The 137,523-nt window shown below is 49.2% G+C and overlaps 7 protein-coding genes and 1 long non-coding RNA gene across 21 annotated transcripts in view; 3 read left to right on the top strand and 5 right to left on the bottom strand.

Moving 5' to 3' along the window:
- The window catches only part of WSB1 (WD repeat and SOCS box containing 1), an 8,131-nt gene extending 3,039 nt beyond the window's left edge, over positions 1 to 5,092 (bottom strand). Inside the window, exons 1-5 of the mRNA XM_063402929.1 lie at positions 4,933 to 5,092; positions 4,284 to 4,452; positions 3,104 to 3,363; positions 2,081 to 2,212; positions 1,569 to 1,669 (exon numbers count right to left, since the gene is read on the bottom strand). Of these exons, the coding sequence (XP_063258999.1) occupies positions 1,569 to 1,669; positions 2,081 to 2,212; positions 3,104 to 3,363; positions 4,284 to 4,452; positions 4,933 to 4,972 (702 nt within the window). The 5' untranslated portion in view covers positions 4,973 to 5,092. The remainder of the gene's footprint in view (positions 1 to 1,568; positions 1,670 to 2,080; positions 2,213 to 3,103; positions 3,364 to 4,283; positions 4,453 to 4,932) is intronic.
- A 12,143-nt stretch (positions 5,093 to 17,235) lies between these two features.
- On the top strand, positions 17,236 to 91,521 carry NF1 (neurofibromin 1). Of its 3 annotated transcripts, XM_063402923.1 has the most exons (58): positions 17,236 to 17,464; positions 23,677 to 23,820; positions 25,277 to 25,360; positions 26,972 to 27,162; positions 30,036 to 30,142; positions 30,393 to 30,460; positions 30,699 to 30,774; positions 31,289 to 31,446; positions 31,954 to 32,127; positions 32,297 to 32,419; positions 32,717 to 32,791; positions 33,802 to 33,933; positions 35,990 to 36,124; positions 36,646 to 36,759; positions 37,086 to 37,165; positions 37,689 to 37,812; positions 38,441 to 38,584; positions 39,388 to 39,634; positions 39,959 to 40,032; positions 40,144 to 40,227; positions 40,339 to 40,779; positions 41,188 to 41,327; positions 41,722 to 41,844; positions 42,097 to 42,180; positions 42,531 to 42,647; positions 43,510 to 43,691; positions 43,764 to 43,975; positions 44,606 to 44,767; positions 45,445 to 45,548; positions 46,135 to 46,270; positions 49,196 to 49,258; positions 51,086 to 51,244; positions 51,731 to 51,828; positions 51,933 to 52,079; positions 52,512 to 52,658; positions 53,003 to 53,113; positions 70,001 to 70,433; positions 70,672 to 71,012; positions 71,699 to 71,901; positions 72,186 to 72,379; positions 72,755 to 72,895; positions 73,131 to 73,410; positions 74,493 to 74,707; positions 74,812 to 74,873; positions 75,001 to 75,115; positions 75,946 to 76,047; positions 77,120 to 77,260; positions 77,580 to 77,706; positions 78,260 to 78,391; positions 78,894 to 79,029; positions 79,795 to 79,952; positions 80,797 to 80,919; positions 81,619 to 81,746; positions 82,204 to 82,304; positions 82,752 to 82,894; positions 83,000 to 83,046; positions 83,650 to 83,866; positions 86,493 to 91,521. In XM_063402923.1, the coding sequence occupies exons 1-58, from the start codon at positions 17,405 to 17,407 to the stop codon at positions 86,633 to 86,635; spliced, it is 8,502 nt and encodes a 2,833-aa protein (XP_063258993.1). In that variant the 5' UTR covers positions 17,236 to 17,404; the 3' UTR covers positions 86,636 to 91,521. The 3 variants fall into 3 exon arrangements, with proteins under 3 accessions (XP_063258993.1, XP_063258996.1, XP_063258994.1); XM_063402926.1 differs by lacking the exon at positions 38,441 to 38,584; XM_063402924.1 differs by lacking the exon at positions 49,196 to 49,258.
- On the bottom strand, positions 57,353 to 60,119 carry OMG (oligodendrocyte myelin glycoprotein). Of its 2 annotated transcripts, none has more exons than XM_063402927.1 (2): positions 59,815 to 60,119; positions 57,353 to 59,088 (listed from the first exon to the last, which is right to left on the bottom strand). In XM_063402927.1, the coding sequence occupies exon 2, from the start codon at positions 59,080 to 59,082 to the stop codon at positions 57,823 to 57,825; it is 1,260 nt and encodes a 419-aa protein (XP_063258997.1). In that variant the 5' UTR covers positions 59,083 to 59,088; positions 59,815 to 60,119; the 3' UTR covers positions 57,353 to 57,822. The 2 variants fall into 2 exon arrangements, with proteins under 2 accessions (XP_063258997.1, XP_063258998.1); XM_063402928.1 differs by having other exon boundaries at positions 57,353 to 58,884; positions 59,815 to 60,116.
- On the bottom strand, positions 61,271 to 65,168 carry EVI2B (ecotropic viral integration site 2B). Of its 4 annotated transcripts, none has more exons than XM_063402919.1 (2): positions 64,956 to 65,168; positions 61,271 to 62,971 (listed from the first exon to the last, which is right to left on the bottom strand). In XM_063402919.1, the coding sequence occupies exons 1-2, from the start codon at positions 64,974 to 64,976 to the stop codon at positions 62,123 to 62,125; spliced, it is 870 nt and encodes a 289-aa protein (XP_063258989.1). In that variant the 5' UTR covers positions 64,977 to 65,168; the 3' UTR covers positions 61,271 to 62,122. The 4 variants fall into 4 exon arrangements, with proteins under 4 accessions (XP_063258989.1, XP_063258990.1, XP_063258992.1 ...); XM_063402920.1 differs by having other exon boundaries at positions 61,271 to 62,968; XM_063402922.1 differs by lacking the exon at positions 64,956 to 65,168 and adding an exon at positions 63,957 to 64,884 and having other exon boundaries at positions 61,272 to 62,968.
- On the bottom strand, positions 65,518 to 69,160 carry EVI2A (ecotropic viral integration site 2A). The gene is made up of 2 exons (XM_063404948.1): positions 68,883 to 69,160; positions 65,518 to 66,956 (listed from the first exon to the last, which is right to left on the bottom strand). Exons 1-2 carry the CDS (start codon positions 69,104 to 69,106, stop codon positions 66,182 to 66,184), a joined length of 999 nt encoding a protein of 332 aa, XP_063261018.1. The 5' UTR covers positions 69,107 to 69,160; the 3' UTR covers positions 65,518 to 66,181.
- Positions 89,355 to 94,976, bottom strand: LOC134553363 (uncharacterized). The gene is made up of 2 exons (XR_010081078.1): positions 94,516 to 94,976; positions 89,355 to 90,806 (listed from the first exon to the last, which is right to left on the bottom strand). It is a non-coding gene; the product is annotated as an uncharacterized LOC134553363 (long non-coding RNA).
- A 115-nt stretch (positions 94,977 to 95,091) lies between these two features.
- AKAP1 (A-kinase anchoring protein 1) lies at positions 95,092 to 113,074 on the top strand. Of its 2 annotated transcripts, XM_063402918.1 has the most exons (12): positions 95,095 to 95,222; positions 101,226 to 101,626; positions 104,656 to 106,246; positions 107,491 to 107,624; positions 107,926 to 108,052; positions 108,293 to 108,423; positions 108,504 to 108,681; positions 108,949 to 109,099; positions 109,747 to 109,814; positions 110,717 to 110,790; positions 111,279 to 111,344; positions 111,482 to 113,074. In XM_063402918.1, exons 3-12 carry the CDS (start codon positions 104,680 to 104,682, stop codon positions 111,539 to 111,541), a joined length of 2,556 nt encoding a protein of 851 aa, XP_063258988.1. In that variant the 5' UTR covers positions 95,095 to 95,222; positions 101,226 to 101,626; positions 104,656 to 104,679; the 3' UTR covers positions 111,542 to 113,074. The 2 variants fall into 2 exon arrangements, with proteins under 2 accessions (XP_063258987.1, XP_063258988.1); XM_063402917.1 differs by lacking the exon at positions 101,226 to 101,626 and having other exon boundaries at positions 95,092 to 95,222.
- Positions 113,075 to 129,466: 16,392 nt separating this feature from the next.
- The window catches only part of MSI2 (musashi RNA binding protein 2), a 197,144-nt gene continuing 189,087 nt past the window's right edge, over positions 129,467 to 137,523 (top strand). For all 7 annotated transcript variants that reach the window (XM_063402914.1, XM_063402913.1, XM_063402911.1 and 4 more), the window contains exons 1-5: positions 129,467 to 129,568; positions 129,740 to 129,780; positions 129,909 to 129,990; positions 130,360 to 130,444; positions 134,605 to 134,646. In XM_063402914.1, coding sequence (XP_063258984.1) covers positions 129,507 to 129,568; positions 129,740 to 129,780; positions 129,909 to 129,990; positions 130,360 to 130,444; positions 134,605 to 134,646 — 312 coding nt within the window. In that variant the 5' untranslated portion in view covers positions 129,467 to 129,506. The remainder of the gene's footprint in view (positions 129,569 to 129,739; positions 129,781 to 129,908; positions 129,991 to 130,359; positions 130,445 to 134,604; positions 134,647 to 137,523) is intronic.

Genomic DNA, 137,523 nt, shown 5'->3' with positions numbered 1-137,523 from the left:
GGCAAAACAACAGGGAAGTCTAACCACATTATTAGAAAGAATTTAGGCATTTAAAATCAAGTCAAGAGTAACAAACAACATTAATATTACAATTTACCCAGATAATTGCACAGTGTATTACAAGAAATCGTAGAATATTACAGTATTTTACATGCAGTTGAACATTATATATAATCAAAATAAAGACTGTGCAGAATTACTTAATAGGAACTATCCATGTACTGCAGCATGGTTTTATAGGAATATAAGTCTTTAGCAAAAGCTGTTACGTCCCTCAAAGAGCTCATTAGTGCCTTGATTTTTCCCTCGACAGTTTTACTGAACAGGTTAAATTCTGACATCTTGGATAAATTTATGTTTCACCAAACCAAACTCAGCCTTAGTGCCTCCCACACTGCCTAACTCTGAACCATTTTACAATCAATTACAAACACGTTCACTAAGTTTTCCAAGGAGACCCCAACATTCCATAAAACTGGAAACTACGTTTGAGGAGTCAGTGTGTTTCACTGCTGTGAAAATTACTAAAAAAAAAAAAAAAAACAACAAAAAAGAAAAAAGCAAGCAAGCAAGCAGACAGTGGACATGGAGCAGCACCTGCGTACGTACAGGACCCCTTGCAGCCGAGGGCAAGGTTACTTCGTCCTACGGTACAGACGGTACAGCTCGCCGGGCTGGCGGCCAGAGCTGCCACTCTCTGCCCGCCAACACCACTGTGCTCCTCAGAGTGGTGCCAGCTTAACTCAATCACACCAATATTGCTGCCACCACCTGTGACAGGGAAAGCAAGAAGCTTATGGAAAACACACAGCCTCCAGACAGCAATGTACACATCCCCCTCTGCTCCACAGAGCCAGACCCCAGAGCTCGGCTGCTCTCACCAGGTGGGCAGGGCCTCTGAGCACGGCCACAGCAGTGATGGCAGTGCCTCAACTGGGCCTTGTAAGGCTCCACTACACTGCCTGCAGAGCCCCTGCTACCGGGCTGAGCTCCCCTTTCTGCTTTGCCTAACTCTTCCTTCAGTGCCAGGAGCAGCTTATGGCATACATGCGTTACCTGCACTGCTTTCAGTTCTCTAGCAGGGCGTTAGGATGGAAGCAAAACCAGTGTGCTCCTCTTCCTTCTAACTCTTAGGCACCATTGCCATTAGCATGGGAAACAGGGAGAAACGTTTTTGTTCGGCAGGAGATGGCCTGACTGGCTCAGACTTTGTGAAGTCTTTCTCATTGAGCACAAAATAGGAAGAACAAAATCAAAACCAAAATAGTTTTATGCATTAATCTAAGTATCTTTTAACACTGGCAGCTATAGTGGTCTTTGTTTTATGCCATGACCCTGTGCAGATCTATTTCTCCACACTTACAGCCTCTTCAACTAAAAGCAGTGCAAGTTCCATTCACAAATCAGGGTCTCAATGCACCATTTGCCAGTTTAATTTCATGCACTTTTACATCATCATCAAACATTAGAGGTTCATGACACCGAGCACAAGCTTAATGTTACTTAGATTTAAAATGATTATGCACACAATTGAGGAGAATTAAGGAACAAGAAACTCTGACACATACTGCTTTACTAGCTCCAACAGAACAGAGGATGGAGGAGTCTGGAGAGAATGCACAGCCATACACCCAGTTCGGATGGCCTCTCAGCACCTTCATCATGTTTCCTAAACAGAAAGGAATTTCGGTAAGAATTGGTTAAATATTACAGAATTCAGATGGAAAAGCTTTTCCAAATTAGTTATTCCTTTGTGAAATGTATTATTTTCCCAAACATCTTTCAGAGTCATTCTACACAGAAATAAAACCCATGGGATGCAGCCTCTACTTCTATATCCCTACTCAGAACGGTCACTTTGTGCACTCTCAGCCCAATAGCTGCTCCTGCCTCCAGGGTTCAGACAGAAAAGGAATTCCAAGGGGCTGCAGAGTGAGTGACTGAAGAATTCCAGGTGTGGAGTGAGTGACTAACAGAACACGCAGTTCTTCAGCAATGCTGACCAAAGTGAGCCTAGGGCAATGAAAGAGGACATGGACACTTCTCCCAGGCATTAGAGGAGATGAAGTTCAGACATTACCATCATCTTTCAGGTCCCACACTCGCAGGGTTTTGTCTCTGGATGCAGACACGAGGATCAGGCTGCCATCGGGGGCAAAGGTTAAATCTCGGACAACTTCTGTGTGGTCCATCAGGTTAAGGAGGAGTTTTCCTGTTACATGAGAACACCACAATTTAACATGAAGGACTACTGGACTTAGATCAAATGCTTTATGGATACAAATATTGAATATAAAATTGCAGCATGTAAAGACAATTTTCTTTGTAGAGGTGCTCTATACAATGCGCAGCACATGAATCCTTTCCTGTATGAACAGGCAATTCCTGGAAAAGTTACAAAATCTAATTACTAGAACCTCAGAAAGAAGGCAAGACTTATCTTTTGATAGATATATGTGTTCTAAGCTTCAATTTACAAGGACAAATTACTCAATAATCATAGTTTTTCTTAACTGAGTTCTCTCCAACTTAGCAGCTGTGCTACCAGCAAAACTGAAAGTCCCTAAGCTCAGACTCAGTCTTTTTGAGTCACTTGTTTTCTTTTTGAAAAAGTTGAAGAGCCTCATCAACATAAACCAGCAACTTTATGCTTTTAAAGTATGATAGAACCAGGAAGACTACTGAGTCAACCACCAATGTATGTATGCACGTATTTAAATTATTTTGCATCTTCCATCTCTCACATCTCAAAGCATGACCTGCCTTTCCTGTTCCTTTGGCAGTTTGTTCCTTCCTTGTTCCTTTGGCAGTTTTTCATTACTTCTGCTTGCAGGAGCTCATGCTTTGTTAACATTCTTTAATTTGTACCCAAGGTTCAGTTCCCAGTTACAATTGTGTAACCAATTCCCGGTGTGTACTAACAATGTGGTTAAGGCATGAAGTGTGAGTTGGCACCCGAGCGTGGCACGGAGCGTTTGGACAGCGCTCTCAGGGACACGGCGGCAGCGCTGGGGTGTCTGTGGTGGGCAGGAGCTGGACTGGATGCTCCGTGTGTCCCTGGGGCTCAGGACCTCCCTGCGTGTGCAGGCTCCTCTCCACTCACCTGTGTAGACATCCCAGATCTTGATGCGGCCGTTGCCAAGGCCGGTGGCGAGCAGCAGCTGGTCCTGCCCGAACTTGAAGCGGTGCCACTCGACGTTGACGCAGCGGCTCTGCTTGTCGGGCACGGAGGAGCCGAAGGCCAGGCTCCACACGATGTCCCCGCAGTCGAGGACGTGCTCGCAGGGCTTGTTCCTGTGGCCGCAGTCGCTGCTGGGCCGCGCGCCGGCGGCGTTGGTGCCATTCTTGGTGCCGTGCAGCAGGCTGCAAAGACAACACGAGCTGCAGCACGGCGCAAGCTGCCCCGAGAAACAAACGTCTCTTCAAGGCGTGGGAAGTCTGGGAGTTGTCACAATGCACACCTCTGAGGCGCAAAATGGTGTATTTTTACTTTAAAGTTATAAAAGTGGCTTTTTCTTATAACTGAGAAAAATTACCAGCACCTGGACCCCTTCCAACACAAAGTAATACTAATGTTCTGTATACAGCTTTGCCTCTGTAGAGAGCAAGATACTAACTTAACCTACTGCAAAACCCAACAGTTTTGAAGCATTTACAGAAAGATGAGTGACAAAAATTTCTAGGGTTGTCTGCTAAATAAGTGAGAAGTTTCCTGAAATTCCCTTACATGTGTGAAACCCTGGAAAGAGATACTGCACATGGAAAACAATTAACCACCCCCAAAAGGGGGAAAAAATGGGTCAGAGAAATGTAACCAGCTACAGAACCAACTACCAACTTCGCTAACATGCAACCTGCAAGTGCAAATAAAATGTGTGTTCTGGAAGTCCACTTGCATTCTAACAATAACGATAAGGAAAGAGGTCTGCCTTTAAGTAAATTCCTAAAAGGTAAAGCCAAACAGCGTTGTGATAGGAGATGTAAATGGCCAGATCTGCCCATGTCTTTAAATTCCCTTTTCATTCTAACTTCCTTTTATTTTAGAGTGTCTCAATTGATTCACAAATCACTCCTCCATAAGCTTTGTGAGGTTGCAATTGTTGTTCCTCTTGCTGGCCACACAGGAAGAGAAAGAACAACTGTTACTTAAAGGAATTAATTTTTCCCCAAGATGTCAAAGCCAAGAAGACCCAGACAGGCGTTTTAATCAATTTGAGGCTCTCTGCTGTTCTTAAACCCTCCTGTTTTTCAGGTGCACCGAAAGGCACGGCGGTTTGTCTTACAAGTTGTTGAGGCACTGTGCCCAGGGGAGCAGCTTCACTATGCGGTGTCCCTGTGACCACGCCAGGTACGAGCCATCGGGGGCGAACGCGACCGTCCAGTTCTCGCGGCCGCACTTCTTGTCGAAGGGAGACGTGGGGGCCAAGAGCTCTCCGACCGTGCGCGACCGAGCTGGGGGACAGAGGAGATCCGTGAGCGGGGGACCGCCTCACCCCGGCCGCACGGGCACCACCGCGCTTTGTTTCACGGCGATCAGCGCGGCCGGGGCGGGGGCCGGTGTCACCGCATAGCCCAGCAGGGACGAGCCCGGCGGGGCAGGAAACACGCGGTGCTGAACGAGCTGAGCTGCTCGCACTGTGCGCGATGCCGCCAGGCCCGCGCCTGCCCTGCCGGGAGAAGGGGGCGGCGGCCGGCAAAGGCTCCGTGTGCCAGAACGGGCCCCGTGCGCCGGGACGGGCTCGGTGCGCCGGGACGGGCTCGGTGCGCCGGGACGGGCCCGGTGCGCTGGGACGGGCCCCGTGCGCCGGGATCCCTCCCGTTACCCGCGGGCAGCCCCGAGCGCGCTGCGCTGCCCGATGCGCTGAGCGCCCGCCCGCCCCCGCCCGCGCCCGGCCGCGCTGCCCCGCCGATCCCGCCCGCCGCCCCGCTCACCGATGAGCTTCTCGTTGACACTCGGGGGAAAGCTGGCCATGGACGGGCGGCCTGAGGAGCTGCGGGGCTGCCACGGAGCGCGACGGGCGAAGGCGGGCTGGGCAAGATGGCGGCGGCGGGCGGTGGGGCGGGGCGGGGCGGGCTCCGGCAGCGGCTCTGCCCGCCCGGCTCTGCCCGCCCTGCCCGGCTCTGCCCGCCCTGCTCTGCCCGCCCCGCCCGGCTCTGCCCGCCCCGCCCGGCTCTGCCCGCCCGGCTCTGCCCGCCCCGCCCGGCTCTGCCCGCCCTGCCCGGCTCTGCCCGCCCGGCTCTGCCCGCCCTGCCCGGCTCTGCCCGCCCCGCCCGGCTCTGCCCGCCCGGCTCTGCCCGCCCCGCCCGGCTCTGCCTGCCCGGCTCTGCCCGCCCTGCTCGACTCGGCTCTGCCCTCCCTGCCCGGCTCTGCCCGCCCTGCCCGCCCTGCTCTGCCCGGCTCTGCACGCCCTGCCCGGCTCTGCCCGCCCTGCCCGGCTCTGCCCGCCCGGCTCTGCCCGCCCTGCCCGCCCTGCCCGGCCCGGTCCTGCCCGCCCTGCCCGGTCCTGCCCGCCCTGCCCTGCCCCGTCTGGCCCTGCCCGGCCTCCCGGGGCCCTGCCCGGCTCTGCCCGCCCGCAGTTCGCGCTCCTGCCCCGGTCCGCTGCCCGTGCCCGGCCGCGCCGCTGTCGCGGCCGCTGCGCAGCCCGACCCCGTCCTCCCGCCGTGCGCCTCCCTGGTTCAGGGGCTGGAGGAGTCTCCTACTTTTCAGTGTTACTTTCTATACTTGTATAATTCCGGATTTAAATACAGCAGCATCTGGCTTATGATAAATTTTTGAATTTGCTGTAATGAAATAGTTCACAAAGAACTTGGAGAAAGAGACCCTGAGGGCACCTCATTCTTTGCGTTAAGATCTCTATAGATCCCTCTCTCCTTCCATCACCTCTTTTCTCCTTTTGCATATCCAAATGCTGCTGCTCTTCTAGAGGAAGTGACTCTTCCTTGCTCTGTCTATGGACTTCAGAGAGGCACCCGGCAGGATAATTAACTGCAGATAATAACAATGATTTCATTCCAAAGCAGTGGCCTCACTGGCAGATGCACTGCAATAGCCATGGCATCAGCTATTCAGCTGTAGCAAGAGCCAGCAATTACCCCAGTGTGAGCAAGGCCAGCAAAGCATTTTTAAAATTATGCAGTGATACAATGTCAAAGAAAGGAGTAGGGAGAAGTTTGGAATGTTGTTGGTGATGTGAACACTAGCACGGATTGGTGCTGGTTTGTATAAACTCCCCTAGCACATCCTCTGTCCATCCCCCACTGCCAGCAGAGGGAAGAGCCCTGAGCAGCTCTCTGTGGTTAATCCCTGGACGACTCCTTGGAACAAGGCAGACTCTGGCCAATGAATGTTGTGAAATGCTGCTTGGAATTGCTCACAGGTTGTGAATGTTTGAGCCAGCCCAGAGCTGAGCTGACTCACGTAAGGATTCTCTGGAGGGTCTGAGCCTCACTCGGAGCCAGCACACGCTGCTGACCCTGGGGGCCCTTAGAGCCAGCAAACTGCAGCTTTAGGTTACTCAGTTTTCATCCCTTCTGCTCAGTAAAATGTACCTGTCCCAAATTCAGTATAAACTTGACGCGATAAAAAAGCCACACTTTCCTTCCTTGGGACTCTTGCTGTGTTTATTTTCCTTGCTAGTGGCAAGTGCAGGGTGATTTTTCAGATGATTTTCCAGCTCTGCCTGGGTGAGGTGTAGCTGTGGGATGCAGGGTGTCGTGCCCCAGGCTGTCACACACTGCCAGGGCCTGCAGTGGGTGACACAGGCTGATTGATGGGTTTTCCATGACTTTCCTTTTGGGATGCAGCTGCCAAGCCTGCACAGGGCTGCTCAGCTGGAAGCTCACAAACTTGGTGCCAGCTTTCTCCATCAAGTCTTTGCTCACTGCAATAAGCTTTCACAAGTGAAAGGGCTTTTGTCCTTTCTGTCTGTCCTGGAAATACCTTCGGGGATCCAGGCTATGGAGCTTTTCCCCAGGCTGCTGGAGCACCAGGATCTACTGAATTCACATTCCTGTATTCTGACATGGTGAATTCAGTTTGACCCATTTCCTTTGCTTTGTCTTCTGTTTTTAAGGCCCTCAAGTTATGTTCCTCCTCCTCACAGCTGTCATTCTGTAAAGCACTCCTGGCAAATTAGGAACAGTTAGGGCCAGTCACACTTAAGTCCAAGGTAGCTCATCTGTGCAATAGTGCTTGCCATTAAAAATTATGCTATTTTTAGTCTACACTGTTAATAATTCACAAGCTCCTGTTTGTTTTGAGAACCTCCTGGGGATGGAGAAAGTTCAGCTTCTGTGAAGGCAGAAGAGAAGGTGAAAGGAAAAAGCAGAATGGAAGAAAGGAGCAGAGGGTAAAGAAGGTTGAGGAGTAAAAGGGCTCTCAGCGAAGTGAATGGTGAGCAGCAGAGGAATGGGACAGGAATGTGCTGCCAGGAGCTGGACTTCAATGATCCTTGTGGGTTCCTTCCAATTCAGGACATTCTGGGGTTCTGTGATCCTAGGGAGGTCCAAGTGACCCCCAAGCTGAAGGGTGAAAAAACTCAACATACAAGTAAAGCAAGAGCCCAGCCCTGCAAGGAGCTGTTAGAGTGCATGAGACCTTGCAAACGAGGCTTTGCCAGCTCTTGGTCTGTAAATACACAAAACCTCTCAGCAGTCTTTACCCCTGAGTGTCTGCTGCCCTCCTTGCTGCAGTTGTTCTGCCATGAGGGGCTGCTGGGCCTGGCACTGTTCCAGCTGTTGCTTCATTTCACGTAGGTGTTGTTGTGTGCCTGCTGACTACAGGCAATACTGGCACCACTGTGGCCCTGGAGAGTTTGCAGTCTAAACAGACAAGGCAAACAGCAGCTGGGAGGAGGAACAGGGGGATGAGGCCACTTTCTCAGGGTCATCGTGAGCAGCCAGGAGCATAACTGTGTGATTTTCCCACAGGCACCAGATAAGGCTGTCTCCCTTCCTGGAACCCTGGGCTGTCATTTCTCTCTCCCCTTTTGTCCGTTGCTCTGTCACTTATTTACTATTCATTCTTGTGAATAATTCAGGTGATTCTAAATTGATGTACATCTCGTACTTAAGGGGTTAATTCGTAAAGGTCTGCTGAAAGAGTGTGCAGTGGAAAAGCTGCACAGATGGAATATCAGACTGTGGGAATTTTTTCTCTGCGTTCTTTTGGTCTCGTTGGGATTTTATAATTTTTGGAGCACGTCTTTGGGTATAATAAATAGAGCAGATGGCTCAGTGTATGTGGGGAATTCAGTGCTTCCACGATGAGTAGCTGCAGTGAAATAATGGAGACAGAAGTTTGGGGTTATTCCTTTTAGATTCAAACCATCCTTTCTCTGTAAGCCAGCCATGGGTGCCTTGTAAAGGATCTGCTTTCAGAAATATCTGCTAAATTTACCCTCTGAGGGTGCAAGAGTTTTTATCCCAGATGGCTGAAGTGACTCTGAGAGCTTTGAGCTGTCCTAAACAGGGACAGGGCAGAAGGAACCTCTGCAAGTGCTGAGGAGCCTGGTGCTCAGATCTCCTGGTCCCGCCAGGCATTGGCCAAAACAGGCTGGGCTTGGGAGGCTGCTGTGAGACCAGAGGAATTCAAAGCAGTCACACAACGAGTCAGAAAAAGGGCTGTGTCCTGGCCAGCTCTGAGTGTACAGATCACAAGACAGCAGAGAATGTTCTGAATTGTTCTAAACCCAAATGCTTTTGTGTTAGTATGAAATATGTATCTTTTTTTTTTTTTATAGCTGACCCAAGGTAGAACTTTATGGTGGTTGCAAGCAGTAATAAACTGCTGAACCTGTTCACAATGGAAAGAATATCTTTGGTTATTTTGTTTTGTTGGTTTTTTAAATGTTTTGGCATTAGACTATCAGGATTGTGCAAGCAGAGGGAAAATCAATGGCACGAAGGGTGTCAGTGTAAATGTCAATAAACCATCTATAAATTCAGTTTATAGAAAACCAGGTTGCATTTAATAGGAAAACCAAATGGAATAGACTCCCCACATTTCTGTAGAGCAGATCAACAAAATAATCTGGACAGAAGAAGTCAACATGTTGGGGAATTGCAGGGCTGTGTGTGACAGCTTCTGCCTGGAAACAGCCAAGGCTGCATTCCTGCTGCAGGCAGTTGGGAAAGAGCAGGTTGCTTATAGATAAAGAGTGTTTGCTCACAGATCAAACAGCTCGAGGTGGGCCTGAGCTGGTGTTGAACTGTGCTTGAAAATATTTGAGTGTCTTGTGTCCAGCCCTGTTGCTACAGGGAGCACACGCAGAGGAGGAGGAGGTGCAGAATCTGGGAGAGATGGACATTCTTTGAAAGTGGCTGTTGGACAAGCACATTTCTCCTGGTCCCCATTTTTGGGTTGTAGAAGTGCTGTAAACAGGCATCAGAGTGAGGAGAGAACACAGAGCCTGCCCTGCTGTGGTACCCTGAGGAAGTGGCTGTGCTTGCCCGGTGTGTGCAGGGTGAGGCTGGGCTGGAGCCCTTGGTGGGGACACCCCGTGCACAGACACGGGGAGGGAGCTTTCAGCAGAGCTGGCCCTGCTCTGCCTTGCAGTGAGGGCCCCTCCAGGTGAGGATGACCCAGGTCTCTGTTCCCCACACTCCTGTGCAGGGGTGGGTGCTGCTCACAGCCCCCTGGGGCTGGGAGAACACCCTGGGAAGAGACACAGTTAAACTGAAGCTGCAGATGGAGCTGTGATGATGTGCTTGTGCCTTATGCAAACACAGCCCATTCCACAGGGTGAAGGAATAAGCCACAGCAACACAGACCCCCCTGCCTGGCTGCCCCACACCACAGGCTCTGTGTCTTTATGTCTATTCCTAAACAGCCCTGGGTACGGAGGCACCAGGGCTGTGCCTGTGTAATTCACCTCCTGCATCATCTTTCCACTGCACGTCTGGCTCTGATCAGCCAGCCAGGATCACTCCAGTCAGCCTGAGAGCTCTTAAGGGAAGGCCCTGCCCTCTGCATTAACGTAATTGCAGGTTATTTGTGAGATTCCTTCCATGGCTTACTTCCTGAAGGTCTGGCACAGAAATCCGGTTTTGTAATTTGAGCCCTAACGAGTGGCTGGATGTAATTATGGGCTCCATTATTGCAGCAGCCTCTGTAGCATGGAAAGTAAAAGTTCAATATTGCCACTAGCACTGAGAATACAGCAGTTGATAGCTAAAAACTCCCTTGTGGGCAGTGTGTGTACACAGGTAGGATCCAGGTTCACTGGGGCCTGCTCTGATCTGTTTATAAATGTTCCCCAAAAGAAGTTGACAAGATTTCTGGTTATACTCTCATGATAGCTCTCCTGAAGTCACAGATTGCACACAAAATGTGTAACAAATACAATTAATAGGTTCTCCACTAAAGCCAAGCAGGATTTGGGGGAGCATAATTTACCTTTCTGCCAGATGCTGTGAAGGGGGGATGAGCTGGACATGCTCAGACCTACAGACACAGAAATCAGAATAAAGGGACTCATGGCTGGCTGAACGTGGGTGTCAAGGCAGATGAGCACTGGGAGTGGCTCTGGGAATGCTCTGGTCACTGGGAAAAGGCTGCTGGGTGCTATGGACATGGGACAGAGCACATTGCTGACGTGTAAGGCAATGTGCAGCCGTGCTCCAGGGCTGCATCCTGCTGCAGACAGGTCAGCTGCTGCCCGGGGCTCTGCGCAAGGTCCAGGAAGGGCCTGGGCAAGGAGGGGCTGCTGCTCACCCTCCAGAGTTTAGCCTGTTCCATCTTTTCAGGTTGCAGGGATGGGATTGCTTTCTCACCAGTGCCTGTGCAGCACTAATTCAAAGGGTCTGGGTGCAGTGGAAGCCCTGACGAGTCCCCGCAGTGCAAACAGCTTGTCTGTAGTAAAGGCTGAGTTACACGGCTTGGGTGGAAGGTGATAAAGCTGCCACGTGGAGATCAGGCAGACTTACTCACACTCAATCTGCGTGTAGCTTCTAATCTTCAAACTGTAGTTGGAGTCCCTTCCATGCTCCTGGGTCAAAGGCTTCCAGCTCCCACATGCCTGAATCCAGACCCTTTTTTGGGCTGCATTTGAAAGCTCCTCAGCCATGACTCTGTCAAAAAAATGGTGACATTTTCTTCTTTTAAGTTGACATCCATATATGGAAGTAAAAGATGAATTGACCATTTGAATCCTGCCAGTCTAACTCAAGAAAATATTTTAAGTGCAATTCCATTACATGATTTAGCTGGAGGAAGCTTATGTGCTGCACAGCTATAACCTTTTCCTTTCCTTCCTTACTGAGCCTGGAAGCGTTGCCCTCTTGCCTTCTTTCTGTTGGAGCTGGCTTTTCCTGTCATACTGCATACTCTGAGAGAGCCTGGCATTTGTCCCTGCCTTCTGCAGCTCTGGAATGTTTTCTTGCTGTTTCTTAATGCCTGTTATGACTGCAAGTAAGGCAGAGGTGGTGCCTTTGTTTCGCTGCTGCTTTTAGGTCAGACGATGATATTTGGGAAATCCGTGGACCCGCAGCACTGCAAAATCACACCCACAATGAAAAACGAGTCCAAAAAGGCAAAGCAGGTTAATGAGTCCTTAAAGGGTCGGGTTCAGGTTTAGGGCAAGGAGAGTTATTAATGGCCAGCAATGTGATTCTTCAACATTGTCATTGCCCATGTGGCCAGAGAGTCAAAAAAATAAACACAAAGACTGGATCTGTGTGTGGATACCAGCTGGGAGCTCACCAGGAAAGTGCAAATGTAAACGTGGTGTTCACAAGAAGGGCACGGCTCTGGGGGAAGCTTTATCCCCAGTTTCCAGCTCCATTTAGCAGCAGCTCAAAGACAGCATGGCCGAGGCCTCTGTGCTGCTCAGCGTTATTTGGAAGCCCAGCAAAGCAGCAGATTTTATCCAAAGGATGTTGCCATGTACCATCCATCCAAACCACTGGATATCTACTGCAAGTAAGCTTTTTTAAGGTTTTATTTTAGAAAAGCTTGTGTGGGCTTAAGCAGCAGTTGCAATTAAATAGGGCAGCATCAGCTAATGGCATGAGTCATGGGGAGGAAACTGAGCAGCAGTTGGGGAAAACTCTTCAGTAACAAAGAGTCTTTATATTCATAAATTCATACAGGCTGACACGAGGCTTACACAGAGGTTGTTTAAGAAGAAAAAACTCAATTCTGGTCCTGACATTCTCCCAATTCTTCAAGACTTACCTTTCCATCAGTCAATTCCTTTCCCTCATCAGTCCCTCCCCTAAGCTGAGTACTTAAGAATACAGAGCAGGAAGGAAAGGCAATCTCATGGCTGGGCTGCTCCGGTGGCTTTTCTCCCTGGTGCACTGCACCCGTGTTTAAAGTCAGTTAAAATAAAGTGCAGGTGTCCCACGTGTGAATCCTGCAGGTCTTTGCTGACCGCGGGCTCCACCTGTGACAGCAGATCCCGTTTCTGCGCCCAGCCAGGGCTGAGCTGGCAGGAGGGGGCTGTGGGGCCAGCAGGGCTCAGACCCGGGGCGCTGCAGGAACAGCCACGCCTGATGGATGTGCTGATGGTGCTGAACACAAATCCTGCCTCCCAGACTGTGTGGTTATGGTCTAAAACCAGCTGATCTGACTGAGAAATAATGCCCCTGAACTGAATGGGACTTGCACAGGTTTTTACATCCTGTCACGGGGAAAAGAGTCAAGCCCAGTCCTGTATTGTGCAAATTCCAGGGGTCCCCTGAGTGACAGGCGTTCCTGGGACTCCTTGGGTGGATCCGCTTGGGGGTGAGCAGCTTTTGGGAGCTGATCACGAGGCACTGGAAGGCATCCTGGAGACAAGCACCCAACAAGTTTAATGTGATTTAATGGAGAATTCTGTATTGCTTACAGTGGCACCACTACAGGATGCAGGAGAGATAGGGACTAGGAACAAGCTGAAAGCTCCTCTTGCTGACCCTGTGGTGTGATAAACACGAAAAGAAACAAAATGTCAGGGAGAGGAAGTGATAACCTTGAATTATCCTTTGGGGCAATGCTCTAATCTAGGCTGAACTGATTAGTCATCCACAACAATTAAAATACTACTTTATAATATTTAAGTAACTTAACCTCTGCAATGACTGTCATGCGTGGGGATGGCATTGCTCACTAGGGAAGGGAAGAGTAGATACACAAAATGATCTCATTCTGCTGAAGTCCTTAGAACATGAACACATACACTGGGAGTGATTGTGATCAAACAAACTTCTGCTGGGACTCGACAAAGAGCTTGTTTATAGCTCCAAGGCAAACGGGCAGACACTAACAGGGCTGTGTCCCTCTCCCCTGCACGGCATCAGCCTCCATTTCAGAAAATACACTGTTCCATTAAATGCAATTAGAATATCTGAGCTCTTGTGAGGCCTTGATAATAGACTATTTCTTTTATCAGATCAAGTACCAGGGATTAAACTCCTGGTGTTTTGCATCCGAATGAGATTTCTACTGGAACAGAAATATTTGCTTTAGCATTTATTGTGTGAAACATCGTGCTACAATTTGAATGGTTCTTTGATAGCTGGACTTTCTGGGATAGAAGTTCCAATGTGAGTGTTTTGTACAGAATCTCTAATTTCTCTGGAGCACAATCCATCATTCTGTGATTACCATTAATGTGGTCAGATCGTTTGCTGGCTCTGTCCTTGTTTAACAGATCCTGTTGCAGTCAGGGAGGAACTGGGAAGCGGAGAAGACGAAGGAAACCCGTGGTTCACTCTGAAGGGAAGGTTTCTTCGCGTTTTGCAATACATCCACTCGTGCGGGGGTCAGCAGAGCACACACGGGAGGAGGGCGAGCCCCGGGCTGGCGGATGGAGCCATCGGGCTGCTCTCTGCAGCCAGCCCGACCGGCTTCAGCGGCCTCTAATGCCCTCTGATGGACAAACGCAAGGGAGCCGCGGATCGGGGCCGCGGGTCGGGGCCGCGGGGCCCGGGGAGCGCTCGGCCCCCGGCGGAGGAGGAGCCGCGGGCTCTCCTCGGGGAACCCCCGCTCCGCACCAACCCGAACGGGCTTGTGCTGAGATTCAGCCACCTCCTACAGACCTTGGCAGAGCCTTTCCTTCCTCCCTTCCTTCCTGCTTACTTAGGTTGGTTTGTTCGGCTTCTCTTAAGAACGGGGGCAATATTTTTGACCCTGATGGCAGATTTGGCACAGTTCCCCACAGTGACATCCCGTCCATCAGGAACTGGGATCAAACCTTACAGAGGAATGGTTCCAGAAGGGATGGGAAGTTTCTGCACCAAAGCTGATAAACAGAAATTGAAAAGTATCACTCAGTATGTTTGAGCCACTGCTGGAGTGATTGACAAACGCTGGTGAGAATGAGAAAGTGGAATGGGAAGAATGGAGAGAAAAAATCAGAGGATGAAACAGAGGCTTCAGGGAGTCAGAAGGAAAAAAACGTTAATAAATAAATAATTTGAGTTGAAAACACAAAATAGAGGAAAGCAGAAGACAAAGATGTGAGAGGGGGGGAAAAAAATCCATATTCTCTGGCAAGAAGCCATGAGAAATGTCACCTCCAAGAGCCAGTTCAGGTGTGATGCCAGAGAGGCCCAGGTCTCCTGGGTACAGTGTAGGTGATGTTCAGAAATTCACTGAATCTAGAAGGGTAAAATGCACCAGAAAGGAAGGAAATGCTACAGGGCTTCTACCTTCGAAGGGGATTTTATTGGAAGTGGAGTTGTCAGCTGATGGTATCTATGACACAGGATCAGCAGCTTCGCTCCTGAGCAAGGACAAAGTGTGAGCTGAGAATTCCCACAGGTTTTCCTGCAGACCTGGCCGGGTCATTTCCTGCCTGTGCCTCGACCTTCTCCTCTGCCTCCTCATCCTCTAACTCAGGCAAAAAGCACAAGTGCCAGAATACCTCCAAGGAAGTGATTTAAGGGGCATTTTTGGCTGGATTGAAAACATCTGCAGCTGGAAATTTCCCAAGGGGGACTCTTCCCACATAGATAAATTTCCAGCTCACACTTTATGGCTTGGCTATTAAGGCTCTAAACCTCTGCTGAGAGGGACGAGAGACATGGCAGGGACTTCCCCGTGCCATGTGACTCCTGCCACTAGTGCCACTCTGACAGCCACAATGGGAAATTTTTAGTGAGGAAAAGTCACTGGCATTCACACCAAAACCTGACAACACTCTGTGGATGCCTTAGGCAGAAATTCCTTATTTTAGTTTACATAGAAGCTTAAGGAAGTGCATAAAAAGCTCTTGCTAAAGTGTCCTTAAAACCCTCCACGAGCAGGAGGTTGTCAAGAGCTGCTGAAGAAATGGTGCCAGAACTGAGAGTTATCAGGAGCTGGGGTATTGGAATGGTTTGTTCTGCAGCCATCCCCAGCTGGCTGTTCCAGACGGTTCTGTCTCCTCCTGGGGAGGGCAGAGTCAGGTGGGGCTCACGGAGCCACAGGCAGGGTCTGGCACAAAAATTAACAGTGGAGATATTGTGGGGTTTTGGGGACAGCAGTGGGAGAATGGATCTCCAGTCTAGGTACTGGCTGAACTTTTTCAAGGAGTTTGGGGGAACACTATGATAATTTCCAATATCATCATTGAACCCCTGGGTCTAAAACCTGGGAATACTACAGCAAGTCATGTTTGCTTTTAGGGAACAGATTTGCTTTGAGAAAAACACTGCCAGAAACAGGAAGAAGCAGTGTTTGTTTTGTTTAGTACATTCTGAAGGGAAGAAATAGCCTGTCCTTTTCTACCTCAGTCAGGAGTTCCCAGGATGCTTCTCTCTGATCTAATCATATCACCCTGATTTCTTTCTGGCATTTTGGGACTTGTTTTTCATACCCATATCAGTCAGCTGAAGCCCTTTCCTGCCCCTACATGAATTATTATTGTTTCGATTTTGGCAGAAGGTAGCGATCCCTGTGAAGATTGTGGCTCGTTTGCCTTCAGTGGAGATTACTCCTGCCTGACTGCTGAGGGGTCAAACACATAAACAGCTGGAAAAGGAGATGTGACAAGGGCCCAGTGGTTCTGCCTCCAGCAGGGAGACCCAGCCCTCGGGTTTCACTGTGAATTAATAAAACATCCTGGGTAAGGATGATTTGTGTAATGCTCCACAGAACCCTTGGGTGCCTTGTGTTCATCTCTGCGTGTTGGGTGTTGGTGTTTTGTGTTCTCTGCCTTTGCACTCCCTGTGACAAAGCCTTATTCTTCAACCAATTAATTGGTTTTTATAAAATATCTGCTCTTCAAAAATTTGCTCTCACCCAAGTTCCTGGATTTAATGCTAGAATGCAATGGAACTGTTTGTCCTGTAAATCCAAATTACAGGATTTTTGTTGCTCATTATTTATAAGGAAAGTTAACTCAGGATAAATTTGATATTGCTGTTGCTGATAATAATTCCTATGTGCTGTGATAACAGCAAGAATCTCTGAGTCACATCGAGGCCCTGAGTGGGGGGACAGGAATTCCGTTTGATTCTCCAGTTCTTCTGCCAATTTTAAATCCACTGTTCCAGAGCACTCACCTCAAGCTGCGTCTTTATTTATATCATCAGAATTTCAACGTGACTCTAGTATGAAAGAACATTATTTTGTGCTTCTGTCTACCCAGAAGGAAAACAAATTAACATTCCCAAGAAGGAAAGTGGAAGTGGATGTTTATTTGCGTGTATCCTACTTTTCTGAGTCACCGAGTAAACAGTTGGTGTGACCAGGCTGGGGACGAAGGTGCCACGCTCGGATCTTAGTTACTGTCAGGGAAGACTTGGAACGTAACAGAATAAGTTAATTTATAGAAATGACCAGGTTTATATTTAAAAGGTGAAATACAGCTGTGCATTGCAGCCTGAGACAGCAAGCCCGTGGGTGATCTGTGAGGCACAGCGGCTGCAGGCGGCCGCCGCAGGGGAATAAAGCATCGGCCAAGGGTCCTGTGTGCGAGGGGAGCGGAGACGGTCCCGTGAGGGGCTGCGGACACGCGGGGCCTCCGCGGGTGTGGGCAGTGGAGGGCTGGGGCGGGCGGGTCCCGGCGGGTCCCTGCGCTGGGGCAGGGCCGGAGCCCGCGGTGAGCGCGGTGCGGGCGGTGCGGGCGGTGCGGGCGGTGCGGGCGGTGCGGGCGGTGCGGGCGGTGCGGCCCCGGGCCCGCCGTGCGCTCTGCCCCGCCCACGGAGGCCCCGCCCGGCCCCGCCCACGGAGACTCCGCCCACAGAGGCCCCGCCCCGCTCCTGCCCGGCCCCTCCCCGGCGCGGTCGTTACGCAGGCGCAGGAGCGCGCGGGCGGGGGCGGCGCGCAGGCGCAGTGCGGGGCTCGGTGTGCCCCTGGCGCGGCGGGCGCGGCGGCGGGGGCGGCGCGCGCTCCCGCTTCCGGTGAGGTGTCATGGCGGGCCCCGCGCGCTGAGGGCCCGCGACACCGACACCGCCCGCGCGCACCCGCCGCTCCCCGGGCGGGCGGCGGCGGGACATGGCGGCGCACAAGCCCGTGGAGTGGGTGCAGGCCGTGGTGAACCGCTTCGACGAGCAGGTAGCGGGGGCGGCGGCGCGTCCCCCTCCCCGGGCCGCGGGGGGGCCGGGGGGCGCGCAGCGGGGGAACGGCCCCGCTCCCCGGGCGGAGGCGGCCGTGGCAGCGCCGCTCCTGCCGCCCCCCGCCCGTGCCGGGGCCGAGGCCCCGGGCCCCGGCGCCCTTTGTGCCGGGCGGGCCCGGGGCGGGGCCGGCGCTGCCCCTCGGCAGCCCCTCCGCGGCCCCTCCGCGGCCCGGCGCTCCCGCCGCGCGGGGGTCCCGCCGCTGCCCGGCCCGGCCGCTCCGGGTACGGCGCATCCGTCCTTGTGCCGGCAGCGGCGGCGAGGAGGGGCCTGGCTCCCCTCGCTGCTGCTCCCCCGCCTCTCCCAAAGTGTCTCTGCTTTCCGTAGACATTCCTGTGAAATTCACGGCCTTGCTTTACATCATCTGGCTCTGCAGAAGGGAGGGAGAGCCTGTGGAAGGAGGCTAAGAGGGCCCGAGGCGCTGCAGCGGCGGTGCTGCCCGTGCCCCCCGGTGCAAGGGCGATGCCGGTGTGCGGCCCCAGCCCCGCGGGCACGGCTCTGAGGCGGCAGGTCTCCTGCTTTCTCTTGCAGTGATGGATATTTACATCTCCTTGCAAAAGTCTGCGCTAGTAGTTCGGAGAAGGATTTTCTGAATGGAAGGAAGGGGGATTTGTTGGCTTTAGAGTTTATATTTCTCTGATCCACCAGCAGGAACTGCTTACTGGGATTAGGTGGGTGACTCTCAGTGGGGCTAAGCTCAGTGCTTACACTCCGTCTCCATCCCCATTCCCAAGGTGCTTTCCTGGCGTGGAGTATCTCCCTTGAGGGTCAGTGATCAGTTCCTGTGTTGTCTGTCTCATTTGGCACTCTGAGTGCAGCCTTTGTGTCACAGGAGGCTCAGCTCTGTGAGACCCTGCTTGGTGTAAATCCACCACAGACGTGGAGCTGCCTCTCCAGCCTGAGCCGTGTTCCTGTGCTGCATCTGTCCCTGGGTGCTGCTGGGCTTCAACACCCTGCAGAAAGATGTGGCCTGGCACAAGAAAAACAAGCTGTTCCTTTTTACATTTATAGGAAGTTTGTTTTGAAGAGGAAAATATTAAACTTTGTCTTTTGACATTATAACAAGGCAGATTTTTGCAATACATTATAGACATATTTGCATAGTTACCTTATTCTCCCTCTTATCTTGAGTCATGGATCGTTTTCTCCATAAGCTTAGAAAAGGATGGATTATTCTCCCCGTAATGCAGGAAGATATTTCGTGAAGTACTGGTGTTAAAAGGCCCTGGGCTTCTCATCTTCTTTGTCGTGTATATTGTGGAATTGGGCTTGCCAGCATCTGTTAAGAGTTACAAACTTCTTAGAGCAGAATTATTTTGCTGTGTTTTTTATGGCATGATTACGGACAGGTGTAGAGGAGCAGTCCTCTCTGGATAGGAAGGAGGCTGTTCTGATTCCTGAGATGCTGAAATAGTGGAGTTACAGTGGTAATATGGATCAAGTACATCACAGTCATGGTGTCTTATCAGAATACCCTGAATAGCTGCACATTATTTCTGTGGTGTTGGTGCAGCTGTGAGGGTTTGCATCCTGTGTCTGCCTGGGTGCAGCACCTCTGCAATCAGCACCAGGAGCACTGCTTGGCTGGTCAGAGGAGGGGCAGAAGGGCAGCTCAGGTCCCTTGTGTTTTGGTTTTTCTGCGCAGGAGAAGACAAACTTTTCCAGGGTTTCTTCCTTCCTTTGCAAAGAGGGAAAGCGTAACCATCTTTCTTGCAAATTTACAGATGTAGACAGGCTTTTCATTCATTTGCTGAATGCTTGAATTCATTTTAGGAAAGATGAAACAGCAAGCTGAGAGGATGCTAATCGGTATTGAAAACAAGGGAAATCAGGGCAAACCAGTCTGCTCTGGTCTGCTCTTGTTTATTGTTATAAATGCTGCTTCAACCAAAATCTGCTTTTGTGTGTACAATTCTATGGGCCTGCAGTGAGTGGCAAGCAGAGTTCTGTGAATTAACCAGTGCCTGGCACACGGAATAAATCCTGGAGCTCCTGCCAGTCGTGCCTTGTGCTGCAGTGAGGCCTCACCTGCTGCAGGGCTGCCCTGGGGCTGCCCCGAGCTTCAGCTGCTGCAGGGGAAGCTGCTGCTGGGACCTGTGAGACCAGAGCACGCTGACAGGGCATGGGGAGAGCTCTGGGCACAGCCTGCACACAGGACTAGTTACTGTGTCCTTCAGAACTTGGGGATGAACAGGATAAAATTAGAGCCTGGAAACTGTGGAATTCCTTGTGATTTCAGACGTAGTCAGAGCTTTGGAAAATAGAATTCTCTGTTTTTCCTATGGAAATATTCACTTCCAGTTTTATGTGTTGTGTGCTTTAAGTGTGTTACAATGTGAAATCACAGGAAGGCTGGCACAGCACTGGAATAGTTGTGAACATGGTTGGAGGAGTCTGACTGCCCAAACCATTTACATCTAGATTGGTTTAAGACTATGAGATGTAATGAAATGTATTAACTCTTAGTAAACTTGTGGCCAAGTAAGTGGTGATTGCGGTAGAGTGTGCATCCCTGGAAGTGTCCAAGGAATGACTGGATGTGGCACTCAGTGCTCTGTGCTGGTGACAAGGTGGGGATCAGTCACAGGTTGGACTCAATGAGCTCAGAGGTCTCTTCCAACATTAATGAATGATCCTGTGGTTCTGTGCTTTAAAGAAAGAAGACTTTTGCTATGTGGGTTTTGGTTTGGGCTTTCCATTTGCAATTCATGGGGTGTGATGGCTCTCAGTTAAGAAAGTGTATAAAAAATTTGAAGTCAGCTGTAATGTTCCATTCTCCCTTTAATTAAAAGGTATTAAATCAAAGCAAATACTCCCTCCTCCTGTTGGTTTTTCTCCCCATTGTTTGAAATCTGTGCGTGACCAGAGACCTGCAGAAGCTGTGGTTGCAGGTCCCAGCTCTGGTTTTGCTGGTGGCTTGTTAGGAAGTCCCTCGTGGGATGTGCTGTGCGGTGTTTGCTGTGTTGTGCTGGCTGTGGCCCCGGGGATGGAGTACCTGGGCAGGAGGTGAGGCTGGGCTGGGCAGGAGGTGGCAGCTCCTGCCCACAGCAGCCCCAGGGGCTGGGGCAGGCTGGAGCCCTGCCCGCAGCAGGGCTGTGCTGTTGCATCTCCCACAGCAGGGCCCGCAGTGGCTTTGACGTGGTGGCTCTGAGTGTGTGCAGTGCATTTGCAGCCGAGGTGCTGCTCTGCACGGGGCTGGAGCCCAGGGACAGGGAGGGAATTGGAATGCCCAGTGCCACAGGTGTCACCTGGCTGCTGGATAAAAGTATAAAAACTCCAAACACAGTAAATCTCTTTTCTTTCTCCATGTCAAAGATTTGCAATTTGGTAGCTGAAAAGGTTCCGTATTTCACCTACCTAGTTTGTCTTGTCCCACTGCATGCAATAAGGCAAAAATGAGCCCCAAATGCCATTGTCCCCTGGCCCTGTGGGTTAGTGACCCCTGAAGGAGCTGCCCTGGGGAGAGGGAGGGGTGTGGGGCCCTCCTGGGCTGGGCTGTGCGTGCCCAGGGCAGCTCCAGCCCCGCTGCCTCCCGTGTCTGAGGGGCTGGGCTGAGCTCAGAGCAGAGCCTGTGTCAGTCTGGAACCCCAGTTATATTTAAGCTTTGTGCTCTGTTTCTAATTCAAAAAGCTCTACAGGAAACCATTTGTCAGTATTTCTTTTTTCTAAAATAAAATCAAAGTCAATGAAAGTAAAATTTCACCTTTGCCCCCCCCATGTTTAGATTAATGGATATTTGTAGAGAAGTAAAGAAGATTCTCTTTAGTCACTCAGCACTGGCACTGCATTCTGTGAGGGGAAATAAAATGTTCCAGCGTGTCAGAGTGCACAAAGAAAAGAGCTGAGAAATAAAAAATCCCAAAATAACTGCTAATATTTCCTTTTTGTATAGTTTCTTATTTTAAAATGATAGTATAAAAAGCAGTTTTACTTCTAGGTGACCTTGTTGTAGTGGCTGTTGTGGCAGGAAGCTCCAGAAGTGTGTAATGTGATGTTTCTCTGGCATGGGAGTACACAGAACTAGATCTATGACACAGTTTCTTTGAGAGGCTCTTCTCAAGTGTTTTAGCACTCAGTGGTATTGAGCTTTGCTGCTGCTGTCAGCACAGAGACTTGAAAATCCAAATAAAAAGTACTAGCAATAGTGAAATTTTAAATTAAATGTATCTATTATCCACCAATGACTTCCAAAAATGTATTGTAAAAATAACATCTGACAGTGAAAACAAAGCTTGAGTCATAAATGCTGTTTATTTTGCGTTTCCAGGGGTAAAAGGAGCACACTGGAGTGCCTCGTGCTGCTGTAAAGCACTGCAGTCCAGAGTGCCAGGGGATCCCAGAGTGGAGGGAGATGAGCTGCAGTGCCCACGGGAGCTGCTGCTGTGGGTGTCTGTGCAGGCAGAGCCTCGGCCCTGTCCTGCAGGGGCACCCCTGGGAGCACAGAGCCCGTGCTCCCCTGGGAGCTGCTGCTGTGGGTGTCTGTGCAGGCAGAGCCTCGGCCCTGTCCTGCAGGGGCACCCCTGGGAGCACAGAGCCCGTGCTCCCCTGGGAGCTGCTGCTGTGGGTGTCTGTGCAGGCAGAGCCTCAGCCTGTCCTGCAGGGGCACCCCTGGGAGCACAGAGCCCGTGCTCCCCCGGGAGCTGCTGCTGTGGGTGTCTGTGCAGGCAGAGCCTCGGCCCTGTCCTGCAGGGGCACCCCTGGGAGCACAGAGCCCGTGCTCCCCCGGGAGCTGCTGCTGCTGCTGGGCTCTGGTGTCAGCCGGAGTGCCTGGGCCATCAGCCATTCTCCGGGGAACAGCCACAGCAGGGCCCAGGCTGTGCCCCAGAGCAGGACCTGCAGTGCCCTTCTCCCTCCCGGGACAGGCTGGCTTGGGCACGCTGCCTTCAGAGCTGGTGAACACAAGTGCTCTGAGTTTGGGCTCTCCAGGTCCGTGCATCCTCCACTGTGTCTGGGCGTTTGGACCCTCCCCAGCCCATGGTGGTGGCAGGGGGCAGTGGGCAGGGTGCCCTTCCAGAGCCCCCAGCCTGGCAGCTGCCTCCTAAGGCACTTTGCAGCTGTAAAGCTGATTGTCATTTCTTGGAATCCTTCTTTTACCCTCTCCTGAGTTCTCTCTCTCTGATAATCTCTTCTAATGCACAAGTACTCCACCGTGGCATTTCCATTGAGCGATTGCTGTCTGTCAGAATACACCTTTATCCACAATTCTGGATAATTGGTTAAAACTTGTAGTAGCAGTTCAATCTTCTATGGATAGGGAATTCCAAGGTCACACTTTAAAATACAAGTGGCATAAATGTTCCTATATTTGTTACTTTAAAAAAGTACAGATCCTGAGTAAAACAATTGTTTCTGAAGAGTGGCATCCCAGAAGTGGCGGCTGGAAGCAGGCAGGGGGAGTGGGTGTGTGCCTGGGAAGGGACTCGTTTGTGACCCCTGAAGAATTTGGGTGCAGCAGGAAACAAAGTGCCCAGTGTTCCCACAGCAGCAGAACATCTCGGGGCTGTGCAGTCGCTCTGAATCTCTCTCTGGGAAAAGATGAGTTCAGGGCTATTTGTACCATTGGATGTTGGGCAGGGACAGGTAACGAGGGGCTCACAGGTGCTCCAAGCACGTTTGGGGCTGAGATTTGTCACTGGGAGTGTTTGATCCCCACGTCCCTGGGGCTGCAGGGCCAGTGCTGTCCTGTGGCAGAGCAGGGGACACACATGGCACAGCTGCTGCCCTCCAGCTCACCTGCTCCTCCAGTCACTGGGGTTTCCTCCCCTCGGGTCCAACATGCATCTTTTTCTTGCAGGTATTAGCCTTGGAAGATTTTTGGTCTTTAGTAAGCCCATTTTTAAAATAAAGAATCTTTTCCTAGAATTCTGTTTTACATTTTTCTGTTCCTTTTGATTGCTTTGACATTCAGGTTGTAGAAAATTTGTCACAAAATAGAGGTTTAGTTTCAGTTCAGAAAAAAGAACAGGTGAACTTAAGCACTTTGTTTTGTAGGTAACTAACAGAAAGATGAGCGTAGAGAAGATGAAATAATATGTTCAATGTTATCTCTTGTAGAATGTTGTTCAGGGTGGTTTCTGGTGTGTCACAAGTTTTTAACCCATCTTTAAAGCTGTAAATTTCAATGTAAAAGCTTATAACAGTTCTCTCTTGTAGCTTCCAATAAAGGCTTGCCAGCAGAATACCCACACCAAAGTCAGCACGGAGCACAACAAGGAATGTCTCATCAACATTTCCAAGTACAAGTTTTCCCTGGTCATCAGTGGTCTCACCAATATCTTAAAAAATGTTAATAACATGGTAAGTTTTCTAATTTTGCATTGTTTGGTGATTATTTCAAATAGGTGTTATTTATTTGTATTGTACAATCTGCAGAGAAGTACTTGAAATTTAGTCAAATTGTTGCTTGCCTTTTATACTTACTTATTTTCTGTTCTGAAGTCCACCAGTACCATCCATCAGAGCCATGTTCCACAGAAAGGCATTGGGATTTTGGGGCAGGGAAAGGATTTAAAACTTGGGCTATTTGAATTTTCCACGCTGCTTGGGTGTTTTACTATATGTCTGTATATATAAAGTATTTTTTAACAACCAGATGAATTTCAGTCAGAACCTTTGTCATGAGAAAAGTTTAGTTAATTGAGTTTTGAATCCATGTAATTTGGGATAATTTGGAATCTCTCTAAACAGGTAACAGAGCTGGCCAGGTTCTGGCAGTACTTTTTTGTGGTTTTAGAGACATTGTTTGGAGTGAGCCCTTGGCTGTCACTTGTACTGGGATGTGCATCTGCTGGAACTGCAGAGGACTGATAAAATGAGAAAATAGGTTGCCCTGCTGCTAGGGATTTTAGGCGTCTTAAAGCTACCTGTAATCCCTTTGGAGAGAGAATTTATTTTAATTAAACTCTACAGGCATGAGGGAACATGTTGATGTGCAAGATGATTGGCTGATAAAGGAGAAGACCGTACAGTTAGAAGAAGTTTCTGTGTGTGATACCCAGCTTTAGCGAGGAAAGACCTCGCTAAAAGTGTCAATTAAAAAGTGAACGTTTGCCCTGAGGAGCGAGTTTGTCACACTGCTTGTCACGTGTGATGGCTGAGCTTCCGTGGGAATCTGCGATAATTGGGAAGGATTTCTGTAGCTGAAACAAGCAGCTCCAAGAGCCAGTCTTGGTTTCAGCAAGTCTCAGCTGAGACCTGGGCTTAGTGAGCCCCTCCCGTGGGGTGGAATCCCCTCTGTGGTGGCTCTGGCGGGTGCTGTGTCTGGGGACAGGGGTACCAATGTGTCTGGCTGAGTCTCCCCTGCTCTGTTCTGCTGCCCTGATGTTGCTGCAGCCAGTGCCTGTTGGTGGCACAGGGCTGGGGCTGGCTGAGGCCCTGAGGGAGTCCTGCCCTGCAGGGGCATCCTGTGCAGAACTGGGACAGAGTCAGAGTAACTGATACCAAAAGAGGTTCTGGAAAGTGGAACCGCGTTCCTGAGCAGCCCGATGGACGTGAGGGGCTGCAGGGCACCCCTGGTCTGACTCTGCAGAGACTGCTCCTTATTGCGTTTGCCATTGCAGTCTGGACAAAGATATTTCTTTAGTGATAAGGTTTTAATTCCTATTTTAATCTCATTTTTGCTGGCTTTATGTCTAAACTCCAAACCAGAGCAGTAATGGAGCCATATTTACTGTGCCACTTTGCTGCTTCACTTTCATGCATTACAAGTCAAATATCTGTGTCTCAGATTAACCCATATCCTTTCTACTTCTAGAGAATATTTGGAGAAACTGCTGAAAAGAATTTATATCTATCTCAGCTGATTATCTTGGATACACTGGAAAAATGTCTGGCAGGGGTAAGTAGACTTGCATAAGTAATTCTAATTGGAATCCAATGGGTTGGAGAATACAGGTCAAGTGCTTGTGTATCTGTTGTTACTGGTACTAAAACTCATCAGATTTAGAGAAAAGTAGGATTAATGCTGTTTAAAAAATATTAGAACTTCCTGTAAGTGCAAGTAATTAATGCATTAACAATTAGGAGGATGCTTTTTATTGTCTAAAATTAATGATCTTTTTCCATGTTAAAAGTAGCAGAGAATTCAGTATAAATTTTTCATTTTGTGCTAGTTAGTTCTCTGCACACAGTGCAGAGTTTCCTTTAAAAGTCTTAAAACTTTCATTTGTTGAAGTAATTTTCCATGTGCTTTTCTGTACAGCAGAAACTTTGCTGCCACTGCTCTAGAGATGATTTCTGCAGGTGTTTCCTAGATTACATTAGTTAACCGTGTCCAAATCCCTGCTGGGAGTCCAGGCCTGAGGTCTGCAGGCAGAGCTGCTGCGAGGCAGTTTGCAGGTCCCTTTGGGGGGAGAGTGGTGCTGCTTGTACAACTTACTGACTGAGCTGGAGTTGCCAAGCCCAACTTCACTGAGAGTGAGATTTGCAGTGGTTTATTCTTTTAACAAGAGCAGGATTTTATTTTTAAGCTGTATTCAATTTCCAGCTTTTACAGCTGAAAACACCTCTTTTTGTCTTTGGTGCATTGAGTCAAAAAGCCAGTTTGAGTCAAAACCCCAGAATTTTCACTTCAGAATTTACTTACTTTTATGTTCTTCTTCTATGCATAATGGTTGAAACAGTGGTTTTCCTGATACATCATCATATTTAAATAGCCTGAAATTGTGCTGAATGTTTCTTGCTCTGTCACTTCAAATGAGAGCAGTTTGAGGCAGAATATGTTAAATCAGAGTGAGCCAAAGCTCTGTACAAAGCGTGTTGTGTTCTGTGGTATCTTCAGATGAATTTCTTGCTCAATGTTTCATCAAGTTCTCATGGCAACAGGACTCAGATCAACTAAGTGGGAGTCTCTGAAACTTCCCAATTCCCTATGGAAAATTCATTGGTAGAATTTTAGAAAACTTCAGTGCTGACCCTTCTGTTAAAACTTGCTCTTAGTAGAGCAGAGTTTCACTTTGAGTTCTTCTGTAAATAGTTTCCTTATGTCTCACACTGTGCAAACTGGCAAAAATTAGACTTTTCTTTTACAGAGAAATTAAGTAATTTTTGACTTTGTACAGAGCAATTCCTGATAAGAGTGAGGGAGAAGCACCTCTTTTGGGTTCATTTTTTAATATAAAATACTCGCTGGCCATCAAGTATGGCCAGCAAGCGCCTACCCAGAGAGAAGTGAAGGTGGAAGCTGAGGTGGTCAGTGCTGTCCTGATCTCTGCACAGAGCAGCAGGGGAACATCAGAACAGAGAGTGTGGCTGCTCCAGACTCTGCTTTGGTGTTGTGCTGGACGATGGCTCAGCCTGGTGCTCTGCCTTTCCCAGCTGAGGGTGGGGTGGGGTGGCTGCTGTGGGGAAGGAGCCTCCGTGCAGGTGTGAGCTGGATCCAGCCCTGCTCGGGGCAGGTGCTGCAGCCTTCCCTCGCCAGCAGCACTGAGGGGAAGCTGTTTGTTCACAGCAACCCAAGGACACGATGCGCCTGGACGAGACCATGCTGGTGAAGCAGCTGCTGCCCGAGATCTGCCACTTCATCCACACCTACCGCGAGGGCAACCAGCACGCGGCCGAGCTGCGCAGCTCCGCCTCGGGCGTGCTCTTCTCGCTCAGCTGCAACAACTTCAACGCCGTCTTCAGCCGCATCTCCACCAGGTACTGACAGCCCGGGGAGGGACAGTGTCTGCACTACTGCCTGCAGCGCCCCTGGGGAGGGACAGTGTCTGCACTGCTGCCTGCAGTGCCCTGGGGAGGGACAGTGTCTGCACTGCTGCCTGCAGTGCCCTGGGGAGGGACAGTGTCTGCACTGCTGCCTGCAGCGCCCTGGGGAGGGACAGGACAGTGTCTGCACTGCTGCCTGCAGCACCCCGGGGAGGGACAGGACAGTGTCTGCACTGCTGCCTGCAGCGCCCCCGGGGAGGGACAGGACAGTGTCTGCACTGCTGCCTGCAGTGCCCCAGGAAGGGACAGTGTCTGCACTGCTGCCTGCAGCACCCCGGGGAGGGACAGTGTCTGCACTGCTGCCTGCAGTGCCCCCGGGAGGGACAGTGTCTGCACTGCTGCCTGCAGCGCCCCAGGGAGGGACAGTGCCTGCACTGCTGCCTGCAGTGCCCCCGGGAGGGACAGTGTCTGCACTGCTGCCTGCAGCACCCTGGGGAGGGACAGGACAGTGTCTGCACTGCTGCCTGCAGCACCCTGGGGAGGGACAGTGTCTGCACTGCTGCCTGCAGCACCCCGGGGAGGGACAGTGTCTGCACTGCTGCCTGCAGTGCCCCCGGGAGGGACAGTGTCTGCACTGCTGCCTGCACCCCCCCTGGGGAGGGACAGTGTCTGCACTGCTGCCTGCAGCGCCCCAGGGAGGGGACAGTGTCTGCACTGCTGTCTGCAGCGCCCCAGGGAGGGGACAGTGCCTGCACTGCTGCCTGCAGCCTCTGTCTGCCACGAGCTGGGGGCCGCAGTTCAGCTGGTTCAGAGGAGCCAATGCTTTAAATGCTTTTTACCGGGGTAGTTCTCAAGTGGAATACCCAGTTTTATTTGGGTTTCAGGTTATGAAATGAGCCTGTTTCAGCCCCATCCTGGGTTACTGCTGGCTGCATTTGTTGCTTTTTTAATCTGCTTTCAAAAGTACTAGTGAAAATAGTGAATGAAAATAAGGCAGCAGAAAAGGTTGGATCAGTTCTTGTGGGTGCAAGGTGTCTTGGGAAGAAAAAGGATGCTGAAGCTAATGGTTGTATCCATTTGCTTACAAATTTAGAATGAAAATTTGTGATTGTCCACAGCTCTGCTGGAGCCCCATGGTTGTTTTTCTGCTAGGAAGCTTTTATGTTAAATCTGTCTTGTGCCTGAAGGGGACAAACAGCTGGGCTGTTTGTTAGTTGTTGGAAAAGACCCATTTGTCTTCTGACTGACTTGAGTTTCACAGCACATTTACTGTAGAAATAACTGGATTTTCTGCTTTTCTAGGTAAGAAGGGAGGCCCAAAATTTCCATCTATTCTTTGCTCTTTTTGCTCTGTTTCAGATCCTTCTGATGCTTCAGCATTTGTCAGTCCACTAGAGTGGTGTGCTAAGCTTTTTATTACTGAAATACTTTGATGTTTTTTGAAAGGTGCTTGAAGGAGCTTAGCTCTTGTCACACAGTGTTACAGTTGACATCTTTCTTGATTTATTAGAAGTGGAGCTTGGGCAGCCTTACATGGTCACATAGCAGTGAGTGAGCCAATTTAATTGAAACAAAGATTTGTATTTTCCTCATGTATTTATGTACTTCTTTGGAAAATGTTTGTGTTTTAGAAATCAGTCTAAAATGATTGAGTAATTTGAAATTTAAAGTATTTTCAAAGTTTTTACAGAGCCTTTAATAACTTCTATTTCAAGAACATAGACTTGACAGCATGAGGGATGTGATTTTACTCTATAGGTTGATTGTGCTTTGTTGCTTATGGAAATGGAAACAATTTCTTTTGCTCCTTTTTTTGGAAGCATTTTTCAGTTGAATTTTTTTGAGAATCTTGGAATCTGGTCACTGGCTCTGTGTGTATTTGTATGCCTGTAGTGTGGTTTGTTCCAAAGCCCCCTCAGCATCCCTCTGAGCTGGGGCAGAGTGCTTTTCCCCTAACCTGTTTTCCCTTGCAGATGCCTTGTAGAGCAACAGTTAAATGTTTGACCAATTGTTGCTGGTCTCCACAGGGGTCAGCCTGCTGCCAGTCAGCGCTGCTGATCCCTGACCTGGGTTTCCTGTTTAGGCATATTTCTGGGCCTTGCACAGCAGCTGGGAGATTTTTGGCATGAAAAGCACAGCAGTGGGGACCTTCCCATTCCCAGGGAGGGCTGTTAAGTTTCCCTGGCGCTGAAGACATGAAGAACTGCTTTTGTGTCTAGCACTGGAAATCACATTCCACGTCTGAAACACATCTGTAGCCTTGGAAGGAGCCGTGGCACTCCCGAGCTTGTGGGAACAGATGCTGCAGTGATCAGTGCCTTGGTGTCTGGGAGGTGCTGAGGAAATTCTGAGACCCCAGTGTGGAAAGAAGCTGTTGTGTTTGAACTGGTGTGATTAAACTTCATCCTGTGTGCTCAGGCCAGAGAAAGGTGCACCAGGAGTGGTTGTAGCTCCCTGCAGTGATATCCAGTACCCCCTGAGATGTGACCGGGCAGGACCTGCTGTGGAGGAGCAGTAGCCTGGAGGTGTCACGAGGCCATGGCTTCTGTGTTCAGTTGAAAAGGTGACAAGGGTACTGCCACAGGAGCCTGGGTAACAGGAGGATTAGGGAAATCTTGGGCACAGTCAATCCACAGAGGGTACTGGTATCTTGTAAGGCTCATCACTGGTGTTCTAGCTCCATTTTCAGTATGAGGATGGCACAAGACTAATATTCCAATATAATCGTGCAAGACACTTCTAGATCTGGGAATGTTTATCCGAGGTGATGGAACATTCCCCTGCTATTGAAATGTAGTCTCACAGGTGTGTTCATACCTGTCTGCCAGGATCTGATGGAAAAGTTTATTTACCTTGTGTATTTTTAGGTTGCAGGAACTGACTGTTTGTTCAGAAGATAATGCTGATGTTCATGATATTGAACTTTTACAGTACATCAGTGTGGATTGTTCAAAACTCAAGCGACTCTTACAAGGTATGACCTGAGCCTGTGTTTTGAAATGTTTCTATTTGAATCTGGTTAGTCAGAGATGACACAGTGCAATTGATGGATCTGGGCTTAATTGCTCTGTTTTACTCCAAACAGTCATGTATTTACTGAAGTATTTAAAAATAGTTAAGTACTATTAAAACATAGATTTGAGAATTGCTTTGCACTTCAAATATCTTGTGTTGTTTTTAGAACAAGTTTCTGTTCTAAATGCCAAAATGTTTTATCTTTACAGAGACTGTGTTCAAGTTTAAAGCCCTGAAGAAAGTAGCTCAGTTAGCTGTTATCAACAGTCTTGAGAAGGTGAGTGTTCAATACCTCTGTTTCATTGCTTATTTGCAGACCTTCTTCTAGTTTAGGAATAGCTGCAATTCAGTAATTTACTATAAAATAAAAATTTCTGCCTCCTGTTGATGCAAATATGTTTTGCAAGAAATTTTGAGTGATTAGAATTAAGAATAAAACCTCTCTTTGTTTAAATGTGTAATTCAGTAAAATTGTTGGAGCTCTGGAATGTAAAGGTGTTTCCCATTATCTGCAGGCCTTTTGGAACTGGGTGGAAAACTATCCTGATGAATTCACAAAGCTGTACCAAACCCCCCAGACTGACATGGCTGGTAAGGCATAGCACATGACAGTGTTCAAGGTTGGTTTCTCAGACGTCCCCAAATGCATTCACTTGCATTTTGTGTCCTCTTTGCTCCTCGTGCAGCCTGCAAATAAACAAATTTCTGTCAGCTTTTGTCAGGGCAGGCAAGGGTGTGTTCCCATCTCTTTTCTTTCCTGACTCCCCTCTTAAAAGAGATTCATTTTGTGCTTCACAACACAAAGAAACAAACCCCAAAAGATGGAGACTCTTTAAATGTATATTTTTCATCTTGATACAGGGTAAAAACTTAGAGAACATCACCTTTACTTGTCTCTAGTGAAAAAGAGAGGAGAATTTATATTTTCAGGTAAACCATGTCTTTAACTGGGTTGAGACCATTTGATCCCCAGTAGCATGTCAGTAATGTGCAAACCAGAACTTTCCTTCTGTGTAGGTGGAACTGTCCCTCTGCTCTTTTATACCTGTTCTTTAGCTCTTCATAGTTAAAACTGGTATTGAATTTGGACTTATGTTTCATGCAGATTGTGCTGAGAAGTTGTTTGATTTAGTGGATGGCTTTGCTGAAAGTACAAAACGTAAAGCAGCAGTGTGGCCACTGCAGATCATCCTCCTGGTCCTGTGTCCAGAGATAATCCAGGATATAGCAAAGGATGTGGTAGAGGAAACTAAAATGAACAAGGTGAGAGAAGCAGCTGAATTCTGGCTCTGGTTGTTAGAGTAGGCTTAGTTTTGCTGATTCTGTATTTCAGGGATGTTTAATTTTTGTCTTTCCTCCTTAAAGAGCACTTTTCAATTCCATATGTAAATTTATGCACTCTTTTTTAGTTCTCACCTTACATATATTCTTTTACTGTCAGTAATTCATACAGATAGTATGCCCCAAACAATGTTATTTCAGAACTTTTCCATCTCCTAGGAGATTTGAATCTCTGTGCTGTGTTTTCCTCAGCCTCCCCCCGCAGCTAAGGGCTGTGCTGAGGCTCTGGGGTCTGCAGGGGCTGTGAGCACCCCCTGAGTTCCAGCACCTGCTGGGTTTGGTGTGGCTGCAGCATCAGGGCTGGGGGTGAACAGCCAGCCCTGGCTGCCCGGGTCAGCCAGGGGAGTGTCTTTAACAGGGACAGGGTTTCCTGTCAATTTTTGCCATCACAGTGCCTGGCTGTAACTGTCCCTGGTTTGAATTCTGCAGAAGCTGTTCCTGGACAATCTCAGGAAGGCCCTGGCAGGGCACAGTGGGAGCAGGCAGCTGACTGAAAGTGCTGCTATTGCGTGTGTGAAACTGTGCAAAGCATCTACCTACATCAACTGGGAAGATAATTCTGTCATTTTCCTGCTAGTGCAGTCCATGGTAGTAGATCTTAAGGTAAGAATGTCTATTTCCCAATTGCAGTGAAGAAATTTGAAATAATGAAGTGGACTTTGAATTTCTTCTTAATTGAATACCAGTGGTTTTCAATGGAGACTTTTGTATTAAAAGCCAAGAGTAATCATAGTATCTGATTTATATATTTATATTTTTCTGAATCGTATAGAATTTGCTGTTTAACCCAAGCAAACCTTTTTCAAGAGGCAATCAAAATGCAGATGTAGACCTGATGATTGACTGCTTGGTTTCCTGCTTCCGCATAAATCCTCACAATAACCAACACTTCAAGGTAAGAGCACTGCTTGTGGTTAAGTCATTCTCTACATACTATTGACGACCTGTCAGTTATAAAAGCTGTGCTAACAGCAGCTTGAAGCTCATAAATGAGTTCAACGGTATAAATATCCCTTAGTAATAAATCCTTGCATGTTTTGATAAATCTTTTCACAGCTGATTAGGCTTCTCTTGTTCAGATTTGACAGCTTTGTCAATTTAATAAAAAGGCTCCAGAATGTTTTTCAGGGTGATAAGAAAGATGGCAAAGACAAAGATATTCCTAAGTGGCTTTTATGTATTTTTATTGTAGATCTGCTTGGCACAGAATTCCCCATCAACATTTCATTATGTGCTGGTAAATTCACTCCACCGAATCATCACAAATGTAAGTTCTGGCAGTATTTCATCAGCCCAGTGTCTGGGCCTTCTGTTCAGCTTAATACCTGCTCAGTAAATACCACTGGCATAGCAGACCAAATCCTGTGGGTGCAGAGCATCTCAGGGTTGGTGCCCGTTCAGGACAGAGTGATGTAGTCAGCAGCTAGGTTGGAATCATTGCTTCAGCTGCAGCTTATTTAAATGTTATGTGTTAGATAATGGGTATGCAGAATGATGCTGGGCATACTGGTGACAGTGTAGAGCACCTGGGTGAGGGCTGGGTACACTCTGTGCAGAGAGCCATGGCTCAGGGTGTGCAGACACTTGGGGTGAGGGCTGGGTGCAGAGCTGTGCTCAGGGTGTGCAGGGCACTCAGGTGAGGGCTGGGTACACTTGGTGGCACAGGGCACTCGGGTGAGGGCTGGGTACACTCTGTGCAGAGAGCCATGGCTCAGGGTATGCAGGGCACTCGGGTGAGGGCTGGGTACTCTGGCACAGGGCACTCGGGTGAGGGCTGGGTACACTCTGGCACAGAGCTGTGCTCAGGGTGTGCAGACACTCGGGTGAGGGCTGGGTACACTTGGTGGCACAGAGCATTTGGGTGAGGGCTGGGTACACTCTGGCACAGAGCCGTGCTCAGGGTGTGCAGACACTCGGGTGAGGGCTGGGTACACTCTGGCACAGGGCACTCGGGTGAGGGCTGGGTACACTCTGGCACAGAGCCGTGCTCAGGGTGTGCAGGGCACTCAGGTTAGGGCTGGGTACACTCGGTGGCACAGGGCACTCGGGTTAGGGCTGGGTACACTCGAGGGCACAGAGCCGTGCTCAGGGTGTGCAGACACTCGGGTGAGGGCTGGGTACACTTGGTGGCACAGGGCACTCGGGTGAGGGCTGGGTACACTCTGGCACAGGGCACTCGGGTGAGGGCTGGGTACACTCTGGCACAGGGCACTCGGGTGAGGGCTGGGTACTCTGGCACAGAGCCGTGCTCAGCGCGGGCGCTGCCCTTCCTTGCAGTCGGCGCTGGACTGGTGGCCGCGCATCGACGCCGTGTACTGCCACGCCGTGGAGCTGCGCAGCATGTTCAGCGACACCCTGCACCGCGCCATGCAGGGCTGCGGGGCGCACCCCGCCATCCGCATGACCCCGGTAAGCCCGGGGCTCCCCGTGCCCAGCCCTGCCCTCCTCCTCCTGCCTTTGCCCGGAGAACAGAGGGGGAAGCAGGTGGTGATGCACCCAGCAGCAGGGAGCCACACGTGCTCTCTAGCCCTGCTGTGCTGGGCATTGGCTGTTCCTGGTTGGATGTCTCTTGGTTTTCCTGCTGCTTTTAAACTGGTGACGTACGAGTATCTGTCCTGTAACTGTCCTCTGTGGCTAACTGTCCATTTTAAGCTTTCTGGCTCTGTGAATAGCCAGCTAACGTGTCCTCCTTGCTTAATGTGAAAAACCAAAGCATTCTGTATGTGAAGATAATTGCTGAAAACTGTGATACTTTTACCATGATTGGCATGTTCATTTGTCTTGCTTCATGTTGAGCAAGTTGACTGTCTAGTCTTGGTGACAGCAACAAAGTAAAAGGTTTTTCAACCATTATGAAATAAAGTCAATATTCTTGGCTGTCTCGGAGAAAGTCTTGAGTAAATTCAGATTTGTAGTTCATCCAAATTCTTCCAGTAAGTCCATACACAGCTGTGTTGCTGCATTCTCCTCTGAACATTCCTCAAGGACTTCTGCTGTGGCAAGTGGTCTTGGTGGGTTGGTTTAGAATGCCTAAAACGAGACATAAAAGTACTCCTGTTGGGCTTTTCAAAGGAGAGCAAATGAGCATAATGCTTTTGGTTGAAAGCTACTCCGTGTTTAACTTGCTTTTCACCTGTGTGTATTCATCTGTTGGAGAATAGTTGCCCTGACAATACCCCTGCTCTGACTGGTGGTGCTTTGTCTTCTGCTTCTCACTTTCCCTGTGCCTGGCTGCTGTCGCCCACGTGGTCAGACGCCCGCCAGCCCCTGCTTTGCATGGCCCTGGGCCTCTGCTGCTGTAAGTATGACCCGTAACTACCGCAGAAAAGCCCTTCCTTCGCTGACTTTTCTGTGCATAGTTACCCGCAGAGCCCCGGGCAGCACCAGTGGAGCTCCTTCCCCAGGAGGGCACTGGTGGTTCTGTGCCCAGCACGCTGCTCTTCCCCAGTGCCCTGCTCTGGTTTAGAGCAGGTTCCAGTCTCCAGCCTGAGCTCCGTGGCGCTGCTCTCCCCCACGTGTGTCCTGTCCCTGCTGTCTGTCGGTGTCCCCCGCTGTCGGTCCCCGGTGCATTGCACAGAGCCTGGCCTGGCTGTCTCCCTGACACCCTTTGGGTTGGATGGTGTGCAGGCAGTAAATGACTTCACAGAACACATCTCCTTTTGCCACGTGTCTCTCCTAGAAACCCCTCAACTGTGGCAAACTAAGGCAAAGTTAGCTACCTCTACTGCTGTGCTATCAGTTTCTTGATCACATGCTTTATGTGATAGGTTTTATTCCATAGATTTGCAAAATAACTGATTATTGAAATAACACGAGGTCCTAATATCTTGTAGAATTTAATCATACAATGTCATAGCTCATTAGTTACCTTGAAGGTGATTTCAACCTAGGCTTTCTCCTTTTGTTCAAAGCTTACAATTAGTTCACTGTTTTTTCAGCTGGAGGCAGATTATTTTTATATTTAAGTGATGCCCTGTGTGCCTTTTAGAACTGAAAGGTTCATTTTCCAGAGGTTGTTGAGGTGAACGTGCAAATATCTGGCCTGGGGCTGTAGCAGAAAATAAAGACATTACTTTGCCTTTGGAAAAAATTCCATCTCAAGTACCCAGAACATGTTGGGAATGTTTATTTTGATTTCTGTCTCACACCAGAGAAATACCCAGTAATTCTTTTTGGTCCTTTTTCCACTTTTCTTTCACCACAGTTTGTCTCCTTTGCAAAAAATTTTCTTACTTTGCATGCAGCTTACTGAAATAATTGTTAAGGGAACTTTAAAGATATAGTAGTGATTGCCTGTGAGAGAGGGGATTTTAAACCAGAAGACTATGTGGCTGTACTTGAGTTTTGTTAAACTTCTTCTTGATTTATAGATGATAAAAGCAATACTTTTCATAAGATGTTTAATTATAACTGTTATGTTTGACTGCCTTCCTGACAAGGACTGTGATTTTTTTTTTTCCATCAGAGCCTTACATTTAAGGAGAAAATGACAAGCCTTAAATTTAAAGAAAAGCCTACTGATTTGGAAACCAGAAGCTACAAATTCTTGCTCTTGTCCTTGGTGAAGCTGATCCATGCAGATCCAAAGCTTTTGCTGTGTGTAAGTAAATCCTACTGTCATACTGTTCAGTCATAGTGGAATTTACTTTTCAAGCTACTAAATGAATAAAAATTAATGGTCACCTGGCCGTCACCTCATCTTTTTCTCTGGATATGATGCTCCTGTGATTTTAAAGGGACAAGGAACTGTAAGAGACTTTACAGAATCAGAGCAACACAATGAGAGGGAGCATGAAGTTCTGTGACTCTGAAGGGGAAGGTGGGGGAAGGAGAGGGGAATAGAAGAAAATTAAAATAAGGGGGTTGGAAATTAGTCATCATTTCAATGAGTACTGTCTTAGATCTTCCATTTTCTCAGGCCTGTGATGGTTTAATATAAAAATATTCCAGTTCTGTCAGAGACATGATACGCAAGGCGTGTTACGGATTAAAAATAAAATGACAGATTCTCTGAAGGATCCCGAAATCCCCCCAGCTGAGCAGCAGGGACGCTGCAGTAGTGTCAGTAGTGTGGTCAGGCAGGAAGGTGCTGCAGCTGAGGCTGTGTGTGTTTGTGTGCAGAACCCCAGGAAGCAGGGCCCCGACTCGCAGGGCAGCACGGCCGAGCTGATCACGGGGCTGGTGCAGCTGGTGCCGCAGTCCAGCATGCCCGACATCGCCCAGGAGGCCATGGAGGTGAGGGTGGACACTGCTGCTGCACAGCCTTCCTCCAGAATCTGTCTGTCTGTCTGTCTGTCTGTCTGTCTGTGTGTGCAAAGCGTGGCTTTGGACAGAAATACCTGGGAATGCTCTGGGTCTGCAGTATGAGTGTGAAGTGAAGAATAAAATGAAATGCTGTTGACACAGACTAACAATGAACTCTTGCTCTTCCATGGAAGATGCTTTTTATATCTTTTGTTGCTCTTAAAGCAGTGTAATGAATATGTGACTGCACCTGTTTCTCTGCCTGTGCTCAGGCACTCTGTAAAGTTCTGTCCTGAAATGAAACTCTTTGGTTTTAGGCCTTGCTGGTTCTGCACCAGTTGGACAGCATTGCCTTGTGGAATCCTGATGCTCCTATAGAAACATTCTGGGAGATCAGGTATGTGAATTAACTTATATAAATGAGAGCAATAGCTGTTTTGATTTGTCTTCTCTTTTGAAATAGCTGTGAGTATTTTGGGAAAGCTTTGCAACAACAGGGAGTTCATGGTCTCTTCGGGCGGGGGAAAACCCATCACACTTGACACTAATTTGGACCCTTTGGCAGTTTTAACAGAGAGTGTGAGGCCTGGCGGGATGTGAAGAAGGAACATCCCTAGATGTGTTCCTTCCAGAGCAGAGTTGACGTTGTCAGAGCAGTGTAGGTACCTCGTGCTGCCCTGTGTGTGCTGTCTCTGTCCCGGGCAGAGCTGGAGCTCCGAGCCCCGCGGGCGCTGGGAAGGGTCCAGGGGAGCTTGGCCTGTCCATGCACACTCTCCTCTCTGTCGTATGCTGGAAGCCCAGGGTAGTGTTTGCACAGGGTGTTCATGCTGAGTGCCTATTTCCATGTGAAACTAGTGCAATACCTGCAGAGGTGTTGGTGCTCCCTCAGAAGGCTGATGCTGAGTTTCATTTTGCTGCAGCTCACAAATGCTTTTTTATATCTGCAAGAAGCTTACAAGTCATCAGATGCTCAGCAGTACAGAAATCCTCAAGTGGCTGCGAGAGATTCTCATCTGTAGGAATAAATTTCTGCTAAAAAATAAAGTAAGTGAACATTGCCATCTCCCTGTTAGGATCATTAACATGAATTGTTCTCTGCTGTGTCACTTCCTTTGTTTACCAGGTTATTTTTGATTGGAAGGGATTTAATAGCTACTCCTGCACATTCTGTCTCTGATTTCCTCTCTCTGCTTTGTGAGGCACCTTAGTTAGGATTGGTAACCAAAGTTAGGTTTGGGATTTTTTTTTTTCCCTTTAGCTGCACAGGTTGCTGTACTTGCCTGTTAAATGAATGTTTCACAGAAACCTGTGCCTTGTGCCTCTTTGCCTAGTACAGGGAAATAGTCCCCAAGGTGAGAGAAGGGGAAGGCGATTAATGATAAAATGCACATGTTCATGAGCAAAGTAAGTTTCCTTATGGATCTCAGGTTCTTCTGAGGCCCAGAATTCTGACTTGCTTCTTTCTGATAATCCTGAAGTATCAATTAATGTATTTCTTAAGGGGAATTATCAGTTTAGGATAGAATTAACACAGGAACTTGATAAAGCCCTGAGAGCAGCAGTGCAAAAAGTACTGTGTAAATGTCCAACAGCTTTTTACCTTCCTCAAATGTATGCCTTTCACTCTTTAAAGTATCAGTTGATATCTTCTTTTCTTCCTCTCTCTTTATAGCAATCAGATAGGAGTTCCTGCCACTTCCTCTTCCTTTATGATGTCTCTGGAAGTGGAACTAGTCAAATTTCTCTTGACCATGACGAAATGATACGCTGTGCACCAGGGGCTACCCTGAGGAAAGGGAAGGGGAATTCTTCCATGGTAAATAATACATATTGAAAGTTAATTTTAGCACTTGATAAAAAAAACCTGTGGGCAAGTAGAAATTAAATTACTTATAGAGTAATTTTTGAAAATAAAATTAATTATTTCTGAGGAGGAGAAGACATGAGTATCCTAAATAATGTATATATTTAATGTACTCATTAATGATGTTTCAGACTTTAGAAAGTCACATTTTTTCAGTTAAAATGTTGGTAAATATTTTTGATCAGGGTTGCTAACAGCATTGTGACAGAATGTAAGAGCTCTGATCCTTTTTAGGATGCTGTGTTCCTACTAGAACAAAAGCAGTTTCAAGCACAGTCTGGCCAGGACTGAATTTTCACAAGCAGTGTCTCCCGACTGGGACTGGTGTGTCTCCCGACTGGGACTGGTGTGTCTCCCAGCTGGGACTGGTGTGTCTCCCAGCTGGGACTGGTGTGTCTCCCAGCTGGGACTGGTGTGTCTCCCAGCTGGGACTGGTGTGTCTCCCAGCTGGGACTGGTGTGTCTCCCAACTGGGACTGGTGTGTCTCCCAACTGGGATTTGTGCATTCCCCAACTGGGGTTTGTGCATTCCCCAACTGGGGTTTGTGCATTCCCCAACTGGGGTTTGTGCATTCCCCAACTGGGATTTGTGCATTCCCCAACTGGGATTTGTGCATTCCCCAACTGGGATTTGTGCATTCCCCAACTGGGATTTGTGCATTCCCCAACTGGGATTTGTGCATTCCCCAACTGGGATTTGTGCATTCCCCAACTGGGATTTGTGCATTCCCCAACTGGGATTTGTGCATTCCCCAGGAGAGCACGGCGGGGTGCAGTGGAACACCGATCTGCCGCCAAGCCCAGACCAAGCTGGAAGTGGCCTTGTACATGTTCCTGTGGAGCCCAGATATCGAGGCAGTCCTGGTGGCCATGTCCTGCTTCCGTCACCTCTGTGAGGAGGCCGACATCAGATGTGGAGTAGATGAGGTCTCTGTGCATAATTTTTTGCCAAACTACAACACTTTCATGGAGTTTGCATCTGTGAGCAACATGATGTCAACAGGTAAGAGTCATGAGTCAGTCAAGGTAACTGTACCTGGACAGAAGACTCTTACTTGTGTTTGAGTCCTTTAAACAGGTTGAGAGTCTTGATTTCATGCTGCTCTGGCTTTTCCTGGAATGTCTCAATTATTAGAATTGCTACAAAATGTAAGGAATTTGGGTGGCTGAGCTCAGGAGAATTTTACAATTGTGTAACAAGAAGCTGCCTTTCTGAAGACTTTAAGGGGGATATGTTCCTCTTAATTCAATAATTATTTTCAAAGATCACAAATTTGACGTAGGTGGGTTTTCAGAAGCTTGGTTCAATGTTCTGTGCCCTTTGCAGGGAGAGCAGCTCTTCAGAAGAGAGTGATGGCGTTACTGAGGCGCATTGAACACCCCACTGCAGGCAACACAGAGGTGAGCTAGCTTCTCACTTCGTGTGCTCTGTGTGCATTTAAATAACCACAGAAACATTGTTGCTACAAGTCATCTGGAAGTTAAATTGTGATATATATTATCTTCTTTCAGGCCTGGGAAGATACACATGCCAAATGGGAACAAGCTACAAAACTAATCCTTAACTATCCAAAGACCAAAATGGAAGATGGACAGGTGACTATAATTTTTCCATTGGTTCAATGTTTAGAAATTCAGAATAAGTCTCTGAGCTTACCTAAGCTAATGAGTTAGAGCTGAGTGTAGCAAACGCCCGTTGCCTCGCAGGTGACCGAGAGCCTGCACAAGACCATCGTGAAGCGGCGCATGTCGCACGTCAGCGGCGGCGGCTCCATCGACCTGTCGGACACGGAGTCGCTGCAGGAGTGGATCAACATGACGGGGTTCCTGTGTGCCCTGGGCGGGGTGTGCCTGCAGCACCGCAGCAGCGCGGGGCTGGCCACCTACAGCCCCCCCATGGGCCCCCTCAACGAGCGCAAGGGCTCCATGATCTCCATGGTGTCCACCGAGGGCAGCGTGGAGACCCCGGTCAGCAAGTTCATCGACCGCCTGCTCACCCTCATGGTCTGCAACCACGAGAAGGTGGGGCTGCAGATACGGACCAACATCAAGGACCTGGTGGGGCTGGAGCTCAGCCCAGCGCTTTATCCGATGCTCTTCAACAAACTGAAGAACACCATCAGCAAGTTCTTCGATTCTCAAGGACAGGTAAAACGGTGATTCGCGTTCGTGTGGTGTTGTTCACATTTGTGTCAGTCCTGACTTTCCCCTGGGTGACTGAAATGGGTCCCTGTTTGTGTTCGGTGCACACCCCTGTGAGCAGAGTGATCATCACAGCACATGTTAATGATTATTGTGGTTGTGATTCCAGGCTGTATTTAACATTCTTGAGTAGTGGTGAACTCTGGAGTGCAGAATCTGTGAGATTGTGTGTGGATTCCTTATGGCTGGCAGTGTTCACATACTGAATCTTGACATGTTTTGGAATTCTCTTTGCTTGGTGGTAACTAGAAAAGTGCTTGTCTAGGAGATTTTTGAAATGTTGCAGTATATCTGGCAAATACCCTTTCTTTGGTTTTATGTGTAAAAAATTAACCAGAAATTTTCATCCTGTAGGTCTTGTTAACTGACACCAACACACAGTTTGTAGAGCAAACCATTGCTATAATGAAGAATCTGCTTGACAATCACACAGAAGGGAGCTCAGAACACCTTGGACAAGCGAGCATTGAGACAATGATGCTGAATCTGGTTAGGTAAGGAGCCCTCTTGTCCTTCCTATACACAGGCATTATGTTTAAGAAGTGAGCTGGGGCCTTCTAGTTTATCTTTTCTGCTTGTGTCCCTGGAGAAGCAGCAGCTGATTTTCTCATCCTCCTTATGGTTCTGACAACTTCAGTAACTGTGGAAGGTGTGTAGCATAAAGGGCATTGCTGAAGAGTTTGGATGACTTTAACAACCATTCCCTAGCTTGGCCCTGTTCACGAAGGCATTCCCGGTTACTTTTCTGTACACTGATGTTAGTGGTTAAAAACCTGCTGAAGGGCAGATTTCTGTTCAGTTTTACTCTGCTGATGCAGGGGCTTTCTTGGTGGGGAGGAACTGAAGTAGCATGAAGGATTTAATAATTCTTTTTGCTTTTTTCTTCAGGTATGTGCGTGTGCTTGGAAATCTGGTACATGCCATTCAAATAAAAACAAAGCTCTGTCAGTTAGTAGAAGTGATGATGGAAAGGAGAGATGACCTTTCATTTTGTCAAGAAATGAAGTTTAGGTAAGGATGGCATAACCTAACTCATAGGGTAAAGTACTGTGGGCACGTGTAGTGTTCTTTGTTATGTGGTTAAAAAAGAAATCAAACCCCGTATTCCTGTACAGGGATGGTTCCTTGTCTTTGTATTCAGAATGATTATGAGCCTGGTGCTGCATTTAAATATTATTTAGTTTGTGGTGATAGTGAACACATGTAACAATTTAATGTGATACAGACACAACAAACTTAAACCAACCTCTTTGTGTGTAACAGGAACAAAATGGTGGAATATTTGACAGACTGGGTAATGGGAACATCTAATCAAGCAACAGACGAGGATGTCAAATGCTTGACAAGGTAAGGGGCACTCTTCACCTGTAACAGCATTCCAGGTGGCATTTGATACCCATGGATGAGCTGGCATGTTGGGCTTGCTATAACAATAATAATGTTAAGGAAAACACAAAAATTGAAGTGGAAGCTTTGGTGAGCAACAGCAGAATTATATTTAATGTTTAGTCTTAAGTGACTTGATTCCTTTTTAATACTTTCTCTAATTTAGAACCTGTACCACAAAATACAAGAGCTGTTTTCATGAGGGACAGAATTTTAGTGGAATACCTTTTCGTTGTTCAAAATGTTATTTTTCATCTGCAGGTAGTGCTGTAAGCAAGAGTGATTTTTATTTGTTAAATTTTATTTTTCAGAGATTTGGACCAGGCGAGTATGGAAGCAGTGGTCTCTCTTCTTGCTGGGCTTCCACTCCAGCCTGAAGAAGGAGATGGTGTTGAGTTGATGGAAGCAAAATCTCAATTATTTCTCAAGTAAATAGTGACTTTTAACTATTTCTCTATACAATCGCTCTAAAGAGAAGCCCTGTATGACCCTTATTACAGACCATGCTTTTCTTCCAGCAGAAATAATTTTATTAACCCAACAGGAATTACCTCTTCAATGGCCCATTTTAAAATCTCTTCCATGTAGGTTTATGGAAACATTTTCATTTAGAAAATAATTTGAAAATTTGGCTTTGTTGCTGCTTAATGCAGATGTGTGTTTCAGTCATGGCAAGGATTAGCTCGATTTGATACAGTATTTTATTTATTTTTATCCACAAAACTTAAACTCTCTTTGAAGACATCTGTTGCTAGAGGGACACCAGTGTTGGGGAGCAGGAGCACACCAGGTTTGGGACTGAGGGAGGTTCTTGGGGCACAGTTAAGGTTTGGGCTGTGCTGCAAGGAGTCTCCTTGGTTTGGGGGTGAGCTTTTGGGGGGGGTTGTTGTGTTTTAGCTCCCATTGGTGGGGTTTGGGGCGGCGTTGTTGTGTGATTGATGCCACGGGTGAGGTTTGGACGGGTTTGTTGTGCGTTGGCTCCCATGGGTGAGGTTTTGGGGGGCTCTGTTGCCCATTAGCCCCCACGGGTGAGGTTTTGGGGGGCTCTGTTGCCCATTAGCCCCCCGGGTGAGGTTTTGGGGGGCTCTGTTGTCCATTAGCCCCACGGGTGAGCTCTGGGGGCTCTGTTGCCCATTAGCCCCACGGGTGAGCTCTGGGGGCTCTGTTGCCCATTAGCCCCATGGGTGAGGTTTTGGGGGGCTCTGTTGTCCATTAGTCCCCATGGGTGAGCTCTGGGGGGCTCTGTTGCACGTTGGCTGCCGTGGCAGTGACGGTGCGGGCTGTCCGCAGGTACTTCACGCTGTTCATGAACCTGCTGAACGACTGCAGCGAGGCGGAGGAGGACGGCGCGGCGGCGGGCGGGCGCAAGCGCGGCATGTCACGGCGCCTGGCGTCGCTGCGCCACTGCACCGTGCTGGCCATGTCCAACCTGCTCAACGCCAACGTGGACAGCGGCCTCATGCACTCCATAGGTAACGCCCGCGCCGCCCGCGCCGCCCCGCGCCCCGGCACGCTCTGAGTGAGTGCCGCCTTCTCTCCCCCAGGCCTGGGCTACCACAAGGACCTCCAGACCAGAGCCACCTTCATGGAGGTGCTCACCAAAATCCTGCAGCAGGGCACCGAGTTTGATACCTTGGCAGAGACGGTGCTGGCAGATCGCTTTGAGAGACTGGTGGAGTTGGTCACCATGATGGGTGACCAGGGGGAGCTTCCTATTGCTATGGCTTTAGCCAACGTGGTGCCTTGTTCTCAGTGGGTAAGTTGATTTAATGCCTTTTATTTCCTGCAGTTTATTAAAATAATATTGAATTATTAAAATAATAATTGAATACTGAAAGTAATATTGAAATAAAAAGTGCAACAACAGTCTGATACAGAGAGAATAGAGCTACCACTGGCAATAGGTAGCCTTTCTTAGCACGTTCTTAGAACATGTTCTGAATCTAAGTGCAGATCTCAATGATAAACTGTATGTTAGTTAATGTCTAGAAATGATTTTATGTATAGCTATTATAATAAATGCATCTGGGCTAGTTATTTATTACAGGTGGTATGTGCTGTGATGCAGGCACAGAATTGTCTTTGTTATTCTAGATTTTAACAAGATGAGTTGGACTTTGTTATACAGCAGAGTGACTGCTTGTCTGTCTGGATAACCATTATGAATTTGTAAGACTGGATATCCTGAGGCAGATTTTTAGACAAGCAGTGGCATAGGAAACGTTTGCAGAGAGATTGTGTTTGTGTAATTTGGTATTTACCTGCCAGAGCCCATGGCAGACATAAAGCTTTATTGTAAAGTGCTTGGTGGTTTTGTCATAATACCGGGGATTTGTACTTGCCTTGGCTCCTGTAAGTCAGATTAACCCTTCCTCCTCCCCTGAAGGACGAGCTGGCCCGTGTCCTGGTCACGCTCTTTGATTCCCGGCACCTGCTCTACCAGCTCCTCTGGAATATGTTCTCAAAGGAGGTCGAGTTGGCAGACTCCATGCAGACACTCTTTCGAGGAAACAGCTTAGCCAGTAAAATAATGACTTTCTGTTTTAAGGTACATTATCTCTCTTTTTTTCTCTGCTACAGATCTCTTCAATAGCAGGAAAAGTTTAGTAATATGAAAATACAAAACCGCCAGTCTGTGGGGCTAAGCACTTGAGTAATGGGATCAGATAAAATCCATACAGAGTTGCCTTTGGGTCTCAGTTTGAGTTAGTCTCAGCTGTCATATCTGTTAATTTTAGGGAGTTTTCTTTTTATGTTTTAACATTTCATGAATTGAATCTTGTAGAAAACTTATGCTCAGGCCCTTAAAAAGTAGGTATCCCCTGGCACTAAACTTTTGCCTTTCTGACTAGTTCAATTCTATGAGTGATTCTGGGCCGGTGCTGGCTGAAAGACTGTTCCTGGTAAATTCTGAGGTCTTGGTTGTGCTCCCATTTCAGTTTAAAAAGTTGTGTACAGACAGAGGTGAAGTGTGGAGTCAGTGCTCTTAGAAGGAATGTCCGCTGGTTAGCAGGGTTGTTACTGTTCTCTAATTGGAAATTAATTAAAATACCTGTAGAAATTGATGTTGGTTGTGTTCCAGAGGTGAGATATGCAAATCGTAGTTTTACAGGAATTTGGCCTATGCCAAAACAGATGAAGAGTTTTCAGGCTGTTGAAAGCTTGCAGAGCTTTGCAGCCCTCCTGTGTCAGTGTGGCCTCTGTCCTTGTTTCCCCTGCACACAGGTCTATGGTGCTACGTACCTGCAGAAGCTGCTGGAGCCTTTGCTGCGCACTGTGATCACATCTCCTGAGTGGCAGCACGTCAGCTTTGAGGTGGATCCAACAAGGTTTGAGATGCAGGGCGAGCAGCAAGTGTATTTGTCTGTAAACGTGATCCCACTCATTGTGTGTGACAGGATTCCTTTTTCCTTGTTGCACATATTTTTCTCATGCTTTCATACTGTTGTACCTCTCACTTTTCCAGACACATTAATTGTCTCTGCAGCCCTCTTGCTCTGTTACTTTAAATTATTTCTAACTCTTAGAAAAATTGTAAGTATTCATCTCTTAAGTAGCTTACCCAAAGATAGACCTTGTAATTAATACTTTAACCATGAACTATGTGTCTACCTCAAAAATTCCTTTCAGAGAGACCATAATGAACTGATAATGCAATTATCAGTTGGAATTGTGTATGCATGTGTTTGTATAAAAAGGTCTGAGAGAATCCCACCTACAGCTGTCTGTTCATTACTGAGTTTTACATGACCTTTTATTTGTACCTTATGTGGTTTAAAATAGAGATGGAAACTTTTGTGTGAATGATCACAAGTATTTCCATAAGAAAAGGAGGAAATGAGGTTCTTACCAAGGATGTAGGTGCAGCTTGTGTCCTGTTTGATTGCTGGTCATACGTGTGTGGGTCTGTTTCAGGCTGGAGCCCACAGAAAGCCTTGAGGAGAACCAGCGGAGTCTCTTGCAAATGACAGACAAGTTTTTTCAGGCAATCATTAATTCCTCCTCGGAGTTCCCGCCCCAGCTGCGCAGCGTGTGCCATTGTTTGTACCAGGTATGCCTGCAGTGGGTGCCTGCCCCCAAGCCTTGGGGTTGGCTGGTGAGATTCCAGCAGTTTGGAGCTTGGTGCTAGACACAGGGGGCATCTCTAAAGACTCTGCTCACACGTTTGTTAAATAACAGCAGTCTGAATGTCGGGGCTAAGAGGTGTTTGAAGACTTGTGCTGGCAATCAGAAATGCCTGAGGTACCCAGGTTCCCTGACCTCCATCCCAGCTCCTCTGCTCTGTCCCGTGGCTGCTCAGCCCAGTGCCCTGCTGGATCCCCTTGTGTGTTTCTGATGGATTCAGCTGCTGCTAAAAATCCGAGTAGGAGTTCCCTGGGGCTCACTGGGAGTACAGGTTCCAGTCCCATTGGAGGACTGCCACAGAAATGCTGTGCCTGGTGGAGTTTGGAGCAGTGGTCTCAGAGAGGTGCTCTGGAAGAGCTACTCCTGCCCCTTCAGCCACAGTCTGTTATCCAGGTCTAAAGCAAAGCCAAGCAAATGGGGTTTCTGACCTGTGGGAGCTAATGATGAGTAGCAAAAATCCTGTCCAGTCCCATTTGCACAGGAGTGATCGGGACTGTTGTGGTGTGGGGCTGTTCTGTGAGCCCTTGCACTGAACCAGGTGTGCAGATGCTGAGCCTTGTTCCTGCCTAGCAGCTCTGTGAAAGGCCTCAGAAGGAATTGCTTTCTCTTCTGACAGTGGCTGTGTTTGGGCTGGTGGCAGAGTGGCTTTGGGGTTTTTGATGTGTTGGGGTTTTGTAATGAGGAAATGAGGTGGGCAGATTGGTCTCCCTCATGGCCACAGTGTCACAGACATAAATTAGAAGAATATTTGGGTGTTACTGAAAATACCACACACAGCCTTGGCTGTTCCTTCTGTCAGTGGATGCTATGTTCTCCCACACCTCATTCCAGAACTGGGTTTATGTGCTGTTCCCAGGCTGTGTCAGGTTATTGCCATTTCAGTGGTACGTTGCTAGCAATTATTGGTAGGAAAATTGGTAGCAATTATTTCTATGCAAACCGTTGGTTATTCCTACTTGAAATAGAATTTCTAAAATGTGCTCACCAGCAGGCTTTCCCAGAGATTCTTCTGTGGAAGTCTTTCCAAGTCTCTTGGCTTCATTCTTGCCTTTACTGTGTGTGGTAAGGGTAATTTGTTCCCAAAAGAGATGATTTACTGGCAGATATACAAATGGTATTAACTGATACTTAGCTTCAATATTTACTACTTTAACTGTTTCTAGAACAACTCGATTTCTGTACAAGTGTTTGTTCATCTCAAATATTAGTCATTCTGTACTTAAAATTCCAGAGAGTTTTGAAGAGTCTGGCCTTTACCTGAAAGAAAGTACAACCAAGATCTAATTAGGAGGCATTAATCCATTTTTATCATAAGAACCAAATAGGTGGTTTTTATGAGATAACTTCCCTTTTAAAAAGGTGAACGTGTGAGCACGCACTAGTGTGAGAGTAAATGATACTGAATTTTGTGGTGTTTTTTTCACACTTAGAGTTCTGAAGTAACTGTGTGCAAAGGATGCTCCCCAGGTGTGTTCTGTAAATAATTAGTAGCTAATTTTAATCACTGTAGCAACCTCACAGCAACAGTGTCTTTAGTTGGATATTGGTGTCTTTGCTGGCTGGTGTTTCTGGTTTGGGCACAGAGCCCAGTGAGTGTTTTGCTTTGGAAATATCAATAGCTGGTACTGGGACAGGTTCACCTGGCTCCTTACAGGTAATGTGTGTTCAGGAGTGTGGTGTGAGAGCAGGCGTGCTCACAGTAACTCCTGCAGAGGCTCTCTGTGCTGGCTCTGCCATCAAATCCCCACAAACACACATGGTTTTCTCGTGAAAGCAGGGGGGAAGTTTTCCTGTAGCAGCAGTGTCCCAGTGAGTAGAGTGTGTGTACAGCTGCTCCAGAAGCCACTCGTGGAAATTACACAGGAAATTTGGCAGAGGTGCCACTGGTTCAGTATGAACAGGTCCTGCACAGGTTTGGTTCAGCTTGCTCAGCAGAGAATTTTACTGGTGGGTTTGGGTGGGGAGTTGCTTTTTGTTCTGTTCCACCCTGACCGTGTGGAGGCTCTCTGCCAGTGCCAGTGTGACCCTCTGGGGGTGGCTGGGTGCTGCAGGTGCTGCAGGTGTTGCAGGTGCTGCAAGTGCTGCGGAGCCCCGGGTGCTGCTGGGGGTGCCCAGGGGTGCCCAGCCCCTGCCAGCCCCTGCCGTGCTGAGGCACCTCTGCCTGGCACGGGGGGTTGGGGCTTTGCTCAGACCTGCTGGAAGCAGGACAGAATTGGACTCTTCCTGCTGGGTCCCTTTGCATCTCAGGGAAATGCAGAAATAAGCACAATCAAATCTCTCGATTTGGAAATCTCTGATAAATTAACATAGACTGTGGCTTTTTCTTCCTTTGTCCAGAGAGTGTTTTATGGCAGAGTTACCTCTCACAGTGGTAATAACCCTGATGGTTCACAGGTCTAACCAAATTGAAGGACACACAGAGAAACATTGGGAAGATTTAAAACTCTAAATTTAATTTTAAAAAAATGTATTTCAAAGGGATAACACTACTATTGTACTGTTAAAATTATTTGGGGATGGTAAAATACATCTGAAAGCTGAATACACCATTTAAGGCCCAAGATTGTGTATCATGAGCACATGGATGTGGTTTGATTTCTAATCTAGCCAGAAATAGTAGAAATGATTGAAATTCAACATTTGTTTGTTTTGTATTTAGTGCTTTGTAAATAAGATGTAATAAAACTGTGGAATAAAAACTCCATCATCAGTCTTTAGTTTATATATTTCATTTTCTGTTGGTTATGTTTGTTACATTTTACTGTGTAATTTATGTACAAGTCAACATTGGTTTTTTGTTGCTGTATGTAGTTGGTGCTGTGACTTGTTTGTGCTCATCTCTGTTCTGTAGGCAACTTGCCACTCTCTACTGAATAAAGCTACCGTAAAAGAAAAAAAGGAAAACAAAAAATCAGTAAGTTTGGAGACCTTTTTATTAGCCATTTCTTTCAAAGCACAACGGAAATCTTTTGCTGTTTGTTCAAAATATCTTCACTTCAGTCTATTTGACCTCACTGTAAAATCATTCTACTAATTCTGGCACAAAATAGCTTTCATTTCAATTAACACTGGAATTAAGATAGATTTAAAATATTCTCTGTGTGCCTATTTGATTAAATGAGACATTTTTAACATTACTGCTTAGTATTTAATATTCTGACTCTTCTAGCCTTGCCACCATCTTCAAATTAAAAAATTGTGGAAGAAAGATGTTTTCTTTGGTTTTGAGAAAAAACTGGGTCTATGGAGCTGCTTTAACACTCTGGCAGATAACCTGAGCTTGCATCCTGGGCAAAGAACAATTAATGTTTGTGGGGTACTGGAAGGTGCCTCATGGGACTTACTGCTGACACATATTCTTTTGTTTGCTTGGTTATTAAGTAAGAAAACCCCAACTTTAGCACTTCTGTTATTTCCTGAGAAAAGCAGATTTTCCGTTTTAAGTAACCTGATGTGTTAGGGTTTAGATCCATGGGTTGCTTTAGAGCATTGTCTTTAAAAGTTCAGACTTACTCTTTTCTTTGGCAGTGACCTCAAAATATGAAGTAGGAGTCAACCAGGATGGAAATTTAGACTTTTACTAAATACTCTCTTATTTTTGCTGTAACTGAGCAGAATAGTAATAATGTTTAAAATGCAAAAGCTGTGGGCAAACCAGTATTTTATAAGAAAATATCAGTAATTGCATCACAAGGTACCTGACTGGAGTTGCTACTGAAACAAAGTGATTCTTGGTGTATTTTGTACTGATGGCTTTGTCTGGTTTAAGCAGCGTGATTTGAGATTGCATTAGTTATGAAGTATTTTACTAAACTGGGATTTGCTTGGAGGATTTTTCTTTTAAACTATACAGGGTAATATCAAGTTTGCTAATTTTATTCTGTGAAAGGAAGAATCTTACTCATTTTGATGAACCATTGTTGCTCATTACGATATATACATACAGATATTGATGTTTTATAGAACCACATGTTGCTTATCTAAGAACATTTTTGGCAGGAACCTTTGTCTTTAACTTTTCAAAGTTAAATGAAAAATACCCAAAGAACAACTCTCCTCTTAGTAGCACAGAGTTGATTTCCTAAAAGAAGAGATTGCTTTTTTCTTACAACATCTGCAGAATTATTTTTTCCTGGATGGCAAAGGACAGTATTTTAAATCTGCTCAGTGGTTTCACACTGTGTGTGTAGACAGAGGAGTGCACTGGCCACGCAGCTCTGGCTCCTTCTGCCCTGCTGTGGACAGATGATGGTTCTGAAGGGTATTTCTGCAAATAGCTCCTGCTCAGAGATTGAAAATCACTGGTGAAGCTGTACAGCACAGTTGTTACTGCTGGAGAGGCTGGAGGCTCATGGGGCAGTTACAAACACACAGATCAAGGAGCCAGTGCCGGGGAGGGCGGGGCACCCCTGGGTCTGGGCTGCGAGGTCTCTCCAGGGGCAGGGCCCTGCCAGGGTCAGCTCTGAGACGTGGCCAGGAGCTCTGGGAGCCGTGTCCCTGCCAAGGGAGCCGTGTCCCTGCCAAGGGAGCCGTGCAGCAGCTGCAGGAGAGCAGCTGCTGTCTGAGAGCCCCGCTCCTTTCCCTCCTGTGCTGGTTCCCTGGGATGCAAGAGGTCCCACTCCCATGCGCTGAGCATGACCGGTGTGGAAGGAAGGCGTAGGCTTGGCTTGCCCTGCAAGGCTTTTGTCAGGCCTTGCCCTGTGCTTAAGCAGGACTGTTGTGTGTAATTGTCCGTGCACAGGTGGTGAGCCAGCGCTTCCCCCAGAACAGCATCGGCGCCGTGGGCAGCGCCATGTTCCTGCGCTTCATCAACCCCGCCATCGTGTCCCCGTACGAGGCGGGCATCCTGGACAAGAAACCCCCGCCCCGCATCGAGCGCGGCCTCAAGCTCATGTCAAAGGTGAGGCCAGCAGCGTTTGTGTGTGCCTGTATTTTCTGTTCTGCCTGTTCAGTACTGCTCTTTGACCGGTGTGAGAACATGGGGGGAGACACGGAGTTTCTTGCAGCAGCCATTGCGTTTATTGAAAGTGCAGTGTGTGTGCTGTTTGTGTGTGCGTGGCATCGTTCAAGCTCTCAGCAATGCAAGGATGGGGACAAACACTTTGCCAAAATGATGGATAAGAGTGGAATTCAAGCCCTTCACTTCTTGTTTGGAAACAAACAACTGAACTGGTTTTTAGTATTTAAAAGTATGAGAAACAGAAGACTTTAAAGTGAATGTATTTCAAATTATTTCACTTACTGGCCTTTTGTTGTGAAATCTCAAGACAACAAGTGCAAGTAAACTGTTTCTGCCAGTTCAGCTGCACTGAAATATTTGTATCAGTTACTGTAACAGTTAAGACATTAAACCTTTGTGTGTCTCTGCCATGTTTCTTTCCTTTAGATCCTTCAGAGTATTGCCAACCACGTGCTGTTTACTAAAGAGGAGCACATGCGGCCTTTCAATGACTTTGTCAAGAGCAATTTTGACGCAGCGCGAAGGTACGGCCGGGGATGGCCCTGGGGTGTGGTGTGTGCAGGAGAGCCCCGAGGGCCCCTCAGCCCCTGCTGCCCACGCTGAGGGCTGTTCCTGCTCTGCTCTGCAGGTTCTTCCTGGACATCGCGTCCGACTGCCCGGCCAGCGACACCGTCAACCACAGCCTGTCCTTCATCAGCGACGGCAACGTGCTGGCGCTGCACCGCCTGCTCTGGAACAACCAGGAGAAGATCGGCCAGTACCTGTCCAGCAACAGGTGGGGCTGTGCTGAGGGAAAGGCTGCCAGAGTCCTGGGATGGCTTGGCTTGGAGGGAACCTCAATGCCCATCCCATCCCTCTCCCGGCCATGTGCATCTCCCGCTGTCCCAGGCTGGCCTTGGGCACTGCCAGGGATCCAGGGGCAGCCACAGCTGCTCTGGGCACCTGTGCCAGGGCCTGCCCACCGCACAGGGAAGGATTTCTTCCTAATATCCAATCTAAATACCCCTTCCCTCAGCTAAAAGCTGTTAATATTTGGAAATACTCTCTTCTGTTGCTTCTGTTATTACTGAGATGAATATCAGTCATCATTGAAGATTTCTCATACTTACTTCAACAAAGAAAATCCAGCTTGCCCGAGTTGAGGAAGGGTAGTGGGAATTGCTGAGTAAAGAGGGGACTTTCCTGACAAAGAACATGTTGTTTGTAGGGACCACAAGGCTGTTGGACGACGACCTTTTGACAAGATGGCAACCCTTCTTGCCTACCTGGGGCCTCCTGAGCACAAACCTGTGGCAGACACACACTGGTCCAGCTTAAATCTCACTAGTTCCAAGTTTGAAGAGTTTATGACAAGGTAATGAGATTATTGTGATGGGGACACACAATGTGGGTTTCCAGACTTTATCATGAGAGGAGGTGTCAGTAGTTCTTAAGACTCTCAGGTATCAAGACTCTCTCTGTTTTAAAGGGGAGTTTCAAAAGCTGGGTCTACATAAACTTCTTTTAGGTTTCTGAATAGGTTTATAAAAAAAAAATCTAAACTGAGAACCAGAAATGGTGGTAATGTGATTTAAGAAAGGCTCAAGATTGTGTGAACGTAATACTTTAGTTCAGAGATGGAAGTAAAGAGGGTTTGGGATTTTTTAAATTTGTTTGAAAGGCAGTTGTGAAAGTTGATGTCAATGTATTGCTTTTCAGGCATCAGGTACATGAAAAAGAGGAGTTCAAAGCACTGAAAACATTAAATATTTTCTACCAAGCTGGGACATCCAAAGTTGGCAATCCTGTTTTCTACTACATCGCTCGGCGGTAAGAAACTTTCACCTTCCCAGTCTGAAATGAACTGTCAAAGGTATTGTGTATGTAAGAGACACCAGCTTGGTAACAAACAAACAAGGGTCTGAGAAGAGCTTATTTGTTAAAACCTACTGACAGTATTTTTGAGTTGTTTCCTAAACCAAAACTGTCATTTCATGGTAATTACACTCGTGACAGGAGTCATTCCTGGAGGTGTTGAGGAGAGGGAGATGCCTGTGCTCACGCCCAGGTGTGGTGAGAGGCAGCTCTGAGGATGGGATGAGCTGCTGAAGCTGCTCTCTGTGCCGAGGTGTTGCTGGTGGGGCTGTGCTGGCAGCACTGGGGAGGCTGGTTTGGCTTGGGGGCTGTGGGAGTGGTGCAGGGCTGGGGTTCTCCAGTCCTGGTGCCACTTTGGGGTGCTGCCACAGCCCCTGGGTGTTGATGATCTGGTCTTTGCTGGTGCATTTTGTGCCCCTGGAGGGGAGGAGAGCCCTGCCTGGGTGCTGGGGCTGCTCTGTGTTTGTGCTCCCTGCTGGCAGTGGGGGAGGCACTGTCAGTGTTGTCATGAGAGGATGTCATCAGGGGAGTGAAAGGACACAAGATGAGCAGCACCACTTCTCTTGTGTCCTGATTTTGTCTTTAAAAGCCACACAACAGCCCATGAAACTGCAGGTGTGCTGACAGAAGGGGCTGGCTCAAGGATAGCCTGGATGCTTTTTCCCCTTTAATTTTTTTTAGGAAGATCCCTAATGTTTAATCCCCTTACATGCACAGATTAGACACAAAGGCATTGAAAACCCATTGAATTCTCTTTTAAAAACTCTGCTTGCCACATTTTTCTTCTCCATTTTGTTCCATTAGACACAGTCTTATTTCATGTCAAGTCAAACAAAATGCCTGTGTTGTTATCCTGCCTTGTTCAGACAAGAAATTAGGCATACAAATACAGACAGTAGTGATAACCCATCTTAAAAAGTGACTGTGCCTGGCAGTGATCCGAGGCATCCTTATGTATTCTGTGCAGACCTGACATGCAGTGTTTCCTTGTTTGCAGAGCAAGAAATGGTTATTTCATCTGCAGAGAAAGAATTTCTGGAAATAAATCAAGACAAAAATTTGCACTACATGTTTGTTAGGCCTAATTCACCTCCCTTTTCTTTAAAAGCAGAAAAATTAGTTTATCCAAAGATGCCTCACTGGGCAAAACTGTCGTGGTCCAGTCAGCCAAGCGTTCCTGCCTTCAGAGAGGGTGGGAAGGAGCAGATTTCTGACTGTTATATCCAGGTGTGAGATATTAATGAAAATATTCTTGTACTTCAACATGAGCCTTGCTGCTAGGTGAGTTATTAGCTTTGTCTTCAGCAGCTGCACAATTCAGTAATCCTGGCAGGGCTGGTTTCCAAACCAGCAGGAAGGGCTTTGCTCTTCTCATAGGGATGTGGCTAAGTGGAGCTTATTTGGGTGTTTGTCTTCTGGTTCTGAGCCAGATGTTGTGCTTTCAAGGTGTGAAATGTGGAAAAATTGTTTAGATTGGAGCTGCCAGGCTGTTACAGGGCTTGTAGCAGGCTGGGGATTTTTGGGGTTTGGGTTTTTTCCCTTTTTTTCCTTTTGTGTTTTTTTTTTTTTTAACTTGAAGATCTTGTTGCTAAGGCATTGTTGAGTCATTTTACTGATATATCTGGATCAGTTTATGTCCTTCTGGTGCTGTGAAATTTAATTCCCTCTGTCATCTATCTTCACATTTTGTTTCCTGGGCAACAACCCAGCTTCTAGAGCCAGTGCTCTTCTGTTTTTAATCCCTGCCCAGTTACAAAAATGATCCATAAATCAATAAATATTGATCCTGAGCTACTGCCATTAGGTTTTAAAGCTGATCCCAAACTAATTAATAGGCATGAAACCTCTGAGTTATTGCTGCAGACCGCAGCAATCCTCATGGCAATTTTACCCTTTCCAGAGCGAGCACACAGCTATTAGAGGTGTGCCAGAGCTTTTCTGGGTATTTTGAATATTGCCCTGAAATGCTAAATATTTGTTTTGGATACCAGTTTCACCGAGAATGGGTTATTTTGTATTTCTGGAGGTCTAAGTGCGCAGTGTGTTTACAAACCCGGGCGCTGGGCTCAGCTCAGAGTGGCTGTGCAGTTGCTCAGCAACAAGTGCTGGACTCCCACACTGCTGCCTCCTCCCTGCTGCCTTATCGACTCATTCGTATTCCAGAAAAATACCAGGAAGCCTAAATTCCACTCTGCTTTACTGAAAGCAGTCTGAGCGAGCAGCCCTGGTGCTGCAGCAGCTCGGGCAGGGTTTGGGAGGGAGCAGAGCCCTGGAGCCCGGCTCACCTCAGACCCAGCCCTGCTTTTGGGAAACCCCCGGGCCCCATTTCCACTGGCAGGCTTTTATCAGCGTGCTGAGGAGTGTGCAGGCTGGGGAGCAGGTCCTTTAGGCTGGGGGCTTGCAGTGTGCCCCACACAGCCTCTGGAAAGCAGTGTTTTCCTGTTGCTGGTCACCAGATTGTCTCATTCTGGCTGAAACATTCTCAGAGCCTTTAAAGTTGATTCCATGTAGGTTTTTTTGATGCAAGAGCATTTGGCCTCCTGTACTGATTCTGCAGCAAAGACACATGCAGTATTTCCTGTAATTTCCTCAAATCAAGCAGCTTAGCCACAGCACCTCGTTTTGTGATGAGTCCTGCCTTGCAAGCCCAGCTGGTCCCAGTGTGTGGGATGAGGTCACAGGAGGGAGGCAGCTCTGGGAATTGCTGAGTTCTGAGCATGGGAAATGGTTGGTGCTGTGCTACAGTCAGCACTTAGCAAACACAGGGACTGTCCAAAGAGAGCAGCAGCAGAAGCAATTCTGAGTTCTGAAGGGTAAGAAGGGGAAGGATAGTCCCAATGTTGTGATCATCTCATCTCATTCTTGCTAAACAATATTAGAGATGCATCGGTATCTAAATAATGCAATTTAATATAACCATAATTTCCCCCCATAAGACATGACAATGGAGCCAAATATCTGCTTTAAACAGGTTTGTACAATACAATGCTGTCTATTTATTTGTGTTACTCTGCTTATTAGAAAAGAATCACAGTCACTAGTTCAGTTCAATACAAACATAACTTTATTTTTACTTAAATGCCAATGAAATAACTGTACAAATCCATTGTGTAACATTTACTGTTAGAAATTAAAACACGTTTCCGGTTATAGAAATACTGTTCACAATTGGAAAGTTGTCATTTCTCTGATACCAGTGGTTGTAAATGATCTACAGCCCCCATTGACACCTTAGGAGAAACAGGTAGAGGACTCCAGTCTCAGCTGTGAGGTTTTCTGGGTTTTGCAGCACCTTCATGCTACAATAACTGGAAATTAAATGGCCTGGAATGAATGGAAAACATCGTATAAGATCCGTAATATTAAGTGGATAATACTTTTTCAATTAACTTGTTCTTCAGTTTTCATTTCATGCTGTTTGCAAAACTTCATCTGTAGTATATCAAGTACCTTTGCCATAATTTAAGTAGTTTTCCTAGAGTGGACAGAACCATGCGTGCAGCTATTTCTACTGGCTGTTGGTGCAGATGTCAAGGAGAAGAGCATCCATGCTGGCCCTTGGAGGGCAGGGACTGGGCATGTTCAGTGCCATGCACTGCATTCGTCCTCTTGGAAGTCACAAGAGTCAGGATTGTTCTGATGACAGCTCACCAGCTAACTCCTTAATTGATTTGTTACATGATTTGTGTCAGAAATCAGTTATTTCATTTTACTGATAGGAGTTTGCTACGTTCTGGCTGATTTGTGGTATTCTTTAAGCAGAACTTATTAACATTTCAGGATGTCACTTGACATAAAGTCAAGGAGTTCCAGGTCATTAATTTGGGCAGATAACTCCTTGGTGTTTGACAGTGTCATGGCATTGAACATCTGGCATTTTTCTCTACTTTTATCTCTTTTTTTTTTCTTTTTTTTCTTTCTTTTTAATATGGAGAGAGCAATAGCTTGCCTGCAGTCTCTAAGTCAAGCCAGAGCAGAAGGATACTGGCCCCTACCACTGTCCCATGCTGAAGCTGGACCATGTTGCTATCTCAGTTTACACCCTCTTAGCAGACATCATGGCATTGTCATATTTAATTCCTAAATTTCAAAACTGTTGTTCTTCATATTTAAAATACTCTAATACATATGAAGCAAACATAGATATACATGCTAGCGATTTTGCTTAGGAATAACTTCTAATTAGTGAAACAGTTCAGTTTAGTTCCTTTATTTTTCCCCTTTCTTTTGCATGTCATCATAACTTACAAAGAATCTGTGCTGCTATATTACAGGAATTGCTCACTGGCAGGTCAAGCAAGACAATGCAGATATGATACAGGCCTTCTGTTTTTTCCAGTTGTTCAATGACAAAATCATACATAAAACCAGTACTTAAAATTCTGATATGTTTATTCTGTGCAAGTAAAATGAAAAATTTAAATACAAAATAAGCACATTTTTAAAAACAAAATAATAGATTAGTTGTTGTACTCAATTAAGACATATGAAAATAAGTAGCAGCTTAGTATCAAGACATTAGTGTGCGCGTCTTTAAGAACTGTTACTTTCTTTAGATCAGAGTCAGGACTTTGAATTTCTTTCATTCATTATTTCAGCTGGACGTGTTATGTCCAGCTGTTATCACAGGAATAACCTCAGTGATTTCCGTGGGGTGCCAGGCCTCAGTCCATGGCCAGGGCCACGGCGTGCAGCAGCGCCAGCCAGAGCAGCCCCGCGTGCCAGCGGCCGGCGCGGGAGGGCGCGCGCGCGTCCGGGGCGCTCGGCGTGGCCTCCTCCCGCCTGAAGGTAGCGGTTGTGCTTTGAGGCATCTTGGAGTAGTTTGTTGGCATTCCACTGGTGATGCTTAAAGTCATGGGAGTGGTGGAGGAGGCGGTGGCAGGGCCCAGGCTGGCGTTGCCCTCGGTGGAGCCCTGGACCAGGACTGTGCGCGTGGCCGCGGCCTCCTGGGGCCCGGCGGGGGAGCGCGGCAGGGGCCGCTCTGGCCTTTGGGTCCCCAGGGCAGGGGTTTCCTTGGCTTTAAATTGTTTGTGCGTTTTGGTGGCTTTGGTGGGCGCAGACGCCTCCCTGTCCGCTGCCTTGGTGCCTCTGAGCATGGGGCTGGAGTCCAGGGCCGTGGGCCAGGCGGGGGCTGGCACGGTGCTGGGCCAGGGCTGCTCAGCACAGGGGGCCCCCAGCACACGGGCAGCTGTGCCCTGCACCCACTGCAGCACGTAGGGGATGTTTTGGTGATCGCCGCAGGACCAGGGGTTGTTGTACAGAGTTATAACCTGCAGCTGGGACAGCTGGTCGAAGGCTTTGTCAGGAATGTATGAGAACTTGTTGTTGTGCAGGTAGAGGCTTGTGAGGTGCTGCAGTCTCACCAGTGTTCCTGGGAGTATCTGGGACAAGAAGTTACTGGATAGATCCACTGTCTCTATGTTGTAGGGCATATTGGTTGGAACTGTCCAAAGTTTGTTGCTGCTGAGGTTGAGAAACTTGAGACTGCTCAGTGTGTTGTTGATCAGGACAGCTCTCTCTACCATATTCCTGGAAACATCGAGCACTCTAAGATTCCACTGGTAAGCTGTGTCAAGTTTCTGAAGAACTTTAATGTTGTTGTTTGTGGCATATAATTCCCATAAGGACTTGGGCAGGTGAGCAGGAACATTCTTGAGCCAATTATTTGAAATATCAAGGGTCCTCAGATTGGTGAACCTCGTTAGCTGATGATCGAGATCTACAAACTGGTTAAAGGACAGATTTAAATATGTAAGGTTGTCTTGAAGTCCCTGGGGCAGTACAGTTAAGTTTCTGCCTGAACAGTCCACGTTCCTGTCGTTTCCTGAGCACTTACAGCTAGAAGGACAGATACCCAAACCAGTGGGTATGAAAACCAGAAGGACCAGCAGACAGGTAGATGTATTCAATATCTGGTATTCCATTGTTGCCTGGAAATAAATATACCAAAATGACACCCTTTAAATCCATGTAATACATTTTATCTCCGTATAAGGGTTGTCTTGGCAGTGGCCACTTGCAGGAGAAATTAAGTAAAAATATCAATAACCCCCTTTGTGGCACGGTCCTTTTTAGAATTGTTCAAGAGAGACTTCACAAAGCATCCCTTCAGCCTGTCATGTTGTCTGGCAGAATGAGACTTGTTTTTTTCATCTCCCTTTCCCCCTCCAGCTCAAATGAGGGCTTTCTTCCGAAAACGCAAGTCTCTTCCAAACGTTATACAATGTCTGCTTCTTGTTTTTAGTGTTTTCAAGCCTATATTATGTTTGGAATAATGTGTTCATTTATAGAGGATGAAAAAATGGCTGTCAACTGGATCTTCACAAATCTCTGCAGTAATGTAGCAGTCCCCCCCATCCAGTCATGCTGTTTGCTTAAGTAAATTGGTTAAAATACATTGTAGGAATTGAGCTTGAAACCCAAATTCCAGTGTTCATGCTAGCATGCACTGTAGCGTTTCTCTCTCCTTACAGTGTTAATTACAATCTCAAAGCTGGAAACACGTTTAGAACCCGAGTTACCGTTTGTAAGAAATCTCTGACACTGCAGCAAATTTCTGGTGCAAGCATCTGTCATCAGCTCCTAATTCCCTTCCCGTTTCCATCTCTGGTTTGGTAGTAGGATTTTGTCAGTAAAATCAAAAAGCACAAACTTACCGTGGTGTCCTGCAGTATCAGCACATCGTTTCTGTGATGGATTGGAGCTTAGAGGTCGCCTTGTTCTGGAGAGCAGCTCCAGAGGCTGCCGGGGGCTGTGCTTGTCTCAGCTGCATCGTACGGCTGCGCCCGGCTCCGCAACCACCTGATCCTCTGGGCACTGCAGAGCCGGCCTCGAGCCCTGCCAGGACCTGCCGGGGCTGGGCTGGGCTGGGGCAGGCAGTGCCCCTGCTCCGCAGCCCTGCCAGGACCTGCCGGGGCTGGGCTGGGCTGGGGCAGGCAGTGCCCCTGCTCCGCAGCCCTGCCAGGACCTGCTCCCTCCTGAGCACGGCTCCCTGCACACACACAGGGCTCCCTGCACAGACACACACAGGGCTCCCTGCACACACACACACAGGGCTCCCTGCACACACACAGGGCTCCCTGCACACACACACACAGGGCTCCCTGCACACACACACACAGGGCTCCCTGCACACACGCACACACAGGGCTCCCTGCACACACACAGGGCTCCCTGCACAGACACACACAGGGCTCCCTGCACACACACACACAGGGCTCCCTGCACACACACAGGGCTCCCTGCACACACACACACAGGGCTCCCTGCACACACACACACAGGGCTCCCTGCACACACGCACACACAGGGCTCCCTGCACACACACAGGGCTCCCTGCACAGACACACACAGGGCTCCCTGCACACACACACACAGGGCTCCCTGCACACACACAGGGCTCCCTGCACACACACACACAGGGCTCCCTGCACACACACACACAGGGCTCCCTGCACACACGCACACACAGGGCTCCCTGCACACACACACACAGGGCTCCCTGCACACACACACACAGGGCTCCCTGCACACACACACACAGGGCTCCCTGCACACACACAGGGCTCCCTGCACACACACACACACACGGCTCCCTGCACACACACACAGGGCTCCCTGCACACACAGGGCTCCCCCGCAGCTCTGGCAGCTCGGGCTTTGACTCCCCTTCATGTTTCTATTTGAAAAGTCAGGGTAGCTTGAGTTCTTTCTGCCTTCTGTTCACCTCTCCTCCTGTAACAGAGGTTAATGTGAATTTAGGCTTTCTAGCTTAAGGTCTTTTAAGCTACATTGCCAGAATATATTTTCATAATTTTAAAATATGCTGTTTTCTGTTCCTGGGATCAGGCTGTCACTGTGTTGTCAGGTATAATATAGCTTTGCTTGTAGGATTTTACAGATTTCTACAGGAAATCTCAATCTGATTTTCTCAAAGCAATATGAGAGTGAAAGTGTTTATAGAGCTGTTAATTTTAACAGGGAGTCATGCGAACAAGTCTTACTAAAATCTTTGTGTAATTGTAATGCTATTCTTTAGGCACACCCAATCATACAGCTCATGTAAACAGTAAAGAAAATATTGTCCTATGGCCACTGTATGCACAGCAGCCTGGAATTGCATTTGGATAACATGTACTGCTTTATTAGTGATAGAAAGTTCTGAGGTTTGTGTGCAAATCTTTGTTCTGTGCTCCATCCACGAATCTATTGCCTCCAGAAGCGAACTGCAAACTCTGCTGTTTTGCAGAGCACTCATGGAAAGCTAGCTTCAGCATCCAGCAGCTTCTTTCTATAAATATTCAATACTAGTAAAAAAAAATGAGTGAATTTACTTCTGATAGCAGCCTGCTGCTGCCCAGCCAAGGCTGGTGTGGGGAAGATGAGCTGTGCTGGTCCTCAGGCCCAGAGAGGAGCACATAAAGCACTCGGGCACTGGGAGCTCAGAGGAATCTAGAGTCCATGAACCATTAAATGAGTTTGTATTAGTAACTGAGTGCATTCTGTATCCAAGCAAATATTCAGGTGGGCTTTAAGTGACCAGAACCATCTTTGACTTAGAAAGCTTTATTAAGATGTCCTGGAATGGATTGCATTCACTTGCCCAGCCCGGTGGAGCAAACCCTGGTGCAAAGCCGAGTCCCTCCGAGGCTGGGCTTCTCTGGCATCTCCTCGTGTGTGGTACCTGTGTGTGGCACACACACTCTGTACCAGGCCTTCTGCAGGCTTTAGTTGCAGGTGATCACTGGGCACAGTTTGTGTTGTGGTCAGAAATCTGCTTCAGGCAGAAGCAGGTTGCTCTCTCTTGTGAAAGCTGAAGTTGGGAAACACCAGGGAAATGTCAAGGCAATGCTGGCGCCCCGCTGTTCTTGCTGGCATTAACTTCTCCTTTTTTCACTTTTTTGAAAATTACTTTTTAAGTAATATAAGAAAAATGTGGAGTATTCTGGAAATTAGTTTGGCAGTCTAGAAAGGGTTTTCTGGCTGGAGCAGTGTCTCATGGATCCCCTGGGTCGGGAGCTCGGGTGCTGAGGGCGGTGGTTCCTCTGCTTCCAAGCAAAGTGCCGAGTGCGTGCTGGGCTCCGAGCTGGGCTCCGAGCTGGGTTCCCTGAGCCACTCCGGGGGTGGTGGCAGCTCAGAGGCCTCGGGTGCAGGGTCTGGGGGAGGGCAGGAGGCGGCTGCAGGGCTGGCTGGCTCCGGGGCAGGAGCTGGGGCTGTGCCTGCTGGGGGGCAGCCCCCGGGCGGCGGAGGCGCCTGCCCGCCCTCAGTGCTGGTGGTGTGCTGGGGTGGGTCCTCCTGCATGTTTGGGCCTTGTTTCGTTCTCCAAGGCAGCATAAATAGGACTGAGGAGCGCTTGGTGCCCTGGTCAGAGTCCATGAAGAGATCTGGGGTGTCCCCATCCGCGAAGGGGGACCGGCCTGCCCAGTGGGACTCGGCCAGCACAGGCCTCATGCAGCACTTCCACAGCAGAATGACGATGATTGCCAGCACCATCCCCATCAAAATGATGCCAATTAACAGCGCTGCTACCCAGCTGCCGTCCCCAGCTTCCTCCTCCCCTGGGAAGGCCTGGGGTTCTGTGACAGCCAGGGATCTGTCAGGCTGGTATAAACTGGGCCCAGTTGTTTGCAGTTGGTGGAGAGGGGGTTTGTCTGCTCCTGGACTCGTGGCAGTGGTGCACGTGTGGCTTTCAGTCGTGGCAGGGGGGTGAGGCGCTGCTGCAGACAGGGAGCTCCACATTTCCCCACAGAAGAGAACCAGCATCACCTGCTTGCTGCCCATTCCCTCCAGCCTCTTCACAAGGGCCCTCTCCTGCTGCAGGGAAGAAGCAGAACATGGTAACTTACAGTGGTATTTCTGCACTTTGCTGCCATCAGGCAGCTCTGTGTTAATGCCATCATAGTGAAAATAACAGTCTCCTCAGTATTTCACATTTCAAGCCTGTTCCCATCTGCATGATCAGCAGGTGTGGTACTGATTTTACAAATAACAGCAGATTTTCAACATTATCGATCATATTAATAAAGTGGCTTGTTTGAAGGTAATAGCTTATTATCATATTTTTTCACCTTATCAGAAAAAAGCATTGGCAGAGCAGTCCTCACAGGGTTTCAAAACAGCATTTATCAATCGTGTAACTGGTTATGGACCTGGAACAAACTCTGCAGCACTGGCAGACATGGTTGTCAGAAGTGAAGGAATGGCTTGTTGTGCTATAAGCTGAGACAGAAGTAAAAGGCTCTTTACAATTCTCTTAAACTTTTATTTCCTGTTCCCATACTTGTTCAGCATAGCAAAGTAGTTAAAAGTTTTCCAAGTACTGATGCTATAGTGACACAGCATTCTAATGGTAAAGTGTTTCATAAATAAATTCCTGCATGCAGATTGTACAAATGTTGAGTTGTTGGCATGAAACAGACTTTTTTTCCTGTCCTGATTGGAGTTCAGCTCTCTAAATGTCTCCATATGAAATAAATGATACAAAATTCTTCCCCTACCCAGCTCTTTTCATTCTGAAGTCACTTTTGTGCAGTTTGAGCTAATTCATTAGTTGCTGTCATGCTAGTCCTGTGAAGCTACTTTTGGGAAATTAATATGCATGAGTCTTTATGCGTTTACAGATACACAAAATTATATTTTAAATGCAGCAGTGTAAACACACACGAGCAGTAAGTTAATGACTGGAGAACATGGTGATCTAAACTCTGTCAGGTTTGTAATGGGTTAAAATGATTCAATTCAGTTTTTATCCTGCTCCCCTCTTTTCAAAATAGCCTCGATACTCGAAGTTGATCCTTACCTGTACATTTATCCTCTCAGAAGCCAGCACCGTCTGCCTTTGTTGTTTGAGGGCTCGGTTGGGCTGTGTGTGCCTGAGTCAGACAGGGTAAAATGGCTCTTCTCATGCAGAACTTTGTGCAGAGGGAGGAAGTTGCCAGCCCCGGCAGGAAGCGCCCGCGCCAGCACTTCAGGGCTCTTATCTCAGAGATCTGGGGGCAGCTGCTGCTCTGCTGGGCTCCCGGCAAAATGTGTTTGTGGCTCTTGCCACATCAAGCACCTCTGTGTGGTTGTGTGGAAATTCTCAAATACCTGTTTGCCTCTCTTTATAGAAAGTAGTGCTGGTTTCTTCCGTGTGAATCAAAAACTGCAAGTTTGGGTTGGATTTGAGTTGCTGATGTAATTCCGTGGTGGGTTTGCTGTGCTCTCAGGATTATTAGTGGGAAACCACCCCTGGGTTCCTTGGTGAGTCATGGAAAGCTGTGATCATGGGATGCTGGCTGCTCACACATCCTCTGTTGTGTGGCTGCATCCGGAGGCAGAGGGCAAAATCTGATTTCACCCTCAGCCTGTCCCTGCTCGCGTGGTTGTTCTTCCATGAGGACAGCACTGGTGAGGGCTGTGCTCTGAGCAGCTGCCTGTCCCTGCCTGTCCCTGCCCGTGCTGTGGGCTGTAACTCAAGCTGCTCTCTTTGGGCTCTGTGAGCATTTTTGCCTGGACAGGCTGCCTGGCGGAAAGAAACCCACACCAAGTATGTCCTCATGGCATTTTGCAATTGTGTTCTGCCAGTATCTCCTGACAGATCCCTCTGCAGCCCTTCCTGTTGTGCCTCTCTGCGCTGCTCTGACACTGCCTGCCCCTGCAGCAAACACACATCCTGATCCCAGACTCACACTAACTCGTGTTTCTTGTCTGATTCTTTGTCTCCTCCCCATTCTCTTCAACCCCCGTAACTGATTCCCAGTTCTAGACTAAGCATGCAAACTCCTTCCAACTTTATTTTCCTCACCACAGAACCCACCTTTGAGCCTGGCAGTTGCATTTTTTGAGCTGTGTCTCTCCACAGTGCTGTGGTCCTGGCTCTGCTGCTGTGTCTGCCCTGCCAGCCCAGTTAACTGGGGTGGGGGTTCAGTCACCCAGGTCCTCTCTGGTGTGTCACAGCTGTTGGTTACAGCTGCACAGGATGTTTGGAGTTCTGGCTCTGTGCAGGCTCAGCACTTGTAACCGCAGTGCAACAGAGCCTCTTCAGCCCAGGGAGCAGCCTGTGGAAAGCTTCTCACGTTTCCTTAAAAGAGCAAAGCTCTGCCGCAGGGAGAGCAGCCACAGGCACATCCCTGGAATTACAGGAAGGTCGGGTCTCTGAGAATAAAGAAACAAAAAGTTGTGGTTTGAAGGAATTCCTGGCATGTTTGGTGTCAGGAGAAAGTGGAGTGTGTTTCCATGATGCAGGAAATGACAGCGAGTCATCAGAGACCTTTACTGAGTTCAGCCTATGTTACAGAAATAAAACATTCCAAAATGCCTAGTCATAGTTTTTTCTGAATTTTAACCTAGAGAAATAGTGTCATGTAAGTAATTTAAAAAGTGATACTGCAAGTTTATTGAAGATAAAACAAATGCTCATATTCTAGCAAATACTACAAACTTCATTTATCCATAGACAATGTCAAAACATGGTTTTATGGTTCATTTATTGGTTCATTTGAACCAATAAATATGGTTCAAATCAGTCTGCTTCACAAGTGAATTAAGCTGGTTTAAGAAGTTCTTGATGGAAAATCCAAAAGGGCATTTTGAGAGGGACTAGATCCTGGATTAGTGGTTGAATCAGAGTTGTGACTAATGTATGGTTTTCTTTAGAAAGCAATTTGGTTATGCCTGTGCAGCATCTTTAGTGTTCAGAGTGTTGATCAGACTGACAGTCTGTTCCTTGTTCCCCTCTGTGGTTTTTTGAGCATGGGCAGATTTTCTCCTGTTGGTTTATCGAGTTCAGCTCCTGTCACCCTGATTTCTGGTCAAAGGAGTAGAACCAGTCTTGACACTACTTACAGAAAGCTACTTAACACAGCCTTACTGCCTTTGGATCCACACGTGGCTGCAGCATTCCCACTGGCATAAATGGAAAAACTCTAAAATCTGGATTTCACTTTCATGGGAGGGAATTCTTGGTGTTACTTGACATCCAAGTTTTTGCCTTACATTAATGGTGTAACAAAGGCAAAAGGTGAGTTTTTACCTGAGTGTAAATTAAATCTCAACTACAATATTGGTTAAAATGGGTTTGTGTGACTGGGATGGTTCTTTGCTTGCTTGCTCATTATCTGCTGCTTTGGTGAGGTTCTCAGTGGTTTCATCTTCAGATTTCCTTCGGTTCACAGCATCCCTGCCTGATACCAGCTCCTGCATTACCAGCTCGGTTCCGCCTGTCTCCTTGGGCATCCTGTGCCACGCTCCTGCTGCCGTGGGCCAGAAGCTGTTGGTGGCCAGGAGGTCACCATTGCTCCTGGGCCTGCGTTTGCCCTGCTGGGCTCTTCTGAGATAGGAGATTTTGTTGGCTACAATGACTGTGGACAGAAACAGGGCGGTGCAGATGAGCACAAGAACTGCAATTATAATGAAGCAAATCAGTACCAGAGACTTATTGTCTTCACAGGTTTCTTTGGTCACTGGGCTCTTGGGTTTGCTGCTTTTCCCCAAACCTCCCGTGGTGGAAACTGGGCTTGGGGCAGGGGAAGTCGAATTTTGGGCCATTGTGGAGGAGAAGGATGGCAGGGTACTGTGTATTTCCAAAGCAGTCGTTTGGCTGCTGAAGTTGAGGCTCAGAGGAGAATTTGTGCTTGCTTCTGTCATGTTCTGGCTCTCACTGAGGTTTTGGCTGATGGGACTCCAGATTTCTTCTCCGTGGTGAGGGTAACCTGTGTGGTTTGCACTCGTTTGCAGCCACAGGGAGAAGATGATCGTGACAGGGAAGGCCAGGTGTGGGGTACTGCATCTCTTTGTCTTCATCTTCCTGTTGAGTCCCCTGCAAAAATATAAAGTATGGTGCTGGTTTAGCAGATGCTGGTTCTTAGAGGTTTGGATTGGACTTCTCAGGGAATAGCAGGCTTCTTGATGAAAAATACACGGCCTCATTTTGAGGGGATGTAGGAGGACGAGTTGAAGTGCCCAGATTGTGAAAGAATAGATTGGCTCAAACTTCTGACAGTTTGAGGTTTATAGAAAACTTACAAAGATCAAAAAAGAACGCGGAGCAAAGAGAAAAAGAAAAATGTTTCCTACTGCAGGCTTGGTGATGTCAGGGCAGACTCTGGGAGTTCCTTCTCTCTGAAGCTGCCCACCAGTGATCACTTCTGCTTTTACTCAGAGACCTGTGGAGGTTACAGACCACTGGCTGCTTCTCACCTCCCTGAATTCCCCTGGGCGGGCGGGGGAACCCTGCAGGGAACAGATGGGCAAGGGAAAAACCTGAACCCAAAACGTTCCTGTGACAGCAATCACTTCATGGGAATTGTGTGTAGTTCCTAGCACAGCTGTCTGGAGAACTTTAGAATGCCCAGGGAAATCTTTGTTCTCTTATTTTTCTGCTTTTTTGTACAAAAAGCTCTTTATCACAAATATACTTCTGGTATTTTTCTCCCGAACATTCTACAGATTGTGACATTTTCTTTAAAACACCACTGATAATTATGCAAATGAGAGTAACCATTCATATGTTCTGTTTCACGTTTGTGTGGCATTCAAATCTGTACCTACTGAATTTTTCTGCAGGGTAGGAATGTGAGAATGGGGTTGGTCTGATATGAAGATAATAACTTCAAATTAACAGTGACAAATCAGCCAAGCAGTGACCCAGGCGGTGCTGCTGCTTGGCCAGGCTGCTCCTCACCTCCCAGGGCAGGGCTGTGAAACACGGGTTTGTTTCTTCCATCTCTAACTGATCAAAGTGTTCCTTTGAGTGTTGCACGCCCTGCTTGATGGGCTACAGAGTGACCAAAAGTAGCATTGTTCATTTTCTGTTTGTTTGTGACAAATGTGTTTGTTCCTGTAAAGGTAGCAACGTGTGTTTGTTTGAGTGTAAACATGAAAAATGAGAGAAGTGTTGTTCCTGGTGTGTGACCAGTGAAGGGAAGGCAGGGATACACCTGCCTGCTGTAAGGGGGCCTCTCCTTACACAGCAAGGAAGAACAAAAGATCTGTGTCTTTAATTCTGTACTTCATCCATAACATAAAATTATTCTCCATCTTGAGCTTAATCCTGTTTGTTCAGTTTGAACTATAGCTTAGTCATAAACTACAGCTCAGGCAGAATTTTTGTTTGTATGTGGTAGAAGTCACCTGGGTGATTCCTTGTAGCATACTTTGAAAAGGAAAAGAAAAGCAAACCCAGCAAAGCTTGGGTTTTTGAACATTTCAGCTACTTTGAGCAGAGCAGGCAGAGCCAGCACAGCCACACTGCAGCGCTGCTGTCCCTGCCCAGGGTGCAGCTCCCAGCCCTGCCCCGCACACTGAGCCCAGTGTTCATTGTGGGCTTCCAGACCAGATGGGCTTTTCTTAAAAATTAGTGGGCTCGTGGTGAAGGGCTGCTCTTGAAACCACGAGGGCAAAGGAACTGATCTTGAAAGAGATGGTTTTCTTTTTAGTTCAACCCTTTGTGTCTGGGTATTGACAGGGTCTCAGTGCCCAGCAAGATCTGCAGTGCAGGGACAACAGAGCCAAGTAGCGACTGTCACTGTTAATTCCTTGGAGTCTGACTGTGAATAACCTTTAACATGATGAGAAGTACAGTTTATCAGCTTCTCTGATTCAGTTGGAGATATTATTTCTACAGTTTGTTACTGGTTTTTAATTACTCAAACTTCTGTAAAAATACTTCTGCATATCATTTTCTACAAAATGTAAGCAACTTTGAAGTGCAACATAAAATAGGAGAAGGAAAATGTGTACTTACCCTGCCAAGATGTAGTCAACAGGACATGGATCTTTCAGATATTTAGTCCTTTGATAAAAAGATTTCGTTGTGCTCCTAGGATGCAAACCAGCATCAGTGTAGAGCAGGAGATTGGGGCCGTGCTGGTGTTTTTTAGGCAAACCCGTCACTGCAGTGACATGTGGCTCAAGTGGGGAACTAAACCCGCAGCGATGACACACTTCCTTTGGGTAACAGCTGTACATGACACCTTGGGGGAAAAACACCAACTTGCCCAACTTAGCTCTCAGAACCACAGGAGGTAACTGTGGGGAAGAAATCTCTTGTGCAGATGAGTGTTCTGTGTTCTGTCCCCTGGGCTGTCCTGCACTCGGATGGTCTGGAGAGAAGTGTCCCAAAAGCCTTCAGGCTACACCTGTGCTTAGAGCATTTATCAGCTCTTCTGTAGCCTGTTGTTCACCTTGGAAAGTTGAGTTAATGACAGCTCACAACAGGGACAGGTATTTAAAAACACCTTACATTTTCGCAGGCTGCTGATGAATTTACGTTTAATTAGTTCCTCCTACTAGAATTCAGACTGCTGCGTGAACCCTGGAGATGTGGTTTAGGCAAATGCATTGCCCAGTCTCAAACTTCAGAGAATCTTTAAGTGAGAAAAAATATTCTCAATTATGTGAATGTTTTTGAAAAGAGCTATTTTTGTAGGCAAATGCTCTGTACTTCTCAGAGTGAGGAAGAAACACCCCCAAGCATTGGAGTGCTGCAGGATGGAGTAACTGGAGTAGCTCTGAACCCTCTGAAGAAGTTGGGCTGTGGATGTTTGATTATTCTTAAGAATCCAGAGATAAATATATTTTTCCACATACAAATATAGATATAATTTGAATCTCCAAGGCTGTTACAAAGTTAGAGGCACTCAGAGGGTGTGGGGCACTTCAGGATGAAGCTGAGTTAAATCCAAGCTCCCTCATCCTAGGCACTACACGTGGCTGGAGTGTGAGGCAGTGCCAGTGGCGTCCCTGCTGTGACAAGGCCAGCCTGGCTCAGGGACAGGACTGGGGGTGCTCTTGGTGTGCCTGGGCACTCCGGGCTTTGTGCTGTGTGCCTCAGACATAATCCACGTCTGCCCTGTCTTACAGGTTCAAGACTGGTCAGATCAACGGGGATTTGCTGATCTACCACGTGCTGCTGACCCTGAAGCCATACTATGCAAAGCCATATGAAATCGTGGTGGACCTCACTCACGCTGGCCCCAGTAATCGCTTTAAAACAGACTTTCTTTCGAAATGGTTTGTAGTTTTTCCAGGCTTTGCTTATGAAAATGTCGCAGCAGTTTTTATTTATAACTGTAACTCTTGGGTCAGAGAATACACCAAATACCATGAAAGGCTCTTGACAGGTTTGAAAGGGAGCAAAAGGCTTGTTTTCATAGACTCTCCAGGGAAGCTGGCAGAGCACATCGAACACGACCAGCAGAAGCTCCCAGCAGCTACCTTGGCTTTGGAGGAGGACTTGAAAGTGTTTCACAATGCTCTCAAACTGGCTCATAAAGACACCAAAGTTTCTATTAAAGTAAGTGCTTTTAATGCTGTTTCTAGTGATCTGTTATATTGGTATAAGAATTGGAATATGATTTTACTGTCTTTTAATTCTCCTCCCTTGTCTCGAGGAGAAATCACAACTTCCTAGTATGCCCCATTAGGAAGCACAGAATTTCGTACATTTGTCTTTCCTAAAAGTGGAAGTGTGAGGCTTTTCTCTGTGTGTGATTGCCAAGAGGTGCTGGAGCAGTTTTCTCCCCATCCCCCAGGTGGGCTCGACGGCGGTGCAGGTGACGTCGGCCGAGCGCACGCGGGTGCTGGGCCAGACCGTGTTCCTCAACGACATCTACTACGCGTCCGAGATCGAGGAGATCTGCCTGGTGGATGAGAACCAGTTCACGCTGACCATCGCCAACCAGGGCACCCCGCTCACCTTCATGCACCAGGAGTGCGAGGCCATCGTCAGGTCCATCATCCACATCCGCACGCGCTGGGAGCTGTCGCAGCCCGACTCCATCCCCCAGCACACCAAGATCCGGCCCAAGGACGTGCCCGGGACGCTGCTCAACATCGCCCTGCTCAACCTGGGCAGCTCCGACCCCAGCCTGCGGTACGGGCTCTGCTCACACCTTCACCCCTGGAGAGCCTCTCTGGAGAGAAGCAGCTTCTCCTCCACCACAGCTCCGTACAGTGCAATTTTTAGTAAATAAAGATTGAGTTTCTGTGAGTGCAGAGGGGCACACACTGTCAGAGGAAGTGAAGGCATGAGGGAAGCTTCATTTCTCATTACAAGGAGTAGTTCTGTTTGCACGCTGTGTTTATTGGGTACATATGATTTCCATGGTGTTGAGCTCCTTGTTTAAGAACATGGGAGCTGTACCCCTTAGAGCAGCTCATGATTTGTGTCAGAAAGGCTCCCCCAGGCTGGCTGCTGGCCAGGGCCACCCCTGGGCTCTGGGCAGGCTCTCTCCCAGCAGCTCAGGTACACCTGGAGGGATTTGGAATTTCCTAGAACTCCAAGCTGTTCTGACAAGTCCAGTACAAAGGCCTTCAAACATACTCTGTAACCTTATCAGAAATTGTGCAGAGCAAGTGGAGGAATAATTTCTTCTGTTTCTCCAAGAAAATTCTTTTTTTCTCCAAATTGTAACCAGCCCAGGGAAAAAGTCGGGGATTTAGATGTAATTTCTACTACCAGCAGCATTGAATTGATTTTTGCATGGCAGTACTGTGGTGTATAACATGTTCAAAAGTACAAGAAAGCTCTTAAAAATCACATTGTCTGCTTTGTTACAGGTCTGCTGCCTATAATCTTCTATGTGCCTTAACCTGTACCTTTAATTTAAAGATTGAGGGCCAGTTACTGGAAACTTCGGGTCTGTGTATTCCTGCCAACAACACACTATTTATTGTATCTATCAGTAAGACTCTTGCAGCAAACGAGCCACACCTCACCTTGGAGTTCTTGGAGGAGTGTATTTCAGGATTTAGCAAATCCAGTAAGTAACTCCAGTGCTTGTTAGTGCCAACCATGAATTTGAAAAGATTCTAATCCTAGAAAGATTTTAGATCTAGCTTAGTCAGCTGAGCTTCCTCATTGGCCCTGTTGCTGTCTCCTTTTTCTGTGCCTTTTTGAAGCTCCTCTGTTGGCCCGGTGTTCTTTGCTCGGACAGTGATTGTTTTGGGCACTAAACTGACAGGAGGAGGGCTGAGGAGGAGCTGTTTCTGGACTGTGCTGGCTGTTGTGACGAGTGGCTGTTGTGACGAGTGGGTGTTGTTGCAGGCATTGAGCTGAAGCACCTGTGCCTGGAGTACATGACGCCCTGGCTGTCCAACCTGGTGCGCTTCTGCAAGCACAACGACGACGCCAAGCGCCAGCGCGTCACCGCCATCCTGGACAAGCTCATCACCATGACCATCAACGAGAAGCAGATGTACCCCTCCATCCAGGCCAAGATCTGGGGCAGCCTGGGACAGGTACGAGCTCTGCATCGTTTGGAAACAAACACGCCTTTTCCTGCACCTCAGATCGGGTTTGTTCTTACTGCGGTCAGCATTTGAGAAAGAGTTGTACTTTAAAGTGGAAAATAAAAACAGTGCTAAATTATAGTTTCTAAGTTCTGAATTACCAGTAGTAAAACCTAATGGAATTCAGCTCTATGCTTCTGAAATTCACATGGGACTTTACCCAAAAGGGTAACGAGTCACTAAAATGGGTGCTTCAGTTTGTGGTAATTGTGCATCTTCAGCTAAAGAAATGAATGATTATTATTGTTGCTGTTTAAAGGATGGTTCACTGTGGAAAAGTAAAGTTAATCTGATTGGTAAGAAAGGACTCCTGTTCTGTGTCAGATAACAGATCTCCTGGATGTGGTGCTGGACAGTTTCATCAAAACCAGTGCCACAGGGGGCTTGGGCTCCATCAAAGCTGAGGTGATGGCAGACACAGCGGTAGCACTGGCTTCTGGCAACGTCAAACTGGTGTCGAGCAAAGTGAGTTCCCTCTTTGCCTTCATTTCCTTTTATAGAATAATTTAACTTCTTTAACAATGTGACACTGAGATGCTTTCTGGTAACTCGGGACAGGCAACAATGCAAAACCCGTGATAAAACAGGTTCCAAGCAGTAGAGTAATTTCAGTGTTAAGTGTTGATGGTTTTTACTGAAGTTTTGAGCTGTGCTCCCCGTTTGAGTAGAATGAAATGTAAAATGTTTGCTCTCTTGTCAGGTGATTGGGAGGATGTGTAAAATCATTGACAAGACCTGTCTGTCCCCCACGCCCACGCTGGAGCAGCACCTGATGTGGGATGACATTGCCATTCTGGCTCGGTACATGCTCATGCTCTCCTTCAACAACTCCCTGGACGTGGCAGCGCATCTCCCCTACCTCTTCCACGTGGTGACCCTGCTGGTGGCCACGGGGCCCCTCTCCCTCAGAGCTTCCACTCACGGGCTCGTCATCAACATCATCCACTCTCTTTGCACGTGTTCACAGCTTCACTTCAGTGGTGAGCGATTTTGGATTCTCAATGAGGCTGATTGCTCCTTAATTTATTTAACAAATATTTGAGTTGTCTTTCTCTGCAAACTATTCTGAGAGTTTGAAAATAGTGGGTTGCAGTTGAGCGTGAATACAAATCAGAATGAGGATATGATCAACAAGAAATGAGTATGGAATTAAAAAATATCCTACTTAGAGCAGGTGCATAATGTAAACTGTTTGTATAATGGGTTTTAGAAAAAGAGAAGAAAGTACCAGTGATTTTGTGGTAAGGCAGAGGAGAAAATACATCTGTGCTAAAACTGGCTCATGTGCATCTTGTGAAGGATTGCATGACATGGTAACAAAAATACCAATTACATAAGGGAATTGTGAAATTACAGTGTTAAAACAGGTATTTTATCTACTGTTTTTTAGCAGCACTAAAATAATTGGTGTTAGCAATTTGGCACTTCTTAGCCCAGAAGCACAATGTAAAACCTGGCTGAATTTTGTGCGGAAGAAAAAAGACCACATAAATTCTGGTTGTCTTTTTTTAAGTGTGTGAAATCCCATTTTATGTCTGTACATATCAGCAGGGAGAGTGGGTACGTGCACACACACAGAGGTGTCTGTGTGTCTGTGCCCTGATGCACGGGGCTGCTGAGCCTGCTGCTCACACAGGGGATGGAAATGCACTGAAATCAACTGAAAGATACTCAGTGCCAGAGCAGGGCCATCGTTTTCTTCTGCTTTAAGGGACTGTGTTCATGTGGGTGCCAGAGCCAAAAGTCTGCTGCAGTTTGAACTTCCAGTTCTGTCGGTATTTCAGAGCAGGAGCGCTCTGGGTTTCCATTTTCTGAATCACTGTGAGGAGAACACACAGAGCCACGTGTTTAAACAAGTTCCTGTGCAGCAGTCTCTGGAATCCATTCCTTGTGCCTGGTTCAGCAGTCAGGGCAGGAGAGCAGAGCTGGCCTGGCAGGGCAGTAGCAAAGGGAGCAGTGTTGGAATGGGCACAGGGAGCAGTTGGCTGCTGGTGTCCCTGGGGGGAAATGCGGGTTTGAATTTCCCCGGTGTAAATCTAATACGTGAAACTTTATTCAACAGAGGAGACCAAGCAGGTGTTGAGGCTGAGCCTGACGGAGTTCTCCCTGCCCAAGTTTTACCTGCTGTTCGGGATCAGCAAGGTGAAGTCGGCGGCGGTGATCGCGTTCCGCTCCAGCTACCGCGACAGGTCCTTCTCGCCCGGCTCCTACGAGCGCGAGACCTTCGCGCTGACCTCGCTGGAGACGGTCACCGAGGCCCTGCTGGAGATCATGGAGGTGTGTGGGGACAGGGGCAGGGGCTGAGAGCCTCTGCACATTCCCAACTGTACAAATACATTTTCCCCATGTTGTATCTGTTCAAACAATCTCATTCTCTTTAGGCTTGTATGAGAGATATTCCAACGTGCAAGTGGCTGGACCAGTGGACTGAACTAGCTCAAAAGTAAGTCACAGACTTCAACCCTGAGCCCTCCCTGCCTGTGCAGTGCACTCAGAGTTCTCATCTGTTTGTTATATGTATTTTTGCTGTATATATGTTGTTTGATGCAGTGGGCTCTGTTTCTTCACAGGTTTGCATTCCAGTACAACCCCTCCCTGCAGCCAAGAGCACTGGTTGTCTTTGGCTGTATAAGTAAACGAGTCTCTCATGGACAAATAAAACAAATAATCCGAATTCTCAGCAAGGTATATGGGTCTGTCTCTTTTCCTTTATGACTCATTAAGTAGTTATTTTTAGCTTTATCTTCCCATCAAATATAAAACTTGGCATAATTTTAGGATAAATGTTTTTTCAAGCATATTCTTACCTTGAACTGATTAGAAATACACTTTATATAGGCCAAGCTTCTGAATTTAAATTGATTTGGTAGCTTCTGAATTTAAATTGAATGAGTTCCACCACTGCTGTGACTGCTGTGAGTATCAATAGGCCTCAGTATTGAGTTTAAAACTCCTGACACAGGTGGATCCAGCAGTCAGTATTTAAATAAATGAGAAGTTTTCTGTTAAGGCATTTACCAGCATGCACATGATTCATAGCTTCCTTTTTCTTAAAGGAAATGAATGACCTCATGTGTTGTAAGTAAATATAATAAAGAGCTGATTTCTATCAGAAAACTTTGAAGCAGATGCCTGTCTTGACAATGATGTTCCATCATTCTGAAGCAGGTCGTGTTCCACAGCAAGTGAACAGTGTACTAAATATGTGTCCTTCAAGCATTTCATTAGAGTTTTATAGACATAAACTTTAATTGAATTGTGTCTAAATGATAAAAGAGCTTTTCTCCAACTCTTACAACCCTCTTCAGCCTGTTAGGGTACACATTGTGCAGCAATATTTTTATTTCTGCTGTCTCAATCTCCTTTTGGAAAAGTTCTCGAGATCTGGTTTAAAATGAGCTCAGGCTTTGTAAGTAATTGAGAAAAAACAGTTATTGTGCAGAGCTTTGATCTTCTTTTTACAAAGCAAAATGTAATTATGGTTGTATTTTTAATTACTCTCTTTTCTCAAAAAGGGACTTGAGAGCTGTTTAAAAGGCCCTGATAATTATAATAGCCAAGTTCTAATAGAAGCCACAGTTATAGCCCTCACCAAGCTGCAGCCTCTTCTTAACAAGGTAAATCACTGACTTTTTGAATAAACAGAGACTGTGTTTTGTAAATTATGATTACGGATATCATCTCAGAAATACAAGTTAAGTCTGAAGGGGTTTCTGAAGTTCTCACTCCACTGTGACTCATGCATGGAAGGAGCACATATGGGAAGTGTGGCAGATTGTGGGACCGGTGCAAAGGCTTGAGAAATGCTGGGGAATGTTCTGTTCTGCTTCCTGCAGGGCCTGGCAGTTGGGCAGAGGCTGTGCCCGGGCTGTGCCCAGGCTTGCCCGGGCTGTGCCCGTTCTTCCACAGTGCTGCCTTCAGCTGTCTGAGCTGTGCCCTGCACTCCAGGCTGGGGCATGGCCACGGGTGGATGTGCCCCCTCAGCCGGCCAGGGTCACTGCCAGCCAGCCAGGGTCACTGCCAACCAGCCAGGGTCACTGCCAGCCAGCCAGGGTCACTGCACTCCTGGCTGGGGGCATGGCCACGGGTGGGGTGTGCCCCCTCAGCCGGCCAGGGTCACTGCCAGCCAGCCAGGGTCACTGCCAGCCAGCCAGGGTCACTGCTAGCCAGCCAGGGTCACTCCAGCCTCCTGGCTGGGAGCTCAGCAGGGGCACAGCAGAGCCTCGTGCAGCTCCTGGCACTGAGTAAAACTTGTTCGGGAACAGCTCTGCTCAAGGGACTCAGGAGGTGCTGAGTGCCAGTTCCTCCTGTGTGTGGTTGTGATTGGGATGAGGGAGAGCCTGGCCAGTTCTGTGTGCAGAGCTCAGTCCATGTTCAGATGGAGAACAGATCCATTTCTGGTCAGGCTGGCACAGGGCAGTGTGGGTCTGACACTGTGTGAGCCAGGAGGGGATGTGGGTGAGGAGGAATGGCTTGGGAGGTGCAAGCAAGGCTTGAAATTCATTTCCTTCCTACTGTTGACTTGTGAAGTGCATTAACAGGTCCCTGTGAGCATCTGTTCCCTTGGAATGGGTGTGGCTGGGGACAAAACCTGCTGCAAGGGGGACAGACCCTCCCCTCTGTGCTGGTTGTGTTCCAGCTGCAGGAACCGACTCTAAAGTGCAGTGGTGGCTCTTTCCCCCCCTGCAGGACTCCCCCATGCACAAGGCTCTGTTCTGGGTGGCCATGGCCGTGCTGCAGCTGGATGAGGTGAACCTGTACTCAGCAGGGACAGCCCTGCTGGAGCAGAACCTGCACACCCTGGACAGCCTGCGCGTGTTCAACGACAAGGTGAGCCCGCAGAGCTGACCGGAGAGGGGAGAACCCCACTTTGTCCTTGTGAACGCTTGTCAAGCAACTAAACCTGAGTTTGTGTTAGAAATTGTTTCACTTGGGTGATACCCACAGACAGAGATGTGGAGAGAAGCTGTCATTACTCTGTTTGAAACCGGAACAGAAATGTCTAGATATGATCTGTGAGAAAGTGTTTGATATTTTCTTGTAGCCTCTAAAAGAACTGTTCTGTCACTTAAACAAAAAACCCAACAAACTTGAGATGTCCTGAGTAACTTCTAGTGAGGTGCTCTTGTATTTTGTTTTTGTGGGTCAGAGCCCAGAAGAAGTGTTCATGGAGATCAGGAGACCACTGGAATGGCATTGCAAGCAGATGGATCATTTTGTTGGGCTAAATTTCAACTCCAACTTTAACTTTGCACTCGTGGGACATCTCCTGAAAGGTAAGAGTGCATGCTGCTCTTTGTTTGAGATGAACACTCTTACTTCGGGAATAAAAACAAGTCAAAGGATAAAGGGGCCACACTGGGTGATGGATTTTGAGTAACTCGGATTACAGAGTAGATACAGAATTAAACACTCTCGGATTAAAGGGCTTCACCAGATTTCCTTTATATGTCTCCTGTGAAGGTCTTCAGTGCTGCTGCTGAAAGTTCTGAACTGTCACAGGGTGCAGAGCTTCATTTGCTGCAGTCTTTTACTTCTTCCTCCAAAAATGTCTCTCCCTGTTTGCCTGTGTGCAGGCTCACTGGGTTTTTAGAAGACTGGTTTGTGAGATAATAGATATAATGTATGCACAGGCATTTGAAGTTATGCAGTTTTTGAGGGAAGGGACAGAAAGAATTAGTCTTAAATCTGCCATTTCTGGTAGCACTGTGCTCTCTTACCCTTGAGATGGAATCTGAGAATGTGCTGGAAAATATTTGTAAATGCTTTCAAAATATTAGTGCTTCATAAATATGGATTCAAAATTAAATACAATCTTTTGTTTCTTAGGGTACAGGCATCCTTCCCCTACCACTGTAGCAAGAACAGTGAGGATTTTGCACACACTCCTTGCTCTGGTTAACAAACACAGGAACTGTGACAAGTTCGAGGTGAACACTCAGAGCGTGGCTTACCTGGCAGGTAATGAACCAAACCTCCCTCCAGGCTGGGCTGACTGAAAAGGAGTGGAGTATAGTGGAATTCCCTCAGGTTCAGCTTGTTAAAATTGTATCAGCATGAAGAAAACTTGTAACTGGTGGGCAGGAGCGTGGGCAGGGTGGGCACATCAGGAAGGCTTTCTGGGGACTGAGGGCTTTGCCAGCACAGCACGTCCTCGGCAGCTTTGGGATTTCTTCAGGGAGGCTGGGTGTAAATACTCCTGTGTATGCCTGACAGCATTCCAGTTTCCAGTGCTCTGGACATAGAAATTGTGACATGTGAGGGCAAATTTGTAAATCTTGTCATCATAACTGGATGGGAAACAGAATTCTTTTAAAATGAGCTGCTGTTAATGTGTACATTTCCTGAGGTGTAGCTGCAGCTCAGAGGTGTTGGTGTGCCTGTCCAGTGATGTGTGTAGCAATGCAGATGGGTGCAGTATTGTTTCCATTGTTCCCTCCCCTCCCCTGCCTTTGCCCTGCAGCCCTGCTGACGGTGTCGGAGGAGGTGCGGAGCCGCTGCAGCCTCAAGCACAGGAAGTCTCTGCTGCTGACAGACGTCTCAATGGAGAACGTTCCCATGGATACATACCCCATCCATCACACTGACACTAGCTATAGGTTGGTTGTCTCACGTCTAGATGAGTTCCCCCCACTGCTAAGCCTGTTTCCTTTAGTGAGGGGGCTGTGCTGAGCACTGAGCCCCACTGACAGCACCGGGTCCGTGCGCTGCGGTGGCCCCTGAGCAATTTGCTCCTTACGCTGGGATCAGGAGTCACAGAGAAATTTGGATGTGCAGTTTGTACAGATTTAATTTTCAGAGCTCGACTGCTCTGGAGGCTGTTAAACCTTTTGCTAAAATCTTTCTACAAGACCTGATTTAATCTCATTTATATTTCAGAAGAACATTTTGTTTGTCCTTTTAAGAGCTCCAGGGCATGTACCTGTCTGTGCCACTGGGAAACCTTGACACCTTGTTACAGCCTGTGTGCAGCCAGAGAGATCAGCCAGGAAATCAACTGGAAGTGCCACGGAGAGCCTGTGTCCTCCACAGGGAGCACTCCACTCATGATCTCTCATCTTAGAATTGAGATTGGACTAGCTGATTACTAAATATATTTCATCTTGCCCTGTAGGCTGATTTGCTTGTGTTTTCATTGCTTTATTTTTTATCTCTTCAGCATCACCTTCACATCAGATTGTTTGTTTTCACTAGTTCAGACATCTTTGCAAGCAAAGTAATCACTATTTTTTATTATGTGTTTTGGGGAAATTACCTAGGTAGGAAAGATGGGTTTAAGAAAGGATAATTTGGCTGCTTGAAAAACCTCTGCCTAAATAGTACAGTTTAAAGATTTTCTGAATTGAATTTCTCTGCACTTTCAGGACACTAAAGGAGCACCAGCCCTGGTCGTCCCCCAAGGGCTCAGACAGACACCTGGCTGCCAACTACCCAACAGTGGGACAGATCAGCCCTCGCACCCGCAAATCCATGAGCCTGGACATGGGGCAGCCTTCACAAGCCAACACTAAAAAGCTTCTAGGTTACTGACATAACTCATTTCTTGATCTGTCTGCAGAATACCCTGGGAAGCGTTACTGGAGAAAAATTGTTCTTGTATTGGTTCTGGCTTTAAGGGCTTATTCCTGATTGAGAGGAATAAGTACAGTTTCTGCAAAATGCAAATTTCAGGGCTTTAACTGGAGAGTTAAAGAGGACTCAGTTCTTTCAGTGATGAAGGGGGGGAGCAAGAGCAATGTTCAAAATGTGCATGTTGAAGTGGAGAAAAAGAGATATTCCAGATCCTGAAGATTCCTAGTGCCAGTTTTGTGCTCCCAGCCCTTTCCAGCAAGCCCAGGAGGTGAACATTCAGCTGCTCCATGGAGTGCTGTGGCTGGGGCTGGAGGAGATGGTCCCAGAACGTGGCAGATGTGTGTAAACACTCTGATTTCTGCTCGTGGCTTCTCAGCCCATCACGTTTACAACACAGCCGTGTATCAGAGGAACAAGCTGGGTTGCTTTGCAGAACTTGTGGGAGCCCTTTGGCATTACACAGGTGGAAGAAGAGGGGCATTTCCTTCATTCCAGCCCTTTCCCGCTTCCCCTTCAGTAACCACGTCCTGGCATGTGTATCCGTGTGGGGGCCAGGAGTCCATGGCATGCCCTGACTAATTGCATGCTCCCTCTGTGTTGTGACGCTCCTGGAAGCTGTGATGGAGAGCGGCATGGTGTGATCGTATTTCTGTCCCATCCCTGGAAAGGGTGGAAAGGTCCCCAGATTCCTGCAACACATGGTAGATAGGGGAGTAGCTTGGCCAGAAAATCAGAAGAAGTTAGAATATGGATTTAGATTTAATGTTTTTAATTGCCTGATAAATTGTTTTTAGGTACAAGGAAAAGTTTTGACCATTTGATATCGGACACAAAGGCTCCTAAAAGGCAAGACATGGAATCTGGAATCACAACGCCTCCCAAAATGAGGAGAGTAGCCGAAAATGATTATGAAATGGGTGAGACACAGGACTAACATTTTAAGAATAATACTAATTATAAACACTTTGTATATCTATACAAAGGACTATTTCTAAATTCAGTGTTTATTTTCCAAGGTAAGGGAGAAGCACCTTTCTTAGCAATGGCTTCTGCAGGGTGCAGCCTTCGTATCTCTGGCAGCTGCACTGGAGCTGCTCAGTTTACAGGTGCAGAATCAGGGGCAGCTCCAAAGGACTGCACATAGGAGTGCAATAAAATAAATAGCATTTGCCTTCAGCAATGAAATAAATAGCATTTGGCCTTCTATAAGTTAATGAGCCCCAGGTGCAAATTCCTGCAGGAGATGGAACGATGAGCTGATGCCTGGAATGCCTCTCTTCATCTTCTCCCCCATCTGCTTCCTGTGCCCCCACCCCCAATTGCAATGCAAGACCAGGGTTCTTCTCTTGGATCTGCCTGACCCTAAATTTGGTACTTACACCCCTGGGCCTGTATTTCAGTGAAGAGGAAATTGGGGTTTTTGTTTGCCATCTGATAACACATCCCATGTAGTGCTGCAGTGCTGCTGCACCACAGCGCAGTCGTTGCTTTGACCTTTGTGACGAGGCCGGTGAGCGCTGAGGTTTGCACATGACTGACTCCGGTGTGCAGAACCTGATTCTGTCTTGTTTGGGGTTTATTTTGCTCTGGATGAGTTGCCCTTTTTTATCTGGCAGAAACCCAGAGAATATCACCACAGCAACACCCACACCTCCGGAAAGTTTCCGTTTCCGAGTCAAACGTGCTCCTGGATGAAGAAGTTCTGACTGACCCAAAAATTCAAGCACTGCTGCTCACAGTTCTTGTAAGCTTTCTTCTGTGTTGTCTGCCATTTTCTGATGTCCTTTTATCTCCCAGCAAAGCAAACATGTTCCTTGGAGTTTTTCCTGGCTGGGTTTATGACAAACTATATTGTGTAATAAAAGGTTATTAATGCATTATAGTTTAAAATAAATGAGCATTATTGGAATCCCAGTATAATTCAGTTTAAAAGTCATTAACTAGTAACAGAGGTGCAGTCTGATTGCACTTTCTTCAGCTGTACCACTGCAGTTTCCACTCCAGCTACAATTCAGAAAGACTCAGTTGTACAAAAAGCAGATGAGGTACATTTATTGGCAAAATACAAGTTGTTGCCAACAGGTTCTGTTGTTTCTCAACAGAGACATAAACCAATCTTTTCTAGTGCTGCTCTCTGCTAGTCAGAAATGCTGAGCCCTGTGAGCAAAGGCTGTAAGCACTAACAGCTCCTTCCCTGGCAGGCCACGCTGGTGAAGTACACCACGGACGAGTTCGACCAGCGCATCCTCTACGAGTATTTAGCAGAAGCCAGCGTTGTCTTCCCAAAGGTCTTTCCTGTTGTGTGAGTACCTGAGGTTCTGCTTACAGTAACTCTGTTACAATAACCTGGCTCTTCTTTAGAGCTCTCAAGGTACTTGCCTGTGTGGAGGCTGCAGGCTGCAGTCTGTCCATGCTGGTTGGTTTTAGTTTGTGCCCCAGGTGTTTCAAAGCTGATTTAAAGCCTAGTGCAGGTGCTCTTTGGGTGTTTCTTTAGACCCCTGCTGTAGTTCTGCTGGAGTGAACTTTTGTGTGAAGAAAACCCAGCTGTCAGAAGTTAAGGTGAGCTCAGTCTGTTCACAAACTGACCTGAGCACATCATTAGAGTCCTCCTGGAAGAGAGGTGGGAATTGCTCTGAAATCACAGGGCGGGTGAAAATCCCACCTGAACTGCTGGTTGCTAAAGTCAGTTGGGAACTGCAGGTTTATTTTATTTAATGACCAAAAGCTAAGCCACTTCTCCTTTCTTCAGGCATAATTTATTGGATTCCAAGATCAATACCCTGCTGTCGCTGTGCCAGGATCCAAATTTGTTGAATCCAATTCATGGGATTGTGCAGAGTGTTGTCTACCATGAGGAGTCTCCACCCCAGTACCAAACATCCTATCTACAGAGTAAATATTTCTCATGTTTTTGAAAAATGTGCTGTACTGGGAACACTGTGCTGTTCTGTCAGGTGAGAGCTGGACATTCATGGTGGTGTTCGTTTGTTGTTGCAGGTTTTGGATTTAATGGGCTGTGGAGGTTTGCTGGGCCCTTCTCCAAGGTAAGAGCTCTGTGGGGTCTGGGCTGTTTGGCATTTTTGGGACACAGTGGTGCTGCAGGAAAGGCGCTGCTAAGGAGCATCATTCTCCTGTGAGTGAGCAGAGGGTGTCAGGGCACCCCCAGGGCTGAAAGCAGCCCTGGGGCTGCAGCAGGTGCTGCGATAGATGAGTTACCAAGGTGTGAGTGCAGCTTTTCCTGCTCCCCAGGTCACCTCATGACATGTGTCTGACAGGGTAGGGGCTTAATTTCATAAGAGTGGTGATTCCATGGTGCGAAATGTCGTGTTGGAGCAGAGCCAGTGGAGCACTGCCCGTGTGTCCAACCATCCCAAAGGAAGTGGCCCAGGCGTGGGGCTGGGGCAGGGGCTCTGCAGCCCCTTTTCCTGCTCTGGACTCCCACACACTGAATCACACTGACACCTGGTCTGCAGTGTGTACCTTAGATTGGTCTAGATGAGGCCACAAATCAGTTTTTACACATCAAATGCACTTGAAAATTTGCAGGCAAAACACTGGGACTCAGAGAGAGTGAGCTCTGGAGCAAAGCTCAAACTGACAGGAAAGTACAAAGGAAAGAACAACCTTTTTTCCCCCATCTCCCACAGCAAACCCAAATCCCGGACTATGCTGAGCTCATAGTGAAGTTCCTTGATGCCTTGATTGACACGTATTTGCCTGGAATTGATGAGGAAACCAGTGAAGAGTCTCTCCTGACCCCCACCTCTCCGTACCCTCCAGCGGTGCAGAGCCAGCTCAGCATCACTGCAAACCTCAACCTCTCCAACTCCATGACCTCACTTGCCACGTCCCAGCACTCCCCAGGTCAGTGCCTGCTCTGGGTGAGGGAAAGGGGGAATTTCCTGCCTTAGGAGCCTCACTGGCTCTTTGCATGTGTACGTGTCAAACATTGGTGCATTGTGGAGTCAAATGAGTATTAAACTGTTCCTGAGCTGGTGTCCTGCTGGTTCAGATCCTGGATTTTATCCAGCACAAAAATCGTCTCCCAAGTCACTCCATGTGAAGGGAAGAGAATTAAAGGCATCAGAACAGCAGCCCCTGTATGTGGGACGTGCCCTGCAGGGGATCCCTGCCTCACAGGCACTGGGATGGTTTGCTCAGGGTGCAGAGGAACAGCAGGAGTAAGGCAGGGCTGTTGGAATGATTTGGGAACAGGGTTTCTTTGGGAACAGACCTCACTGGCAGAGTGGAAGGACATTCTGGGCAGCATCTTTCTGTTTGGAACACTGCATCGGTGGCAGCTCCAGGATGAGGTGATGGTGCTGGATTGGGCTCTCTGCAAGGGAAAGAAGCATTTTGCTCTGTAAATGTCCTCCTTCCTTCTGCCCCACTTTCCATTCCCTCTTCCTGTACAAGCTGAGAGGAAGGAATTAATCCAGCTCGTCAAACATTCCTTCCAAGTGCTGTGCAAACAGATGGCTTTTGTCAAAGGCTGGTTAAGAGTCTCCACAGACAGAGCTGGGAACTAGGGAACTCGTTCAGGTTAATGGTGAGTCTGAAACACACATTGCTGGCACTCTGAGCACTGTTTGCTTGGAAAATAAATTTAAAACCAGTGTGAAGGCCACGTGTTCAGCAGCACGTTCTCATTTAAAAGAAACTTTTTAAGCCAAATGAGGTGTTTTTATTATGGCTACAAATACAAAGTTGCAGATACATGAAAAATTCATTTCTTGCATCTGGAAACAACTAGGCAGGATCATTGTTTATAAATGTTTTGTCTGTCACCATCTCTGTTCCTTTCCCTCCCCTCCCCTGTCTCACGGACATTATTCACTTACGTTTATTTCTTTCATTCTGTGTCTGTGAAGCTTCTCTGCCTTGCTCTAAGTCTGCAGTTTTCATGCAGCTGCCTCATCCAGGTACTCTCTTCTTTGATCATATTTGCACGAAATGCTTGAGCTGCGTTAGGGCCAGGCTGTGGCATGAGCAGCAGCTTCTGACACGGGAATGGCTTCAGCAAGCGCTAAGCTGGTGCGTTTTCCTGGGGGCCAATAACACCTGGTGGCAGAGCAGAGTCACCCACAGCCCTGAGGACAAATAACAGACAAGTGGATGCTTAACGTGGAAATCAGAGCTGCACGTGTGAAGCTGAAATGATCTGTGTGGTGTGAGCTCTTCAGATTCACTGGGACTCAGCTCTGACTGCAGGGGCACACGGGCACACAGACACGAGCGCGTTGGACCGAGCTGCAGCACAGTGGGGCAGTAAATCAGGAGCTGCACACTTCTGCATTCTGCTCTGTGTGGAGAAGTAAGAGAAAGCTGCAGAAGAGGGGTGTTTGCTCATGCCCGTGGGTTGTCCCTGTCCTCAGCTTAGTTCAGGGGTTTTGTGCTGCCACCTGCACATGGAGGAAGGTGCAGTCTCTGGCTGGAGCCCTCACATTGTCCCTGTGCTGAGTGTGGAGGGTGTTCTTTGTCCTCACTAATGCCAACACCAGCCAGTTTCTTCCACATAATTGTGGATACGTCACTTACAATCACAGAACTTTGTTCTAACCTCTGCATTTGCTGTCAGACATCCTAATTTTTGCTGCTGATTGTAGTTGTACCCTCTTGCATAAAATCACCCGTCCTGCTCTTCATTGCTGGTGCTGCACCTGTCCCACAGGTGTGCAGTGTTGGTGAACACTCACCAGACAGACACGGTGTGGCTGCTGCAGGGGTGAACTCACAGCGGAGTCAGCATAAAGGGCAGCAATTGCTCGGGAGCACAACAGCTCTGGGCTGTTGGGTCTGCAGTGACAGTGCCCAAGGCCACTAACGCCAGGCATTGGGTGGTGCTGTCGTGTCAGTGTGGGGTCTTCACTAAAGCACTTCAGTTTTGAGGTTTGTTTGATGGGAGACTTTTAGCAAAGCCTGACAGAGTTTTGCTCTGCAGGACCTTTTCCTGCAGAGGACATGCAAAGCTTCTCAGAAGGGTCCGAGTTTGTGGGCACAAACCTGTCTGGTGCCATCCTCATCCTGAGCCCCACAAGCCTCTTCCTGCCACAGGTGGGGCTGAACTCAGCTGTCACAGTTCTCATCAAGAGTCCCATCAGTTTCTCTGTGCCTGTTTCCTGTCAAGACTCTCCTTAGGAAACTCTTAACTCATTAAGAGTCAGTTTGGTGGTTTGTTTCACGTTTTTCTCCTTCCTTCGCTGAAGCAGACTTTTGTTTTCAGCAGGACAGCCAAGTTTTCTTGGTTTTACTCTCCCTTTGCCCTCTGCCGGCCCCAAAGGCTGGAGGGCAGGAGCGGGCGGCTCTGCGGCGCTCACCTGCCACAAATCCCGTTTGATTCTTTGCAGACTCGTCCCGGCGGTGGCGGGCGGGCTGAGCGGGCGGAGCTCAGCGGGGTCGGGCCTCCAGGGGGTGCCGCCCCTCCGGGACCCCGCGGCCCGGGCGGCTCGGGGGCTGCCGGCGGCGGGACTCAGCGCTTGTGTCTCCGCAGGGATCGACAAGGAGAACGTGGAGCTCTCGCCCACCGCCGGCCACGCCAACAGCGGGAGGATGCGCCACGGCTCCGCCAGCCAAGTGCAGAAGCAGCGAAGCGCCGGCAGCTTCAAGCGTCACAGCATCAAAAAGATTGTGTGATTGTCGCTTTTTAATTTTATTTTTTATTTTTGGACCTGACTGACACGCGCGGCCCCTCGCGAAGGGCCCCCTAGCGGGTGTGATGCTGCACTTGATCTGTACAGTTCCCATCCGTCAGCCGCGTTGCCAGATGATCAACTCCTGACCCAGTGCCCGAGTTAACGCCGCCATTCCCCCGTTGGGTTCCAGCCGTGTTCAGAACCACGCGTGTGCCGGGGGAGGCTGCAGCTCTGCAGTGCTGCAGGGCCGCCTCTGCTCCATCCAAAGCCATTTCCCAGCCCCGCCCTGTCTGCTCCGGCCTCAGGTGTTCCTGCCAAGGGAAGTGTTGATCCTGAACCCCGTTTGCACGCCTCAAGGTAGTAGTGGCTTCCTGAGCCAGGGAAGTTTCTCTAACCCTGGTTTTAATCCAAATCTATAAAATTTTACCTGTGTACTTTTTTTTACCACACTGAGAGAAAGTTCATGACAGCTGCAGTACAAGGAGCTTAATTGAAGTGGTGGATTAGGTTAAATTTCAGGTAATTAGCAATAAAGGGGAGAGGAAAAGGAGGCTGCAGGAGTCCCTCATTCCCCAGGCCAAGCTTCACACGCTTGGACTGTACATGGACCAGACTGGACAAACTGGCTTTTTTCCCCGAGCTTTTTTTTTAATTATTTTTTCCCTGTACTTTATCTGCCCTGAGGAAGTTGTACAGGGGAGAATCCCTGGGAAATGACCCTCAGGCTGTCATTGTAGTGTCGTTGTAGGACACGAGAAAAAGAAGAGAGGCTCCAAATATTTCGGAAGGCAAAGAGCGTAGAAAAGCTTTACTGTCTAATTCTTACTACTTTTATAAGGTGTTCCCATAGAGACTTAACATGATTGGAGAATAGGAACAACACCTCTCTAATCCCATTGGTTAAACTAGAGAAACAGCAAAAATGGTTTTTTTTGAGAACTAGAAAGGCAAAACACCACCTGGAGAAAGATTGTTTTGAGAAAGGACAGTTGTTTGCCAAGATTGTTTTGAGAAGAAGCTTTCTTGAGAAATTTTCCCTTGGGAAAAAAAGTTAGCAGCTGCCAGCAGGCTAAAATCTCTCAGACCCAGAAATGTCAGGCCCACATTGTAGCACGTGCTTTAGTTTTGCCCTTCCCAACACCTGCGAGAGCTCCTGGCAGAGTATCAGTGGGGACCGGAGGGAAAGCGGGATGGATTCACCCCGGCTCTGGGGAATGGTGTGTGGCAAAGCTGCCCCTGCGCCGCCCGGGCAGGGACACGACAGCCACGTCTGCTCAAGGTACGTGCATTTCAACCGACTGACACTGGTGCCGTCCCCGGAGTGCTGCAGGCACCTCCCGGGGCGGGCGCGGGGCCCTGCACACACCTGGGGCTGCCGGGGCTGCGGGCGGCGCTCGGGCACCAGCACCTGGGGATGGGCCCGGCCGCTGTGCCGGCAGGGAGGCGCCGGTGCCGGTGCTGCTGTGCCGGCAGGGAGGCGCCGGTACCGGTGCCGCTGTGCCGGCAGGGAGGCGCCGGTACCGGTGCCGCTGTGCCGGCAGGGAGGCGCCGGTACCGGTGCCGCTGTACCGGCAGGGAGGCGCCGGTACCGGTGCCGCTGTGCCGGCAGGGAGGCGCCGGTACCGGTGCCGGTGCCGCTGTGCCGGCAGGGAGGCGCCGGTGCCGGTGCCGGTGCCGTGTGTCTGAGTGGGGCGAGCCGGAGTTCAGGCAGGGGCTGTGTCCCTGGGGGCTCACACAGCTCCTGCTCAGAATCGGATCCGCTTCCCAGTTTCAGATCCCTCTGCTGTGGTAGGGATGAACAATCCTTCAGTGGCTTTAAAGGAAAAAACGTGTCCATGAGGTAAAAGCCAGTCCTCCAGTGCAATCGTTAGTGGCTTTCAGTAAATCAAACTCCACAGCTAAATTATTAGAGAATGGTACAATTAAGGGTTCCAGTTTATTGCTATAGCACATAATTCCCATGTATCCACACAGTAACAATGTAACATTTATGTAAATAAAAATACCTTTATTGTATTGATTCATAAAATAAGAATTTCTTTAATTTGTTTACAGTCCTGGAAAAACTATGAACACAAACTTCATATGCAAATAGTTTGCCAAAACAAGAGGAAAACTTAGAATTAGCAGTCATGGAATAAACAGGCTAGAAAGATGAACTGGTGCAATTAACCACATCCCCTCACTGGGGTGGTGCAGGCGCCAGGGCAGGAACGGCGTCACTGGTGACACAGAGGGGGGTCTGAGCTCAGGGACAGAGCGGGGGCTCAAGCCCTGAGTTTGGGGTCCCCAGGTTAGAAACCATTGTCATCCCACAACTCAGAGTGTGAGGAGCCACCCCCGGTGTCACGGGGGTTTGCAGTGGGTTTGCCCAGTCGAGCTGGTTCCTGCCCTTCCCGTTTTGCTGAGGACAAGGAATTGTAGAAGGCTGAGGATTTGTATGTAGGAGGAAAACAAGAATCTCTTGTAAAGATGGTGTGCTGTTTTCAGTTGTTTCTCGTATGAGCAGGTCTCCTGCAAATGAACAGTATTTCCAGAGGAACTGCCTGACTGGCTTTGGGCAGAGAGCGAGCCCTTGGCTGTTCTGCATGGCCCATGTCAGAAGTGTCCCTCCATCAGAACTGCTGTGTTCCCTGCAGCACAGAGATGTGGGAGCAGAGGGGACAGGATGAAAGTCACCTTCCCTGTGAGAACTACTCCAGGCTCTGTCCCAGTAAAAAACTGGTCTCTTCATGAAGCCAGTGAACAAAACTGCCTTTCCTCTTTCCTGGAAGGAGGGAGCCAGTTGGAGTTTTCCCTGTATGAGAGGTTCAGTGAGAGGGCCTGGACTTGGCAGAGCAGAGGTGGCAGACACCTGTGTCAGGTACGGGTGAACTGGGCTGTAAGGACTGCTGATGGCCAAGGTTTCATTTGGGATCGTGTGTGCTGCGATAGACAGGAACGTTGTCTCCTGGTACTGGTGCTTGGGAAGCTTGTGCTTGGCTCCCAGGGAACCATGGCCTTTGTGTAACGATTAAAGTCCCATCAGTAATTAGTTGTTGAGTGCCTTACTGTCACTGTATCACTCTCCCGCTCCCTCCAGCAGCCACTGCTGGGATTTGCCTCTTTTTCTTTCTCACATCCTCCTGCCTTTGTTCTTTCTCTGTTTGAGCACTCTCCATCCCATTCCATCCCTGGGAGCTCTGCTCCACCCTTCCTCCACCTGCTGCTCTGTTCTGGTGCCCAGCAGGTTGTTGCTGGTGACCGTGTGGGTGTGAGCCCCGTCCCAGGGTCCCCAGTGCCCCTGCGCTCCAGGCAGCCCCCGGGCCACCGGCAGTGGCTGCTGCTGCAGGCTCTGCTGCTGCAGGCTCTGCTGCTGCAGGCTCTGCTGCTGCAGGCTCTGCTGCTGCAGGCTCTGCTGCTGCAGGCTCTGCTGCTGCAGGGCTGGAACTGCAGCCTCAGAGTCCCTGAGCTCTGACATGAAAACTTAAAATTCAGAGAAGCCGATTGGAACACGTGGACCATGTAACGCCCTCCGGGGAGCGTGTGTGACCCCCGGCTCAGAGCCCGTTCCCTGCCCCGCACTGACCACAGCTCAGTACTGTAAAGACAATGAACATTCTGTTTGTGTTTGTATTTTCCCTGACTTAAAGATAACTCAGTAGTATTTGAATAGTGCATAACCTACCTGTAATGATGCCGATGTTTCTGCTTTACCGTGCATGCGGTTTCCCAGGACAGGGAACGTTTCCCTGAGTCTCATGGGCTGAGCCCCCAGCGTGTGCCGGGGCTGGCTCTGACCCGGGTTTAGGATTTAGGGCTTTTTCTGTTTCAGTCTAAGGTTAATTTTTTCCGAACTCACAAAGCACGTCCTATTGTTATGCAACAAACCACAGACAGTCACTCAGAGTGTTGGTCCCACCTTTTTTTTTTATGCAGTATATTCACCTGTAAATAGGTTTTGTGTAAAATTTGACAGAAAAGTATATTTACTACACTGTAAATACATGTGACAATATATTGTATTATTTTGCTTTTTTTGTAAAGCAGTTAGTTGCTGTACATGTATAACATACGGATTTGATTATCTAGTGTTAGTACCTGTTAACTCCTGGCTCCTGTGTCCCACACGCTGTCCTGTGTGTGATCTCATCCTCCAGGCTGCCCTGGGCTCTCCACGCTCCCGGCGGCACCTGTGGGCACAGCGGGGCAAACCTGGCTTCAGATAATTGCTGTTCACCCCATTCTCCCCTCATGTATGTACTGCCCCTTTTTTTTGAAGTAAAATGTAAATTCAACCCACTCCCAGTTGTTCGAAGGTCATTCCCGGGGGCTGCAGGGTAAAGGCGGTGGATGCTGATGTCCTCTCTTTGTTGGGACAAGTTTGGGTGGGTTCTTGGGGCTGAACCAAGGGATCCAGCACAGTGCCAGAGCCCAACCCTCCACTTTTTCTGGGGAAAATTAAGACTCCAGTTAAAATCCAGTGTCTGGGGTTTGTCTTCCCAGACTGGTGCTGCTCTTGGGTGTGGGATCCTGCACAGATCTGAGACTGCCTGCAGTGACTGAGGAAGAAGAAAGCCCATTGTCATGAATTTCATGTCACTTCAATAAGATTATCATAACTGAATAATAAATCAGAATATTTCTTTTTAAAATGTAAATTTAATATTGTAATAAAATAGCTGCTTGGTCTTTAAAGAACAATTCAGTATAATTTGTCTATTTGAGCTTTTTTGCCTAGAAGCTTGAGGTTTCAGCTGTCAGGCAACTTCTCTGACAAATGATTAATCACATCTATTTTTCTTCTGGGGGATACATTACTTCCCCATTAAAAATGTATAAGTACTTATATTCTGGCTTTGTGAATCGTAAAGGATGTAAAGACACATTAAAGTGTGACTGCATTGACTTCTTCTGAGACATCTTCTTGTTCCTGCAGAGTGAACAGACAGACCTGCAGACACCTGGACAGGTGATTCCTGCCCTGCTCCTGGTGCCAGCAGCAGTGTGTGAACTGTTAAATTTCATTTTCTTTAGAGGAAACGTTCCTTGGCTCTGAGTTGGAGCTGCAGTGGGAGCCAGGTCGGAGCCAGCTCCCGAGGAGCCCCTGCTCAGTCACTGCTGTCAAACATTGCTGGAGCTCCTCTTTTGGACAGTGGAGCCTCCCTGCTACTCGAGATCACAAATGCACTGTGGCCACAGGGAGGGGATGAAAGGAGAGCTTGATTTTAGTTATGTATGCGGTTTGAAAAACTGTACTTATGGGAAAATTGCACTGTTGGAGCAGGCAATTCTGTCTAAGGAAATCGCTTCAAAATCCCTGCCCAGCTGATGCTGCCGAAATATTTTACAAAGGAAATTGATAAAGGAAATTGATTACTTGAATGTGGGGAATGACTTCTCTTCTGGAGCTAAAAACTGCACAAGGAGGGAAAGAAATAAAGTTGTTCATGGCTGAGCCCAGATGCTCAGAGCTGTTGGTGAAGGTGCCCAGCACTGTCCCAGGTGAGATGGGTGATATCTGTTCCCTCAGGCCCTCTCCCAGGACTGGATTCTGCTTTCTCACTTAGGCCATTACCAAATGTGTTCTACCTCTCTGCCCTCCCCTCAGGCCCCTGTAAGGACAGGGGACAGAACAGCTCTGATGTGAGGGATGAGCCACTCAACAGTTAACAGTGTCACACAACTGCCACAGCCACCCTGTGCAGTGCTGGCTCCCCCTCAGAGCAGTGCAATCCCTGTCCCCTACCTGAGCTAGGATTGTCAGGTGTGAATCCTTTGCCTTGCAGCAGGGGCTCCTCAGTTGGCTACTCTGCTTAACAAGCTCTTAAATGGAAATCACTGCCGGGCTTGTGTGGGTGGAAAGGGTTTAAAAACAACTCCCATGATGTGACTTGTTCAAATAAGTATGGGTTTGTTCTTCAAAGGACCCATGAAAAAAACCTCTGACGATGGGATCTTTTGGGATATGTAAATGACAGTGCTATAAATAGCCAGGAGTAACTACATGATGAAGAAAATCCTCCTGAACTATTAAATTCTATTTTTTTTCTCATAGCATACTGTCCTTCAGACAAACTGGAAATATCTGTTCTGCTGCTTCCACCCCCAGTTCAGTACTGGGAGAACCCAGGGCAGCTGGCTGTGCAGCAAGACACAGCGAAACGCTGGGGAGCTGCTCGTGCAGCCCCCTCCTCCTCCTCCTCCTCCTCCTCCTGAGGCTGTGAGGACACAGGGGATGAAGAGGCCGGGCCCACACGAGGTTTCAGCAGTTCTGGTCCCCGGGTGTGTGGTTGTGACCCTGCCAAATCCCCAATGTTTGACCCCAGGCGCTGTGAGCGCTGGAATTGCCCAACACCAACAGCCAAGGGAGGCTGTCGGTTGGGAATTCTCAACAGACACACTTCCGAGATCCTCAGATTAGGGACAGCAAAAGGGCAAAGTCCCAACATGGATGGATTTTTCCACTTCCTGTGTGGCACAATTTGTAGTTTTTAAGTGGGTATTCAGTATTAATTCCCGACTGCTCTAAACAAAAAGATAGAGGCAAATCAGGAACTTCTCACAGAAAAACACTTCCACAACTCAGTGATTTAGGAAGGACAATCCTGCTCATGACTGTGATTTCTCCAAGTTACTCATTTACACTCTCACACACCAACTGCCTGCTGCAGGCACGTGTCAGTGAGCAGCGGGCAGGTTTGGCCAGCACAGCCCTGAACCCCCCGTGCCTGCAGGTTTGTGCAGCATTACTGGTGCAGGGCACACTGCTCCCAGCCAGGAGAGCTGCAGAACAGCAGCGGCTCTGCAGGGTGTGCCCAGGGTACTGCCGAGGGGGGAGGCTGGCAGGGGTGACTGCCAGATGCACGGGAAGCTCGGGCTCTCAAGCTGCAAGGAGGCCTGAAGTGCTTTCCTGCACTGCTGCAGCCACTGCTGGCTACCCCAGGAGCTGCTCTGGTTTGTATCTCCCTCTAGCTCGGCTGCTCCCTGTTCCTGCCCCAGAGCATGAACCGCTCCTCCCTGGCCTCCTGCTTCCCTCTGGCTTTGCTGCTAAAGCTCCAAAAGATGAAAAAGCAGCTGAAGTTGTTCCACTGGGAAATCCTGAGCCACCTGTCCCCACACAGGTCCATGAGGAAGGCAGAGCAGTCTCGTCAGAAGCCCTGACACAGCACAGCATCCTGTGCCCCCTGACCTGCCTGCAGCACCCACACCTGGCCCCTGCCACTCCGTTCCACACAACCCCGCTGGATTATTTGGGGAGGACACATCATTCCCAAACAACTCTTCCCACGCAGAGCCAGGGTGGATGCCAAACCCCTCCGGGTGTCACAGTAACACAGAGTTCCCAGTGATGCTCCACAGGGGCCACAGACTCTTCCCAAGACCTGGCTGCTGCTTGGGCTGCTCCTGCCACACCCTGGGGCCCTTCCCTCTCTCAGCCTCCTCTGGAAATTCCCAACCACCTTAGCAGAGCATCGACAATTTCCCAGTCTCCTCCAAGTGCCTTGCCCAGAGCTGTGCTGGGATCTGCTGTCACCCAGCCCAGCGTGTGGCAGTGCCAGCACTGACCAGCCATGCTCCCCTACAGTGTATCCCCCAAAACCTCAGAGCTCCCTTGGGAGAGAGAAATCATTTACACACTGGATCTTCTGCAAGGATGACAAAAGCCCTGGGGGGAAATGTCGTAAGCCTTACACAATAACGTGAGAAGTTTCTATTAATTCCAACTTGGTGCTGGTACAGCTGAGCAATAACCTTGCCTGAATACAGATTTGCATTTCTCATTCTAGTTCAGCCTTGCAGTTCCAATCCATTGTTGTAGCTTCTGGCTAATATTTCCTCACTAATGTGTCACCACCAGCCAAAGTTTTGTGTAAAACTCTGTCTAAAGCTCAGATTCACCTGCTCACGTGTCTGGCTGTGTTAGCAGGCGATGAGGTTCTCTTGCTCCGGAGCCGAGCCCGATGGAGCCAGCAGAACACAGAGCCGGGAGGCGCAGGGTGCTGCAGCGGCCTTGAGCAGCAGCGACAAGAGCCATTCCCAGCGATTTGTGGAGGTGCCCAGGGCCCGACCCGGCAGAAAGCCCGGGACCAGGCAGGGAGCCGGGCTACGGGGACCCGCGGGGCTGTGGGAAACAAGCCCCCAGCAGGGCAGCGGCCGGGACAGGCCCGGGACGAGGGACACGGCGGGAGTGGGCCGGGCTGGGCCTCGGCGGCCCCACCGGGCCTGGCTGCACCGTCCCCCGACTACACCGGGAGAGGGACGCGGGGAGGAAGGCGGCGCGTCCGGACTCTCCCCGAGCTTCGGCCGCACGAAGGATGCCGGCCGGGCCCCCCCGGCACCGCCAGCCGGACCGGACCGATCCCGGCGCCGCCGCGGCTCCGCTCCCTCAGGGCACGGGGCGGGGCCGCGCGTGCGCGCGGGGGTCTCGCGGGCCGCGGCGCTCTCGCGAGAGGGGCGGTGCTCTCGCGAGAGGGGCGGGGCGGGGCGGGGCGGTGTCGCTGCATGTCCGAGCCGGGCGGCCCGGCCGGGGCACGTGGGGCTGCACCGGCACCGCTCCGGACCGGGCCCGGCACCGCTCCGGGCTCCGCCGCGGCGCCGGGACATCCGTAAGTACCGCCCTGCGCCGCCGCCCGCCCGCTGGCGGAGCGGCGGGGCCCGCGGCCGCGGCTGTCAGCGGCGGCGCTGCGGGGCGTGCTGACGGTGCTGCCCGGCCGTGCCGCCCCGGGCCCCGCGCGGGCCGTGGCGGGAGCGCTCCCGCGCGGCCCAAGGTCAGCCCGGCCGGGGCCGGCCGTGCCGCAGCGCCCCGCGGGCGGGGAGCCCCGCGGCGGGGCCGTGCGGGCGGGACGCGGGGCGGGGAGGGCCGCTGCGGGCCCTGCGGTGCCGCGGTGCGTTCTGCTCGCGGTTTCCCGCGGTTTCGGTTCGCCCGCTCTGAGGGGAGCGCTGCGGCCGTGGGTGCCCGGCGTGAGGGCGGGAGGTGGCACGGGCGGTGCAGACTCGCAGTGAAGATGAAGGCACCGTGTGCTGTCTGCTCTGTGTCTGGTCTGGCGAGCCTTGCCTGTGTTATGGTAATGGCCGTAAAAACTGTTATTAGCAAAACTTTTAATGTGCCGTAGTGACTCCTTTTGTTTGTTAGCCAGCATGGAATACAGCTGGGAGCAAAGGAGTTAAATTATATTGCTACTGAGGAAGTGAAATTGTAGCCTTGCTTTCCAGGGAGAATCCTTGTTGTTTGCTGTCTCTTTTTCGTCTTCCCCCTGATTGAAGCAAGGGAGATCTAAGTTACTCCTGTTCCCGAAATGAAGAACTTGCTCTGTGCCTGGCTGAGTTCTTTACTGCAGTCCAGCAGCTCCATGAGGCAGTGACACAGAGTGGACAGGTATCTCAGCAAGGGCATCCTCTTCATGGGTGTTCTCCGTAATAGCAGGAAACGGCACCGAAAGCTGCATTTGGGTGCAGCCCATCTGTCGGGCAGAGTCGGGGGCTGCGGGATGGCAGAACTCGGCCCTTGCCGTGCTGCCAGGGTTGTGCTGCACCTGCCGAGCGTTATCGGGCCCTGTGGACTTTGTCTCAGGCAGCGGCTGTTGCTGGGGAAGGTGCAGCGCTGCTGTGACTTTGCTTTGTGGCCGTGACTCTGCTGAGCACAGCCCGCACGGCAGAGCCCGTGCAGTGTGGGAGTGCAGCTCCCGGGACCCCGCTCCTCCTCGGGCCACGGCTGCCACAGCAGCCGAACGGAGCTGGCTTCTCTGCTGGGATCACGGTGTGACCCACTTCAGGTCATTTAATCTCCTCATTCCTTAATGGGCTGCTTGTGTAAGGGGTGAGGGACTGTGCAGGTCCTGCTGACCTGCTGTACCTGTCACCTGGTGATGCCCATGGATGGGTGATTCTGGAAAGGGGCAGCACAGCCTCACTGTGTGCATCTCATTCTCCATTCCCTGGTGCACCTGCACGTGCTGTACAGTGCAAATGCACTGGAGGAAATGACAGCTCTCGAGTAAGGGAGAAGGAGGGAGAAGCCTGTAGAGCCTGAGCAATGCTTGAAGTAGGATAGAATCCACTGGAATCCATTCATGCATCAATTCCCTTCCTGGTCTTGCTCACCTGACAGTCTGTCATCTTCTGCTTAAGTGTCTCATTGAGCTCTTGAAGGACTTTCAAAAGCTCTCATGGGGTTTATGCAGGTCAGTCTCTCACCACAATCATAGCAGTATCTTCTACAACAGGCTGTTTGCTGTCAGACATAAAACTAATGATATGTTGGAGTGCAGGGTCTGTGTGGATGGCACTGCAGGGACTCAGTTATGTGTGTTAGTAGCTGTTCCTTACTTGGGAGTGCTCTCCTTATTCATCCTTGGTTAAAAAACCCATCCTAGGAACCAGATTCCTTCTTAAAGAACGCTGGAGATGCTTTAAGATACTAATACTGAAAACTATGAACTGCCTAGAGAGCCTTGGCTTTAACCTAGAAACTCCACAGTGCCTCAAATGAGGGGACGGGAGTTCCCTCACTGCCCAGGGTGTGAGGTGAAAGGAGCTGCAGCTCGGATCCACCACGGTTTGTCTGTTCCTGGAGGTGCAGATGCCCCGTGGAGTTAACTGTGACAGGAGTTTGCTGCAGGAGTGCAGCCAAAGCTCTCAGAGCCAGCAGCAGTTTGATTTGTGATGGCTGAGGCTCTCTCTTCGCTTGGAAAACATTGCAGGCTGGCTGCAGGGGGATTGGAGAGCAAGTGCACTTCTGCAGGAGCAGTTATCTGAAGAGCATAATGCTTTTAAAGCAACATAGCCCACTTATCTGTGCTTCTCATCGTTTATGTGCACTTAACTGATATGAAAAAATGATTTAAGGTATTTCTAGCGTCCAGGGAGCCTGTAATAGGATCAGGGCTGGTATCCCAGTTGCCCCTAGCAACATCTAGAGCTAATAAAAAACATTAATTGCAGCATTAATTACTTATAATTGTTTCATGTTTCAGATCCAATGATTAGCCTTTTTAAAATCCTGATTTCTAACTGCAATGCTTCTGTGGAGCTCTTAATGCAAATGACTGGTTAGACTTCATGAAGTGATGATTAACTTCAGGCAGCTATGCTCAGATATTCAGAAAAAGCTATTTTATTCTGCAGGTGCTTAATATTTCCTGGAAATTGAAGCTGTTGCATTTGTTTCTCTTGGGAGTTGCTAGAAGGGGAGATATTTGCATGTCCCAGACTGCTTTTTCAAATGTTTTATCTTCAGCTGGTTCACTGTACATTTTTTTATTGTCCACTACGTGCATTCTGGTCCTGCATTTTGTCAGCTGGAAGCTGACTGGATTTTTGGGTCCTGTACATTACTGTTAGCAGAGATAAATATTTCATAAAAGATCATTTTAAATCATTCTTGAGCAAACAAATCACTGCTGCAGACCTGTCCTGGTCGGGGTTGCCTTTGACCTCTGCTGCCACCTGGCACTGAGAATGAGAAACTTGCCATGTGCTGTGGCTGGTTTTTGACTCTGGGTATAAATAGCAGCAGTTCCTGGCAAAAGTTCATGATTTTCATGTGCCTCTGGTATCAGAAGCCTTAGCTTTGCTTGGGAATGAACCTGGGAATTGGGAGCTTTGTCTGGGACAATGATTGCAGTGTATATCCCCATAAATCTCAGGGCTCTGACCCTGTGCTTTCCTGTTCCTTAAAGAGGAGCCTCTTTTGTTATGAACTTGGGCTTGTGTTTGATTTCTTGTTCAAATGCAGGGTTAGGAAGAATTCCTTGGCGTTCAGGGTTGCAGGAAAAATTAGTACATCCCTTCCCTTTAAGTATTTCAAGTTGAGGGTGGGCTCCCATCTCTCCAGATGAAGTACCTGTCTTCCATTCCTTGTGTTTCTCCCAGCTCCATGTGACTGTGGGAAGGTCATTTGAGCTGTGTCCTGGCTTTGCCTTTCCAGAAAAGCTGAGGAGAGGAGCAGCCTGTGTTCTGCTGTGTGTGAGAGCTGCCCGCCTGAGTGGTGTGGATCAGTGATGTGATCTCTGCTCAGGCTGGGCTGTGCTGTGCCACTCCTTACAGCCACTGTTCATGCACACCAGAGTCTCCCTGCTCATTCACCGTGAGTGGCTCTCAGTGAAGCCTTTGCTGTTCCCTCCCAGCACAGGTGAATCCAGGGCGCCTTCCTCACTGATGTTTGCTGTCCTCCCTCTCTGAGTGCTTCTGCAGTTTTGCCACAAGGCTTCCAACAAGATTCCAGTGCTTTGTGCTTTTCTGCCTAAGCTTAGCCCAGCTCTTGTTTTGGGAAGCTGTTTGTCAAGGTCTGTGCCCAGCAAACATCCCGTGAGCGGAGCTGCTGCTGCTCCCCAGATACCTGGGGCTTGTTTGGTCTCTGCTGCTCCTGGCTCTTGCAGCCCTATCAGTGTGTTTGCTGTGCACCTCCCCGCTGTGTCTCCTTGAAAATTCAGGCTTGTTTTTTGATGCCCGTGCAGAGTATATTGGAAGCCCTTGGTTAGTTTAGTCTCTGTTTTACGGAAATTGATAGAGGTGCCAGGCATCTGGCTCAGGTGGCTGCTTTTAAATTTTCATTTATAAGCTGTACATGTAGTGGCCACTACACTGTGTTACCCATAGCAAGGGCTGGATTGGCTTCTGTATGTAGAAGTAAACACAAAAGGCTGAGTATTAGATGTGTTTATTCTGAAATTCTGGAAACAAATCTGTTCTATTCTCTAGCCTGAGTGAAAATGTAGAAAGAATGAAAGGTGATAAAACTTATATAAATCTAGACTTTTGTGATGTGTTGATAGGTTATAAACGTAGCTTTGCCTGTACTGTGGGGGCACAGGTGAAGTGGTACAGAAGCAGTTTTTTAAGTTTGCTGAGGTATCTGAAACACTTTTCTGGGAAAGTGGAGAAAAAGCTTTCTTGCCTCCCTCTGCAGTAGAGGATTCACAGGGAAACACTAACTTGGGTGAGGAAACTATAAATAATGAAACAACTGGAGCAGGGAGGTAATAAGATATCAAGAGCAGTAGGGAGCTCAGTAACCTGATAGGGTTAATGTTAATTACAAACTGTTCATTTCTGCAGAGCAGGAGCACTCAAGGCCATGCCTGAGTCCATGAGAGCAGTGCTGAGGGTCAGTGCTCGGGTCCCTATGAACTTCTTGATAATTTCCAAAACATCTATTAAAAAACCCTACAGGTTGGCCAAGCTGATGTTTTTATTGTAAAGCTCTGGGTGTGGAAATAAATAGGAACTGTTCTGAGTCCTACATTGGTCCAGAGGCTGCTGTGGGAGCTGTGCTGGGCCAGGGTTGGGCTGTTAAAGTGGGAGAAAACACCCAGAACCAGCAATCAGTGTGGCAGCCCCAGCTGCAAGGGGGGACTGAGCTCCTGTAGGAACAGCACTGGTGCTGATTACACTGACAGCAGTTTTTATCTCAGAGATAAAAGACAGCCTGGTGTTAGTGGTGTTTCTTGTTCCAGAGCACTAGTTTAATTCTACATTAACCAACTTTTTCAGCCTTTTATTTAAGTCATAATTTATCCTTTTGCAAATAGGAGACTGCTGGTTCTTAAATATTCTAAGGTTGTGGAGTGGCTTCACTGGTGGTGTTTGTTTGGAGAGGAGCCTGTTTCTTGGGTTCATAGCCCATGTTCAGTGGGCTGTGAAAAGGTGGTGTTGCTGAAGGGGTATCTCTTGCTGTTCTAGTCTTTCAGAGCTACTGTTTGAAGCAGAAATTGCTGTGGAGCGCTTGTCTTTAATTAGTTAAGTACAGAGAGACTTCCCTGTTGGCTTCTTTTAAAGTGAGTGCCACCCAGTTTGAGATCTTGTTGGCCTGGCTCCTGCCTGTCTCTGGGTGTTTGCAGCTCCTGAGTCACGCAGTCTGAGCTCCTGGCTCTGGGTGGTGCTGGGTGTGAGGGGGGCACTCCATGCTGGCCGGGAGAGGACTGGGGAGGCTGTGGAGTCTGGTGGCCAAGTGACACCCTGGTGATCCAGAGCGTGTGATGCAAGGGCTGGCAGGCTGCTGTGGCTTCACAGCTCCCTGCTGTAAGCTCAGGCCCAGGGCTGCTGCTCAGCTGCAGGGGAGAAACCCCCTGTGCTCTGCAGCTGGAACAGCTGGGAGCACGTGCTGCAGCAGGACCTGACAGGAGGTCCCTCCACTGTGGATCTTCTTTCTCCTTCCTCTTGTATGAAGCACAAAGAAGCTGCAGTTAGATAATGCAGTGCCACGTGCCAGTTCAGCTTTCGATGAAAATATGCCTCATGCCAAGGGTAGGTTATGTAAGTCCTCACGTCTGTCTCAGTGCAGCAATTTTTCTTATTTTAATCTTAACAGTAGGGCCTCCAGTTCCTTAGGTTTTTGTTAACTCCTGTTCCTATGCCTCCTATAAGGCAGAGCATGTGCTACCAGTTATTTTTAGCATGGAAAAATTTAAGAGCCCACGTGGTCCCATTTAGTTTGAACCGTGCCAGCCTGTCCAGTTCTCTTTCACCCAGATAGTATTTATTTCCCAAGTGCTGCCTCACTAACTACAGGGTTTGTCAGGAGGCATCCTGGCCTTGCTGTTGAAGCTGCGTTTCCAACTTGCTCTGTGATCCTTTAGGACGGGCTTTAATTCCAGCCTTGATTTCCACAGCTTTCAGGGTTTGGAAACCTCTCAAGTGCAGGGGCAGAGGGCAGCGGAGGAGCCGGGACCGGCTGAGGGTACGGCCCTGCAGAGCATGGGGGCTCAGTCACTTGGGAGTCATCCTGGCCTCTCTCCTGGTGGAGACTCGAAGCAGCTCGCCTTCAGAACAGACCTCCTTGCGTGTAGAAAACCCTGAAATTCTGAGCAAGTGCTTGCTGAACTCCTCTCGGACCTGGAGAATGAATTATCTGGCGTCCCCAGGAACCTCATGCTGCGAACATTTCTGACCTTATAAGGCTGTGAGTGCTGAGGGCTCTGTGTCCTGGCCAGGAAACAAGGTGGCTTAGAACTGCTCTGGGACCCTAATGTAAACGAGCAGAGTAAATTGGCTGCCCTTGGCTTTTCCTCAGGTAGGTAATGTGTGCGTTATTTCTTGTCTTCATCTCCTTGCTCTTTACCAGCAGTTTTCCATAAATCAAGTCAGGACAGACTCTGAGAGCTGCCTGACCCCTGCTGTCCCCTTGGTGCCTTGATCTCAGCCTGACGTGTGGTGGGAATTATTTAGCAGGTTGGAGGTGTCTCAGGCCCAGCTGCAGCTCCCAGCCCCATGATACAAGGTGTGACATTTAGGCCGGATTCCCGGCGTGCTGGAGGGAAGTGGCTGGTGCTGGGCTGAGCGCGTACAGTGCGTGAGCTCCACACTATTTTTGGTGCAGGACTGTTGGGGCCCTGCGTCTTGGAATGGTGCTGGAGATGCAGTGTTCTCTGGGGGCTGTGGCTCCTGCAGGCTGCTCTTCTCCTGTCCAAAGCCTCTGGAGCTGCTGCATTTCCCAGCTGGCTCCTCCTGCCCAGAGAGAGAGCGTGGGGCGTGCTGGGCCGGGCTCCCTCCCGCTTGGCAGTGCTTCAGGGCATGTGACTTGACAAGTTGCCATTTTCTGTCCTGCTGCTGGCAGGAAAATCCCAGGCTTTCCTACCCCAACATGTTAAAATGATCCCGTTGCCACTGCAGTCCCAAGCTGGCTGTCAGATCAGCAGTGAGGAGATGGCTTGGTTGCACTGGGACGGGCTGGGATGGGCAGGTTTGATCCTCTGTCCTCAGGCATCACACGCAGCCAGGCTGTGACCAGCATAGCAAGGTCTGGCTGCAGAGTCCTCCTGCCAGGTCTGTGGAAGGAGATGTTTGTTGGTGTTGAGCTGTTCCCCAGCCAACCCAGCACTCCGGGATGTCTGCTGGCATCTCGTGCAGAGCCACTGCCTTTCAGCCTGCTCCAACTGATGGGAGGAGGTGGAATTCCCATTTAACGTGATCCTGGTAGTGGTACAGCTCTGGCTAAAATAATAAATCAAAAACATAAAATCAAATTAACATTGCAAGGAGCTGTCAGCTTATCCAGTAGCCCCCACTCACCCAGGTACCACAGAGGAGTGAAGATCTTTATCCTAAATGATGATAATGTTCAGAATGACTCACAGAACTGTTTTGTCTGCCAGACTTTAGGACAGGCTTGTCCCTCTGGGGCATCCTGCAACTGTCTCCCTGTGCTGCAGAGCTGTGTGGGACTCTGGTTTGGACAGTTAGTGCAAGTTAGTAGGGAATCAGATAATGATAGGACTGTCTGTTTAATTGGGAGTGCTTGCTGGGAATGGACTTATGTGAGCTACCTTAATTTGGGTTTGTAGTACTCCTGAGAGACAGCTTGTAGGGTAGTTCTGCATTAATTACAACAACTTGGGCACGCAGCAGATGAGCACTCGAGCTCACAATGTGCCATTGTGCTGGGCAGCATAAAGGGGGACCTGTTGTCTTGGCAATGTACAGGCTTCAGCCTTTCCAAACACACAACAGCCACAATATTGCATAGGTTTGATGGTTTTTTAATTCCAAAATCCCAGATGTTGCCATTAACAAGAGGATTCACCCTCAGCAGGGAGCCCTGCTCCCTGAATCCATACAGCCGGCTGGGAGTAACTGGGATTTAGTTACTTCTTAGTTATTTTGTTTATTTAATCAGATACAAATGTCTGATCAGCACACAAGTCTCCCGTGTAGAGCAACACAAATGCCTTATTTGTGATGGACTGAGAATATTAGTGAACTTAAATCGTGTCTGCAGCTGACCTTTCATTTGGGATTGAACAAGCAATTTTCTAGTCCCTGCCTTTGCCATTCGTTCATTCATTTGCGTGCCTCAGTGTCTGGGCCCTGCAGGAAGCAAGGCAGGGTCTGAGCCAGTGTGGGTGAATTTGTGTGGATGCTCCTGTGGAACAGAGAGTGTGGCTGGAGGAGGTGAGAAATCTGTGATGAATATGAAATTATCTGAGGCTGTGACACTGGATTGGAGCCCGAGGGAGGCATGGTTTTGTCCCTCAGCTAGAACATCATCAGCTCCTTGTGGAGATTGTGGCCTGAAGGAGTGTTGCACTGGGAGCTGTGGTTGGGGTGTTAGTCCTGATAACAGAGGGGTTTTTTTGGTTGAGACACACTGAGCGTGGGGCCAACTGCCTTGGTTGTCCTCTCTTGTCAGAAATATTACACTTCTAAAGAGGAACCAGATAATGCTCTTTTCCAGTGGGTGGCTCGCATTTCTAAGACTTTGCTATCTCCTGAAAACAATCTTTATTTTTGTTGCTTGCTGGCAAGAGTCTTGAGGGCTGTTTGGATTAAAGCCTGTCTGTGTAAGCACCCTCAGACACGTGGTGTTTTGCTTTAATTCCTGTGCAGTGAAAATATAAACTGTGAGTGCTTTGCAGCAGGGCTGTTTGGGATGTGGTAACAGTTTAGCTTTGCATTTCAGCTGCAGACATTCCTTAAGGAAAAGGAAAGGCATGGCAGCCCTGCCTCATGGGACCCAGGCCAGTGAAGGAGCACGTCTGGGTGTGCGGGTGGGGAGGAGGTCACAGGCCTTGCAGAGGAAAAGGGAGAGCTGTCAGCTTTGGAGTCAGGGAGTGGCAGCTGTCAGTGCAGTGGATTTGGATGTAGAATAAACTTTGGAGCTGCATTCCTATGGCTTTATAGAAGTATGCATTGTCAGACTCCAGAGCCCTCGGGAATGGGGTACTGCCTTTCAGGGGAGAGCTGGGGAGCCCTGGGTGTGCCAGGCCTGTGCCATGGAATGCTGTGAGCCCAGCCCCGTGCTGGAGGAACCTGCCTTGCTGGGGCAGGACTGACCTGCACAGGTGTGAGGCAGCAGAAGCAAGGGGAAATTAAGTGAGGAAGGGTGAAATCATGGAGTATAATGATGAGACATGTCCAGATATCCCTAGCCTTGGATAAGGATCTTTTTCTGTGGTGTGCTGGCAGAGCGGAGATGTGAATTTCTAGAGCAGTGGGAAAACAAGCCTGACCATGCTAATAGCAATGCCTCAAGGCACTTACAGGGCCTCTGCCCTCCTGTTACCTTCCCTGTGACTATTCTAAGGTGATTTCTGTTTCTCCTAGGTGTAACTGCTGACGCTCTGTAAGATGGCTTTACGCTTCCGCAACTTCGTCCCGTATGCCATTCCTGGAGTGCTGGCTCTTCTTGGCTGCTGGTGGATCTATTCCTGGAGAAAAAGGCACTCGGGCTATCGTGACAAACGGGCAATAGCCATTGGAAGGGAGAAGCAGGAGGAAGCATCAGAGAGCGATTCACGTCCCAAACCAGAGCCATGTGTTCCTCGAAGACAGCCTCTTTCCTCAGAAGAGGAGAGGCCGGCCCTGACCTCCCTGCTGCCCGCAGGGCCGACGACGCCCTCTCTCCTGTGCCCAGCTCACGAGAGGCCGGATCTCTCACGGGACCTCCCAGACCTGGCAGCAACAGCCGGGCCCAGCACCCATGAGGACGACAGTGCAAAGCTGGAATCGATAGGAGCTCGAGAGGGAAGCGGTGTCCCTGCCTCGCTCCCTCAGCCCGCTGGGAGCACGGGGTGTGCCCATGCACTGGGGCAGGGCTCAGGGGCAGGCCACGGCCAGCAGCCACCCCTGACACGGGAGCCTTCGGGGGTCAGGGAGGACGTCAGCAGCACAGAGCAGTCAGATGAGCCTTCATTTAAGCCCCCTAAGGAAGAGCAGATGCCAGGAATTGTGCAGTCAGATACTGGCTCTGTGGCAGCCTGTTGCTTGGGATTGGAGAAAGAATCCAGTGCCCCACAAGCCTTTCTCAATGAAGCTGAAGTTGTATCAGGTCACGAGGATTCCGCAGTGAGTGTGTTACCAGGGAGTTTGGAGTCTGCCTGTCCAAAGCAGTCCAGGGAAGAAGAGATGTCCGAGTCAATCCCTGATACTACACCAGTGTGTCAGAAGGACACACAGCCAAAAGGAGATGAGTTGGAAAGAGAGAAGATTGGAGGAGTGAGTTTGGACAAGGAAGTTGAGAAAATTGAGCAAGTAGCAATACAGATAATTTCCAAGGTCATCTTGGCAGCAACTGAGGAAGTGCTGTCGGGTTCTGCAGACGATGCATCCCCTTGGCTCTGCCAGGCCGCTGCCAGCCGAGCTGAGGCTCCTCTGGGGATGGAGAGTGTTGCTGCCTGTGGCCAGGTGCTTGTGGAGGGAGCCACAGCAGCTGATGAGAGCGTGGGGAGCAGTGCAGGGGAGCAGGGTCAGGCTGTGACAGATTGTTCATCGCACGGCTGTTGGGCCAGCCCTGCTCAGGGCAACACAAAGGGCTGTCGGGTGAAGAGCAGGGTGTGCAGGGAGTCCCAAGGAGTTGATCGGACTCACGTGGAGAACTCTCTGGAAGAGTCACCTGTGGCCATGGAGGACTCTGGGTATGGCACGCACACCCCCGGAGGAGGGTCGAGCGCAGAGGAGCCCCTGCAGAGCACGGTGCTGTCTGTCACACCAGAGCAGCACTCGGACTCACTGAGCACACCCTCAGCCACAGACACGTCTGCTGAGCAGAGCCTGGTACCAAGGGACACCCCCTCTGCTCCGGGGCTGCCCGAGGGCAGCACAGAGCCCTACAGCAATGGGATCCTGAAAGAGGATGGGCCAGAGCTGAGCCAGGAGTGTAGCAGTGCGCCAGGGACGGATGGGGATCACTCGGAAGGTAAGGGACTGGAAAATCCTCCTGCAAAAAATATGAACAAACATTGCTGGGGAGCACCTTGCAGGTGTGGGACCTCATACCAGTGGTTTCTGGTGACTTCTAGGAAGCCCTGGGTGCTTACCCCTGTGCTGACAGGAAGGTGAGGCAGGTTCTGAGGTACTGCTGGAGGAGGCAGAGCAGAGCTCTGATGAACTGTGATAAAATCAGCTGGTTGCAGAGCAATTACCCTGAAGCCTTTTTGTTCGGAGGGGCAGGTGCATGCCAAGAAATCCCAACAGGGAGCAATATTCATGGAGTTCCCCCATCTGTCTGTGCTGCTTTTCCCTTGTAGATGCTGGATGATGTGTGCCTGGCACTGTACATGCAAAGCTGTCTGAGCAAACGTTAGCCTGTGTGACCTTGGGGATGGATGTTAAAATCCTTTGTAGGACCCTGTGGTGCCAACAGCCCTTAATGACAGGGGATGTCTCTTGTAATTGCTACAAAGCAGTTGGAACACTGCTTGCTGCAGGACATGGGGCTTGAGTTTGCCAGCAATGAAGGATTGAACCCACAGAACGCTTCCACTAGTGAGAGTAACCCCAGGAGGAGAATGGTATTGCCTTGTTGTCAATGCTGGTGTAACAAGGAGGTCCAGGAGTGAGCTGTGGCACTGAGACATTGAGGGTGGCCAGAGGGGCATACAGCAGGTAAAGCTGACAAGGTGGCAGTGTTGGACAACAGGTCACCCAGTTGACCTTCACATCCAGGCTGTGGGTCTTAAATCCTGCAAAGCCGATGCCAGCAGCTGCACCCTTGGCCTTTCTCAGCCTCTGTGCTGTGTTACCCATTAAGATGTGGCAAATGTGAAGCAGCTGTTGGGTTCATTTTCCTCTTTGGTCTCTCACTGGATGGTCTGAATACTTGCAGGCAAGGGAGGATCTTCATGCTTCTGCTTGTTAATGGGGAGGAAGGACCAAGCTCGAGTGACACTGGCTCTGAGATCTGGTCAGGAGGAGGCCGTTGGAGTTTGTCCCTTTCCCAAACAGAAACCTTCCTGATACTGGGTGATTTGGGAGCAAAATACACTTCAGCTCTTGCACCTTGTTTCTTCAAATACAGGGCAAATTTGGGCAAAAGGCAGCCCCCTACCACACCTCATAGTGGGCATACTTGGCACTGGGGTCACTCTGCAGCCCTTCCCTTTGGGGTGTGAGTGTGTGTGAGTCTTGGGGGCTGTCTGAATGCTTGTGCCTGTCTCGTAGGTTCAGATGCAAATAGTGTGGATTTTGTGGACAGTGGCAGTGCCATGAGGAAGACAGTGGCTCGCCAGAACGCAAAGCTGGAAGGAGGATCCAGCAAGCCAGACTTCGTTATCTGGGAAATCGAGGTCCCAAAGGTAACCAGCTGCTGGCCTGCTCACCATCCTGCCCTGCCCTACACAGCCACCTCCTGGCCTGGTGCTGGCTCTGTGCCATCCCAGGGAGGTCAGCAGCAAGTTCAGGAGGACTGGAGCATTCTGCTTACTGGTCTGGACCCATCCCAGAGCAGCTGAACTCTGCACTGGTCCAGCACTGCCTTGTATTTATCCTGCCTGTGATAGTGGAACTGAGAATGTGGGTGGTGTAAGCCACAGAGAGCAGGGATGGTTGATCTGCCTTTCTCTTCCTGACTGTTGTTCTCTTGTCCCTTTCCTGAAGGAATTAGTTGGCCGCTTGATTGGCAAACAGGGGAGGTTTATGAGCTACCTGAGGCAAGCGTCTGGTGCCAAAATTTATGTCTCAACACTACCTTATTTCCGTGACTCCCAAGTCTGTCACATCGAAGGTGAGTGGATTGTGTCTCTATTCATGGTCCAGTGTGTATCTTGAGGGGCTTAATTCAGTGAGCAAGGAATTTAAATGGATTTAGTGGTTTCTGAGGGCAGTGCTTTTCAAACCTGTTAAAACTTACACGGTTGAGGTAGCGCAGGAGGATCCTGGCAGTTGTATTTCCTCAAGTGACAGGACTGGAGGTGTCCTCAGCATGTCCATGCTACAGACTTCCCTTGGGATTTTTGTCTTGCAGGGACCTCACAACAAGTAGAGAAAGTCCTGAGCCTGATTGGCAAGAAGTTCAAAGAGCTGTGTCTCACCAACATCTACACCCTCCCTCCGCCGATGCCGCTGCCGCTTCACTCGCTGCTCGTGTCTGCCTGGGTGAGTCCTGGCTCTGGCTGTGCTGGGATGGAGCTTGCATTGCCAGGAGCACTCATGACATTTTTTCCTCCCCGTGGCAGCTGTTCCTGCCCGATGGAGTCACTGTGGAGGTGGTGGTGGCACACCAGGTGGACGCAGGGCACATGTTCCTGCAGCAGCACACGCACCCCACGTTCCACGTGCTGCGCAGCCTCGACCAGCAGATGTTCGCCTGCTACTCCCAGCCCGAAATTCCAACCCTGCCCACGCCGGTAGAAGGCAAGTCTTCCAAGCTGGAAGGGAGCTGGGTACCTGGGCAGGGCAGCTTGGCTGTGGCAGACAGAGCTGAGAGTAAAACCCACCAGTTCTGTGTCTCAGCTGCACAGTGCTGGCGCTGTGGAGGGTGTTGGAGGAAGATGGAAGCAGCCTAACAAATGCTGTTGGTTCTCCGTAGATAACTGAGCAGCTCTGCCCGTGCCTGAAGTGCTGATTTTTGGAAATCCACTTATCCTGAGCCTTTCTTCCCTGTGCTGTGGTGTTTTGCAGTTGGTATTATCTGTGCAGCTCCAGGCCTGGATGGGGCATGGCTCCGGGCTCAAGTCATCAGCTACTTTGAGGAGACCGATGAAGTGGAGCTCAAATACGTGGACTACGGGGGATATGATAAAGTGAAGGTCGACACACTCAGGCAAATCAGGTCTGCAGAGCCTCTTCCATGGCCTGAGGCCGTGTCTGGCTCAAATCCTAATCAGAGGAGTCTGTGTAGTTTGAATTCTTAAAGGTTTTTCCACAGCAGAAGTGGGAAATGGTAGAAAGGTTCAGCTCAGCAATGAGTGTGGGTTTTTGGGAGCACAGCAAACTCCTGCAAGGCCTTTTTGAAGGGAGGGGAGAGGAAATGGCAGCTTCTGCCACTTCAGTGTGGAAGTGGAGGAAAAGGATGCCTTCAGGAGGCCTTGAAGTGTAATTGATTGATGAGCCAGGAATAAGAGCCTGATTCTCAGTGCTCCAGCCCCACTGTCTGGGACAGCTGTGTTGCATCAGGGGTTTCTTAAACAAGCCCACTAAATGTTTGATTGTGCCCCAGAGCTGGGAGACAGGCAGCACAGCCTTCCTGATGGAGGTGGCTTTTGCTTAGAGCCTGATCCAGCTTGGCATGTTAATCAGACAATTTATTGCTGCTCTTAGATTGCTGGGAGAATTGTCTGGTTTTTATTTTTTTTTTGTTTGACTGTCATTAATTTAAAACTGAATTCCTGTAAGAGCAATTTGATTAATCAATGTCACATTGAAGAATGTAGGAGTGATTTAAAGCCCTGTTCTTACTCTGATCCTCTTTTCCTGAAGGTCTGATTTTTTAACACTACCTTTCCAAGGAGCAGAAGTTTTACTTGACAATGTGGTGCCACTTCCAGGTAATGGAGCTCTTGATGTACTGTTGGCCCTTCTCCTGCAGGTTTCCATGGATGCAAGATGTGTCCAAGCCATGATTCTGTCTAAACCTTCTACCTCCTATTGCCAGTGCAGCCTCTGATGTGACAAGAGGAAAGATTGGAAAAATTGTATTGTATTCTTCTAAATGTGCTAGCGTGGCATAACCTGTCAGAATCCAGGGGGAAGATGATAAATGTCCAGGCTTTTTCCTGCTTGGAGGAGAGGATGAATTACTGTCCTAAGCAGCAAGCTGGCAGGACTGGCAGGGTGTAGGTGCAGTAGCTGTAACTGCTCTAATTCTTCTGACACAGAGCTCCTGTAAACGCAAATTTAGTTTTTAATCTGCAGACATATACCTGACATTTTCCTCCTGAAATGACTGATTTGTAAAGTTCTGTGTTTAATTGCCAAGCCTGCAAGCAGCGGGAGAATGTCAGTCACTGCCTAGAAACACTTTGATTTGCTTGTTTTTGTCCTTGGCTCTACTCAGCTGCTGGACACGTGTGGTACAGACACTGAGTTCCCAATGCCATGGGTGCCCTGTGTGCAGGGTCAGCAAAGCCCTGAGGGACCTGAGCTTAGTGTATAGAGGATCAAAACACCAATGACAGCTCCAAGGTGCTGCAGAAATGTACTTGGCTGTCTTTAAAGCCTCCTGATTCATCAGCTACTTTGTGTTCACGTGATTATGGCTGGTGGCTGTAGGAGGCTCTTCATCCTTTCCCTGCAGAACCAACAGCTCCAGGGACAGGATCAGCTGGCTGGGAGGGTTCTCAGGCCCAGTGTGTGCAGGAGAACAGAGAATATTAGCTTGGTAGTCCTTTCTGGCCTGGAAAGTCTGTGAAAAACCTCATTTGTTTCCTCTGCTCTCCTTTTCCTACAGATGAGGATCACTTTTCCCCGGAAGCCGACGCTGCTGTCAGTGAGATGACCAGAGGTGCTGTCCTGGTGGCACAGGTACAGCACATGTCTGCAGAAGTCTTGCTGCTGGTGGCACTGCTGGTGTCCCCTGCCCTGCACTCTGTTACATAAAACCCAAAGCCACAGCCTCCCAGCTGGGCTCCTCGGAAGTTCTGGGGCTGGGAACCTCCATCAGCACTGCTTGGCACTGGGAAGGGATGGGCATTGCCTCTTGTTTCTGATGCAGGCAGGGGAAAGGGAACCTGCATGGGTGTACAGAGCCCAACAGAGTGTCCAGCAGATCCAGGGTCCCCTGCCCTGCCAGGCCTCACTGGTCTGGCACCGTGGGCATGAGGGACCTGGCTCCAGCTGGCCAGAGGCAGCACTGGGACATTGATGATGTCCCAGAGACTTCTGCAGGCAGCACCTGCTCACAGTCCAGAAGTGCTCACCTCTCCTGAAGTGCTTCTGGCAGTGGCTGTAGCTGTCTGTGTAAATAATCAGGGCCAGAATTTCTGCACACTCACATTATTCTGTGTTTCCAGGTCACAAATTATGACAGTGTCACAGGGCTGCCACTGATACAGTTGTGGAACTTGATGGGAGATGAGGTGGGTATATTGATGTATATACTGAAAACTCCTTAATCATAAACCTTTCATTGTTGATTAGGAATTTGCAGAACCCGTGTTTGCTGCTGTGTCTTGTTCACTTATCTATTCTTTGGGTTTTTTCCCCCTCCCTTTAGGTGGTGTCAATAAACAGGACTCTGGTGGAAAGAGGGTTTGCTCGGTGGCTCGACTACTAGCAATGTCCTAGATGCCTTGACAACTCTTTCTGCAGAGAGAAAACAAAAGACAAAATCTTGTTTTGCACTGTTACAATTCGGTTTGGCAACTTCCCCCGAGGAGACCCATTCACACCTGCCTGTGGAGTTTTGTGGTCCACTGAAACATGTTTTGCTCAACTGTTACCATTTCACTAGAACAGATACCTCATCTCCTGAAAGGGGGTGTTCAAAGCCATAATGACAGATATACTGTAGCTTTAAAGCAAAAAATCTTCCCTGGCCTCTGCTCAAAATTTAAATGGAAAAAATCTAAAAGCCTTGGGGGTGGCTCAAGGCAAAGGCCCCTGGAACAGTAACCACGCTTTGGTTCTGGCTGTTCGTGCCCCATGAACTCGGTGTCTGCTTTCCCCAAAAGTGGCATCAGTTGTCCTCTTTTTAACAGGCCCTGCCTATGAAATTAATGAATGTTATTAAGGAATTTAATGTTCAGTTATGGATTTCTCTGTATTGTGCCAGTAACCTGCACAAACAGCATCCATCTTGTGTCTTCCTTGCGCCAGGAGGTGGAGGAGTTGTTCCCATGTCTCACTGCAATCATGGATTTTAGGCTTGATCTGCTCTCCCTGCAGGGGCTTGGAGTGCAGGATGTTACCACTACAATTTTTGCTCTGAAATGTCATGTATTTAAAGAAAAGAAACTGCTTGCCAAGCCCAATTGTAGTTTATATTTTTCTAGCCGTGCAAGTCTGTAAATATATATAAAAAAAATCATTGTAATATTTTGTACAAGAAAAACACTGGAAACAAAGGGAACTTTACAGAAACTTTTTCACACCAAAATGTCCTATATAGGTAGAACTGGTATGGAGTGCATTAGGGTAGCCAAATTGTTTGGAGCATCCAAATGTTGGGAGTGTTTCAGCTCTGCTGTACGAGGATCAGTGTCCCCTTAGGTTGCTGTCTGGTTGAAATTGTGATCTCTGCATCCTTTGCTATGTTGCTGTACAGATCTGTTAAAAAAAAAAAAAAGTAATAACTTGGCATTACTCTTGCAGTGGTGTTCTCTCTCAATTTTTTTAATTGCTCCTTTTTAGATTTCTGTTACGTATTTAAAATTTTGCTCAAGTAATTTAAGCTGACTTAATACTCTTACAGACATGGCCTCTAATGTGTATCATTTTAGATATGGATTGAACTGGGATTTATTGCTGGGATTTATTGCTGGCAGAGAAGACACTTGCCACAAACTGTTGATGTAGTCAGTCCTCAGAAGCTGCTGCAGGTGATTCAAGGATGTGCTCACATCCTGTGAGCAGGCACGCCAGGGCATCACGCACTTGGACTGTGGCCTACAGCAGCCTTTAGTCCAATCCCCCCTGCTAGGGAATGGTTATATCCTTTCTGGGAGTTCTTTCCTATTTGGCACTTTGACTTAACGTTCATGTTTGCAGTAACATCCAAGGAAAACTAAATTGGGTAACTCAGATCTATTAAAAAAATCCATTTGAAATGTTTCTTTCCATTGCAATTAAAGCTCGAATTTTAAGCCATCTTAGTGAAACTGTGATGACTTAAGAGCCTTCCTTTCCTGCCTCCACTAGGGCAGCCCTGGGCTCCTTGCTGTGCACCCATGGTGTGGATGTGTTGCTGCTTATTGTTCATGGCAAAGTTTGACTTGTCTGGATGTCAGTGTTTTCCCTTCTTTGAGAGGTGTCAAAGTCAGGAGTCTGCAGCAGGGGTGGGGAGCTCTGCCAGTGTCAGCTCCATGTTTTCCTCTGGCTCTGCACTGTGCAGGAACATCCTGTTCCCTATTTGTGTTGAGAGCTGGTTTTTAAACTGCAGTAAAATAGAACATTGCAGGGAGGAACTGAAATGAGGTGTTGGCAGGTAACAGATCCGCAGCTCTTTCTTCTTTAAAATCACAACTCTCAGGCTATGCAGGAGCAGAAATGGGGGGCCTGTTTTAGGTTTGGGTTTTCTTTTGCCCTGACACCCCTGGGTCCCAGCTCAGCACTGCTGAGCCTGGTGCCTCACACAGCCTGTGCTTCACAGAGAAACTCCCCTGAGTTGCTGTGAGGGCGTTTGAGGCCATTTGTCCTTCTGCCCTTCACGGCTCCCCATGGCAGTATATCCTACGACTTAATTATGTGTGAGTGGGAAAAGTGCTTCCTGTTTGTTTTCTGAATTGCCCAAAAGCCTCCCTGGCTCATCCCTCATCCCAGTGCCCGGGAAGGTGAGTAATGGCCCTGCTGGGCCTGTCCTCACTGCCCCCAGTTTACAGCCTCCTCCTGTCCTGCCTCAGGCTCGAGCTGCTGGGTTTTGCTCCATAGGTTGTGGCAGGGGGTGCTGGCTTCCCCGCACACCCTGAGCCCTGCAGAGCCTTTGCTGAGGTGAACACGTGCTGGAAGCTTCCCTCCTTTTGCTGAACCGAGGCTGTAAAGCTGCTGCGAATCCCCAGGCGTGAGTTTTGGTGTCTGAAAGCAGGGTTGGATGTTTCTTACAACATTTTCAACTCCTGTGGAAAGCAGGAGAAGGCAATGGGAGTTGTGCTGTAGCTGTGACTACACCAACGTTTGACCCTTCCCCTCAGAGAGGGATCAGAGGGACTCTGGTTTGTGCACTTCATGTCCCAGCTTCAAAACCCTGCGTGTTGCCTGGAGGATGTTACTCTTTTCGTGCCCTGACTCTGCAGTTTGGATTCAAGAACACTGGAGAGACATTTCATGCTGTTTCAAGTGGGGTGCCCTCATTTCTGGATAGGAGCACTCTGACAGTAATCCGTGGGTCTTTGTTTCTCTGCTGTGTTGTCTGTGGCTCTCCAAGTGCACCTGAAGCACTTCTCTGGCCCTCAAGTACCGTTCTTGTTCACAGCCACGAGTGGCAGCATGAGCATCTCCTGCTTCTGTCACATCCCCCTGAGCTCTGCCTGGTGCAGGAATGTTCCCTGGCTGCTCCATGATCTCCCACTGCTCCAGCCCCCTGTTCTCCCCCAGCTTTCCTGTCCTCAGTGTGGGGGGATGCTCAGGAGGGATTCTGGGGAGCCCAGCCCTAAGGGAGACACTCGCTCATCTCTGGAAAAGTTTGTTTTGTCAGAGCAGGAGGAAATGTTTGGCTGCCTTGTCAAGCCTGTAGCTCTAATTCTGCTATGGGACAGTGACACAGCTGCTTTTCTGTGGCACAAACCAGGTTGTCACATGCAGGACAGAGTGAGGGGTGGCAGAGTGAACTGCTGCAGGTGCCCAGCCCTGTCCCCAGACACTCCTGAGGCCAGAAGGACACCACGCATGATGTGGGAAGAGTCGTAGTGGAGAAAAGTTGGTTCACTTTTTTGTCTGCCCTGTCCCCCTCACACCCACACCCCGCCGCTGCTGCCGTCCCTTGCTCAGGAGAGCGCAGCCCCGGTTGCAGGGAGGAGGAGGAGGAGGAGGAGGAGGAGAGGCGAGCACGGAGCAGCAGATGGCACTCGAGCTCCAGCCCAGCCCCGCTCCGCGGGACGCGCGGCCGCTCGCAGCCCTTGCAGGGAGGTGGATCCGCTCAGCTCCACACTGCGCCTATAGCACCTCCATTTACATGCCTGCGATGTTCCTCTGTGCTCGCAGGTCCAGATTGTATCTCTGCTTGTGCAGCTTTGTCCTTACACAGTGTCTGGATGTGAGATGATAAAGGGAGAGTGTTACTTTTCACTCACAGGGACACCCCTAATTTGCTTGGATGTGTTTTGTGATCGTGGCTTGCCTGTTCCTCAGAGCTGCCTCAGAACACACAAACAAGATTTTTTTTTCTCACATATGATCATTTTGTTCCCACAGCCAAAACGAAGTGAGCTTGTTGTCCTCACACTGAAAATGGACTTGCAAGTGCAGAAAGCGAAAAGCAAAGTTCAGCGTGATTGTTACAGAGGCAACAGCCAGAGAGGTGTCAGTAAGTGAGGGAAAAATGTTCCTGTTGAGATGGTCACAGCGTGTGCTGGGGATGCAGAGAGGTCCCCTGGCCGGGGAGCTCTGGCTCCCCTTGGTGTCCCAGCACTGCTGCTGCTCTGGGCAGAGCTGTCACACCCCAGGGCTGGCTGTTTGCAGGGACAGCTCAGCTTCCAAGCACACAAGCCCTGACCCTGGATTCAGACCATGCTCCTCCTCCTCTGGACCCCTGCGACACTTGCCAGTGGCAGCTGGGGTGGCACAAGCCCCTGGAGGTGCCACAGCCTGTGTCAGGCTCTGTTTGCCTGGGTTTTACCAGGATACCCAGGGTGGGTTTGCCCCTGCATCTGCTGAGCACCCCAGCCCCAGGCTGAGTGTGCTGGGACCCCCGTTATTGAAAATGGGGGGGAAAGGCACTGTGAGCCCCCAGCTCTCCCATGTGTGGGACCCATACAAATGCAGGGATTTTTGCCAGCAGCTTGACCTCTTGGGCAGGGTTCTGGCCCTGCAGTGAAGAGGTGCTCTCATTCTTCCCCTTGCCTGACTCCTCTGTAATGGAAGGGCTAAATGCTTATTACATTTTTTGTAGCCTTTTCCACTTGCCAATCAAATGTGTCTGGTTGGGGTTTGTTTTGTTTCCGTGTTGCTGGGGCTATGCAGGATGCTCCATCTCACTGTAATTATGGTTCCATCATTGTCTTGGCACAGAAACATCTGCTGTCTCCCCTGTTTCTTTGGAGAATTTCGTGGATCCCGATGACCTTCTATTTTCCCTGACATCTCAGTGTACGCAGCTGTTCCTCTTGCGTTCCCCTGATTCTCCATCTACCTCTTTCTTTCCTATCAGCATCTCCAATGCATTTGGAATTTCAGCTCATCTGCTTATCAAATCAATATCTCGCTTTGCCCCCCACTGCTGGGCTGCGTTCCCTCTGAGCACAGTGCATCCCCCAGCTCCTGTCTGGAGCCTTTGCTTTTCTCATTTAACAGTTTAAAGTCCATTTTCTCAGGCTTTTTATTTTGATTGTGTTGTACCCTTTGGCTGTCTGGGTCTGAGGCCTATCAGTGCTGCAGCTCCTCCTGAGCAGTGACGTGCCATGGGATGGAGGGATGGATGGAGGGATGGGTGGATGATGTTGCCACTCAAGGTGATGTCACTGCTGGTTGCTAATGACAAACTGAGCAAAGCTGGAATGTGTGAGGACAGGAGCTGTGCTGGGGCAGTGAAAGGGCTGGAGAAATACAGGCTCAGCTGCTGATTTTGTGTGACCTTGTTGAAAGAGCATGAGGTCCATGAGAGTGATGAACAGAGATACTTCAGGTTTTATTCTGTTCTGGCACCTTTTATTACTAGGACTTTACTCGTGTGCCTATTCTCTTAAAAATATTAATTAAATCAGTTCTATAGCTATTACAAAATGACTAATAAAACTCTGGGATGTGACAGGACCTTAAATCTCTGCTTTGTTCTCTGTCTGAAAAGTACGCATCCCAATTCTCCACCTTCCTCTTCTGTCTCACCTGCCTGCATGGCAGGACCCCAGCCTGGCACTCCATGAGGCTGCAGCAAAATTAATCCTAAAAATATTAAAAGCATATGGATTTTTGTTATTTTAGTCACTCTCAACCAGTGGTCTGTGTACATCTGAGCTAAGAATATCCTGTTCTTGAAAGGTTTTGCAGAAGTTTGGCACCTGGAAGGTGTGACAGAGGAGTGGGGAGCAGGTAGAGAGCTGGTGGAGAATAAGCAATCACATAATAACGTCATAGATGGATGGAAATAATACCATGTTTGCATCACAGCTTTTCCTCTTTCAGGGGTGTGTTTATGCAGAGCTGGGTTTTATACAGATCTGCATTGCATGTGGGTGCTTGTACCTAAGTAGGGCTGTGAAATCATGGATTAAGGGTTGTAGTCATCCAAAAGGAGGGATGTGGCAGCTGGAGTGGATAATGACTCCCTGATTGGGGAGGGGAGATGCTCCCATGGAGATGGGAAGAGCGGGTTTGGTGAGGGCTCAGCTCTGTATCCTCACCCAGGCAGAGCTGTGGAGCATCACCAACAGCAATTCCTGCTCCCAGGGGACAAGGGCAGGGCACCTTCCCCTGGGCTTCTGCCCTGTACAGGGAGAGCTGCACAGGGAGGCACAGCAGCAGCATGGCCCAGATGTTGGGCCAAGTGTGGATCTGGAATGGGCCAAACCAGAGCAAATGAGTGGGAATTGCAGAGGGAATCAGTGTTAGAGGGAATAATCTGCATCACTTAATGCTCCAACGACTCTGAAATAATTGGCTGTTTCCTGGGCATATCCAGAAGAGCTAAAGTGTTCTCCCTGTTGCCTTTTGCCTGGTGCTCTTCCAGAGACATGATTGTCTGCCTCTCCCTCACCCTTCACCTCCTGGGTCCCCCTCCCTCAAATCTCTCCCAGAGTTTGTATTTTCCCCCCAACAATGTCTCTAAAGAATCGCAAATGTGTAATGTATGTCCCAACGCTTGGATTTTAATAACGTGCAGCAACCCCCATCAGCACAGGCAATTTCACATTCAACACATTATTGCTATTTAAAGCGCCGAGGTATAAAAATGATTGGCAATCCAGCTCTGCCAGCCTGCCGCCGCTGCCAGATTGTGATTTTTAATATTGGCTGCTCTGCGCAGTCGTTCCCTCACCTTTGACTTGCAGATTTCCCAACGTCAAAATAGCAAAATCGTTTTGGGTTGTACCAGGCACATTGCTCGCTGCTGAAAAGAAGCAATTATCATTAAATATCCCCGGCTGGCTGTACACAGACACACCCACACGGGCTGGGGCTGCTCCACAGTTCCAGCTGAGCATTTCCCCAGCTTTGCAAATATCCTTCACCTGAGCTGCTGGATATTGGGGTGGGGGGCTGTGGGCAGGTGGGGTATTGTGTTGTCTCTCTGTTGTGGCTGTCAGAGAGGGAGGACACCGGGGTTCACCCCAGAGGTGCTGCTCCAGAGGGCTGAGGATTTTCGTGTTCCCAGGGCTGTGACAGAGCTCTCACACAGAGCCCAGAGGTGTTGGTTGTGTCAGGGCTGTTCCCATGAATGTGGTGCTCTGGGTTAATGTACAGTGTGAGTAAAGATTGGACCTTGGAGAATTTCTGTTTGAGGCGACCTCACCCTGCTTACCTTGAGGTGACCAGAAAACAGCCCTTCCTACATGAAAACAAGACTGTCTTTACTGAGAAAACGGCCCTGGAGAGTTCTCAGTGTGCCACATAAAATCCAGTGAGCACATGACAGGTGGGTAATTTCTCTTCTGCTGTTGCTTTCTGAGGTCCCTTCTCCAGGCCCTGCTGCAGGGTGGCTGGAGGAAGGCAGAGCCCCCTCATCCTCAGCCGTGCTTGAGGGGCTGTGCAGGGAGCAGAGCCCACGGCAGGGCCCTGGGGCAGGCACTGCAGCTCTGCCCGGGGCAGGCACTGCAGCTCTGCCCGGGGCAGGCAGTGCAGCTCTGCCTGGGGCAGGCACTGCAGCTCTGCCCGGGGCAGGCCCTGCAGCTCTGCCCGGGGCAGGCACTGCAGCTCTGCCCGGGGCGGGCCCTGCAGCTCTGCCCGGGGCAGGCACTGCGGCTCTGCCCGGGGCAGGCACTGCGGCTCTGCCCGGGGCAGGCAGGGCAGCTCTGCCCGGGGCAGGCAGGGCAGCTCTGCCCGGGGCAGGCAGTGCAGCTCTGCCCGGGGCGGGCAGTGCAGCTCTGCCCGGGGCGGGCAGGGCAGCTCTGCCCGGGGCGGGCAGGGCAGCTCTGCCCGGGGCGGGCACTGCGGCTCTGCCCGGGGCGGGCAGTGCGGCTCTGCCTGGGGCGGGCACTGCGGCTCTGCCCGGGGCGGGCAGTGCGGCTCTGCCCGGGGCAGGCCCTGCGGCTCTGCCCGGGGCGGGCACTGCAGCTCTGGGGTCACACCTCGGGCTCCCAGAGCTGCTCAGCCCAGCGGTGACAGGAAGAGCTGGGCCTGAGGATGAGGGTGGGATGAGGAATGGCACCAGCTCACCAGCACTGTGACATTAAACAGTGGCCTTTCTATCTCCTAAAAATACCTTTTCCCCCTTGCTCCCCACAGCAGTGGAGGAGACGGTGTGCCAAATCCACCTGCTCAGGCAGCTTTTGGGGCAGGAAAGAGGGAATCTCTTGGGAGATCTTGGGGAAATCCTGGTGCCTTGTGCAGATGTGGAGTGAGCACAGCCCTGGGAAAAGGCGGCCCCTGGAGCCAGGGAGCAGTGGCAGCACTTTGTCACCATATTTACACTTCCACTTGCCCAACATGAAGCATTTGGCTCTCCTCCACTTGCGGAAGGGATTAGCTACTTCATAACATCTAGACAAGATAATCTCTCCAATTTTGCCTGGAAGAAGTCCCTGACAAAGAGCAGCAAAGCAACAATAATGCCAGATGAAACAGTAATTGAGTTTGCCTTCTTATTACTTTGTCGGCTAAGTTTGTGTTGGTTTGAATTTTATTTTGTTGTTGTTGTTGGTACAGAACAGCAAAGCGCTGTCCCTGAGCTGATTCAGACCAGCACAGTCCCATCTGTGGTGAACTGCAGCCACACAGGGAGGTGAGCAAAGAGGGGAGGGGGAATGAGTGCAGAAGGTTACGTGCAATGTAAACATTAATGAAGGACTGGAAACATTTCGTGCAGTAATTTTACACACTCCATCCTCACTGGAGCAGTGCTGCCCTGATGGTGCATCACAGTAATACCCCACCAGAGCCACAGAGCTTTAGTGCTGCATCAATCCAAAATGGCCTCAGCCAGGAAGAACAGGAGCCTCTGCCCACTGCAGCTAAGTATTTTTCAGTTTCCCCAAGTTCTTCCTTCCCTTGAAAGAGCACCCTAGTAAGAAATAGCAGGAAGAATAGCTGCTGGGCCCCTGAGGGCCTCCCGACGTGGTTCCCCAATGATGCAGAGAGTTTCATTTGCAAAGGTGAAGCTGAAGTGCTCTCAAGTGCCAGCGAGGCAAATGTCACCTCCTGGAGCGCTGCTGGACCGTGGGCTGGGCACGGCTGCTGCCTCAGCCCAGACAGCCCCAGCTCAGCACCTGCTCCTGCAAAATTGGGCAAGCAATGGTGCATGCAGGAGACGTTTGCTGGTACTGTGTTATCCCACCAATGTTTTCAGGATATCATAAGAGGCTGCTGTCAATCCTGGCCTCGAAACAAAACACATCATCCTTGTTTCCTTTCTCTGCTCCCTAAGTGATAGCCATGTATATTTTTAAGGGGATTTGTCCTTTGGATTCTTTTTATTTGTCACCCAGTATCAAAGCTCTAAAGGTCACATTTTTCAAGTGCTTTCCTTGGAGCTTCAAAGACTATACATTTACTTTAAACAAAAACTAAAAACCCAGCAATTTTAGAAAACCACTCCACACCCAGGGACTCGGGAAAGCTCTAAATATCACTTCCAAAGCTCTCAGCTTCCAGTGCTCTCAGCTCAGCTTAAGAGCAGTTTGCTTTTGCTTCACTACAACCAGTCTGTAAGTGTATTTACACTTAGAAATTGCACGTTGGTAATTGTGCCTGTTCATAAGCAGGTTATGACAAACAAGTGTGGGGTGCCCAGTTCTTGTTTGGGGCAGTTAAGTGTTTGGTCCTGCTCGCCCCATCTGCGGGCTCTGCACCACTCCCTCATCCCACGGGACCACAAAGGCTCCAGGGGGAGCAGGGATGTCACCTCGGGGCTGTGGCAGTCACAGAGCACTGGCAGGCACCGCTGCCAGTCTGACCTGGCTGGGTGCCACCTCCAGGGCAGCACGTGGTGCCCAATCTGGCACTGGAGATGATGCCTGACCCAGCCGAGAGCCTTCAGTGCAAGATTAACCCATCAACGTCACTGGGGTAAGTCTGAAGTGGCAGAGTGACTGCATTAAAGGCAGTGCTCCATGTGGGATCCCAGCCTTTCCTCCTTCAGTGTCTGCAGCCTGGAAGCCTCTTCTGCTGGGCTGTCAGCTGGGCCTCACACAGGTTTGCAAACAGTTCTCAGTGTGAGCATTAAGGAGCTGGATGAGGCTGGAAGGGAAATGAAGGACTTCAATATCTGGATCCAGCTCAGGAGGAGCGAGGGGAGCATTGTTAAAGGCCTTCTCACCCAAAATCTCTTTTGGATCTTACTCTCCTGACAAAGCCTATTCTAATTATTTGCATAGCTTGATCTTGACATCAATGGAAACTCCAGCTGAATTTTGGCCAAGAAAGGACAGGTATGTCAGGGTCAGTTGCTTAATTATGTTTACAACTAAATTGCTGCAGTACATCTTCACTTCCTGAAAAGTGATTTTCCTCTGCTCTTTAATTTCATAGAACAATATGAAAGACATGAATCTTCATGAAACTCCTCTCCTAATGCAGCAGAGACTCCACAGTGTTTGCAGGCTTTGCTTTTCATCACAAGAGGTCTCAGGGGAGGTTCAAGGTAGGATCCTTGCCATCTCGGCTCAGCAATCACAGAAGGCCAAATAAATAAAGCAGGAAGTTGGCAAAGCCCTGATTCAGCAGAGGCAGAAGCACAAGTTCAGCATTAACCTCTGCTTAAAATGATTTGGTACAGAAGAGTTAATCTCATGGCTGCCCAAAAGTCAGACCAGGAACCCGGGGCCTTGACAGTTGGCACATCAGCGCTTTAAATCTAGTGGGAGAAGGTGCTTAAAGCTGAAGAATGTCTTAAATATGGGAAAAGCACTTTCCCTGGTAGGGGTAGTAACTCAAAGAATGGTTTCCAGTCCATGGCCAGATGTAGTGGCCGGGTGTGATTTTGGCCAAGGCAGTGAGGCTGATGCTGGATGGCAGGGGATGGCAGGGGATGGGTGACCCAGAGGGGACCGCTGTGGGGGCAGCTCCTCCTCACTGCCACCCCTCACATGGAGGATGGAGATCCCTGTGGGGAAGGCTGGGACTGGAGAGGTGTCAGGGCAGCGGCACAGCCAGGGGCCGCAGTGCCCGGCCAGGGGCTGCAGTGCCCAGCCAGGGGCAGCAGTGCCCGGCCAGGGGCTGCAGTGCCCGGCCAGGGGCTGCAGTGCCCAGCCAGGGGCTGCAGTGCACAGCCAGGGGCTGCAGTGCCCAGCCAGGGGCTGCAGTGCCCAGCCAGGGGCTGCAGTGCCCAGCCAGGGGCAGCAGTGCCCAGCCAGGGGCTGCAGTGCACAGCCAGGGGCTGCAGTGCCCGGCCAGGGGCTGCAGTGCCCGGCCAGGGGCTGCAGTGCCCGGCCAGGGGCTGCAGTGCACAGCCAGGGGCTGCAGTGCCCAGCCAGGGGCTGCAGTGCCCGGCCAGGGGCTGCAGTGCCCAGCCAGGGGCTGCAGTGCCCGGCCAGGGGCTGCAGTGCCCAGCCAGGGGCTGCAGTGCCCGGCCAGGGGCTGCAGTGCACAGCCAGGGGCTGCAGTGCACAGCCAGGGGCTGCAGTGCCCAGCCAGGGGCTGCAGTGCACAGCCAGGGGCCGCAGTGCACAGCCAGGGGCAGCAGTGCACAGCCAGGGGCCGCAGTGCCTGGCCAGGGGCTGCCCTGCTCCCCCTGCTCACCAAGCACTGCCCTGGCTGAGCCCCTCGGATGCGGGACGGGCAGTGTGGGATCGGGGTGAGGCTCCGTGTGGACCCAAATGCCCTTGCAGGGAGGGGTGCAGGGTCTGCCCTTTGGGGTGCAGGGTCTCCCTGGGCACTGGGTTGGAGGGAGGGAGGGGGTACAGTGCTGCTGGCAGGGTGTGTTTGCAGTCTGACCGTGTGAGCCCTCCCTGCAGGAGATGCGAGGCTCTCCCAGCCCCAGCGCGCCCGAGCCCGCGGGTGCCGCAGCCGGCAGAGCCCGGCTCCCTCGCTCTGCGTGCTTATCTGATCTGCACCTCCGTAATGATGTGGTTAGAATTGAATTATGGCGCTTTAATGTAGTTACAGCTACATTTCCCAGGCACATTTCTTCCTGACGTACAATGCTGGAATTTAGGATGTGGCCAGCGGCTGTGTGGGACTCTTGTCTCCCGGGCTCGCTGCAGCCTTGCCACGTGCTGTGCCAGGCCCTGGCCGGACAGGCAGAGCTGGGTCCACATCTGCTGCTGGAAAATCGCTGAATTACATGGAAAGCCAGGGAATGACATTAAAGGTGACAGCCCTGTGTGCAGGGACTGAGGCTCCTGCCTGCACCCGCCAGGCATGGCTGGACAGCAGCCCCTGGCACGGCCAGCGTCCCACAGCTGGGTCTGGTTTTGTCCTTGTTCTCCAGCTGCAGGAAAATACCTTCAAAGATCCATGGACCAAGGGATGATCTTTAGCCAATATAGGTGGTAGTGTGACTGTGAGGATTTTGTGCCCACTGAAGATCTGTGCTGAGATAGTCTGAAGCCTCTTGGAAACTTTCTTGCCATGTGTCCTTTGATGTGAACTTAATGACCATGGAATTTGCTGTATCAGCAATAAGAATCATTTGATTAACTGGAAAGAAGCAAACAAAGTAGTTAACTCTAAAGTCAGATGGGAAATTGATGGGTTTGCTGTTTCCATCATGCCAGAGGTGCAGGAATGCCCAAACTTCAAAATGTGAGGGATTCCCACCATCTCCAGAGAGGGAGCTTTGCTTATCAACCTCTCAGGGTGTTTTCATCAATTCTGATCTGCCTGTTGTTAATTTAGAGCAATAGTGTCCTCTGGGGAGTGACTTGTTTTTCCTACCCCTGATTCAGCTCCGTACTTGAGAATTTTAAATGCATGTGCATATACAAATGAGTGGCTGTATTTATCCAGATCCTGCCAGCACACGTTTTGCAAGAATTCTCCTTGGATGCTCTTGCTTTCTCCCGCAGTCGATTTTTTTGAATGACATGGAACTGATAATGGATGTGGTTTCAGTGTGATCGGGCTGACTCGTCTCATTCCACCTCTCCTGCTTTTGAGCAAGAATGAGAGGACTTGCTGTGTCTATTTTAGATTCCGTCATGAAAGGAATAATTGAGATTGAGATTCTTAGTCACTCAATGCGGAAGGTCAGGGAATTAATGCTGTGTTACACCAGACCATTCATTTACTGGGCCTCCTTTTTTTTTCCCCTTAACTGTCTGTAGAGGAAAACAAATGTGGCTCAGAGAAGGTAACGCATCTTCAACGCCGCACACAGCCCCAGCCTCTGATAATACACACTGTTTATCTTTATTTTGGGGGTGTTCCAGGGTAGTTTTATCATCATAATTGATTAGTGGCGACAGGGAGAAAAAAAATCCAGGAGTAACAGGAAGAAATGATTCCAGTGAATCCATTGACTCAGTGGTAGCATTGATCTACTTCTGGGAATTATTTATAGGAGAAGATTCATAGTTAATAATATTAGTTCGGACTTTGGGAGCAGTTTATCAGAGGCTCTTAAAGGCCTTTGGTAAAAATTAATCAGGGCCAGAAATAAGGTAGACAGCCTGGTTTGGGGAGAGGGAAGGAAATGGGATTCTGGCATAACTCCATCCATGCCAGGGTGAGAGTCAACACAAGGGGGGACTTGGGGTGCTTGGATATGTCCAAGCACAGAGTGAGAGGATTTCCAGCTGCTGTATCAAGCAGCAGAGCTGAGGAAGCCTTTGGAAAATTCCCCCCAACCCCCTCCTTCAGATGAAGCCAAAGTGCCCACAGGACAGTGACCCCCACCAGATCCAGCAGGGAGAGCTGCCCAGGGACAGCACAGACCCTCCTCTTCCCCTTCCTCTCCTCCCTGCTTTGTTTTTGGCTTTAACTTAATTGATCTGTATCCTGCAATCCTACCCACAGGAGGAATGACACATCTGAAAAAAGCAGGAGGATTTGTTTAAAGTGAGCTGCTTGGGTTTTTCTCTGTGTGTATATATAGAATTGCCTGGAAGTAGTAAATAGAATTAAACACCGTGGTTCTGAAAAACAAAATTCTCAGGGCTGTCTGTTGATTTCAAAGCTGATGAAAACAAAGCAGGCTTTGAAATCTTTCCTTGCAGAGCTTCCCCCTCCTCCCTTATCATATGAAAGATGAGCTGATAATATTTGGGTTTTATTCTTCTTTTGAAACAGTTGAAAAAATGCTGTTTTCTCAGTTAAGATGAAGATCACGATGTTTTTAATAAGGTCAGTGTAATGTCTTCATTAGCAAATGCTGAAATAATTTGATGCAGATCTGGAACTTGACAGGGAAAAACTCCAGTGTCTACCCAAAATACAGAGCCACATTTGCACCAGGAGTGAACCAGTAGTGCTTCCCTGCAATTACTGGTTCTGGGATAACCTATTCCTGTTTCCTGCTGTGTTTTTCAGTAACTCCCTCCTGCGCTGCCACACTCGGTGGTTGTTGGTTTTTGCTGTGAGCCCCAGGGCTGGGCAGTGCTCATGGGCGTTGGGTTTGGTGGTTTCCTCTCAGGTGGTGGAGCAGGTGGAAATAGAGGGGTTGGCAGCATGGGAGGAGGTGTAGAGCTCCCCACGAGGAAACACAGGTGACATTAATGGATGGGCAGCCTAAAATGAAATCAAAACCACCCAACGCACTAAGTCTGCACTCTGCTGAAATTTTGTCTACAAATATCACAACCAAAGCTGCTGAGTGCTGTGCACTTAAAAGCCTGTCCTCTGCTGTGAATCCCAGGGACACACAGGAAGTCTTTGCCCAGCTTTTTGGAGATGTGGGTGGTACCCAGACAACCCTGACACCACCGACCCCACAGACATCTCTTCCATCCCTGTGCTGTGCCTCCTCTGAGGCAGGGCTGGCACAGCCCCTCTCCTGCTGTGGTTCCGTGGGGTGCTGCAGGCACTGGGGTAACACCTGAGGCAGATGCACCCAGACCGATTGTTTGCAATGACATACTCTGCATTTTAAATGATCTTTGACTTCCTGGCAAAGCATATCACCCCCCACAATTCTATCTGAATAATGTTTGTCAGGTGAAGCCACAGCTGGGCACAGGCAGGGCCCTGCTCCTCACTGGGGATCTCCAGAGCCCACCGGCCGATCAATCTCCACAACCTGCTAAGTGATAGATGGAATGTAATATAGGTCATTATTTCTTCCCTATGCATGAAAATGAATTATTCAGTAGATTTAGAGCCTTTTTATTATGACACTGAATTTATAGAGCATACGAAACATAAATGCAGATTTCTACAGCCCCAGATAGATGAACTTGTTCTCCAGGCAGCGTGAGGTGGATGCAGCCCTTTGGCATTGCTGCATGGCAAAGATGGGATGTCCAAGGAGCACAGCTGCAGCCTGGGAGGTTGGGACCTGCCCCCTTCCTTCCCTGGAACAGCATTTCTAATCCATGCCCAGCTGGTTTAGCAGCCCAAGATCTCTCTGTTTCAGATGTCAGGCTCTCAGGACCCACACATCTCCAAGGACATTTGGGGTCTCATGCCCCTTTGGCCTTATAAATGCTGATCTTACCAAACTCTGCATCTCAGTCTCTGATATGAAACGGGAGTTGTAAAAATTGAAAGGAAATTGATGAGGCTAAAACTTGCTAATGAGAGTAGGTGCTACTTGAGTACATGGACAGAAGTGATTGTCCCGAATTCATCTGTCCTGCAGAGCCACCGTGGAGGATCTGGGCTGGCTTGAACCAGTAACTTTCCTTGTTATTGGACTAAATGCTCCAACTTTTAATTGTGCAGCTAGGGAGAACGTTATCCCTGGCCAGCAGTTACAGATGTCAGCTTTGCAGTTCATTAGCAACTTCCCAAATTCCTCTGGGATTTTGATTTTTAGCATGAACATTAGAGGTTGGAGAGAAGGAGAGCAGAGGGCAAGCCTGCAAACTCTCAGTGGGCTGGAGGAAAATCTGGGACTGGGGCTGGGTGCTGGTGACTGCTGCCAAAGGAGAAGGACAGCGGGTCCTGGTTTGTCACCTGTGGGCTTCAGGTGCTGAGCGTGTCCCCAGAGCATCCCTGGAGCCATGGGTTTGGCTTCTGCTGTGACAGCAGAGTGCTGAGAAAGAGCAAAACTGACTGAACAGATTGAAACTGGTCACCCCCCTGAACCCAGCCTCAGCTCTGGGGGAGGTGGAGGGAGAATGTACTGATAAAGTCTTCCCAAAGCCATTTGACCTGTAACGTTTGCTGATGGAAGGGATAGCAGTGGCGATTTCCTTTTAATATATAGCAATCCAAATTTCTTTCTGAGCCATAAGCAGCTGCACTGAAGTTTCTTCTGTCCATCAGCAAATCTGTCTTGTGCTTGTTCATTCTGGAACCCCTTTAAAATTCTGCACCGCTGCCAGAGAGATTAAAGGGGTAATATAACCCCAGGAACCGCTCTCCTGACTAGTAATTTCCCGGTGATTATTACAAGAAATAGCTAAGATCTAAAGGAGGCTCAAAGGGGGGAGAAAAAGACTGTTCTTTAATCCCCCCGTCTGTTTCCTTTGCACATTGGTTCTGCTCACCCTGCTGGGGCAGGGCCAGGTCAGCCCCTTTTCCCTGCCCGCTCTGGAGGAGCAGAGCCTGCCCCACTGCTGAGCCAGAGTTCAGCACTTCATGGCAAAACAAACCAAATAAGGGGAATTATATCCCATTTTACAGTGGTCAGCATCAGGAGGAAGAGGAGTGTTTCTCCAGTGGGCCTGACCTTCCAGCCCTCCGCACGTCCCCTCATTCCCACCTTGTTCATTACTCCCTGCTGGAAAGTACATCTACTTCCCCCAGCCCCAGTAAAAACATTATAATCACTTAGCTGGAAATTGCTGCAACCCCAAAACAGCTCTTGCAAGCTTGGCTGCTGAGCTGGGAGGTCTTTGGTTGGGAGGCACTCGGCGCTGGGCAGGTGGAGGAACTCAAAATCCATGGATGTCTCTGAAAATGCAGGGTCTGTGGCTCAGTCCCGCTGGCCCGTGCTCCCACCAGCGCCCCTTAATTTAGGTGAACCCGATTGCTGCAGATAATGACACCAATGCCTGGCAGCCCCGTCCCGTTCCTGCCTGATGCTGCACAGCACTGGCCAAACACCAGTGGGAAATGCAGGGGCAGAGGGGAAGCGCTGGCTGGGCAGTGCCCGCGGGTCAGTGCTGCTGCCGGAGCCTGGGCGTGTGCGGATATCAGGATGAGGGAACACCAGAAACACGGACCCGGGCGTGCTGGTGTGGAAGGGCCCCGGGACATGGGGACACCGGGACAGGGGGGCTCCGGGCCACGGGTGCTCCGGGCTGCAGGAGCTGCAGGAGCAGCGGGCTCCAGCCTTTTTCTCCGAGCAGCCCCAGAAAGCTGCGGTTTAAACGCGGGGTGTTCGCAGGGTCCGGGCGGCGCCAAGGGCAGCATGGGTGCGATGCCCAGGCTTGGTGACGGGGTGACAGCTCTCAGTAACGCCCGAATTCTTCCCGAGTCCCTAAAATTTAATTTTCCTCTCCTGGACACCCAGCAGGCACTTCCCAGGTCCTGGAATTTTTCCCTGGCACCCGCTTGGGCTGTGCGGTGTGGGGAGCAGGGCAGGGGGGCCGGCAGGGGACGGCCGGGGGGACAGCCCCAGGGGGACAGTGCCGGGTGTGACAGTCTCGGGAGGACAGTCGCGGGGGGTGTCGCAGACCCCGGGACTGTCGCGGGGATGTCGCAGACCCCGGGACAGTCGCGGGGGTGTCGCGGGTCCGGGGAAAGTCGCGGGGGGTGTCGCAGACCCCGGGACTGTCGCGGGGGTGTCGCGGGTCCCGGGGACAGTCGCGGGGGTGTCGCGGGCCCCGGGACTGTCGCGGGTGTCGCGGACACGCGTGAGGGACGGACGCCCGCGGGGGGGCGGGAGCCGCGCGGGCAGGGCGCGGTTACGTCACGATGACGTCACGCAGGGCCACGCGCCGGCGGAGGCGCCGCCCCGTGAGGGAGGAGCGGGATGGAGGGAGGGGAGGATGGCGGCGGGGGGAGGGAGCGCCGGCGCGGCGCTGAGCTAAGCCGATCCCACGTGTGACGGATCTGGCTGCTGCCCCAGCGCCTCTCCAGTGAGATCCTCCGGTAGCGGAGGGAGGAGGAGGAGGAGGGGGGAAGGGAAAAAGGGGCAAAGCAAGCGGAGCGAACCGAGCCGGAGCCGGGCCGGGGGGGGCGGGTTGGGCGGGCGGGGGGGGTTCTCTAAGGGGCTCTCGCTCGGCGCGGCCATGGAGGCGGACGGGAGCCAGGCTACCTCGGGGAGCCCCGGAGAGGCGCAGCACGACCCCGGGTAAGTCGGCGGGGCGGCGGGGGCGCGGAGCGCGGCGGCGAGGGGCGGTCAGGCGGGCCCGCCCCGCTCCGCGCCGCTCCGCTCCGCGCCCCTCCGCCCCGCCGGGAGCTGCCCCGTCAAAATGGCCGATCCCGCACCGGCGCTCAACTCCGCTCTGCTCTCTCCCTCCAGCAAGATGTTCATCGGCGGCCTCAGCTGGCAAACCTCACCAGGTAACCCCCGCCCGCCGCCCCCTCCCCACGCGCGTCCCGCCCCGCGTGGGCCGCGTCCCGCCGCGCCGGGCCCTGCCCGCGCCCCCCCATCCCTCACCCTCCTCTCCCTCTCTGCTCTCTCTCCGCAGACAGCCTTAGAGACTATTTTAGCAAATTCGGAGAAATTAGGGAGTGTATGGTCATGCGGGACCCCACCACCAAGCGCTCCAGGTAAAACCGCCGCCCACCCCGCTCGGGCTGACAAACTTCGCGAGTTGCGGTCGGGGCGGGTGGACCCGCGCCCCCGGTGCCCCCCTTCCCCCAGCCCGCATCCCACCCACGCGTGGGGCGCTGCGGGAGGGCTCTCCCCGCCCGCATCCCTCCAGCCCGGAGCAGGAAACAAAGCGGCCGGTGGAGCCGGAGAGGGGCCGGGGGTCGGAGCCGGCCGCCCCCTGCGCCCGGAGCCTCCGGGGGAGGGCAGAGGAGGGAGGGGGACCAGCGGTTTATTTTTACGACTTCTCCCTTTGGCTCTAATTCTCATCACCACCCCCCCACACCCCCCCCCCCCCCCGCCATCCCCTCGCTCTTTGTCTCTCGCAGAGGCTTCGGGTTCGTTACGTTCGCGGATCCGGCGAGTGTAGACAAAGTCCTGGCCCAGCCGCACCACGAGCTGGACTCCAAGACGGTAGGTGCTGCCGGGGCTGCCCGCCGCCCTGCCCGCACGGCGGGGCCGCCGCCGGCCGCGCTCGGGCCGGTGCCGCGGGCGGTGTCAGGCTGTCATTGAACCGGGACCTTGCGTGGCTCCGCTTTTTCTTTAGATTTTTTTTCTAGACTCTGCCTTTTAACTTGCCAAAAGCGGTAACTTTTTTTTTTTTTTTCTTTTTTTTTTTTTTCCCCGAAATCCAAATTCGCCCATACCGACCGCTGGCTCCTCCCCCGGCCTTATATTTTATTGAGCGGTGACATTGAAAAAACTGTGGAGTAAAATCCAACTTTTTTTGGTGTTGGGCTGCGGCATGCTTTCTGCAGGGAACTTTGTGATTCTTTTGATTGATTGTTTATGTATTGTTGAGCTCGTTTCAAGGTGTGAGTGACTTACTGTCAAACCGTGAAAGCTGCTGCTCGTGTCATTTCCCAAAGTCATTTTTTGGAGAGGTGGTCTCACCTGTGATGGCAGGGCTCCTGCGAAATGCACGCGGTAATTTATGGGAAGCTCTGCAAGAGCTGGAGCGTGGATGTGGCAGAGAAGCACAAGTCCTGATGTGTTGTTGTTTCTCCAGAGCTTTTTGCTGCGCTCCAGTCTCCAGTGCATAATATAAGGAAAAAAATGCTTGTGAGATGCAGCTGATTTTTTTTTTTTTTTAATAAGCATTGCCTTTGTTTGGGATTTTTTAAACAAAAATTCCACACCTGAGTTTGCCCCCTGCCCCAGTATGGTGCTTTCAGTGTTAGGTCAAACAAAAGGTATGGGGCAAGTGCAGCTCTGGGCCCTGTCCTCTCCCTGTGATCAAGGCCAAGCAGAAAGATGAAGTTTTGTGCCTCCTACTCGGTTGTAGTTTCCAGCCTCGGCAGGGCTGGGAGGGGAGGGGGGAAGGACACTGGTAGAGGTCATCAGTGCTGTGGTGCTGCTGGCTCTGGAGGGGCTGTGTTTTGGGAAGGGAAGGCTCGTGCTGCTGGAGCTGTCTGCAGAGACCTTCTGCTGGGCAGATCGAGCGTGGTCCTCACTGCCACTGGGGTGCATAGTCTGTGTTCTGGGGCTTGAGGGATTTATTTTAACCTGAGCCTGGTGTTAGGAGCAATCCTGTCTCGGTGCTGCAACATCTCGTGGATGCCTGTGTGTGCGAGATTATGGTTAAATGAAGAAAGGGAGAAGCAGGGAGCAAACATGAGGATATGTTTTTTTTTTTTAATGTAATTTATATGGAAACAAAAAGCCTAAAGGTCTTGTAGAAGCAGGTGGAATCTAGTGTTTTAATTCGACCTACAGATTCTGCTGGGCTTGCCTGAACACGAAGCCCATGCTTTCACATGCCTTAATAATTTGATTTTAGGTTTAATCAGATATGGTAAGATAACTGATTCAACCGTGCTCCTGAAATTAAACTCACCAGACTTTTCATGTACAGCTATATTCTCTATGTGTTTTTAAAGATAAATTTAGATAAGAAGAACAAAGGCAAACAGTATCTTGAACGAGAGTTTAAAAAAAAATCATGGGAGGACACCCTGTCATATTTCTGACTATAATTAGGTCCTCCCCCAGCTTTTTACTTGTATCACAGTCTAGTCCCTGCAATGTATTAATTTGCTCTTCTCTGGGGGAGGGGTGAAGAGCTTCACCAGGGCAAATCTGCCTCGGTTTTGGTTGTGTGATAACGATTGAATCAATCCAAATTCAAAACTGACCTTAGAATCAGTGACACAGCTTCTGAGTGAAGCACAGAGGCAGGCAGGTCCTTTCAGGCGTGTATTTGTAGAGTATTGTAGTAACTGTTGTGCAGTATAACAAGGCATTTGACTCTGTTTCAACGTTCAGCACAGGAGGCAGATCGGTTGGGTATTGGCATGGAAACGTCGCTCTTGTTTACAGTTACGTTAAAAGCTTTGTTTAGGTAATGGCCATTCATATCAGAAATAGTATTATAGTCATTTCCTAGAGGACTTGTAGATACAGTAAGTAGAATTGTACCTAACTAACTAATTTTTTTTTTGGTAGAACTTTCGATTTTTTGTTTTGTTTTTTTTTCTTTTTTGGTTGTTTAAATAGTTGACAGGGTTATGCAAAAGGTATGGATTTGCCACGTTTGCTGCTAGTGTTTGTCTCCAAAGGATGATGGTGTTTATCCAAAAGGTTTTGGGAAGGAAAATTCAGTTCTTTTAGAAAATCTGTCGCTGTGGTGCAAGGGACTCCGTGCTCTTTGAACTGACCTTCAAAAATGAATGTGTTGCTTTGGAGTTTAATGGCTCTCCAGCTTTTTACCAGCAGCACTTTGCAGTGATGTCCCTCTGGTGGGCCTGGTGTTCTTTGGTGGGAAAACCTGTAGTTTTGGAGCAAACATAGAAATGTGCATATTTTTCCACCTTTGGGTATCGCTGTGGAAAATCCGTACCTGTTGTATTTCCCCAGTAGACAAATGCCTAGTCAGTGCTGAATATATTTGTAGATAATGTTAATCTCTATGAAAAGGTTAGCTTTCTAGATAAATAATTTTACTTTTTATGCGTTTTGAACAATAAAGTGGCATGTAATCGCTCATTTCTCAGGTGTGTCCTAAAAAAGATACAATATTTGTATCTGATGGAGGCAAATCAGTTTATCAGTTGCACATCAAATGTCTGCAGTATTTCCCATTTTGACAAATTAATTGAGTAAAACTGCTTTTTAGGAGAGGCCTGTTCTTTAGCAGTGACAGGAATATTTATCACCACAGGAATAACGATACCAAATGGAAACATCTCCTTTTCTTCATCAGGGTTTGCTTGGTGGGGCGGGAACACAACAAAAGCCAAACCCAAACACTAAAAGAAAGCCTGTCCTTCTAAATATACCTAACACAGTCAGTTATTAGTGGCATTAGTTGGTTGTACAGGCAACACTGAGAGCAGTTGCTGGTTGCACAGTTCAGCTAGGATCTAATACTTTAAAACATCCTTTTCCAGACCCTGTATGTAGAATACCCTTTATGTCTGCGTGCAGGTGCTGCCGAGAACCAGAAGTGAAACCAGCAGCACACAGACATTTTACTGTGATTTAGGGGGCTGTTGTTAGGAGATGTTTTTGTTTACATCCCGCCTTCTGCCTGCCTGCTCCCTCCAAACACCACTGGGTGCCATTTCTGTGCGTCTGCGGTGGTGCCTTTTTGGTTTCCTGCAATTTTTGAATGGGAGAGAGGAGTCCCTTTTTAGAGATGACCCCTGTGGAAGTTGCTTTCGAGGTTGCAGAATTAGCATTTTGGAGTGCAGAGGGGACGTGCTAATTCATGCAGCGCAAGGGGAGCCAACGCTGCATCTTAAAGCAGGGCAGGGGGTGAAGCAAGGATTTTTTTTTCCTTTCTTTTTGTCTCTGGTGACATGCTTCATTCATGGATAGTTCGAGTAACTCCTTAATGGGAAACCTTTTTTAGGAAGTTGTTTACTTCTGATTTCAGTGTGTGCATATTTCACACCCATCAAACTCGTGTGTAACTGACTCTCCTCCCTTCCCACCCCATCCCAGAAATGCCCCTTTGGAGTTTTCCATTGCTCACGTATTTTCTTTGAGAGTGAGCAAATCAGATCAATTTGGCATATTATTATGAAGGAGACTCTAGTCCTTTGAATGTTTCAGTTTTAATTATTGAAATGTGAATAATTTGGCTTTGGTTTTGACTTTCCTTTTTTATGTGGTGTTGCTTGTCAGTTAGCAAAACAAAGCAGAAAAAAGGAAGTAACTGCAAACCCAAGTGCAGGAAGGGGCAGGTGTCAAAGGCATCAAGTTCAGATGTTGGTCAGGAATGCTGGCCCTCTTTCTGTGCAACCTCTAGGGCGTGTGGATAATCCTCAACATGCGGTTTTGGTGGTAGAGGCAGCACCCAGGGGCTGATCCTGAGCACCCGTGGGGATTGCTGCCCAGCAGATGATGGAGAAGTGCAGGAGAGATGTTTCCTTCCTCTCTTCCCATCCCTGCCAAACTCCCCAGACAAGCCCAGACTGTGACCTATCATTTCCAGAGTAGCTCTGGATGACCCCGTGTGCTGAATTACAAGCCTGAGAAATGAGGGATTAATAATTCAGTGATTTAAAATCAAAATAATGTGAACTGACAACCAAAGCTACCCTGTTGATTTCCCCTTTCTTTTTCCTCAGATTGACCCTAAAGTTGCGTTTCCCCGACGAGCACAGCCCAAGGTAAGTAGGAGGATCGATAATAGGATTTCAGGCACACAGAGAATCATTGTTGCCAGGCAGTTCGGGTTTCAGCCGGGGAATTGGCGATGGAAGCTTTTAAAGCCGAGTGCTGCTCTGGGGGGGTCAGTGGTGCTGTGCCCGAGGCTGCTCGGGGCCGGGCCGGGCTGGGCTGGGCCGGGCTGGGCAGCAGCACCGGTGCCGGTTCTGCCGGAGCCGCCGCCGCAGCCCGGGCGCCTGCCCCGTGCACCGTGTTGTGCCTGGTGTTTGTGGGGAGTGTTTGGATTGAGCACAGGCTTCAGGCTTGTTTTGAGCTGAGCTTTCAGCTCTGTGGTTGTGATGGATGGGGATACATCTCTGCCTTCATTGTTTGCAAATTTTCTTTTGTGTAACTCAAGAGATGTGTGCGGAGTTGTGTGTGAGCCTCGGATGGCAGTTCCTGAGGAGGCTGCGAGCTCTGGGGCCGCTGGCTGTTCTGCAGGAGCAGGGGAACAGTGGGGTGTGAGTGTCCAGCTGGTCAGGCTGGCCGGAGCAGTGGCCTGGCCGTGGTGTGGCGGTGCTGGTGGTGGCACGGGGACGGTGTGGGGACACGGCTGCTGCTGCCTTGTGCTCCCTCCCGGTGCCGCTGGGTGCCATTTCTCCTGCAGGAGCTGCCTGTGGAATACAAGTGCTTGTTGCTCTCTCGGTTGTGCCTAATGAAAACAAATCCGTTTCAAAGCCAAACTTGCAGCCTGTGAATTTTGAAAGCCAGAGGCTGAAAGAAAACTTTTGTAATTGACTTTTTAAAAATTTGTTTTTGAGAGTCTATCAGGAAAACTTAATTTAGCTGATGTATGGCCCTTGTGTACACACTTGTCATCTTGGGTAACTTCAGCGTTCTGGTAAAAATGGGAGGAAAAGGCTGCAAAGTTGTAGATGCAAGTCAATAAGGAAAAGTGGTTTAAAGTTGGTGGTGGGAAACTACCTGACCAGCTGCTGAGCTGTTATTGCATACAGCTCCTCGTGAAAGCGAGCAGTGTAGCTGTGTGTGTTGAACCATGATGTTAAGTATTGGACAAAACAGGCATCTAGGAAAAACCCTGTGTCATTTAAAACCCCCAGGCATAGCACACTAGAGGTGCTGGAGAGTTCTTAAAAAGAAAAAAAAAGAGAACAACAGCCAACTCGCAGAATTCTAAACCAGACTAATGTAGGCAAATGTTTAGAGGTTCTTTTCTTCCTGGGACATATCTAATAACTAATTGGTGAATAATAGTGTGCCTGGCTTGCTTCTGCACTGAGCAAAGAGTTTATAGTGTGTGGGGCTTGTGGCTTCTGGATTATGTTGTTGGATTGATGCCATCTGTAATATACAATTTAAAGTTACCAGAATTTTGATCTTGTGCTTGACGTGCCTATCTCCCACCCCAGTGCCTTTTAAAGGTTAATTTACATTTTAAACTCTCTTCAGTTTTCTGCCAGTTATCTGTTTTTACAGTGTTATTTGGAGAAGTTTGTAATGCTTACAACAGAGCTGTTAAGCTGTCCCATGTGATTTCTTCTGTAACAATTAAAAAAATCAGGGCATGTTTTACGTCGAGGATATTAGTGAGTTAAATTTTTGTGTTCAGGAATGCAAAATCAGGTCGTATTGACAAAGGGGATTTTGTTTTTCTACACGTAGGGAGGTTTTTTCCCTTGGTTTTTGGTAACAGACATCTTTCAAGCGTGGGGCAAATGCTGGAATGGACGTGAAATTCCACTCTTAGCAGGAACCCGCTCTCTCTGGAGAGGTCAGCAGTGTCTGTTGCTGCTTTTTACGCGTTTGTCCTTTCTAAAGTGTTGGGATTTCTACGGGGCACTTGAAAAAAACCTGAAGATTGAAAACAGCCTCATTTGGAGACTGAAGAAAATCAGATGCAATAAAGAGCAGATTTTACATCAATTATGATGTATTATTCTGGCAAGCATTTCATAATCTGAATATTTTGTTTTCTGTTTTTTTAATTAGACACTGAATTAAGGTTTGGGACTTTAGTTGTTCGTTTATCCCAGTTGAATAGCGAATGCTCAGCATTAAAATGTGACTGTACTTTAGTCTAATTAACTAGCTAATGCTTGGGTCTGTGGAGATTAATGGCATTTAATGAAATGTCTCTGTCTCTCTCTAGGTGCAAAAGGAGAATTGGTGTTTTGTTTTGTTTTGATTTTTTCCCTGAGTAATCTTCCTTCCTGGTATGTTTAGCAAAAAGGGGATTTGTTTTTTTTTCTTTTCCTGTGATTTTCGTGGTAGTGATGGGGGCTGAGGTGGAGCAAGGCTGGGGTTGCATTGCCCCTTCCCGTGCTGCTGCATCCACCCCTGCCTTTAACTCCTCAGTGGGCACAGCTGAGCTCTGCCACTGCCTTTGCTGCTCCCTGTGCTGCTCCTGCAGGGTCACACTCACTTCTTCCTTCCTTTCAAACCCCAGCACAGTCAAACGCTTTCTTGGGGGCTTTTTAAAGCTCCTCTCTGCAGTTTGACACCTCTCTGGTAGTGCAGATTGCTCCTGAGCAGGCAGTGGCAGGTTGTAACAGCCCGGCATTCTTCCCTGCTTTCCTTAGAGTGACCCTCGCAGAAAATCCTGGCTGAGTGCCTCCAGTGGATTACTGGATGTGTAATCCTGCTCTCCTTGGGAAGGCCAGGACGACTTGTAGCCATTGTTTTAGGAAATCTGCTGCAGGGTGTAACTCTTTGGGGTTCTGGTGAATATATGTCTCCTTCCTCGTGGCTGCTGTTCCTTGATAAAAATCTGTCTTGCTTCCGAGTGCTTTAAGGCACTCTGTAACAGGAGATCATTTATAACTCTGCTGACTTCAAAAATCCGTAAAATGCAGCAGTGATGGGCCGCCAGTACTTTTGTA

The sequence above is a fragment of the Prinia subflava genome, chromosome 8 (assembly GCF_021018805.1).
Source record: "Prinia subflava isolate CZ2003 ecotype Zambia chromosome 8, Cam_Psub_1.2, whole genome shotgun sequence".
Classification (NCBI taxonomy): domain Eukaryota; kingdom Metazoa; phylum Chordata; class Aves; order Passeriformes; family Cisticolidae; genus Prinia; species Prinia subflava.
The sequence above is the reverse complement of the archived record's forward strand: the minus strand, read 5'-3'. Positions and strand labels throughout refer to the sequence as shown.

Bases quoted from the DNA above. Each gene is read 5' to 3' on its own strand.
- AKAP1 (XM_063402917.1), top strand. From the start codon at position 104,680: ATGGCTTTACGCTTCCGCAACTTCGTCCCGTATGCCATTCCTGGAGTG. The intron at 109,815-110,716 runs GTAATGGAGCTC...CTTTTCCTACAG, and splicing joins CAATGTGGTGCCACTTCCAG to ATGAGGATCACTTTTCCCCG. The intron at 111,345-111,481 runs GTGGGTATATTG...CCCTCCCTTTAG, and splicing joins GGAACTTGATGGGAGATGAG to GTGGTGTCAATAAACAGGAC.
- OMG (XM_063402927.1), bottom strand. From the start codon at position 59,082: ATGGAATACCAGATATTGAATACATCTACCTGTCTGCTGGTCCTTCTG.
- EVI2A (XM_063404948.1), bottom strand. From the start codon at position 69,106: ATGTACAGCTGTTACCCAAAGGAAGTGTGTCATCGCTGCGGGTTTAGT. The intron at 66,957-68,882 runs GTAAGTACACAT...ATATTTTTGCAG, and splicing joins GTTGACTACATCTTGGCAGG to GGGACTCAACAGGAAGATGA.
- NF1 (XM_063402923.1), top strand. From the start codon at position 17,405: ATGGCGGCGCACAAGCCCGTGGAGTGGGTGCAGGCCGTGGTGAACCGC. The intron at 41,328-41,721 runs GTAAGGAGCCCT...TTTTTTCTTCAG, and splicing joins ATGATGCTGAATCTGGTTAG to GTATGTGCGTGTGCTTGGAA. The intron at 49,259-51,085 runs GTAAGTTTGGAG...GTCCGTGCACAG, and splicing joins AAAAGGAAAACAAAAAATCA to GTGGTGAGCCAGCGCTTCCC.
- EVI2B (XM_063402919.1), bottom strand. From the start codon at position 64,976: ATGCAACTGCCAGGCTCAAAG. The intron at 62,972-64,955 runs GTGGGTTCTGTG...TCTTCCCTGCAG, and splicing joins TGCAACTGCCAGGCTCAAAG to CAGGAGAGGGCCCTTGTGAA.